The sequence below is a fragment of the Otolemur garnettii genome, unplaced genomic scaffold (assembly GCF_000181295.1).
Source record: "Otolemur garnettii isolate 467f Iridium unplaced genomic scaffold, OtoGar3 scaffold00010, whole genome shotgun sequence".
NCBI lineage: Eukaryota > Metazoa > Chordata > Mammalia > Primates > Galagidae > Otolemur > Otolemur garnettii.
In genome coordinates this window covers 9901788-10012179 of record NW_003852405.1, presented here as the reverse complement: position 1 = coordinate 10012179, position 110392 = coordinate 9901788, and the positions used below count along the sequence as shown (strand labels likewise).

Here is a 110392-nt window from a genome sequence, read left to right as displayed (position 1 = left end):
AAAAAAAAAAAAAACAGAATAAGCACCCAACTATCTTCAGGCCAAGGGCAAAGTTATATGGTAGTAGTAGCCTGGTTTTTGTGGCAACTGTTAATGGCATATTTTAACATCTCATCATCATTTTTTTTTTTTTGCTTTCTCTCCATTTTTCCCTTCTTCATATGCCCTTTTATTTCTTTATCCCCAATTCCCAGCCTACATTCTTGCTTATACCTATCAAACAGTATATGTTCATTGAAATAAGGATTAAATGGTCACTGATCCAAAATAATTTCCCTCTATCAGGATACTCTAAAACAGCAGTTCTCGACCTGTGGGTCGCAACCCCTTTTCAACAATTAAAGTACATTGCAGCATTAGGAAGGTTGAGAACCACTGTTCTAAAACATAGTATAGAATACTCTGAGGGTCCTGCCCACACCCTGCCTCAGTTTACTAACAGCTACCCTGTATGGAGCACATCTCACAGCTTAAGCACTATTCTGAGAAGCCAGGTGTCTGAGGGAAGCCTACCTAGCCTTGTTTTACACAGAAGGACTCTGATTCACCTAAAGCTGTAAATCTAGTAACAGTCACACCATGAGTCACACACAGGTCTTTCTGACTCCAGACCCTTTCCACCAGGCCTCACTCTGTTTACTCTTGATTTATTTCAATGAGCATTACTGAGAGCCTGCCGTACATGTCTTTGGTCTCATAGAGGAGATTCCAGAATCACAAACTTCCCGAAATAAATGTGTAATAGCATTTCCCTCTCCTTAGATCCTTTAACTTTTCAAAATGCTTTTATGCTAATTACCCCTAAATGATAGTTGGTACTTTGAAACACAAATTTAAAACCATCAGCAGGGTTGTCATGAATCTGGCTGTGCTGACATGAGTAAAGATAGAACAAAAGAGTCACCAAACAACTCAGAAAGCTGGAAGTGAATTAGTTTTAGTGACCCATCCTCCAAGTCTTGGTCGGAAAGAACATTCAAGGGCAGAGACTCTTTCTATCAGAAAGGATCTGTGCTGCCAGAGGGCCCAGGCGTCCCCAACCCCTACGAGAGTCCCTGTGACTAATTATACCAGCTCAGAAAACTTCCACACCCACTGCTTGCAATGCATCTTTTGTCTGCTATAAGGCAAATATCACTCAGCCCATTTAGACCACCCAAGGTTAGCTGATCCTTGTTGATTATTCTGTGTTATATTAGGGCTGGAATTTATATCTGGTAGTCTTCAAGTAAGAGTCCTATTCTTAGCATCAAATGTGAACAGTTAACATTAAGAAGCAAAGCAAAGATGATGTGAATAGAAAATAGAAAAAATGGTGGCTGCTGTGTAATATTGTTAGGAATAATTATGAAGGGTCACAAGACACAAAGCCAGGAGTTATTTCTGAATGGAGAGTCAATGGCTGTCTACATCACTGAACATGTTTTGCCACTTCATGACATAGTTGCAAGTGGTTTAGTCACTAGAAATATATTTCTCTGCAACTTTTCAAAAAAAAAAAGTTTGTCAAAAAAGAAATAATAATAATAATAATCATGGATAAGCACATCTTCCATTAACTTGTCATGTCCTGGCTACAATGGTAGTTGAAGGTCCCTTGGGAAAGTCCTAGCATCTCGATAGAGGTCAAATTGAATTATTATTATAATTAATTTGCTCCTATTAAATAAATTAAACATTAAATGTAAAGGATTACAAAGTCCTCTGCAATCTCTAGTTAAAAAACACACTCCCAGCTTCTGTCCCACCAGAGCATTTGAGAAGGCCATACCTAACGGATTCCCCCACCACACCACCTCCAAGGTGTGTGCTTATTTATTTGAAAATCACATTTGTAACTCAGATGTGACAGCGGTTGATTCTCTGAATATCAGTTTGGGTTCATGTGTTTCATGGCAAATGAATCCCTTAATTTCCAAAATATTGTACTGACAGAGAAGGTTTACTTTTCTACTAAATCACTCTCTAACAACCTGGAAGTTTCAAATCATGATAGCATCATCTGCCCATAAGATAGCTATTAATATTTACAGAGTTACATAAGGAGATGCAAAAGCTATTCGCCAGGAACAAATTATTCAGCTTTCTACACAATTGTTCCTTCCCACTCTTCCCTGCAAACTAACACTTATTTCCCGGTCATGGCCGTGTTGACTCTCTGCTTCCCATTATCCTCAAGCGGCTGCGTTATCTTGCTTGCCCTGTTCTTCAATGCTCGGGATTAGAGGCAGCAGATCTGGCTCGGGGCAAACTTAGTGCTGGCTGTATCCCAAATGCCCTTTAAGACCCTGGCACGCTTACAGTAGCGTGTGAGCCTTTGCGCTGGTCGGTTAGATGTCCCTTTTTAGACACGTGCCCTTTGGCGATGGCTGGTTCTAAGGCAACTCTTGTTCTTACCTTCATGTCCGTGCATAAAAAGTACTCCTCATCATGTAGATATGCTTTTATTTGGTGAAGAAAGCGTGCCTGACATCTAATAGGTTCTTAATAAAGGTGTGTTAGATAGTAGAGAAAATTTATCAAACCTCAACTTTAAAAAGTAAAACAAATAAAAACCCCACCTTCTAATAGATTGTATACCCTCAATTTTATTGAGAAAATATACTTTGGAATTACCACTGACCCAATTATCTATAAAGTATCTTTAACCTCTGACCCATTATCAATGCCTATCTGCCCATTACACGTAACTAACACTCGGCAGTCAAGGTCACACCACTAAAGGCAACTGTGCATACTCAGTAGTGTCCACTGAGTTTCCATAGTTCATTTAGATGAACCATGATTAAAAAATTAAAAAGACCTTTCTCTTGTCCTTACAAACCTTGGCCATTCAACATTAGCTAGCTGTCAACACAAACTGTGTCAGATTTGATAAATCATTTAAAATCATATCAATTCTTTAACCACTAGCGCAAAGGCTGTTTAATTTTTCTGTTTTTACTAGTTAACTACCTGAAATGCAAGATAGTAATAAGTAATTCTGAAAATCTGAAAAAATTATGAACAATGCCATAAAATCTGACATAACTACAATTCATCCCCCCATAAGTTTATGCAATAGCAGAATACTGATTTTGTTGTTTTAAAAGAGACCTTAGGGTGGCACCTGTGGCTCAGTGAGTAGGGCACTGGCCCCATATACTGAGGGTGTCAGGTTCAATCCCAGCCCCAGCCAAACTGCAACAAAAAATAGCCAGGCATTGTGGGAGGTGCCTGTAGTCCCAGCTACTCAGGAGGTTGAGGCAAGAGAATCACCTAAGCCCAGGAGTTGGAGGTGGTTGTGAGCAGTAAAGCCACAGCACTCTACCGAGGGTGACAAAGTAAGATTCTGTCTCTAAAAAAAGAGAGAGAGAGAGAGACTTTAAGATCGGTGGTTTAAATGAGATAGAAAGGTTCCTTTCACACACATAAAAAACAAATGGCGGGAAGCAACAGTGTTCTAGGAGGTATTATTGAGAGGCCCTTTTTCTTTCTCCTTATTGTTCTGCTACACCCTAAAGGATGCCCCTGGCTGTGTGGTCAAAGCCAGCTCACCACCACATCTGCATTCAGGTTTAGGAAGAGGAAGATTAATGGAGGACAAGCAACTCCAGGCAGTTCTGTTACCTATAATCTTAGCACTGTGGGAGGCCAAGGTGGGTGGATTGCTTGAGCAATCATGAGTTCGAGACCAGCCTGAGCAGGAAAGAGACTGCATCTCTACTAAAAATAGAAAAATCAACCAAGCATTGTGGTGGGTGCCTGAAGTCCCAGCTACTCAGGAGGCTAAGGCAAGGGGATTGCTTGAGCCCAGGAGTTTGAGGTTGCTATGAGCTATGACGCCGCAGTACTCTACCCAGGGTGAAAGACTGAGACACTGTCTTAAAACAGAAAAAAGAAAAAGACAAGGAAAGATGGGAATGGATTTGGGAAGAGGGAGGAAGCTACAGGTTGTCAAAATAGACTAGCATATTCTTTTTACCAACATTTATTAAGTAGACACCATCACCACACATATTATGACAATTCTCCTGAGCACTGCTGAGGTTTCCTGTCTAGAACAATATTTTCAAAGACACGTGTGTGCCTGAAGCTCTATTAATACTATACTTACTCTAAAATCATTGATATTAAAGTTGAAGATTAAATCTCCAAATGGACCTGGTAGATTTTCTTCTCCACTGGGGTTGTCACAGATGGCCCACCTCTCCCAAGCTGACTGAGGAGAAAAAAGGAAAATAAAAATTATTAAGGAACTCCACGACATCAAGCCCTGGGCTAGGGGCTTGCAAACATTATCTCAAGTATCTCCGTAAGACAACCCTTAGTGAATATTATTATTCCCTAAACGAGAAAACTGAAGCTTGGAGAGGTTAAATGACTAAGTCAAGTGTTTTATCTTTGATATGGGCTCAGTTTATGTTTCCTTGAGTAAAGCTAGAGAAAGTATTTTTCTTTTCTTAGAAAAAGTGGGCCTTCACACAAAAACACACAAAATATAGGAAACCACCAGCTATCTCTTGTTTTCCCAAGATTCAATGGGAAAGAAAGGGGACAGAATCTCTAGCCCAAGGGAAGAGTCAAGGGCTAGAATCACTCACCACTCTAGACAGAATTCAACATGGCCAAGCATGGTGGCTCATGCCTATAATCCTAGCACTATGGGAGGCCAAGGCAGGTGGATTGCCTGAGCTCACAGGTTCAAGACCAGCCTGAGCAAGACTGAGACCCCACCTCTAAAAATAGCTGGGCATTGTGGCAGGTGCTTATAGTCCCAGCTACTAGGGAGACTTTGGCAAGAGAATCACTTAACCCAAGAGTTTGAGGTTGCTGTGAGCTAGGAAGCCACAGTACTCTACCAAGAGTGGCAAAGTAAGACTCTGTCTGAAAAGAAAAAGAATTTGACATATGTTGTAGGCAAATACATTCTAAGAGCCTGTGAGTCCCAAAAGGAATTGTATCCTTCCTTGTCTAGCTTGGAATGGGGCAGAGGTTAATGGTCCATCAACTGGTCTCAGAGGTACATCAGAAGCAGCATAACACCTGCCGACTCAGGCTCTCCCAGGGAAAAAGCCATTGGGCCTTCACTCTGGGTGTAGTCCTGACCTTTAATAAGAGAGCCTGAGCTAGTGAGCTGTAAGTAATTCATCAGTCCTTTCAAAGCATGTAGCTAAAAGCCAGTCATAAACCTCATTCCAGACACAACACTGGTGATTGCATTAAAACTGTAGTCTTATAGTCAAATTCCATTAGCCAGCTTTATATTTAAGACTTGCAGCTTCAATTACTTTGAACAAAAGTCTTGTGTCCAAGTAAAGAAAGTCTTGCTATAAAGTGGCATTAACTTAGGAAATCCCAGATTCTTTGAAGGAGACTCTTCTAAGAACTCCTACCAAGAGCTAAAGTCAAGCAGCCAAAAAAAGAAGAAAAAAAAGATAAAGCCTGATCTTTAATCCTGAATAGCCTACTGAGCAGAAAAACCTCCAGTACAGCAAAATAACTCTAATGAAGATTGAGACAGACATAGCACCTTTATATGTAACTGGGCAACACTTTTACATAGTGGTGGACCGCAGCTACCATTCTGATCTTCAGTTTCTTTTTTAGCACAAAAAGTAAGAAACCCTCGTATACTGTTGAGAAAAATGAATGCTGGATCTAAGTTTATAAGAATCAATTTTTTTAAGTCTTCTTTCCACAGTGGCTATTGGAGAAGCATTAAGAGCTCAAGGCTCTGTAAGCAAAGATCTGATTTCAAATTCCACCCTGCCACAGGCTACCTGTGAGCCCGTGGGCCAGCTGCCTGTCTGCGTGCCCAGCTTGCTATCCGTCAAGTCGAACTAATAGCAGTACACATGGAAGTTGTCGTAAGGACTAATTAGGCCAGTGCCTGGTACAGGGTAAACATGCGATCCTTGTGAAATGTTGTTAGAACTGGGAAATACTGAAAGGCAGGATGTACACTTTTGCATTGGGGCTTGGGGGATTTTTCTTTCCCTCATGACTTCCAGTCTGTTTGGCCCCTAATGGTAAATTCCATCAGGTTGTTAGTCCTTGTTAACTCCACCAAAAACCGAGAGAGATAAATGGACCTTTAGCTGCAGAAGAAATTGCCTTCTGAAATAACTTCTTGACACATCCAGCATTTCTGTGCTGGCCTTTTTTCCAGGACAAAAAATTGCATGTTGGAATTGGGCTGGGGACATTATCTCGTGATGATTAAGGGAGGTTATTACGACAACAGTGCCCAAAATGAAAGCTACCTGCTTTCACCCAGGGAGCTCTGGAAAATAACCCTCTTTTTCCCCCAGAAAACAGGTAAGGAGAAGAAAGATTCCATAACGGATAGCATTACAAATCCTTTCTCGTGTACTCTGCTTATCTAAATCAGCCCATGATGCCTGCCCACCACCTCTCTCAGAAATTGTGAGAGGTACTGACTCATCCATCAGGCCCCGCCTAACAGCCTGGGAGGCACCGAGAGGGATATTTCTCTTTCTCTGCTCCAGGTTTCTGGCCAAACTGCATCAGCATTTCAAGGAGCTCAATTCCCGTTCTGAAAGGCAATACCTCCCAAAGATGTGGACGGCAGCACTTATGGAATTTTTAAGCCATCAACTGCTCATCAAGATGAGCCCATGAAGTTTAGAAAGTCATCCTACAGCGTCCTCCCCAAAAGATTTTTGTATAAAAAATTTAATTTTACATATATGTGCACATTACACACATACATATGTGTATATATTTGGATATACATACATATATGCATCTGTATTTACATATATAGTATTTCCCCTCATGCTTCATTTATACTTACTAAATTTGGGGGGAAGGGATTGGGCATGAGTCTCTAATGTCAGCCTTGCATTGCTGGAGCCTTAAGTTGGGGCTGAGTAGTCTCTTAACTATGAATGACCACTGAACAAGGCACAAAAGATAGATGTGCGTGCATATGGGGGTAATGATGGAAACAAACAAGAAGAAAGAAGTAAAACTGTCAGAGAGATGGGTGTGAAGAAATCCACTGTAAAGCTAGAGGGTTTAGATGCCCAGGGTTTCTGAACCAAAGCACACTGTGGATGAGATAATTCTTTGTTGGGAAGGGATCGTTCTGTGCGTGGCAGCACGTTGAGCAGATGGCCTGTATCCACTAGATGCTGGCAGTACCCTCCAAGTTCTGACAACCAAAAAGGTCTCCAAACTGTGCCACATGTCCCCAAGGAGAAAAGTCACCCCGGGTTGAGAACCACTGTGCTAGAAATACAAAGATTACCCAGCCTTGGGTAATTGCAATTTGTGTTTTATGCTCCTTAAGAAACAATCAGTCCTTGAAAACTGAGTGCATTATCTGGTGTGAGGTCTTCAGACCTCCTCCTCTTCCATTTTTGGGCACCTCTGAGTTCTGACCGAGTGATTGGGGTTGGGGGACTTGAGAGCCTCCAGTCCCTTACTCTCAGTTATTATTTTCTAGGTCTCTCACTACTTCCACTGGCATTCTGACCTTTTAGAAACCTTTCCTGGAAGAACAAGTCTCCAACATTTATCTCTCAATAATATTTATATTGTCTGTAAATAATAGACAGAAGCATCAGATCAATGACAAAAACAAGAAATGCAGTTTTGCATTGAAGTGGAACTTTTAAGAAATGTTCTGTATCGGGAAGCATCTCTGGGCAGAGGTCTGTGATCTATGTAATTAGTAGCAAGATGTTTCCTTGTTATTATTTTTACCTGGGAGTTCGCTGTAACTAAGTGATAAAATATGGAAGGGAGGTGTTTGATTATGTTTTATTTGCACAAACATGTCGTGATGTGTCATAAGTATACAGCCTCATATTAATGTCAGTGACTTGAAAACCTTCAAAAACATTCATTAGCAGATGGTAAACCTTTGATGGGTTTACAGGCTTTCAACTTCAGAATCTTGCCATCTGAATCTAAAGACAGTCATGAGAATCATATGGCATTACATTACCCATGGCCTGTTCTGCAGAGGGACGCAACTCCAGATACCAGTGCATTTTGATATTCTCGTGACAGAAAGGACAGAGGCAGGAAGAAACCAGCATCTACTGAGCTCTCACTGTGAGCTTAACTTCACCCTGTGAATCTCTGGGCATTGACCAGACCCCTAAATTTCCAATTGCCCAAAGTTCAGTCCTTGGAATTTTTTTCTCCCTTACTTTCTAAGAAATCTTATCTACTCCTATAGCTATAAATGCCAAATGTAGATCTTCAAGCCCAGACTTCTTTAAGCTTCAGACTTTTATCTCTGTCTTCTCTGTATCACACTTGATTGTCTCAAATTTAACTCATCCCATGCAAATCTCCTTTCTTCTCTCTCCCAAATTTCTGTGCAGCTGATTGCACTCACATGTTTCCAATTATTTAGGTCAAAAACACTGGAATCACCCTGGACATCTCTCGCTCTCTCTCACACCCCACAAGCAATCCACAAAAGAAATCCTGGCAACTCTTCCTCTTACATGTTTCCAGAATGCAAGCACTCCTCACCCTTCCACCAGCAACCAACTGGCACTAAGCCATCAGCATTATTAGGACAACCGACCTCCATGTTTGCCCCATCTAGCTCATTCTCAACACAGAAGCCAATGTAATTGTTTGAATTCCGAGTCAAAACTGGTTGCTTCTCTGCTCCAAACTGCAATAGCTTCCCAAAGGCCTTGCCATGCATGAGGCCCTATGTACTCTGGCCGCCTGACTCCTCTCTGGCTTCATTTCTTACCGCTCACCCCCTCACCCTCTCTGCTCTTACTGCCAGCTGTGTCATTACTCTCCCCACTCTCTGGATCATTCGCCTTGAAACTTCCACATATCCTGCCTTCATGGCCTTCATGCCCTGTTCAAATGACACTTTATCAGACAGACCCTCCCTAACCACACCGTGTAAAACTTGCGCCTCCCTGGGTAATCTCTGTCTTCCTGATCCTGCTATTTATAGCCCTTATCCAGCTTTTCTCATGGAAAATATTTTTCTTCATGTGTACATGCATGTATATATATACAAGTTTGTTTATTGTGCAGATATATAACTATGTATATGTGTATGTATAAGTATATATATATTAATATGTGCATATCAGGAAAAAAAACCCTGTGGGACAGGGAGTAATAGGAGAAGGCACAGTATGTTGCAGAAAACCTTTAAGAATTTTATCATAATAAACTTACATCTGATATCAACCATATTCAATGAGCATTCATATACATCATCTCTTCTTAGCTTACAAAATATCTATATAAGGTAAGGCAGGTTGTTTTTTACTTTTTTTTTTGAGACAGAGTCTCACTCTGTCACCCTGGATAGAGTGCTATGGCATCATAGCTCACAGAAATCTCAAACTCTTTGAGCTTGAGCAATCCTCTTGCCTCGGCCTCTAGAGCTGTGGTTCTCAACCTGTGGGTCATGACCCACAGGACCTGTATTAAAGAGCCACGGCATTAGGAAGGTTGAGAACCACTGCTCTAGAGTAACTAGGACTACAGGTGTCCACCACAACACCTGGCTAGTTTTTCTGTATTTAGTAGAGACAGGATCTCACTCTTGCTCAGGCTGGTCTTGAACTTCTGAGCTCAGGTGATCCAACCTTCTTGGCCTCCCAGAGTGCTGGGATTACAGGCATGAGCGATTGCACCTGGCCTAACACGGGTGCTATTATTCTCCTTATACACATTACGAAACAGAGTTTTGGGGAGGTTAAGGGGATCAAAAGTCCTAAGTAGCAGAAACAGGATAGAATCCAGACCTCTAACTTTGAGGCAGCGCTTTCCATTCTAACAAACTGCACAAACAAATATCCCCACAGCTCTGCTGATGGGCAAAAGTGCTACGCAGAGGTGGAGAGATTTTCATAGATGGCAGTCACACCTCAGAAGCCAGAGGGCACCGCATTCCACTTGGAGTTCTGGGATCTGCGGGAACTGCAGCCTGAGGCAGCAGCAGAGTCAGGACTTGGAGCAGTGAGCAGGAGATGGTGGAATAGAACATCTTTGGGGCTTTCATTGGTATGACAATAGCACAGGATTTTCATGCTGCAGGGCCTGTGACCATCTTTAAGAAGGAAGCCAAGAAAACTGACAGTTATCTTAGCTGACAGAAATATCCGCAGCTGTCATCTCTGGGACCAGCTGCTGTACCTAATCAGCCGTCCTCTGAGGCAGCTGACTAGAGCTTAGCATACTGGGCTGAGAAACTGTGTGCCTCCTGGCTGCCAAGGGCCAGTCTCACTAACTGCGCGGTTGCCAGTGGCTGTTTGTTTCTATACAGAGTAGAAGTCCCCGGGACGCTACCCCCTGGAGTTCACTTAAATCTGACATGCAGCTGTATGCTGGTCACAACACAGCCCAGAATGTTTGCAACAATCCAATTTCAAATGTCTGTCTCTGTCCCTGTCCATTCGCTTATGCTTTGTCAGGCCACGTGGGCACTGTTTCCCCCTCCCCCCCAGAAAATGTCGTCTCTATAAAGAGCAACAGCTGAAGCCACGGTGCCAGGGTTTGTCCATTTCCCCAGCTCCTCACCCTACTCACTGCAACACAGCTCAACCCTTTGGAAACTGAAATTAAAACAAAGTGTCATTCTCAGGGTTGGGATATGCGAGAGTTTAAAGTATTAATTAGCTGCCATTAGTAAATCAACTTTAATAATTGTAATATTTTCTCCAATTTATAAGGAGATTTGGGTAAGAACCAATCAGTAAACTACAAAATAACTGCAAAGGTACCGTTCCCTTTGGTTCAACAAGTCTCATTATTTAAAAAATCTTTTTATTTTGTTTGTAAATAACAAGTCAATGCAATGAAGAAAATGGAGCGTAGGTCAAATACTTTACCTAAGAAATCTCTTTGTCCAAAAAAAAAAGATTGTTTGAAGTCAGGGTTTAGGTAACTTCTATATAATACTAAGCCTGATGCTAAGTGTGACCTTGCATACTTAAAAGGCAGCATGCAGTGTTCTAAGGCTGAGAACCCTGCACTTGTACCATGCTAAGCTATAAAAAAGTGTGTCGTTTTGTTGCCAGGCTTGAAAAAGAGATCCAAGATCTTGAAAAGGCTGAGCTTCAAATCTCAAGGAATGAGGAGGCAATCTTAAAGAAACTCAAATCAATTGAGAGGACAACCGAAGACATAATACGGGTGAGCACTGACCAATTTGAAAACCATAATTCCCTCTCAAAATGAGTCACAAACACTAAATAAGTCCTCCGAGTATATCTGCATTTAGATTTTATTTGTTTAAACTCTATTAATCATGGGGAATCCTTTTTTCTTATAGTCTGTGAAGGAGGAGAAGGAAGAAACGCCAGAAGGTATGTTTGTCAGCAGCCTGCTTTGTGCCTAAGATAAAGTTTTGGATCATTTAAAGTTTTTCTCAGTATTGGGGAAATATTCTAAATGTATTTCGAACTGACATTAATTTTACAGAGTCCATTGAGGACATCTATGCCAATATCCCCGACCTTCCAAAATCCTACATACCTTCCAGGTTAAGGAAAGAAAGAAATGAAGACATTGAAGATGATGAACAAAACAGAAAAGGTATATGGCATGCTCTGGATTCGATAGTTTACGAGGTCAAATTCACACAATTTGCTGCAACACCTTCTGCTTCCAGGTTAACTGATGGTCCATTTCACAAAGTTCCATGAGGTGGGCGAGTCCCCGGCATGCGTCGGGATACTGAGGTTACAGGATATTTTACATACGCTGTATCCCCTGGCAAACCAGGCAGCAACAGGGAAGATAAAGACCCACAGGAGACAAGAGGCTCTTCAAACAAGACTCCCCTGTTCAAAAATATCTCTCCCATCATATTCCATCCCATGGACGTTCTTTTAGGTTACTAAGATTCTTTTTGAAAAGGAAAATGTTGTTTATGGGAAAGGGAGGTGTTATTTACCTCTATAGGAGGCTAATTTTCAGAAAACTCAAGGAAAAAATGAAAGTTTGTACAAGGTCAGAGAGGAAACTTCTGAATTTGGGGGTGGAGGGAGAAGCCACTCTTTATGGGCAGGCAGCAGTCATTCATTCTTTCCACAAATATTAATATTTAGCAAATACCTACTGTGTGCCAACCTCAGACAGGCACCTGGTAGGTAGTTACTAAATATATCATGCTAGGGAGTGAAATGGGGAGAATAAAGCAAAGAAGCTGGACAGGGGAGCTCCAGTGAGGGATGCTGAAGTTTTAGTTGGGTAGCAAGGGAAAGCTGAGAACCATCAGGCCATAGAGCAGTGGTGCTCAGCCTCCCTAATGCTGCAGCCCTTTAATACAGTTCCTGTGGGTCATGACCCACAGGTTTGAGAACCGCTGCTATAGAGGATGTATGAAATACAAGATATATTCAAAAAGGAAGGCAGGTGGATGCAACAAAAGCAAGCATCGCCATGTTGTAAATTAGCTCAGAATCCTAATTAGCTTTCCCTGCCAATTAGAGCTGCGGCCATGAGGCCCTTGCCCGGGTCAGGAAGCAGATCTCAGCTTGCCCAGGTTTCTCCAGAGCAGCTGCGTCAGCACAGCTGCTGCTGCCCGGCCTTTAACTCTTCCTCCACCTGAAACTGAGACTGAAAATGAAAAGAAACATCAGGCAAAAAGAGAAGCCTGTCCCTCTTCAGTATCAGTTGTACATTTAAACAACCTCCCTGTCTGTGAAAAAGTTAGAACACTTCTCTGTAATTTCAACAGGTGTCACCTGTGCAACAAGAATGTAACTTTAGAAATTACATTGGACGAGGCACGTTGCCTACTGCCGTGCACAGAGCGACACGTTCTCCCCAACTGAGAAGGACCCGTTCCTCCCACTGAGTGATGCAAAAGAGAGTAAATCTGTCTTGTTGGATTCATGGATGGGAAAGAAAATATCTTTTTGTTTTCCAATGGAAATGTTTACTATTTGGAACCATCGGCTGTTTTTCTCCAATCAGCTTCTCGTCTTTGATTCTTCCCATTTGTTCAGTAATTTTATATACTTTTACATAAAAACCCATGTTATTACATTTGTCATTATACAATTAACGAGTAAAATCAGAAACTTTAAAAATAGACAATATCTCATACAAAAGAATATCTAGGCTCAGCGCCTGTGGCTCAAGCGGCTAAGGCGCCAGCCACATATGCCTGAGCTAGCAGGTTCGAATCCAGCCCAGGCCCACCCCAAACAACAATGACGGCTGCAACCAAAAAATAGCCAGGTATTGTGGCAGACGCCTGTAATCCCAGCTACTTGGGAGGCGGAGGCAGGAGACTCGCTTGAGCCCAGGAGTTGGAGGTTGCTATGAGCTGTGATGCCATGGTACCCTACTCAGCGTGACAGCTTGAGGCTCTGTCTCAAAAAAAAAAGAATATCAAAGGGTATACTTAGTAAAAAAAAAAAATAGGTTGGACATAGGGGCTCATGCCTGTAATCCAAGCACCTTGAGAGGTAGAGGTGGGAGGCTCCCTTCAACCAAGGAGTTTGAGACCAGCCTGGGCAACTTAGGCGCTGTCTCTACAAAAAAAAAAAAAATTGTTTTTAATTAGCCAGGCATGGTGACATGTACCTGTTGTCCCAGCTTCTCTGGAGACTGAGGCAAGAGGATCACTTGAGCCCAAGAGTTCAGGGCTGCTGTGAGCTATGACAGTGCCACTGCACTCCAGCTTGAGCAACACAACAAGACCCTGTCTCTTAAAAAAAAAAGAAAAAAAATGTATATGTGTATATAAACACTGAAAGCAAACTCATTTATAAAAGAAAAAGTTAACTAAATCAAGACAAATTTGTTTCTTAACAGCTTTGTATGCCATGGAAATAAAAGTTGAAAAAGACTTGAAGACTGGAGAAAGTACGGTTCTGTCTTCCATACCTCTCCCATCAGACGACTTTAAAGGCACAGGAGTAAAAGTTTACGATGACGGGCAAAAGTCAGTGTACGCAGTAAGCGCTAATCACAGCGCAGCGTACAATGGCACCGACGGCCTGGCCCCAGTTGAGGTCGAGGAACTTTTAAGACAAGCCTCAGAGAGAAACTCTAAATCCCCCACGGAGTATCATGAGCCTGTGTATGCCAATCCATTTTGCAGGCCCACAACCCCACAGAGAGAAAAGCTAACCCCCGGACCAAACTTTCAAGAAAGGATGAAGATGAAAGCTAACGGACTGGGCAATGATGTCAATGCATCCGCACACAGTATGGACAACGGACTTTCAGAGGAAAGGGGCAATGACTTCAATCACGTCAGTCCCATTCGGCCCATCCCTCATCCCCGATCAGTGATTCAACAGACAGATGAGATGCCCCACGACCCACAGAAGAGGCTGACTCCTCGGGAAGAATCCCGTGCCACGCGGGACGAAGACACACCCTCTCCAAAGGCAAGACCCAGGGAAACAATAGCTGGAGAGTCTCAGGGCCAGGGACCTTCCCCCACTTGTCAGGAGGAAGAGGAAGACATTAGATATAATATTGTCCACTCCCTGCCTCCTGACCTAAATGACAGAGAACCCGTGACCATGATTTTCATGGGCTATCAGCACGCCGACGACAATGAAGAGGAAAAGAAGCTCCTGACGGGGTACGACGGGATCATCCACGCTGAGCTGGTTGTGATTGATGACGAAGAGGAGGAAGGCCAAGGGGCCGCTGAGAAGCCGTCCTACCACCCTGTGGCTCCCTGCAGTCAGGTTTACCAGCCGGCCAAACCAACACCACTTCCTAGGAAGAGGTCGGAGGTCAGTCCCCATGAAAACGCAAATCATAAATCTCCCCACAAAAATTCCATATCGCTGAAAGAGCAAGAAGCCAGTTTAGGGAGGCCTGTCTGCCACTCTCCACTGGATGTTCAGACAGCGGGCGATGGCACTGAGGATCCATCCTTAACAGGTAATAAAAAGGGCCAGGCATGCCGCTGTTGCTTAGTCATGTGACAGTCTTCTCTCTGTGCTAACAAATCCTCTTGCTGTCTGCTTCTTTGACCATCCCATAAACCCATACGCACTGAGGTTTTCTAATTAAAGCTGCTCTGAAGTTATTATTGCCACTTAGTAAAGTGATTAAGTCACTTCAAGAGATAAGCTGGAAATAAGTTTTTGCGTCCCTTGGATATTGCATTGATTGACCTTTATACCTTGACTTTCACCCTCCGTCCTAGTATGGTACTGCCTGTGAAGGTATTTGGGTCAAGATGTTGGGTTACAAAGAACGTGTCTCTTCCCACCAGAATCTGAAGACAACTACTTGTCTGTGCCTTGCTGTGATTTAAACTTCCTGCATAGTTAATAAATCGCCTTAATTTTGCAAGAAAATACAAAAACAATTTTTATGTTCAGGGCATTTTGTTACTTTGCTATATCTTCTAAACTAGACCTTGAGAGTTGTATTAACTTTATTTTCCTAACTTTTCTACATGCTAAAACACACATCAGTATATCTTCCATCTTCCGTAATGTTTAACTTTGCCTGGTCTTTGCCAACTTAGCACGTCTATTTTTTCTATTTTCTATGTATTTGCATTTTTCATTCTTTGTAAAGTTTTTTATAGCTTTATAGCAAGCAAGCTATTTTAGCATTCAATGGAAAACAACTTCAAAACTTTTTTCTACAAAAGGGACAGTTCTCAATTTTAGATTTCTTGCTATCTCTTAAACATTGCATTCTGGTCATTATTTATAAAGGATAAATAAGAACACAAAAAAAAATCTGTTATAACAGCTGTACATACCTTGGCTAAAGATGTAAGTCAGATTTCCCTGACTTACAGTTTCTGTGTGTTTGATAGGGATATTTTAAATGTCTCTAATGGAAGCTTATTATTAAAAAGCAATAAATATACCTATTAAATACCAACTAATCCAGCAAGTGTACCTTGATAATTCTGCGGAGTGTGGTGGTACCGGCACAATTCAAGAAAGTTTCTTCCCCTGTAACCCATAAGCCCAGTCCTCGGTTGCCGATAATACAGCAAAAAGAAGCCTCTTTCATTCTTTTAAGTAGTTAAATTAGGCATACCAGTAATAAATTTAACTACCTAAAAGAATTCCTAACCTCTTGGAAGCTTATATATCTTCCTCAGTCCGAGCTGAATGACGATGTCCCCACAATGGAAACCTGCAGTTAGTAAGTTTCTTTCTGTTTTGAGCTTTGTTTGCCTGTCAAACTTGGCATCTTAGATTCATTTTAAAACAACACAGGAGACTTAGAAAAGAAGAACGCACTGTTTGTGGTCAGGAGCAGTGACATTACCCTCTAGAATGCCTCCCTTTTTTGAACTTGGATATTAGCCAGCTCCTCTCCAACTGCTTCTCCCCTAACTGTGTCCACACATTTGCCCCCAAGGAAAATGGCAGGAAGTGACTAATGTTTCCAGACAACACTAACCATGCCACCAAACTAAAATAATGAAAACAGGAAAACCTATTCCAGACAAAGTAACAATACAAAGTCCTGTACTATCAATCAAAATATCGTACACACAGAATGCTCCAAATTCCTTGCCTTCCATGATGATATTGTTTTATAATCCTATTTTCCAAGTCAGAACATGGATTACAGAATCTTTCTTTATTTGTAAGTGGGTTTTAAAAATAAGTAGGTCATAAGATCATGAGCCCTCAGGGACCATCGTATACATAGAAAACAGAGTCCCCCATGGACTTCAATTTCATAAGTACCAAGTAGATTGAGCATGACCCCCCAAACTGTTAATAATACATGAAAATGTACCATCTCAGTCCATGTCTTTATTTATGGTATAGGCCTCCGTGAAATATAAGTAGTCCTGGTAGGCATAAGAGACAAAAATTATTAGTCTCTAGTTCCCTGGTGTAAATTATCTAAAAGAAATTTTTAATGTGGAAAAAGCACTGAAGGATAAAGCAAGGTGAAGAAAGGTGGAGCCTAGAGATTCTGAAGACCAGCTTGTTTAATCAAGATTTTTAATAGGGTAAAACATGACAGAAAAAGTTAGACAACATTATACATCTGCTAATGTCACTCTAACAAGGTTTAGCTCAATGCCAGATCCTTCCCCGTTGCATGGCCCCACCAGGCTTTGCCGGAGTCCACTCCTACCCCCACCACCTGGGCTTTCTTCGGCAGTCCTCACTGAGCTATTCTGGCACCTATGGCTCCGTTCTGCCCTCTTGGAGATGCCAGTGGCATTCCAGGATGAAGGAATGGGGAACCTGAGCTCTGGAAAATTCACATGCTAGGGCGGAGCCTGTGGCTCCAGGGAGTAGGGTACCGGCCCCCTATACCAGAGGTGGCAGGTTCAAAACCCACCCTGGTCAAAAAAAAAGAGAGAGAGAGAGAGAGAGAGAAAGAAAGAAAATTCACGTGCTGTCAGGCTGAAATTCCCAACCTGTGGCAGCCATTAGGGCCCTTCCTCCTCCTGACAGTGAGACGACCTCTCGTCCCCCAAGTGCAGCCAGCCAAAGCCATGTATCCAAATTGCTGTGGGGAGAGGAAGACGGGATCAGAAAAAAGCAGAAAAGAAAGTCACAAAGAAAGCTGATGGGCCGGGTTTTTAGCTGCTAAACGAGGGGCCTTCCTTCAGTATGCTCTGGCCCCACACATTCCCCTGGAACTGAATCCACACCATCCTCTTCCCATGGGCTTGATAAAAGGAAAGCAGACTCCAGAAAACTCCACTGAACGTCCGCAGCACACAAGGCGCACCTGATTTGTGCAATCGCAGGGGCGCAGTAAATGCAGAGGATTTTGCCCTTGCCTTAAAGGGGACTGTACGTCCTTCACCCCTACTCTCCTTTTTTGGTGGAGAAAAGAGGTCCACACATTCCAACAGCAGAAACTTTATAAAGCTTTAGTTCTACCTTCTGTGGTTATGTAAACCCCGGCCTTTCTTTCCTTGGGTTTCACCCCTACTCCCACCCCCAGCAGCTCCTAGCAATAGAGGCCATCCTGTTTGCTACAGAGCAAAGGAAATTCTCTTAGCCCATCCTAGATCAAGGAAATAGTCTCGGCCCTACCACTAGAAATGATCATTCCTCTTAAAGTTTCAGGGAAATAATCCTCTTTAACGTCACTGAAATGAAAATATTTCTTGTAAACGGAGTGACAATAAAAATGATCACGGCATGGTACAGTATTGGTACCCATCCCCTTTCATATATGCACAAATGGCCTTCTTAGAGATCGTATAATTTCCTTTGTTAATAGATAAAAAATATGTGGTGTAGAAATGAGGGAATATGTCTTCCATTTTATTTTTTCACTAAACAAAATTGTGCAAACAGTTAAGCAGCTGATTCTCCGGTCATATTACACATGAATGTATGATTAGATCACCAATGTAATCCTTAGATCTGTGCCTTGACAGCATCTCTGAACTTTTGGAACATGACTGATGCAGCTATGTTCTGACGTCCTAAACATTAAAGACATGATACCAGAATACCAGAGGAGTGTTATAAATTCTAAATCTACATTTTTTAAAACGCTTTCTTGAAGCAATCGTTAGAAGTAGAATTGACTCCAAAAAGATATATTTGTTATGTGAAAGCATACTTATATTTTGACAAAGATATTTTATAATCACTCACCTCCTAATTGCTGGTTCATGGAGTTTCATTCATAAAGAAATTTACTTTTGTCATTGTCTATTGAAAGGCCAGAGCTTCTTTGGACGACTAAGCTTAATGCGCTAAAAGAAAACACGTTCATGAACTTGAGTTTATGTCAACCGCCCACCCCCCGCCTTTTCTTTTTTCAGTGCTACATAGCCCAGAAATAGACACAAAACACAGTCGTTAACCTATAGGCATATGAATAAATGGCTTATGGCGAAATTGTGCACTAATCCTATCTTTATTCAACTTGTACTATGTTTACTTATTTTTCTAATCTTTATAGACATAGGTTCCTTCTAGTTCTGAACCTGCTTCTGCCCTAAGTTAACCATAGCTTATTATTTCTACTATCTTTTTGTGCTACTAAATCAATGCTCACATTGTTGGATAAACCCATCTGAGGTATGTTCTAAACTTTCCTGCCTTCTATGAAATGGTCATTTCGAGTAAAAATCGAGCCTTTCGTTTTATAACTCTCTGTTTTTTTTTTCCCCTTAATTTTCAGCTTTAAGGATGAGAATGGCAAAGCTGGGGAAGAAGGTGATCTGAGAGACGTACCACCTGTGGAAACGTCCTCTGGAGGAGAAACTAACAAACGTCTGCCAATTTCTCTTCAGGATATTTTTGTTTATATTTTTGAAATCCAAAAATTTATAATTACAGTATACCCATAATAAGCCATATGAACGAGTAGCAGTCATTATTTGTGAATAATTAAAAAAAAACAAACCTAGGGAGAATAAATGCTTAACTTTTCCAGTTACTTGACAAGATTAAGTGGGGGGAAAAACCAGCATTTTTTATTGTATTGATACCAAAGCATTTCTAATAAGAGCTTGTTAAATTTAAGAATAAAGTTATTTAAAATATCCTGATGATATTATATTGACTGAATTGTAATTTTACTAATACAACAATTGAAAATCAAAGGAAGCCTTTGGACCTCATCACAGAAATATTCGTCTCCAACTTTGATGACAGAGCAGGTCATCTCAAACTAGTAATGCCTCGAGGCAATGACATTCTTCTAAGGACCACTTTAAAAGAGACTTCAGGCTCAGTGCCCGTAGCACAGTGGTTACAGTGCTGGCCACATGAACCAAGGCTGGTGGGTTCAAACCCAGCCAGGGCCAGCTAAACAACAAGGACAACGGCAATAATAAATCGCTAGGCATTGTGGCAGGTGCCTATAGTCCCAGCTACTTGGGAAGCTGAGACAAGAGAATCACTTAAGCCCAAGAGTTCGAGGTTGCTGTGAGCCGTGACACCACGGCACTCTACCAAGGGCAGCATAGTGAGACTCTATCTCAAAAAAAAAAAAACAAAAAGAGACTCCAATCCCTTGCACATATCCAAACCGTACATGCAATAATAATCCTCATATTAGGGGCCTGGGTTTGGACTGTCTTAACAAAGCACTTGACTTTGCAGATTATAACTGGCGCATACATTCTTCCTAAACTGTCATCTTTACTTTGACTCAGTTCCTTGTGAACCCCATGCCACAAAGACAGATTACTACTCATGGGGTGTTGGATAGAGGACTTTCTATATCCTTGAAAAGCACAGATCTGGTCTAATGTTTGAGCCATTCTTGTGAACAACGTAGGATTTTAATATTAAGACAAATAAGAACGGTACAGCATGTTACTCCTCAATATTCTTGCCAGGAAATTAAATCCTGATTCTAAGGAGGATACACCACACTGATGAATTCCCTCCTCATTATATGTCCCCCTCTCCAACACCCGCAAGCCCCACTCCACAGGTTCCCCTGGATCATGCCAGTACACATGACCCAGGGCCCCCAAGTCTTTCAGTGAATAGTCTGTTTCCTCCCAAGACAGAAGTTGAATTTCTGTGCTGCAACTATGTATGTTTGCTAAGAGCTTATCTGAGTTATTTGGAGGCAGTGAGAGGTATGGGGATCCTGAGAAGGAAGCACTAACTACAAAGCATCAGTGGTTTTGCAAACGGCAGCTGTTTTCAAAGCCTCTTCGGGGGAGAGAGCCTCTTCTGTTGGCCTGGAATGTTCTGGGAAATCCAGAGGTTCAAATCGCTAGGTTCTTTCAGCAATACCCCGATTCCAGGTCCAAGGGACACCTTCCCTTTCATGGCTCTGCCTTGAGCACAAGTGACCTGTCAAAACTGTAATTCCTTTGTAGCCCTGTCACCTTTAGGATTAAAGCATCAGTTTTATTTTCATTCAGTTTGCCCTCTAGTTCAGGAGTCAGGGTCTCTTTAAACATTGCCATGGAGCTGTCTTACTTTCTGGCATGCCCCGAGTTAATAGTTGGTTAATCTGAGCCTACATCTTCATTTGTTTTTCTTCAGGCTTCTAAGGCAATTATCAAAAAAGCAGCCAATTTTTCAGTATATGACAATACCTTTGCCCTTATCAGTTAAATGCAGAGCTGCTACATAACCCAACTCTTCTCTATTCACCTGTACCTCCCAATCCAGTACACGTGAGAGTCTTAGTAATTACAACAGTACAGTCTGCCAAAGGCTGTCACCATCCACTTATTATACAGCCTTCATTGCCCTCTGAGCAGCGAGTGAACAATCCAACTCCAGAGTCCCATCTGAGTTTCTACTGTCTGGAGCCACTCCTGGTTCCAATGAGCAGCAGAGGCTGAAATAGGACCTGGGTACTAGCTCATTGAGGAGTGATCCTAGAAGCAGGAAAAACCCCACAGGAAAGAAGGGTTAATAGCATGGTGCAGAATTAAGGCCAGTGTTCCAGGCAACAGGGACTCGATTCCACATTCTCAAAAGAATATACACAGAAAGCACTGAAAATTGCCTGAAGGAGAGGATCCTGGGACATTAGTCCACCAGCTCCTTTCCCTCATTGATTGAGGGTCAGCCCTGAGAACATAAAATCCTCCACATTTCTGGGTTACACTTGTGTGAGAGTCACATGGGCTCCTCTAGCGTTGGAGAAGGCCCAGGTGGAATGAAGAAAGCACACAGAGAGCCCAGACTTACTCAGAACTGTCCAGTGCAGCGATAGCTCTGCAGAAATGGACCACGGGAATATGACCCGCCTTGCTGTATAACCTGTCTGCCACGCTTGCTGAATAACCTTGGGCAAAAGCAACATCCCTGAACCTGTTTTCTTATCTATAAAATGAGGTAAATGGCACATGTCTCACACAGTTTGAGGATTCAATTTGTCTGCAAATGAAAACTACCAAGCATCCTGCTCACTACCCACTTTGTTGGCAACACGGTCGATGCCACTACACCCTGCGTCATTTCACACCTTGGTGTTTTGTACATTCACTGCTTATGTTAAGGTCAGTGGGCCATTTCAAGTTAAGTGCAGTAGGAGGAATAAGTGAAGTGAAGTGAAAGTTTAGAGAGAAGTGACTGGCACAGAGGCTCCCTGTAATCCTAGCCCTCTGGGAGGCTGAGGCCGGTGGATTGCTTGAGCTCAGGAGTTCAAGACCAGCCTGAGCAAGAGTGAAACCTGGTTTCTAAAAAATAGCCAGCAGGCTATCGTGGCAGGCACCTGCAGTCCTAAATAATTAGGAGGCTGAGGCAAGAGAATCACTTGAGCCCAAGAGTTTGGGGTTGCTGTGAGCTATGATGCCACTGCACTCTACCCAAGGGGACAAAATGAGACTCTGTCTCAAAAAAAAAAAAAAAGTTTAGAGAAAAGTAAGTAATGTGAGAGTAATGTGAGAGTTAAGCATTATGTTGTAATTCACTCAGCAGAGAGAGAAAGTCGGACCCCACTTCTGATGCAATTAATCAATATGAATTTATTGATCATTTGATACACCTGCAGGGAGCTGTTGTTGTGGCCAACAAGCAGCCGCGAATGGCAAATCAAGGGACTTACATACTGTTAATTTGCTGAAGCAAACAAGCTTGTACAAAAGCCAAATCACTGTGGCTCAACACAGCTCGGGGTCACAAGGTAAGGGTACATGCATTAGCTCATAACAACTCAGCATAACTCAAGGGTCATAAGGCAGGGGTATATACATTAACTCATAAGGGGGTATACAACTCAGGGTGGGGGGTACATGCTGACTTAGCCCCTACAAGGAAATCACAAAGTTCACAGCGAGGGCACATGAGTTGAGAAAGTTTCCAAAGAACTGGGGACCTTCCACCAAGGGACCCCTCCTTGGGTACTTCCTTTTCCCTAGGCCTCCTCTTAGAATTTTATCTTTCCACCCTTAATAGGGGCTGGGACCAGAGGGCTCAGAAGAGGTTTCCTTTTCAAGGGTAGGGAATTTATTCCCCACTGGTCTTAGTGGGGAATCAGGGGGTCTGGTCATCACAGATAACAGCTCTACTTGTTCAAAGACTGTATTTTCTGAATTGAACTATCTTATCACCTTTGTTAGAAAATTAACCGGCCTGAGAAGTGAGGGTCTACCTAGGATTCTCGGTCCTGTTCCATTTATCTGTATATCTCCCACACCAATACCACACTTTTCATAGTTTTTTGTAGCACGTTTTTGTAATAAGTATTGGAATCAAGTAGGGGTAGATCCTCCAATCTTATCTTGTCTTTATATTAGACTTAAGGACAATTTTAGATGAACAGAAAAACTGAGAAGACAGCACAAAGTTACCACACACACTGCACCCTTTCCCCTGTCACCAACATCCTCTATGTATGACCATGGTACGTTTGTAATAATTAATTACTATGGTGCTGACCCACCATTATTAACTAAAATGTCATATTCATTCAGATTTCTTTAGTTGTTACCTAATGTCCTTTTTCTGTTCCAGGTTCCCAAATAGAAAACCACATTACTTTCAGTTGACTTGTCTCCTTAGGTCCTCTGGGCTGTGGCTCTTTTTCAGGTGTTCCTTGTTATTTGATGGTCTTGATAGTTTTGAAAGTTATTGGGCCGATTTTGTAGGCTGTCCCTCTCTTGCAAATCCTCTGCTGTTTTTTCCCTGATTAGACTGGGAGCCTGGACATGGGGGAGGAAAACTGCAGAGAGATGGGACTCTTTCGTCACATCACGTCAAAGGCACGTACCTCAACACGATATGTCACCATTGATGCTGACCACCTGGCTGAAGGCATGTCTGCCGTGACGCTCTGAAGTTGCTCTTTAACCCTCTGTGTTCTGCACTCTTGGGAAAGGACACTCAACGTGCAGCCTGTACTCAGGGAACTGAGAGGCTCCCTCTCCCTGAGGACAGAGAACCTACATGGTCACCTAGAGTTCTCCAGCACAGATTTGTCTGTTCTCCCTCATTTATTTACTTGCTCAATGACGTATCTGAATCAGTTTGGACTCGTGAGTATCTACTTTATACTTGAGTTAGAATCCAACACAATTTGCTGCTCAAATTATTCCAGCTTTGGCTATAGAAAGCGCCAGATACCGTGAGGCATCCAACTGTATTCTTTCTTTTTCAAGAGTGTTTTCGCTATTCACAGTCTCTTGAGATTCAATTCAGACTTCTGCAAAGATAATTTCTTAATTAAGGACTATTTTGTTTTTCTCTATTTTTCTTAGATCCGTTTTGGTAATTTGTGACTTTCAAGAAATCTTTTCATTTTTGGTTGCCAAATTCATTGACGAAGTTATTCGTAACATTTCCTCTTATTTTAATGTCTGCAGGATCCGTGGCATCATCCCTTTTTATTCCTAATACACCTAATTTGCATCTTCTGTCTTTTCTTCATGACCATCTAGCTAAGCGATTACCAATGAACTATATTTTGATTTTTATTAGGAATTGAATTTTGTTTCCGTCATTGTTTCCCTCGAATGTCTCCATTTTATATTTATTGATGTCCGCTCTTATCTTTATAGTTTCCTTCTCCTTACTTTGGGTTTAATTTGTTGTTTCTTTCTTTCTTAAGGTAGAAACTTAGATTAGGATTTTAGATCTTTCTTTTCCCCTAAAGTTAATCAGTTAAGGTAAGCATTGTTTGAGAGAACTTTCAAGGAACACAGTTAAATACAGTCACCCTTAGCCACATGTGGTTATTGAGCACTTAAATCTAAGAACTAAATTTTAATTTAGGTGATGACATGTGGCCAGTGGCGACTGTATGTGACAATACCACACTACGCACTGCTTTCACTGCATATAACACATTTTGATGTGTTTCATTTTCATTTTAATTCTACTCAAACTGTTTCCCAAATTCTCTTATACGTTGTTTAATTTATAAACATTTAAGAATCTCCAAGGCATCTTCTGGGTATTGATTTTTAATTTAACAGTTATCCAAACACATTCCATGATACTGTGTCATCTTCCACGACACCATATGTGCCCTCAGTGGTGAATACACCGTGAACACACCATTGAAAAGACTATAGATTCCACAGTCACCCATCCATAGCGTAAATATCAGTTGAGCCAGAATGGCTGATACTGCTATTCCTACTTCTATGCCAACATTGATGTTTCTTCCAATTGTTCTTTTAATTGTATAGAGAGGAAATAATGAAATTTCTGATTATGATTGTGAAAATACCTACTCCTGCCTATAATTCTCTTTTTTAAAAAAACTGTACTGACTATACATACTGAGGACAACACCTTTTACAGTAGTTCCCCCCTTACCTGTGGTTTTGTTTTCTGTAGTTTCAGTTGCCCACAGTCAACTGTGACCCCAAAATACTAAATGCAAAATTCCAGAAATAAAATTTCATAGTTCATTCCAATTTCTAATGAATAGTTCATTCTGGTTCACTCATTCAATTCATAGTTCTAAATTGCACACCATTCTGAGTAGCACGATAAAATCTTATGACATCCCACTCTGTCCCACCTGGGATGTGAATCACCCCTTTGTCCAGTGTGTCCACACTGTACACACCACCTGCCTGTTAGTCACTCAGCCACCTCTGCAGCCAGGTGGACTCTGGCTGCATCTCAGGGTTTGTTTTCAAACCTTATTTTACTTAGTAACAGCCCCAAAGTGCAAGAGTAGTGAGGCTATCATATTGTTATAATTGTAACATTTTTATTATTAGTTATTTTTGTTAATCTCTTACCATGCCTAATTTATAGATTAAATTTTATCGTAGGTATGTATTTATAGGAAGACGCATAATATAACTTGTGTTCAGTACTTTTCACAGTTTCAGACACCTACTGGGGGGGTCTTGGGACATGGATAAAAGGGACTGTATTTACAGAGTTGAGAAGCCATCATACAACTGTGGTCTTTTGTGGCTGTCTTCTTTCAGTGAGCATAAACTTTTCAGGACTCGCCCATGTTGCAGCCCATGTCCGCACGTTACTCCTTTTCACTGCCAAATAGTATTTCAGTGTATGAATGTAGATTTTATTTACCCATTTAGTTTGCTTCCACTTTTTTATTATGATGATTAATGCTACTATAAACAATTATATACTCATTATGTTTATGGACTTTTTTTTTTTAATTTCTCTTGGATATACCTAGGAGTAGACTTGCTGGGTCATGATGTAAGTCTCTGCTTGACAAGCTGAGTAATTCCTATAATAGTTTCCAAAATAGCTGCACCTTTTTCTAGTCTCAGCCGCAACATATGAGTGTTCCGAGCCCTCCACATCCTCCCCAACATTTATTACCTTTTTTTAATCATAGCCATGCACATGGGTAAATAACGGTATCTCGTGTTGGTTTTGATTTGCTTATCGCTAATGATTAATAATATCGAGCACTCTTTCATAAGCTTATTGCCCACTTGTAAATCTTCTTTAGAAAAAAATGTCTACTCAAGGCTGGGCGCCTGTGGCTCAAGCGGCTAAGGCACCAGCCACATACACCTAAGGTGGCGGGTTCAAATCCCCAGCCCAGACCCACCAAACAACGATGGCTGCAACCAAAAAATGGCCAGGGGTTGTGGCGGGCGCCTGTGGTCCCAGCTACTTGGGAGGCGGAGGCAGGAGACTCGCTTGAGCCCAGGAATTAGAGGTTGCTGTGAGCGTGATGCCATGGCACTCTACCCAGGGGGATAGCTTGAGGCTCCGTCTCAAAAAAAAAACAAAAAAAATGTCTACTCAAACCCTGTGCTGATTTTTAGGTAGATTCTTCTTACTGACTTGTGAGAATTCTTTATATATTCTAGACACTAGTCTCTTCCATGGTTTTCAAGTATATTCTCCAGCCTGTGTGCTATCTTCACATTCTTGACTGTGTCATTTGAAGTACAAAAGTCTTTAATTACGACAAAGTACAATATATCATGGGTTGTTTTTATTTCATCACTGTGTTTTAGTGTTATATCTAAGAAATCAATGCTTAACCAAAAGTTACAAAGATTTAGTCCTGCGCTTTCTTGTTGGAGGAGGAACTATTAAAAATTGCTTTAAGTATTTCTTTGGGGAAGGAATACTTCCTACTTAATGATGAAAAGTATTTTTGCCATATCCTTTTATTTTTTATACCTATTATGCCAAGAATTCACAGGGAACAGATTCCAGCACTTGCACCCACTTTCAGCTGGTTCTCTTGCCTCCACTGTGCTACACTGTACGCCTGTTATGCCATGAACTCATAGGGAATAGGTTCCAGCAGCTCAGGCTCCTTTCCACTGATCCCCACAAAGCGGGCTTCTCTAGGGGAGTAGGCTGGTGCTTCTACTGAACCCAGGTACCTTTCTCTTTGCCTTCCTTCTTTTTCTGATCATTTTCTTTCACACGTTTTAGGAAGCTATCTTGGCTCTTAGAGTGCTTAATATGCTCAATACGAACATTAATCCACTCAGCAGGAATCTTGCCCTTAGCTTGTTCCCAACAATGCCAACAGCATGCTGGGTAACACTGTAGACTTCAGTTCTGCCCTGGTAACATTTGTGTGGTAGGCTGTTTGGTACAGTACCCATTCCCTTCATGTCAACAATATCACCTTTTTTTTTTAGAGACAGAGTCTCACTTTGTCACCCTCAGTAGAGTGCCATGGTGGCATCACAGCTCACAACAACTTCCAGCTCCTGGGCTTTGGTGATTCTCTTGCCTCAGCCTCCCGAGTAGCTGGGACTACAGGGACCAGCCACAATGTCCAGCTATTTTTTGTTGCAGTTAGACCAGGGCTGGGTTCGAACCCGCCACCCTTGGTATATGGGGCTGGCACCCTACTCACTGAGTCATAGGCACCGCCCAGTCATTCACCATTTCTTAAATGTCTTTTATCAGACTGTACATGTATAGGGCCAAGCAGGGGGCTTCAGGATCCCCTCTCCAGTTTTCCCTCCCAGGATCACCCTCCCCTCCTGACAGCTGCAGTTTCCCCGCCATCTGTCTTCTGGTTTCCTATACCTGAAAAATTGCCATTTTTCCACTGGTTCCCCTGCCTCCCAGCACCATACTGACCATACCTGCTCTGAAGCTGAAAAGGGAAAAAGGGGGCTCACTCCAGAGTTTTTCTCCTCTGAGTGTGGACCCCTCACCAGAATCTTCCCACTTCCAGTCACCTCTGGGGCCTTCAGGTGGCCACTGTTGAAGCCTCCACTAGCTTTCTGGAGGAGGGTCAGCTGGGTAAGAGCTTACCCAGACATTACTGGCAGTGTAAGGCAGATATTTAGAATGTATGGTTCCAGGAAATTCATTGTAGCTATATTTTTTTATTTTTTCGGGGGGGGGACAAAGTCTCACTCTATACCCTGGGTAGAGTGCTGTGGCATCCTCACTCACAGCAACCTCAAACACTTGGGCTCAAACGATCCCCTTGCTGAGTAGCTGGGACTACAGGTGTGTGCTACCATGCCCGGCTAGTTTTTCTATTTTTAGTAGAGATGGGATCTCACTCTTGCTCAGGCTGGTCTCAAACTCCAGAGCTCAGGCAGTCCACCTGCCTCAGCCTCCCTGAGTGCTAGAGTGACAGGCATGAGTCACTGCACCCAACCCATGGGTTCAGAAAATTCTTATCCCAAGAATTTGATTACCACATTATCGGTATCTGATTGAAAATTTTTTAAAAATTTGTTTAGGGCCTCACAGGAATCCTAGATCATAGTACAGTTTCTTTCACATAAGAATAAGATATCACTCCAAAATACACACATATATACTACTTACTTAGTAAGTGCTCTAAAACCTTCTTCTCCCCTACACCAGAGATAGATCCCTGGGTGTAGGGATAATCCTACAATCCTAATTGTAATATGCAGTTGCATTAACTTCTTTGACAGCAACGTAAGAAATTAAACTCATACCACATTTATGGCTAGCAAAACTCCCAAATTGTTTTCCCCCCAAGTTATCACCCAAGAACAGCAACAACACAAACTTTCTTTTAACCTAGGTGAAAAAGTCGCATACCATAAAATAAACTATTCTAAAGTGGACAATTCAGTGGAATTTCTTATATTCACAATGTTGTGCTACTATCACCTCTATCTAGTTCCAAAACACTTTAATCACCCCAAAATAAAACCTTACACCCATTATCAGTTACTCCCCATTTCCCCGGTCTTCCTTCTCCCCATTCGCCACTCACTACCATCAATCTGCCATCTGTCTCTACAGACTTACCTATTCTGGGTATTTTATATAAACAAAATAGCACACCAGCTGACCTTTGGAGGTCTGACCTCTTTTGCTCAGCACAATGTTTTGAGGCTCATCCATGTGACAACACATCTCAGGACTTCTTTCCTTTTTATAGCTGAACACCATTCTTTTATGCTGTATGTATGTACCATCATCTGTTTATACATTCATCCCTGGTCGTCGTAAGAGTTGTTGCTATCATTTTGCTATTCTGAATAGTGCTGCTATGAATATTACCTTTTTTCACACTTTTGTATTGTGCTAAAAAATACGTAATAATGGTAAGTTGTATTCAGTGCAGGGAGAACATTCTCAGTGTTCTACAACCAGCACCATCCATCTGCAGAACCTTTTGATTTTCCTCACGAAGCTCTGATCCCACGAAACACTAATTTCTTACTGCCTTCTCCCCCTCGCTGCTGGTAACCACCATTCTATTTTCTGTATCTATGAATTTGGGTACTCTGGGTACCACAGGTAAGTGGGATTATACAATAGTTGTCCTTTAGTCTAGTTTATTTAGCATAATGTTTTCCATATGAACATCAAATTTTTTTATAAAATGAAAAGTACACATTTTGCAAGCAACTGTTCGAGTTAATCACTGTAACCAGAGAGGAAAGGCGTCGACAACGTACAGAGTGAGCCCTTTTCGCGGGCATCACTTGGTTCAACCTTCCCAGCTGATCTGCGAGATGAGCTTTAGACATAAAGGAACGGGACCCACAGAAGGTAAGTGACTTGTCCAATCAACAAGCAAACGTGCACATTCGAGTCTTCTGACCCCCACTCCTTCTTTATCTACAGGATCAGCTGCCTCCCATCCGATTTATAAGGACCGCCAGGACAAGTAGAGACGCATGTTGGACAGAGCAGGGAAAGCTCCAAGGAGGGAAAAAAAGAACTTGGGCCAGGACTTGATAAACTCGCTTTTGTTAGGAAGGGAATAACACAAAGGGCATTTTAGGCTGGTCAGCGCCATAGGTGACCTGGGTGCAGAAATGGGGTTGGTGGAGGTTGGGCGAGGAGTAAAAAGCAGGATGTGCCCGGGCACAGTGACTATTCCAACCAACATGAAAAGAGCTGAGAAGAACCTTTTCTTTCATTTCCACCTATACTAGGACCTTTGTTCTTTTTTTGAATATGCATCACCAGAGTATACAGATAAACAGCATTGCAGCCAAAAGCCACGTGTGCCCAGAGCTTCCACCTGGCATCTGCTTCATTTGTCTGCCCTGCATCCTGGACGCAGGGCAGGATGTGGAAGAAATAGGTATCACTTAACCCACGTTAGCAAAACTCCTGACAAAAACCAAAGAAGCCCCAAAGTGAATTTGGCCATTTATCTGATAACTCACGCTATAGAAGACCTTGGCCCTTAAGATTGATTTCCACAGACCAGAAAATAACAAAAATAAAACGGCCTCAGCTATGCATGCCACCCCCACCACCATTTTCTAGAAATTGTTTCACTTTTTCAAAAAGGAAATGTATCTTTATTTTGTAGAGCATCCCTTCTTTAAGAAGGAAATGTATGATTTCGCTCACTGTTTTGGGCAACTTTGCTAAAGATGTAAGGCATTTATTTTAAAAATCACTCCTATCAAAAGAAATAAGATGTTTAAAGCTACCCAGATGGTTCATTACAGAAAGAAGGAAAACTGAGAGAAGTGAAGAATAGGCAGCATAATTATAATTTGGTGAATTTAATGAAAAGCTGTGGTCTATTAGGATTAAATGACAAATGTCTGGGCTCAGGTGGCTCGTGCCTGTAATTCCAGGACTCTAAGAGGCCAAGGCAGAAAGATTGCTTGAGCTCAAGAGTTTGAGACCAGCATCAGAAAGAGCAAAACCCTGTTTCTACCAAATATAGAAAATTAGGTAGGCACCTGTAGCTTAAGCAGCTGAGGCACTAGTCACATACACCAGAGCTGGTGGGTTTGAATCCAGCTGCCAAACAACGATGACAACTACAACCAAAAAAATAGCTGGGCGTTGTGGTGAGCACCTGTAGTCCCAGCTACTTGGGAGGCCAAGGCAAGAGAATCTCTTACGCCCAGGAGTTTGAGGTTGCTATGAGCTGTGATGCCACAGCACTTTACCCAGGGCAACAGCTTGAGGCTCTGTCTCAAAAAAAAAAAAAAAAGAAAAGAAAAGAAAAGAAAAAATAAAAAAAAACAAAAATAGAAAATTAGCTGAGAATCGTGGTACCCAGCTACCCAAGAGGCTGAGGCAGGAGAGTCGCTTGAGCCCAGGAGTTTGAGGTCGTAGTGAGCTAGAGTGTAGCACCACTACACTCTACCTGGGACACAGAGCAAAACTCTGCCTCAAAAATAAAAAAATTAACAGGGGATGCCTATGGCTCAAAGGAGTAGGCCCCATATACTGGAGGAGGTGGGTTCAAACCCAGCCCCAGCAAAAAAAAAAAAAAAAAAAGTTAAAAGTTAAATGACAAAGGTTTCTATGGACGACTCTGTTCGTCAGTTGATTAAGTATCAAAATAGTGCCAACACGTGAATCAGTAAAAAAGTTAAAATATCTTAGCCCCAACACTGGAAATCCAGCAAGTTCACATACAGCAGAAGCTCTATAAGATGATCACCCAAGGGATTATAATGAATTGGTCAACATACAGAGGTGGTTAACTAAGGAACTAGGCATGTCCAGTCTATGAAAAATGAGGTCAACTTAAGGAGGTGGTCAACTATGAAGGTTCCACTGTGTTTGAAAACCAAACACATCAAGGCTCATCTTTCCCTTGAAAGAAGTTTTCCTCGTCAGATACAGAATATAGCTTATTCAGAGAAATTTATCAACCTTTAAGTCCCTTATAACAGAAAACTGGAGAAAATATTTGAGTATATATTTAATTTGCTATATTAGATGGGTTTGTTTTGTTTTGTTTTGAGAGAGTCTCACTTTGTTGCCCCTGGTAGAGTGCCTTAGCATCACAGCTCACAGCAACCTCAAACTCTTGGGCTCAAGTGATTCTCTTGCCTCAGCCTCCTGAGTAGCTGGGATTACAGGCACCTGCCATAATACCCAGCTAATAGATGAGGGGTTTTTTTTTTTTAGTAGAGACATTCAAAATGAAAGTTTAGACTGTAAATACTATGGCACATACAGAATATGAACATAGAAAGTTCATATCTAAGCCACTTAGTGATAAATACCGATATAATAAACAAAAACAAAACTTCCATATCATTTTGCCCAGTAAAATATGTAGGATACACAGCTGAGTCTATTATTTACATCATATAGAAATTAGGTTCTTGGACCAACCAGAAACTATAACATAATCAGAAAGAATACCTAAAGAAATCAAGTATGACTCCCTAAAGACAATTTTTTAAATGTCCAGTTTTGTTTGTTTCCTTACCCTGAGAGTATTGTGTTCTTTTGTTATAGGTCAGGGCAATGCAAAAGGAAATACCAAACAATTATGAATAATCATGGTAAGAAAACAAATGCATAAAACTAAAAAAGCACAACATCAATCCCTAATTTGAGTTTCTAAACCATAACCTGACCCCAAAACAAATGCAAAAATTTTTCGAATAAAGATTAAGAGGATTTGGTGGAATTTAAGAGAGCAGCCACCCCATGATGTTATTATCCAAGTACTAAAAATGAATCAGCACAAGGAAATAGGAACAAAGCCGTACATATCTCAGTATTACAGCACCACCCACTGGCTAGAAGTACTCATAGCAACTATGAGACCCAACCACAAAACAGAAGACAAGTAATGGTCTAAGAAGAAAAATACACTAACTATTCTGATTCATTAGAGCATCAGGAATGTCTAACAAAACAGAAGTGCCCAGATCATTTTATTTTACAAATAAAGAGAATATTTGTTAGCTACATTCACAAGGGTGAGTTTTATCAATTTTGAAATGTAAGTCTACAGATGCTATAAGGACTTAAATGTTATAGACAAAACAATTAACATATAACACCATTTTAGCTCTGCAGCAGAATATATAAAGAAGGCCTGAAGGCAGAAGATGAATACTTGCATTTCATTTCTGAGGAAGAAACTGTGATATTAACAAAATGTTTAAATGTCAATACAACAATCGGGTCACGCCCACTTCCACCTTTACCAGAGAAGTAACAAAATACACAGAGCAAAGAATGTGTCCAAAACTGGGCTGAAGAACAGTTTCTGTTTTAATAGTCCTACGACCATTCAGATAAACAAGTACAAATAAATATTTCTTGAAGTAACACAGCTTTGTTGTCCAATATGTATATACTTTAACACAATCTCCTTTTTATCCTCATAACATCTGTTCTGTTTTTCTAAATCATTCTTATTTATTTTCTAAAAGGCTAACATTCTTCAAATCTTGGCATTGACTACTGAAGATTCATTTCTCCTCAAGTACACCCTTGAGGGCCAGAATTCCATATAACAGTCTGACATCAGCTGATAATCTATATGACTCTCGAATGTTGACCTCTAAAGACTTGACTTCAGAATTCCTCTGGAGACATGGCCCTGGTCTTCCAAATTAGAATTCATAAATGTGCCCCAGGTGGTCAGTACAGGCTTTAAGTTTCTTTGTTTTGATGATGATTATCACATGGCCCACAAGAGCCAAGTTCTCCCCTTCCTCATAGATGGTTGATTGCAGATAAGAATATGATGAGAAAAGTCACATTCCCACAGACATAAATTGTCAATACCGCCTTTTTGAAAGTATGACCCTGAAAAAAGAAATTTGAGATATGAGAAAAAAGGACAACCATGAAGTTTACGTCCACAAAAAAGAAAAGAAAGGACTAACCTCTGCTTCGGCTACAGTACAGGACTGAAGGATCTGAATCCTAACATCATCCCATACTTCAACTGTCAAGAATAACAACGTAAGTTTGTAAGAATGGTATTATGCAAGTAAACAGAATTTTAAAAACTCATCTGATTTGTAGTATTCATCAATTTTCAGGTTGCAAAGTCTGCCACTTCATTGAAAACTTCCTAAATACTTAGCACGCTCACAAACTGAGACAAACCAGCTGTAACACATTATTTGTCAAATGACTTAAATAAGCCCTTTTCTGGTCGATAAACACCACCTCAAAGTCCACACCTTGTTTTTTGGGTTTTTTAACTGACAAATAAAAATTGTAGCTATGCATAGTATATAACATGATGTTTCAATATGTGTATACATTGTGGAATGGCTAAATTAAGTTCATTAACATATGACAACTATACAGGTTTTAAAAATATAAGTATTTCTTTTCTTTCAGAGTCTTGCTATGTTCTCCCCGGTAGAGTGCATGGTGTCACAGCTCACAGCAACCTCAAAATCCTGGGGTCAAGTGATCCTCTTACCTCAGCCTCCCCAGTAGCAGGGACCACAGGCACCCACCACAACACCCGACTATTTTTAGAGACAGGATCTCATTCTTGCTCAGGCTGGATTCAAAACTCCTGAGCTCAAGCAATATGCCTGTCTTGGCCTCCCAGAGTGCTAGGATTACAAGTGTGAGCCACCATACCTGGCCCAAGAACATAAATATTTTAAACAGCAAGCCATAATTCAGTGGTCTTCAACAGCTCCATGAATATAACCCTCAAGAACCAAAAATGGCAGTGCAGATACTTATTACTCAGCCCCTAGAAGTCCCCCGGGCTCCTGTGTTCACAACATATACACAGACAATAAACAGTTTTTGTTTTTAGAAGGCTAGCTTCACTCATTTTGAGAACTGAATACCAGATAGGACACAGACAACACTTAACGAAGTTTAAATCTCACCCATTCTCTACTAATGTCTGCACTCCTAATGAAGGCTGTAGGTATCTTGACCCTGTTTGGCCCTAGGACCAAAACAGACCTCACCCCTAGAGAGCACAGGCGAGTCCTTCCTTCCTGGCTTGCTCGCCAGTTAGCTGCATATCTATGCACATGGCAACCAAAGGGATAGCAAAGGTAAATGTGAAAAATAGATAAAATTTTCTGCAGCTCTGCCCTGTGTTAACTGTGAGTCTCTTCTTCCTCATCTCAGGGTTCTCTTGGCTCCAGGCATTCAGAATTCCCCGTCCCTACTGGATCCAACTGAGCCCAGCACACCAAGCGAAAATAGTTACCATGAAGACGTCTTCTTTAAAACCTAAAATACTTCCTTTATATTTTACTCACAAATTCTAATACTAAGCAATGTTTAAAAGAAAAAACCTGAAAATTTCTACAATTTCTACCACCAGCTGAATAATCAATTATAACAAAAAGTTTTAATGAGCTGCCAGGTAATAGTCAACCATGAGTATCAAGAAACTAATTACTTTCCAACAGTTTGTATAAAAGTGATTCTACATAACACGGCCTTTTGAGTGGGTTACCTTTTCGAGAGAGTTGATAAGCATGTATCTCCAGAATGATCTCAGTCCCGACGTGCCAGGCCACGAATCCAATCATTGCATAGGTTTTCCGTGGGTGAGGAAGATTCAGTCCTGGTAAGTCCATTCCCAGGAACATTACCGTCACTAATGTAAGAGAAAAAAATACACATTCAAATGCAGTCCCCACCAAAAGACACAATTATATATGTGTGTGCACGTGTGTATTAGATCAAAGAAAACAGAACTGATGAGATAAATAAGATTAATATTTAAGGCCAGGTGCGGTGGCTCACACCTATAATCCTAACACTCTGGGAGCCCAAGGTGGGCGGATTGCTTGAGCTCACCAGACCAGCCTGAGCAACAGTAAGACTCCATCTCTAATAAAAATAGAAAAATTTGACTTGGTGCCCATAGCTCAGTTGTTAAGGTGCCAGCCACATACACCAGGGCTGGAGGGTTCGAACCCAGCCCCGGCCTACTAAAACAACAATGACAACTACAACAACCAAAAAATAGCTGGGTATTGTGGTAGGCACCTGTAGTCCCAGCTACTCGGGAGACTGAGGCAAAAGAATCACCTGAGCCCAAGAGTTAGAGGTGGCTATGAGCTGTGACACCACGGCACTCTATCAAGGGTGACATAGCGAGACTGTGTGTCAAAAAAAAAAAGAAAAGAAAAGAAAAGAAAAACTGAGGCAAGAGGATCACTTGAGCCCAAGAGTTGGAGGTTACTGTGAGCTATGATGACGCCATGGCATGCTACCCAGGGCAACAGATTAATATTTAAGATCAAATAGTTAATTTAGTCTTTTTTTATTGTGAGGCTAGATAGGGCAAGATGGGAAATTATAATTATGATCTACCAATTGTTTAAGGAAGAGGCATCTAAACTTGCCAGAAAGTTTTAAAACTGCAATATAGAAAGAGAAAAGAAGTATGGAAACCATTGCTGCCTGTACATCCTCTATCACAAAGAACCCCATCGACTACAGCAGTGTTAGGGTGGGAGGTGCCTGCTGAGGGATTTATTACATAAGACATCAAAATGTATTGGACAATCACACACAATTTTTGAAAACCACCCCACTCTGGAAGATACAAACCCATGGAAAGGACCTACACACAGAAGGTTTGGGCCAAACAACCCACTTCAACCCAACCAAATAACCTTCGACTTGACTTGCTCAAATATTTGGCCGTTAGTATAGTTTATTCTGCTGGCAAAGCCAAATGCTTAAAAATAAAAAAAAGTGTCTAAGCACAGAGTCTGAAAGTCGTTTTAAAAACCTTAAACTCGAAACTGAAATAATGACTTAAATAGTTACCTCTAGAAATTACTTTTCGGATTTCAGTGTTAAAGGCTGATTTCTCCTTAACAACCAATTACTCCAATTACTAATGCATCTAAAAATCATTTAAGGCAAATTATAACTTGCCATATAAACAACCAGCAATTATATATGAATAAGTGGCATCACAGTGACTTACCTGCTATTATTCTAGCAGCTGTACCCATACTCCAATGAGTCCAGTTAAACACTTGCCTTCTACCAAAATAAAGAACCAGTCAGCGCTCTTAAAAGCAACGGAACTACAATTAATTCCCAAGAGAATAAAAACCATGCAATTTCCCTATTGCCTGGAAATTAGATATCTGAAATACATTCTAATGGCCTTCAAAGGAACTTCAATTTATCACAGAATTTTACAAAAGGCAAAGTATTTCCACTTGAAAAGAGATGCGTTTTCTATCTCATGATATCCACATTAAGAGAGCATTCGTGTGTATGTAAGCCAGAAGTACCTGGGGTCGTGTAGAGGTGGCCTGAAGGCTGCCAGAAGAGGCTGAAGAATCGCTAAGGTCATCACGGTGCAGCCGAGGTACGGGTGGAAACCTGCGTGCTGAACAAAGTCAGGTCATTTTAATGGTCTGAATCTCTCTCATCAGTGTAAATCCTCAAGTTAAAAATAGTGCACACAGATGTATACGCTCTGTGTTTCCACGGCTTTGAACATTCCATAACGATGGCAATACAACAGGCAACCTTCACTGATATCCACTTTATGCCAGGACGTCCTTTACACACACTGCTGATTCTTGACAACTGGTTCCTGGTATCCCACTTTTACAAAAGGGGGAGCTGTGGCTCAGAGACACCAAGCACCAGGCCCAGGCCACACAGTACGTAAATGGTGGAGTTCGTGCACAGGATGCTTCGCTCCCCCTCAGGATGTTGGCTGAGCACCAGCAACACCCCAGCAGCCATCCGCAGGCCAGCTGGTTAGTGTCCCCGTGTCAAAAGCAATCATTCCCGTGTATTGTAACGATCTGTTTAGACCTCTGCGTTTCCCTAAGCTGCGGGATCTATGTGATTCCCTGGAACCCTGGAGCTTAACAGAGTCGTAGTCACTCAATAAATGTTGGTTCCGTGAATAACCTGTATCACCACTGGATTAAAAAGATCATCTCCTCTGTTCAGAATGAAGACCTAACACAGGAAAAAACATCGACACAGTGTCTCAACAGTTTCTGCTACAACCCTCCCTTTACTGACGACGTGTACTGCTCAAAAGAGCAGAGACCTGGACGCGTTAGAAGTGCAAAGATGCTCTACCAAGGGTGTCCAACCTTTTTCTCTCCTCCCACACATTGGAAGAGTAAGAGTTGTGTGGAGCCACAAAAACACTAAAGCTGATGAGCAAAACCAAGAAAAAGTCATGCATGATTTCTGCAATATCTAACACCACAGACAAGCAAAACAGACCTCCAGTAATTCACATCTGGATGGAAGGGTGCTACAGCCTGTTACACTGACCTGCGTGCCCAGGTGGGCTATAAATCTGTGGCTGGAACCAGGGACATAAAGACATGATGGGACGTCTCTGTAAATAGGAACTAGAGGCTGACAAAGAGCAATATGAAAACATTTTCAAAGCATGGACTTAGTTACTCATGGATTGTGGAGATGGAGAGGGCTTCTAGCTAATAAAAAACAAAACAGCAGCAACAACAAAATTCTCATATGTGCTTAGAATACACTGGGAACTATTCCAAATCCCTCCAGTTAACTAACTCCAGTGCTCACAGAAAGCCCTGGAGGTAGATGCTACGCTGTTGCCGCTGTACCGGAGAGCAATCTGAGGGCAAGTGGAGTAACTGGCCCAGGGTGTCCCAGGATTTGAACCTAACTAGTCCAGCTGTAGAACACTGTCTTATTCATAACCTGCAGAGACTATAAACTACAAAATTAAAAAATAAGTGTCACCCTTGTCCCAAATGCCTGGATAAAATAAGGTTCCAATGTAATAAAATCGTCATAATTTCCTTTAAAAAATAGGTTAGCTAATCCATAAACTAGCTAAAAAGCAGGAAGTTGATTGCCCTTAAGATTATTTTTTAAAAAATAAAAAGCAGGAAGGAAGTTTCCTGGAAATATCTGTGACCCAAGATTCACTGATCTTATTCCTTGTGGCACCAGCCCAAACTCTGAAATATCTAATCTTGATATCAAATTCTAACTGGCTTTAAAACTGGAAGAGTGTCTGGGAAGTACAGGCTCTAAACTTAGGGGTGTCGCTTACTCTCAACAAGTGTGTCCATTTATTCACTAAATATTTACTGAGTCCCTACTCTGTAGTCCCCTAGAATCTGTTTCAGGTACTGAGGATACACCGGGGAACACACCAACGGACATCTCAGTTCTCACAGAGCTGATTACACTAGTGTGGAAAGATAGATTAAGAAAAATCATAACAAGTAAATTATCTGAAATGGCATAAGGTAAAAAAAGCTATAAAAAAGAAAAAACAGGGTGGGGTCCCCCGAAACGGTATGATTTGAGCAAAGACTTGAAGAACGTGAGGGTGAAGGAAGCATGTGCCGGGCAGAAGAAAGAGGCCACCCTGACAACAGAGCAGGAGCTGGTGGGAGGAGATGGACTACAGGGAGGGGTGACAACAGAGCAGGACCTGGCCCGGCGCATCCGCAGCAGCACGGGACCAGCATGGGAGGAGATGGACTATAGGGAAGGGTAGCTCAGAGAATGACTGGGAGCCAAACTATGGAAGTCACTGGGAGAACCTTGGCTTTACTCTGAGTAAAATTGAGATATATTAAAGAAATCCATTTGGAGCACAGGAATGACATGATCTGATTCACATTTTGATCACTCTGCCTTCTTTGTTGAAAATGGAGGATCCATGAGCAAAGGTTGAAGGGGAAAGACCAGTTAGGCAGCCACTGCAACATCCAGGCCAAAGAGGATGCTCTTTGCAAAGCTGCCGCTGGCAAAGAGAAGTGGCGGACTGTGGATGCAGCTTGAAGGTAGAGCCGATCGGATTTCCCAGGGGATCTGGTGTGGGCTATGCAAGACAGCACAGTTAAGGGTAATTCCACATTTTCATCTAAGGATGGATTCCAGTAGCTATCAGCAGAGTCCCAGAAGGTGGAGCAGGACTGGGGAGAAAGAATAGGAATTCCATTTTGGATGCATCAAGTTTGATGTCTCAGACACGCAAGTTAGGGTCCTGAGTGCAACTTGAGCTAGATGTGTGAGTTACAAGCCAGGGGAGAGGTCTGGGCTAGAGATAAACATTTGGGGGCCAGGTGCAGTGGTTCACGCCTGTAATCCTAACACTGGGAGGCCAAGACAGGTGAATTGCTTGAGCTCAGAAGTTCAAGACCAACCTGAGCAAGAGTGAGACCCCATCGCTACAAAAAAAAAAGAAAAAAAATATATATATATATATACATGTATGTATATACATAAGAGTTTTAAATATATGTGCATATATATATATTATAGAGAAATAAACATTTGGGAATAAGCTTCAGGGTCTTCACTTACGACATGGAATTATTACCAATACCTACTTACTAGAGATTTAAATTTGACAACATAGGTAAAGCACTTAGCACAGCTGGTCACATAGCAGAAATGCAACTTATGTTCACTAAGTGGCAATCATAGTACTAATTAGAGAAAACTGTTTACATTGCTCCTGGTCCTTAGACATCACACTGAATCTTCCCACTCTATAGTGAGAAAAATTCACTGAAGCTGTAGTGTGCACACAACATTTGATGTTTTATATATATATATAGATAGATAGATAGATAGTTTTTTGTTTGTTTGTTTTTGTTTTTTGAGACAGAGTCTCATTCTGTCACCCTGGATTGAGTGCCATGGTGTCATAGCTCACACCAACCTCAAAGTCTTGGGCTGAAGCCTCCTGAGTAGTTGAGACTACAGGGGCCCAGCACAATTCCCAGCCAGTTTTTCTATTTTTAGTAGAGATGGGGTCTCTCTCCTACTCAGACTGCTCATGAACTCATGAGCTCAGGCAAGCCACCTGTCTCAGCCTCCCAGAGTGCTGGGATTACAGGCGTGCAGTCACCACTGCACCTGACCTAAAAATAGATTTCAGTAGTAAGGAATCTGCACTAACATCCTCACCCTGGCCCTGACCTCTGATCCTGTGAAAGAGTCATCGGACGATCCAAAAATGGAAGAAAGAGAGACACACACAGAAAAACGTCACCCGTCATTTGAGAATAAAACAATGATCTACTTGGCCATCAAAACGGATTCCCATAAAAACGCCCTGTTGAGGATAGCTACTCACCCTACTCCAGCCTCCTCTGTAGATAAAAGGCAACACAAAAGCGACACAGGTGAGAGCAGACGTAGTGAGCATGAGGATCCGATGCACCTGCACGGGGAACGATGACGTGTGGAGTCAGTCCACTGAGTAGGAGGAGTCGGTGTACCGTGGGGAGGACTGGGGCAGGATTCGCTGAAGCATGCATTCATTGCCTGTTTGTTTGGGCGATGGTTTGACTATGTCGCCCCGGCCAGCCTCCCTCAAACTCCTGGGCCTCCTGAGTAGCTGGGACTACACGTACAAGCCACCCCATCTATGTCAATTGGCATCTACTCATAGCTTATGGTCAGTGATAAGGAAAAACAAACCTTAGTGTAACACTAAAGTTTAAAGAAAATCCTAAGCGCCATCCTCACCATTCAAAAGTTTCTGCCCAGACTTGGCCTGCACAGAGCAGCAAGAAGGGGTGTTTCACACACAGAGCCCCTTGTGATTTATTACACTCCACCACCAAGTACAGTGCGATAAGACAGCGAGAAACAAAGGACTGTCTCCCAAGGAGCTTCAGATATAGTCGAGTAGATAAGAGAAAAATCTACGAAATGTGTAATTCATGGTACAAGTTAAGGAGATGTTAAGTATGAAGATAGGCACTGTTCATGGATGGTGCCGGGACAACTGGTATAACTGAAACAGTCCTGAGCACAGGAGGACGTAAGGTCCCCACATATGATCCTACACATACATGTGTGCGCACATATAAAAACATAAAGCTCCCAAGAGCTTGAGGTTGCTGTGAGCTATGACGCCATGGCCCTCTACCAAGGGTGACAAAGTGAGACTCTGGGAAGGAAGAGCAGAGAGACGGAAGGAGGGAGGGCTGTGGGGTCTTGGTGTGTGCCACACCTTTGGGGGGCAAGACATGACTGTAAGAGGGACTTTACCTAAAAAATGCGATCAGTGTGACCTGGTTTCTTGTACCCTCAATGAACCCCCAACAATAAAAAAAAATCTAAAAAATATATATATAACACTAGGATGTATGTGTGTGGCCACCCCCCTCACACACACACACATATTGTTGTTTTAAAGGCAGTTGAGGATTTGAATTGATAAAGGGAAGACAACAAAGCATCTTCCCAGTAGGATCCACGTGAGCAGATGTGTACGTGTGTGAGTCCAGGAAGGAACGCTCTCACGTGCAAAATCAGAGGCAAGACAGACAGAGCAAGGCGTGCAGACCACAGAGAACAGATAAAACAGTTGGCCCCGCCAGCCAATAGTGAGCAATCAGGTGAGGTGAGGTAAACCTCAAAAGCTGCAAATTGATATGAAGCATGGAGGATATTCACTTATAAAGTCTAAACTGTTGCAATGGCCTTTCTTCAGGCAGGCAGCTACATTCTAACTCGATGAGAACTGGCTGATCTGCCGCTATGTGTGCAAATGTCAATACTCCATGACCCAGCGAGAGCAGCTTTGTTTTGCTGTGTTGTGAAGAGTACTGATTCTCACCTATGTTCCTACTGGGTAAGTCCCTCCCCGTCCCATGGGAGGGGCAGTGTGAAAAAGAACGCTTTCTCCTGAGGTAGGAAGGAGTTTAAACTTAAAAAACTAAAAATCTTTTTAAATTTTTTTTAAAAGGAAAAAGAACATTTTCAGTTTCTCTTTCCACCCACATAGAAGACAGACGAGCTGACTATCCAACATTCGCTGGCCCATCCACCAGGTGTATCTCTTTCTTCTGCACCGTGCCTTTCTTAATCCATCCTTCCTCAGTGCAGGGGGGAGATAGTCCTCCGACAACACCCCTCACACGCAGAGTTGTGAACAAGAATCACTTGAGTCCCAGAGTCTTCGTGACAAAGGGACACACACGGCCCTGACACATTCTCCAGTTCAGCCTGACCCCTCCTAAAGCCGTTTGTGTTCTGATCTCTGTGAGCATCTTACGCCTGCTCTCAACTGGTTAGGAAATTCAATGGAAAAAAGAGGATTCCAAACCTACGACTGTACTCACAAAACGCACACATACACGACACACTCTTTCATGTCGCAATGTCCAAATAATATAACCTCTTGAGTTTATATTATTAAGAAAAAAAATTGCATTAAACCTTTTTCCCCCCACCTACCTGAAACCAAACCGCTTCACCCAGGAAGAACGTTTTTGACCAAACAGGTTTGAAGAACCGGGCAAGCAGTACGCCTACATTCACAGTGGTAATCCACGCCACGAACATTAAGGCACCTGCAGGTGAGAAAAACACAGTGGTTGATTCCACAAACTAATCAAGCTGTTTCTTAAACGACCAAGACTAATGCTCAGGAAATACAAACAGCCAGTAAAATACATTCAGCTGACATGCGCACGACGTCAAAAGGCCCTGTCCATCGTAGCTTTGACACCACTACCACTCCCACAATTTGACGCTTCCCTAACTCCCATTCCGAGCCGCCCTAAGGGCTTCACATGTATGTATCTAATTCATCTCTGCAGCATCCTATGATGTAGTTGGGATTGTTATTCCAGTGGTGCTGCTGAGGAAACTGAAGCATGGAGAAGTGAAGTACTTTGTCCAAGTGTATAAAGTCAGGGTGCAAACACCGTCAGACTTGAGCCACTGTACTCTTAACTGTGATATTAATACAGCTTGTCCATAATCATTTCAGAATCATCTCACTCCAGAAAACAATGAAAAGCAAACAGGCGCATTATTTCTGAATCAAAACACTGCCCATCTGGAGCTACAACGTGATTGGAAGCAAATTAACAAGAAGAAAGTTATTTTTAAGCTTAACTGTGGTGAGATTTACAAAAAATACAGTATAATGGATAACTCTGGACAATATAAAGGGAATATACCAAATAAGGAAAGTTCCCCAAAACCCTAATAATTTGTAATAGTATGGTATACACTACACTATTCTCCTACTTTTAAATCCTATCTTTTTAACTATAAGCCAGGCTACTTTTCAAATGGAATCAACTCTCCTATGTAGAACCAAAGCATAGGAGAGTTTTGATTTTAGGCTATTGCCAATCTAATTTGGTCCCATCCCTCATTTAGCTATATCAGACCTAAGTCTAGTACTGGGTACTTTATATGCCTTCACATACTTGTTCAGTTCAACAACAAAACTATATCCTGAAACCAAATTACCGTTATAGTCTCAACTTTCAGAATGAGAGAAAATATTTCCATTGCTGACAAAGAGCTGATAACCTGAATCTAAAGAAAACTCAAACTAATCAACAAAAGAGCAAACAACCCCATTTATACGTGGGCCAGAGACATGAACAGAACTTTCTCAGAAGACGATAAATGAATGTCCAGAAAACATGAATAAATGTTTATCGTCCTTAATCATGAGAGAAATGCAAATCAAAACCACTCTGAGACATCACCTAACCCCAGTGAGAATGGCCCACATCACAAACTCCCAACATTGCAGATGATGGCGTAGATGTGGAGAGAAGGTACACATTTCTGCTTCTGGTGGGATTGCAAGCTAACACAGCCTCCATGCAAAGAAGTATATGGAGAATTCTCAAAGAGCTAAAAGTAAACCTTTCACTTGATCCCACAATCCTAGGTATCTACGCAGATAGAAGAAAAAAAATCATTTTACCACTAGGACATTTACATTAAAAGGTTCACCACAGCCCAATTCATAATCACCAAGACTTGGAAGCAACCCAAGTGCCCATCAACTCATGAATGGATTAATCTACTGTGGTATATGTGTATACTATTCAGCCATAAAAAAGATGGAGACTTTACATCTTTTATATTTATCTGGATGGAATTAAAGAACATTTTTCTAGTAAAGTACAGTAAAAATAGAAAAGCAAGTATCCAATGTATGCTATACTAATATGAAACCAACAGATGAATAACTACACGCCCACATGGGAGAAAAACACATTTAAATTCAAGTGGAACGGAGGGGAGAGGAAAGAGGGAAGGAGGGAGGATTGGTGAGCTCTCATCTAATGTGCACAGTGGAAGGGTACACAGCACACCCCCTGGGTGAAGAGCCCAGCTACAACTTGAACTTTACCTAATAAATGCAAACAATGTGATCTAATCATTCGTACCCTCATATTAATCTGAAATTTTAAAAAATAAAATAAAACAATCAGAACTGCAGATCACTCCTATTAGCATTTATTTTAGTAAACACCAAAATTAAATCTCATGAAAGTCAAATTAATTAGTGATACTAATTAATTAGTAATTAATTAGTGATACCAGTGATCCTCAACTGACACTGGCTGCAGTTAGAAACAACTAGGATAATTTTTTAAAATCATAGATGTCTTAAAATTTCTATGAGTGATTTTAATGTGCAGTCAGGGTTAAAACCACTGAATTAGCTCTACTCTCCAGTTTAAATAAAAATTAAGAAACATTAAGATAGATGATGCTATCTGCAAATGTTAATTTTTTTTTCTTTTTTGGAGACAGAGTCTCACTCTGTTGCCCTGGGTAGAGTTCCGTGGCATCATAGCTCACAGCAACCTCAAACTCTTGGCTCAAGGAATCCTCTTGACTCAGGTTTTCTGTTTTTGGTAGAGATGGGGTCTCACTCTTGCTCAGGCTGGTCTCGAACTCCTGAGTTCGAGTGATCCACCTGCCTCAGCCTCCCAGAGTGCTAGTGATCAGAGGCATGAGCCACCTCACCCGGACAAATGTTAATGTTTAAACATAAAAGTCATATGAAAATCTGCTAAAATTATGCGTACCTCCATTCCTAAAGCAGCCAACACCGAGTCCTCAGGTAAGTTTATCACAAGGTAGTAATAATACCACACGGACGACTCACCATGAGCCTTCAAAAGAAGCAGAGAATGGGATCCTCCAATGCTCTGTGCGTGGTCCGTCACATCATGTTTTTCATAGGTAATCAAAGGCTGCTCAAAGTGCTTGTAAATTCGACCTGAAATTTAAAAAAAAAAAAATTAAAGAACCACGTCCTCAAAGTACATGCAACTTTAAATCAGAAAAAAAAATTCCAAAGTCTAAATAAAATGGATGAATTTCTGAGAAAATATAGAATTACAAGAATTGACCAAAGATGAAGTAGTAACCATGGCGAGTAGTAACAATACAAGAATTTTTTTAACTAGTCAAATATTTCCATCCCACATTCAGACTGATAATGTAGGTGAGTCCTATCATATCATTCAAAACATTTTTTAACTAAAAAAATTTCTTTTTTTTAAATATAAACTCTCTAGAGGTCATTCTATAAGATTAGGGTAACTCTGAAACTGGAGCTAGTCACAGGTGCGTTCAGGCAAGTCCCCACCCAAGTGCACAATCCCACAGCCAGAGGCCAAAATCATTTACGAGTATAGATGGGAAAATCTTAAAGAAAGTATTAGCAAACCAAATCAGTTGTATATTAAAGAATAATAAAATAAAACATCCCCACAGACTGCATATAATCTTGTCTACTAACAAAAAAAAGAAAAAGAATAAAACATGACCAAGTAAGGTTTATCCCAGAAAAGTAAGGATCACTCACCATCCAGAAATCTATAAAAATAATCATAAAATATCACCTTGATAGCTGTCCAAAAACATTAGGTGAAATTCAGCATACTTTCATGATATGACTTAGTAAAGGAAGAGAAAAACACTTCTTCAGCACGATAAAGGACATCCCCCAGAAAAACACAAGAAAACACTGAATATCAGGAAGGCGCAAGAACTAAGCATGAACTTAACCTTCACAAAAGCAGAAGTCCATTATAATTTTAGAGTTCCATTGCATGATTCTGGTATAATTTTGCAGTTCTCCTCTAAAGGAGTTCGTGGATAGTACAAGACTCCGCAGTATTCTGAGACCTAGTGTATTCCTAAATTGTCTAAATGACAGGTTATGGGATAACAGGGTCTCTCACCACCCCACTGCTGTCATTCTACCTTGTTCTGTGAGAACTGGGCCATGCAGTGAGTCAGGAAAGAAAATGAGGATTATTAATCTGTTGGATCTGGACAGGATATGACATCAATCTAGAAAAACCCAAAATAATCAACTGGAAAACTAAGTGGCTAAATTCAAGGTAAATATTCAAAAATCAATAACTTTCCTACACATTTAGAAAATGTATGAAAAATAATCTCATCCACAATTGCTTGTTTTAGGAAAACTATTAAATATCTAGGAACAATGTAAAAGCCCTATATGAAGACATAAAGAAAACCATAAAATTTCCTGAAAAGACTCATCTATGCAAAATCTGCACAAATGGAATATCTCAGTATGTCCCTGCCTAGAAAGACTCACTATTGAAAAGAGTTATTGTTCCCCAAATTAATCTAAAATTTCATTGCAATTTCAATCCCAGTCCCAACAGGTATAAAAGAATTCGACAAATCACAGCTAAAATTCATCTAAAAGATCAGATACACACAAAGGCAGGAAAAAAAAAAAAAAAAAAACCTTGAAAAAGAAAGTCAGAAGGGGAATGTTGTTTTATCAAAATTTCCAATCTATTAAGAAGCCACAGTAATCCCAGCTAGTGCAAAATAGTCAAATAGATTAATAGAAAAACAGACAAACTAGAAACAGTTCAATTTATTGATATGTTCTAGTGTATGATAAAGAAGCTTTTGAAGCAATGGAGGGGGAAAAATGGACTATTCAAAAAATGATGTCAGGACTCCTCGGAAATACTATCATACCAGGTCTTGTTATAAGGCAGAAAACAAGAAGAGTTTTATGTAATAAATGCCAAGAGAGAAGAATGTCAAGAAGAGACAATAACTGCCAGGAGCTACAAAAGTGTCAAAAAGAAAACAATGAAGAAAAATATCAAAATGACAAGAAAGACATTGAAGAAGCTAAAAATCCTGTGTTAGTAGAGGGGTAGTGATGAAAAAGAGATCACGACCCCAGGGAGCCCGAGAGAGAACCTGGAAGAGAAGTGTGTTTAAACTCTGAATCACCACAGAGCCGTGCACTGAGCATGAACTTAACCTCCATGAAAGCAGAAGACCGTTAGAATTCTCAGAGCTCCACGGCATGGTTCTGCTATCATTTTGCAGGGCTCCTTAAGGGAGTTCATGCTTAGTACAGGACTCTGCTATTATGTGACCTGTAATACTCCTAAATTGTTTAAATAACAGGTCATCTGGTAACAGTGTCTGCTTAGGTCATTTGATAACAGTCTCTGCTTCATTAATTACTGAAATTGCTAGATTTCCTCATTATGAATTACCTCCTGGCCCAAGTGATTTCCATCCTTCACTTTAAAACTCAGCATTTCACATTCGCTTATCCCAAAATAGGACACTGTCAGCATTCTGGGGGAAACAGTGGTGAGAAAAAGGTTTTAAATGAATAGATCTTTGTGCGATTTTACTGAAATTGGGCCTGTTTTACATTTATATGGGTCGTGGAGATATGATTACTCTGAAAATTGGCTTAAACCTGACAAAGACTGTTTTTAAGCAGAGTTCACATACATATGACCAAGTATAGATGAGACAATGATTTATGTGGTTTGTCCTTTGTTTCCCAGTACAAATGAGCTGGAAAATGAATTTCCTGGCATAGCGATCTCCAGGTTTGTCTTTGGGGGTATTTCTTTTCTGTCTGTTTTGCATTCCATCAGTTTAAAAAAATGAACAGGCACACTTAGTGTATGTGTATTTGTATTATTGTTTTAATAGATCATATATACCATAAAATATAGTAAAACAAAAATTTTAATGAGATAAAAATAAATCTAAAGAAAATTCTAATACTGTAGTTTGCCGTATTCCCTGGACCGCCTTGCAATGTGCTCACCTTCGTTGGGAAAATCCCTCCCTCAAGCAGTAAGTTATCAGAACTTACTGATAACTTATCAGCAGTAAGTTACCAAGTACAGAAATCAGATTTCAGGCACCAGGGAAGGATCCCCTGGGTCTGAGGTGGAGCTCAGAAATCTGCATTGTTAGTGCATTAATGTATACAGTTGTTATTAAACAAAAGAAATTGTTAAGAGAAAAAAAAAATCTGCCTTGCTACCCATCATTCCAGGTGGTTCTGAAGCTGATTGTCTGAGCCCTACACTTCCAGAAACACCACAAATGATGAGGTAGATATTCTCCCTCCCGTGCAACAACACCAACAGGCAAAGGAAATAGATGCGTGCTCTTCACACCTATCACCCATTCACTAGGGTCTACTAGGGAGTGTTAGAACTACCGCATAAAACATTGTTTGTGGGAATTCTGGGAAGATGGCCGACTGGTAGCAACCCTCAGCAGAGGCTCCTGAGCAGAGGAAGACTTACTGGACGGAAGTGGACTCTATGAAACCACAGATGAGGAGCTGAGACAAGAAAGTAGTTCTGCAACCTGTAACTCCAAGGAAGGGCATCCAAGAAAACAAATTACAGGTACAAAGCTTATCAACTAGAGGACAGGAGACCCTTCTCCCAAACAGGAGGGCTGCTGCAGCCTGTCTATGAATGAGCAGGGAACAAAAGACCTCTCATTTTACCTCGCTGGAGAGAGCCCCTAAACTCCAGGTCTCTTTCTCCAGGGAGATCCCACTTACGAACCTAGACACCACCTCGCCAGGCATAAAATTGAACAGGTATTTTTCCCCACAAGTCCAAACTTCCACACCACCCTTTCCCCCTCACATGGCGGTCTAAAGTTCGGCCCCCTGCAGAGCACAGAGTATTTGGTCTTTTCCTAAGAGAACTGGGTATTGTGTGGACCGCCAACCATCAGGACCGAATCTGTGACTAACAGGGAAGAAAGAGGGTGTGGGAAGAAAGGGACACTTGGCAGGAGGAGGAGCAGCCCCCTGGTTGACTTTGCCTGGCCAGTGGTAGTGTTGACCATCAGTTCCGGCTGTGTCTGGTGGGACAGGGTGCAGAACCCCTGGCTCTGATGGCACCCACAGCGGAAGAATGATTGCCCTGTGTTGACTGAGTTTGGCAGACAGGGCTGGTCCCCAGCCCCTGCTGGGCCTGTAAGCAGAGGCTTAATAGGCGTGGACTGTGACCTGAGAGCAAGAGTGTGGTCTCCTGATTCCAGAACCCTCAAGCAGTGGCTTACTGGGTGTGAACCAAGACCTGAGGGCTAGGGCGTGGTGAGCAGAGGCTTACCAGGGGAGGACTGAGACCTGCTGGTGGAGTGCAGGTGGAGTGCAGTGCTCTGACTCTAACAGAGCCTGTGAACAGAAGTTTGCCAGGCAGTGGACTAAGACTGGCAGGCTGGGGCATGGTCCCCTGACTCCAACGGGTGTGGCAAGCAGAGGCTAGCTAGATGTGGAATGAGACCGGTGGGTAGGGGGATGGCCCCTGGCTCCAGCTGGTCCTGTGACAGAGAAGCAGACAGCAGTGTAAACTGAGTCTGGTGGGCGTGGATCCCTGACTCCAATTGTGCTGCTAGAGACCCTTGAATCCCTCTCGGTTGGGCAAGGTTTACACTGCCTGAGATAATTTGGTTGGAGCCCATGTCTGGGGCTGTCTACTTGGGGACATCCTGAGGTTGACCTTCGAAGTTCTGTGGTAGAAAAGATCTGAAGGGTGGGGGCTGGGTGCTGCAGCTGTTTGTACCTCTTCACGTTGAGATTTAAACCTAATACTGTGGTTTTTAGGATAGGGTAGAGGTTGGTTGATATCAAGGCTGAGCTACCTTGAGCTATCTTGCCAAGTAGGTGATCAGAGTCTCTGGCTGAAACTCTGAAAGGGGCCTTTGTAAGGTTATAGGAAATAAGCCACAATTACAAAGCCTAGCGCTCTGGTAAGGGGCTGTCTCTACTACCTGGGAACCTCAACTCGGTCTCCCTACCAGTTCTAATAACCAAATGGTGGAAAATAAACATGGTGAAGAACTCTGGCAACAGGAATAACCAGAGTAGATCAACACCTCCCCCCCAAGAAATGACAAAGGAGATGCAACTGAAGACGCCATGCATAGACAAATGGCAGCAATGTCAGAAATCGAATTCAGAATATGGACAAGATAAATAGAATGGAAGAAAAGATAGAAATTGACTTCCAAAGAGTAGTTCTAAAGTTGTCTCAAGAAATTAATGAATTCAAAGCCCAAGTCACCAAAGATATGGACATAATGAGAAAAGAGATTGCAGAGCTCAAGGAAACAAAAAAGTTAATTGAGGAGCTCCAAAATACAGTAGAATCCCTCAGTAATAAAGTTGACCAGGCAGAAGAAAGGATCTCTGAAACTGAAGACAAGAGGATCGCTTGAGCCCAAGAGTTGGAAGTTGCTGTGAGCTATGACATCATAGCACTCTACCCAGAGCGACAGCTTGAGACTCTTGTCTCAAAAAAAAAAAAAATGTGTTGCAGCATCCACAGTGTAATCTTCTTAAGGATAAATTAAACATTCAGATATAGAGCTACCTTGGACTGCACCTGGCATCACATTCACTTAGAAAGATGTAGGACAGGAAACACACCACACCAGCAGGGTAGGGGGAGGCATTCTCCCTGCAGTGGGAGGTCACATAGCAGTTCACTCAGCTATCCAAGAGATAGTCACCCTATCCCCTGTCACCTCCCTAGAGGAAGCGCAAGGAAATGAGATTCATATTGGGCAGCTTTTCCTACAAGAGCCACCGTCTCTTGCAATAACCCCAAAGGCACAGTGTCTAGGGTCCCTGCAATGCTAACGTCACTACATTCAGGGAAACCCAAAGATACAGCTTCTTGCAGGGTATTTATAGATCTTCTGGTCTCAATACAACCAACCAGAAGCCATTCTGACCATCTGCAATGCCGCCTTGTGACATGGGTGACACTCTACTTTTACCTACTTTCCAGAGAAGCAAAGCTAAAAAGTCAACCAAAAATTCAATTTTTAGGCAAAAATAGAAAAAGGGTTCCATGTATAACTCCTTACCCGTAAGTGTGTACCTTATTACAATAGTCTTTCCAAAAGAGGGGGGAGGGGAGGAGGAAGGAAGAGACAGGAACAAAAAGCCTGAAAAGTTCACTTTTATCAATATACTTACCACCATGAGCCACGCCACCTGCTAGAAATATGTAGTAGCTTGTGTTTAGATCAAATCTATTCTCAACCCCAGGAAGGGTAATGTTTCTTCTGAAAGAACACTGCATGACACCATCCGCCAACCTCCACGCCATATCCTCAAGAGTGTCCTACAAACGCACACAATGAGTCTTCTTAGCACTTCCCAAATATTTACTAAAAATAAGATATGATCAAAATCCTGCCCTGTTCAATTTCCTTTTTCTAAGATATTACGTGGATGCTTTGCCTCCAGTGTCATTGTTTTTCCACTTCCTCTTTCAAGAGTACAAGAAACATTTTTTCCCCGTTTATTTGTCTTTATCCCACTTGGCAAAAATAGCATTTTTACTTGGAGCCAGAACCCCACAATTCTTCAACCCCGGTTGGAAATTTCAGCAGATGTACTAACTCCATTTGGCCACTAGGGCACTAGCGAAAACACTGAAGAGACCCTCAGTAATACCCCACAGCCAAAACATGTGTAACGGGGAAAGTTCCAAGCCGGCTGTGAGAGTCAAAGCTCTGCACAATTATGTCATCAGGCGCTAGCTACTGTTCGGTCAGAGCTCATTTGCTATGTCATGAAGTGACAGCTACCTCTCCTTCATTGCTGTAGAAAAGACGTTCCTCTACCTGAAATAGCCCGCCTTTGACACAGACACCAACAAAGGGCACTTAAGACAACTGCCCAAGGCACCAGCCTTTGCCAAATGTTCCTCCTTCTCACTAATCAAGAAATTCTGTCACTAACATAAGTCGTCTCCTGAAAACTTGTCTGGGGCTGAGCATGATGGCTTCTGCCTGAAGACCCGGCGCATTAGGAGGCAGAGATCAGCCCATGAGGCCAGGAGTTCACACAGCTCAGCAACACAGCAAAACCCTTTTACAAAAAAATTGCAAAACTTAGCCAAGTGTGGTGGTGTGTGCCTATCCTCCTAGCGCAGGAGGCTGAGGCAGGAGGATTATTCAAGCCTGGGAGTTTGAAGTTGCAGTAAGCTATAATGATGCCACTGCCCTCCAGCCTGCCAACAAAGCAAGACCCTGTCTCAAAAGAAACATACAAAAAAACAAACACAAACCTGTCTATAAGCTTTTAAAATTGGCCTACTGCTCTATCTTAACAAATCATAAAATACTTTTCCATAAGATGGAACAAAAAGAGCTTAAATGACACAAGGAAGAATTCATCTTTTCCTACAAGAAAAATTCGAGAAATTTGTCATGTGCTATCTAAAATAGAAAGAATATAGGCATGGTGGCTCATGCCTATAATCCTAGTACTCTGGGAGCTACGATGAGTGCATCTCTTCTGAGACCAGCCTGAGCAGGAGTGAGACCCCGTCGCTACTAAAAATGAAAAACTAGAGGGGTGTTGTGACAGGTGCCTGTAGTTCCAGCTCTTTGGGGACTTGCTGAGGCAAGAGGATCGCTTGAACCCAGGAGTTTGAGGTCGCTGTGAGTTATGATGCCATGGCACTCTACTCAGGTTGACAGAATGAGAATCTGTCTCAAATAAATAAATTAATTAAATTAAATAAAGTAAAATAAGAGTGTAGAAAAGTTTCTCAGAGATCCTAGTGCGAGGACCCCTGCTGCCAGGCACCGGTTCAAGCTAGGCTGTAACTGCAGGGGCTGGAGACTGTCTTGCAGCAAACCATGCTGGAGAAGCCACAGAGCTGGCAAGTGGACCAGCCATGTGGAGGGTCCCAGGATTTTCACACCCACCTTAGAGTCCATCACTGGGTGACTTCGCCCTGTCAGATGGGAGGGCTGTATGTTCACTGTCTGATCTTCACGGACACACAGATAAGCATCATCATCACCCTGAAAAACAATTCCAATGAAAAATGTTAAGGAATTTCAGCATTTTTTTTAAAAAAGAAAAATACCTAAGGAAATTAAATATGATGTCATTCATTATTTTCATTTCATTCATAATTTCCTGACTCAATCTTGAATGATATTATGAATTCCAGAGAATTGACTGTCCAATTTAATTAAAAATAATTTTGTTATAATACAATAACACAGCTATGGTACCACTTTAATCTGATAATTTTTAAGATAATTTTTGTTATAATACAACTTCAGTTTTATAAAATCACTAAAACTTCAGAATAAAATAAGACCAACATATAACGTGTTCCTACGCTCATGAATCAATCACGAATTGAATGCCACTTTTATGCCTTTCTGTATACTCATCTAAATCTATTTGTATTCATACCTATTTTCTCCTTCCCAGATAGGAAAATACACCGTTCTGTTACCTTATTTTCCACTTACCTTACCATGAACATTGTCCCAGATACTTATTTGAAAATAAATAGCTATGTCCTACATATAGTGACTGTGAATACACTGCCTTATACTGGGTATTTCTGGTAACATTTAAGATGGAAGACACTATAATCAAATATTGCTACAGACTGTACACACGTAATAGATCTAACATTACATAGTTAAAACAAAAATATCTGAGCTCAAGGGGAATTGTTTGTCAGAGGGTATACTTCTTATCTACCCTTTAGTCACTAATATTCCTTAACTCTGAAAGTCAGATCTTAGTCTTTAAAGTTAACTATGAGAGGGCAGACTGTCACTTCAAAACATGTTTAAACAATAGAATAATGAATAATCTTGATTTTAAGTAATTGTCTATAATTTGGTCTTTCTTTTTTTTTTTGAGACAGAGTTTTACTATGTCGCCCTCAGTAGAGTGCTGTTGCATCACAGCTCACAGCAACCTCAAACTCTCTTGGGCTTAAGGGATTCACTTGCCTCAGTCTCCCAAGTAGCTTGGACATAGGCACCCACCCCACGCCCAGCTTTTTTTTGTTGCATCTGTCATTGTTGTATAGCTGATCCGGGCTGGATTTGAACCCACTAGACTTGATGTATGTTGCTGGCACCATAACCACTGCACTACAGGTGCGAGCCAATATAATTTGGTCTTTCACTCAAACTATTTATTTATTTATTTATTTATTTTTTAGAGACAGAGTCTCACTTTATCACCCTTGGTAGAGTGCCGTGTTGTCACACTGCTCACAGCAATCTCAACTCCTGGGCTTGGGTGATTCTCTTGCCTCAGCCTCCCAAGTAGCTGGGACTACTGGAGAAATCTGCCAGACACCAGTGATCAAACATAATATCATCAATAATAGAACAATTTGACATTATGCAACTTTTGATATGACACACTGTGAAAATGACATCTCTTATGTAGTATCTGTGCCAAATATCTTAACATAAATCTGTTTTGTAAATTATAGTGGCCTGAAAAAACAAGCAAGGAAAAAGGTAGGTAATTATACTAAAGTAAAGGAAATCAAAGAGATATACCAACTAAACTCAATGATAATTTATTGGATCTAGGATAGAATTTTTTTTAAGAAGGCTACAAAGGACTTTATTGGGGAAATTGGAAATAGACTACACATTCCATAAAATTATCAGATCATTGTTTAATTTTCTTAATGTGATAAAGATGTTGTGGTAATTGTTAAAGCATGTCCTTGTTCTTAGGATACACGTTAAAAACCTTAGGGGTAAAACATCATGATATATACAATTCATTTTCAAATAGTTTAGGGAAAAGGGAGTATTTATATACACCACATAAATCAATTGCAATGGACGCTATAGGTGGATATACGGACCGAAGGAGAGAGAAAGCTAAAGTGTTTACAAACTAGGCGAGGAGCTTATGGGTGTTTATTCTTTCAACTTTCATGTAGGTTTAAACTTTTCAAAACAAATAGTTAGAGATGGAAAAAGGACCTGAGAAATGAATGGAAGGGAAGAATCTGAGTCACAATCAAAATTTCTCTATCAAGTAGCATGGCAGCAGCAATGAAAGTTCTACGAATTGCCCAGGACGATGCCTGACCAGAAGCAGGCAATAACAGCCGCTGCTTTTCTAACATTGCTGCCAATCACCAAGAAAGGGAACACAGGAGACATCAGAAAGGAAGATAGTAATTTCAGTTTTATAGATGTTGATTTGTATCGTCCAGGAGCACTCAATTGGGCGAGACCAGCGGCAGCCAGGAATCATCATCTAGCGTCCAGGAGAGCTCAGGCCTGGGAAGATGCTAGAATTTGGGCACTGACGGATCCCGGGTGGAACAAGATGATACGGGGCAGGGGAAGGAGAAAGATGGATGCTACTATTTAGCGATTTTAAAGATGAAAGACCTTATATTATGTAACAAAATATCTCAGATACGGAAGACGTATGTGCAATAAGTCCTCACTCAAACTAGTCGATGGGTTCTTTCTTGGAAGCCTTGACTTTAAGCAAAATGACATGTAACAGAACAAGTTTTTCCCTCAATAATGTTATAGCAAAATGATGTTGAGAGTTTCAAGTCTGGGCATTGAGGGACAAAAAAGAAAAAATGATGTTGAGGGAAATTATGTTATTGAAAACCTGCTCTCCATTATTCTGCTTGAAGTCACAGTTTCCAAGACCCCATCAAGGACATTAAGTGAAGACTTAGGATACTTAGAAATTCAGAAAAAAAAAAAAATAGTAACAGTGGACACTTTTAGAATCTATTTTTTAAAAAAGAAATTCAGTTAAAATTCAGACAGTAGCAAGTCATTTTTAGCCAAAATATCAGAAATTATACAATCCATCAGTTTTAGTAATGAAGTCTAGTGCCAAAACAATTGGTATAATCAATTAACAAGGCAAATTGGGAAAAAACTATAATTTAGGGCTATCTAATCAGCATTTGTACCGTCAGATGCCTTCAGTATTTCAATTTACATTATATACTCAAAAGAAATAGCAGGCCATAAAAATACCTCAAATTTTAAAAATAACAACCAAAAATAGAAATCACCACTTTAAAAATACGTTTTGTGGATGATTCATTTCCCCCAATTTAGGCAAACAGGTGTGTGGATGATTTTAATCATTAAAAAGAATTGCTCTGTAAATTAACTACACCTGCATAATTAAGTCTTTTTTATAAACATTTTTGATGAGTACTACACTAGGAACAGATAAGATTTCTAAGTAAGAAAAATACATCCCGAATTAGAGATAAATGCTTTTGTGCCATCAATGCCTACAATTTAGAACAGAAATAACTGGCCTAGCTGTAGGCTACTCATCACCACGTTCAAGGTCATCATAGTGTCTTTCCCTCCTGCTTATCGATTCTATGTGACCAGTGGAAGTAAATGTTTTAGCAAAAATCTGGGCTGGAAAGTGATTAGAGTAAGTCAGAATTTTTTTTCTTTTTTGAGATAAAGTCTCACTCTGTCACCTGGGTAGAGTGCCTTGGCATCATAGCTCACAGCAACCTCAAACTCTTGGGCTCAAGTGATCCTCTTGCCTCAGCCTCCTGAGTAGATGGGACTACAGGTGCTCACCATGATGCCTGAGTGGTTTTTCTATTTTTTTTAGTAGAGACAGGGGTCTTGCTCTTTCTCAGGCTGGTCTCAAACTCCTGAGCTCAAGCAATCCACCTGCCTTGGCCTCCCGGAGTGCTAGGATTACAGGTGTGAGCCACCAGACAGCCAAGTCAGGACTTTTTGAAATGACTTGAGCGTATACCCAAATAAGTGCTATACCTCAGAGATGTGCCCTAATGAATCTCTACATGTATTTAACAAGTGAATCCTTTCCACACTTATTTTCAGAATTTCCTTCATAGCCAGTTCTCACATTCCCACAGCTACCTGCCCTTCCACCACCTTTCATTATTGCTTCATGGTCACATTTTATTTTTAACCCAGCCTCATTATTTACTTTCTACATCAAACTTGATTCATTTTTCCCAGCACTGAGACCATTTAAAAGAACACACTACAGGTCTGACGGCAGTTACAAGAGGGAAATGGGGGGGGAGGGGGCGTTCTGAGCAATTGCAGCAGCATCTGAGAAAGTATAAAATTTCCCATAAAAACAACCCTGAAGGAGTAAGATTTATTATCTGTCTGATATGTTATTTTTTAAAGCATATGATGTATTTTATATCTCATACACTTGATGTATATCCTTTGTTTAATGACAGGATAGCAATTGCATAGTAGAGGTATGTAGTAAAATCTGTAGGTCATATATACATACTGAAATGGCATTTCACTAAAATAAAAAAATGTACGCCCGCTTGCTAGGATCCTTGCAAGCTAAGAGTGCACTTAAAGGGAAGGTGTTATTTCCTGTATCACAGCCGTGTCAGATTTCCCTTCCTACTTTGGAAATGTGATTTTCTAAAGAAGTGGTCGGAAGTTGAAATCCAAATAGGAAGAAAGCTCTCAGCAAAAGACTCTTTGCCTTTGCTAATGTGGAAACAAGGAGCTTTCTCCATTGGTGGTCATCCCAGGCTCCCCAGTGGCAACTCGGTTTGAACAAGACTTAACACTTGTCCTGGGCACAGTGCTCTTCCTGCTCCCTGGGAAACCAGGATGCTTGCCAGCCCTCGGCTCTCCCACACCACAGCACAAGGCTGCCACCTACAGGGTCATTTAATCCATCCAACTCTACCCGGGGAGTGAGAATCTGCTTAAAACAAGTGTTTTTCTGCAGATGTGACAAAGGACCTCATTGTACAACATTTCGCCTAGATATATAGCTTCGATTCTCTATTTGGAAAATGCACTGATGACTACTGAAACAAGACGCCAAGATCAGGAAAGCATGCTTTAGCTCTGGCCGCTTGAGTAAACAACTGTGGTTTGAAAAGCATTACACAAAATGGGACATTGTACGCAGAGCAACTTTTTTTTTAACTTGAGTTTCTTGCTTTATCACATGGATAGACCTAAAACAGCAAATCTACTAGAAATAAAATGATTTTGCTAACTTTTCTTAGAGCAGCTTGTTCTTGGAGGTCTGTAATTGCCTAACTGTTAAAATCATACAAAACCATTTCACTTGGAATCTGTTCTAAGTTAGTGACTCCTTTTCTCGTTCTACTCTTAATTGTGATCATTTGACTCTGAAACAAAAAGCTAATCTACCGTTGATTAGAGCTCAGTTCACTGATTGTCCTTTGATTACCACGTAGGCAAGTGAGAGGTACAAACCATCCATCGGTCGTGAGACAGCGCAAAGGATAAATAGCCTTTACTGGGACCGCTCATTTCAACCATCACTGATTGGTCGTCTCTTGTGAAGGACAAGAAGACACAGCCAGCCTCCTTCTCTGGGTCACAGTTCAAAGGACTCCGAATACAGAACTTCTTGTTCCCACAGTCGGAGGCACTGAACTAGAAAAATGACAGGGGGAAAAAAAATCTTAATTATCAAAGAGGCGGTTCATTGTCAATGACAGAAGAGCCACTATCTTCAAGTACGGGTTTTAATGAGAATACTTTTTCATAATAAGGATGCAAATAAGAAAACAACAGACACATCCTAACCTAGAAATGATCAAAGCAATAGTTAGGTCGTGAACTTTTACGTTTAATTAATTTTAATGAAAATTTGGAAAACTAACAGGAATTGGACTGTAATTGTGCAAGAGTATTAAAGTTTCTTGAATACACACAACATTTCACATTCAGTATGTCCTGGAGCAAAGTTTCTGGTAACTATTGAGAGACTTTTTAGGGAATATTTAAGTCCCTAACACTTAATTGACATTGACATTCTTGCACAAAGCATTTCCTTCAGTTCTCTAAGGTGAAATGTTAAAAACGCAAACAAACCTTTCAGGTCATTATATTTAGATTTTTGGATTCTGCTTCTAGAATTCGGATTCAAATATGATACTGAAATAACATAAGAAAAAACGGCTACAGGGATATATAACCACCATTCCAAATAATAGTAATGATTTAGCGGAAGGGGAAATAACAATCTACAGTGATTTAATCCAGAGCTTCTTGATAAGGAACATAAGAGGAAGAGTCTTAAAAAGCATCGGGTCTACAATTTGGTGAAAGAACGGGTGGCCCCTGTTAGAATGGACAGTGACAGGGTATCTTAGAAGAGAGCTAAACATTATATAACTGGATTTAATGGAAATTATGGACAATTCATAGAATGAAGAAAACAAACCACTAGGAACTAGGGAATTTTTGTCCCTGGGGTATTCTTTATTCCACCACAGTTGCCAAAGAATTTATTCTCCTGGGATCCCTTTACTTTCAATTATCTAACAGAAAAACTAAAAGAAAAAGACCCTTGGTAAAAGACCCTGAGGTGTCTTTTTTTTAGCTCTAAAAATGCTATAATCGTATGACTCTGAATGAACCTATAATTACAGATTATAACTTGGCACAGAGACACAAGAAAAGCTCTGTAAGAGCTAATGCCTTTTATGTGAATATATGGAGAGACAATGATATGGTCAGTCAATTTCTACTGGGAAACTCAGGTCCAAACTATTTATTCCCCTAAAGCAGATTTGAATTAAATAAGCATTAAGACTAAACTGAGAGCTAGTACAAATAGTAGATCTAATTGTATCATCAGACAAAAGTACAGCATTCATAACAATGTGATCAAATACATTAAAAATTGTGAAGAGAAAGAAAATAAAACAAGACATTTTACAGAAGCAAAGCGCTTTACTTAGCCTCCCCTATGTGGACAAAGAAGTACCAAAAGATAATAGAAAGAAGAAAAAAGAAAAGGAACTAATGTTTACTGAATATTAAGTGCAAGGCACAGTTAGAAAATTTCCCTTCATTATTTTAATTCTGACAGTTACACTAAGAGTAATATTATTATTCCTGATTCTATTGGTGAATAAATTGAAGCTGAAAATTAAGTAATCTGTCCAAAGACACACAGAAATTAGACAAGTCGGTCTTCAGGCCCACATTTGTTCTTTGAACTGTAACAACCTGTCCCAAGACACTTTTCATTATATCCATTTGTGAATTACGATCTCTAATTTATCAGAATTTCCTGCAGTAAAACTCTTCTTCCTAATGCTTCTAACATGCCAGACCCTTTCCAAGATATGTTTTGTCAATCTTAATTCTTTCTTTTTTTTTTTTTTGAGACAGTTTCACTTATTAACCCTCAGTAGAGTGCCATGGTGTCACAGCTCACAGCAACCTCCAACTCCTGGGCTTAGGTGATTCCCTTGCCTCAGCCTCCCGAGGAGCTGGGACTACGGGTGTCTGCTACAATGCCCGGCTATTTTTTTGTTGCAGTTTGGCCGGGGCTGGGTTTGAACCCACCACCCTGGGTATATGGGGCCAGAGCCCTATTCACAGAGCCACAGGTGCCGTCTGTCAATCTTCACTCTTTTAATTCACAGGGTCTAAATGGAATTCTACCTTATGACTTTGCAAGAGATTTTCTTTGGTTCAGCATACAGAGTTTCCTAGTACTCTTTGACCTGAATGAAATAACACCTAAAAGTAATATCACTACTTCAAGAATCTCCTCCAAATCTTATCTATATTTACCATAATATCTCTCTCTCTCTCTCTATCTCTCTGACATTTGGCTGTTATGAAAGAGAGAAATTTGTTATTTCATCAGATTTACTTTCAAATAAAAATATATCCACTACCAGTACAGACTACATATGAATGTCATAACCACACACACCTTGAACATGTAGGGTCTTGAATTCCCTTTCCTGTAACCTTGAACTCATAAATGTTGTGATGAGAACTTCCTTCAGATTCCTATAGAGAACCCAAAAACTTGCTATCATGACCCAGTATAGCTAGTTATCTTTGCACTTTGCCAAGCTCAGAATCACAATTTCCAAACACAGATACGGGTGCACCTCTTGTGGCTCAAAGGAGGAAGGTGCCGGCCCCATATGCCAGAGGTGGCGGGTTCAAACCCAGCCCAGACCCAAAAAAAAAAAAAAAAAAAAAGTAAGTAAAGCAAATTTACTTTTATGGAACGTCTTATTTCTTTTTCTTCTCTGCTACATTTTACAATATATGAGCATTGTATTTGATTACGTGTTATTTTAGATTGCATTTAGTAAATGCTAGTTAAAATGTTACTTACGGATTTAGTTAAACGGGAAACTGGAGGCGACACTGGCAAAGATGGTGCTGTGGTCGCTGGAGGTGTTGTAAAAGGAAGTGCATTTGGCTGTGAAATTACGGGACTAGGAATCTTCACCCAGTAGATTTTATACTTCTCAACAACTGTGGCTCTGAGATGCAATACCAGCAAGATTAGAACCCTGATTATGGCCCAGCACAATCAAATCAAAACTTTAAAGGAGAAAAAAAGGAAATCAACTAGAATCACGTGACTGAGTAGTTAACAGTATACTGATTTTGTCTCAAGCACATTTCTAAGGACTCTCTTCTGCCCCATCTCTGGATGATCTTTTCTCTTCCTCTAGCCCTCTCTTTCCTTGCTTGTCTGGTCTTTGGGCATATTCACAACAGCCCTGAATGCCAGACCCAGAGACTAAACTGCACAGATTTCTACTCCATGGCATACGCTGATAAAGAACATGCTACCACTCGTTTCACAGTGAACTATCCGAATTCTTCCAAAGGGCATGTGCGGCAGACACTTGTAATGGGAAGCTACATAGAGGCTGCATAAATAGGCATCGGCTCAGCACCACTGCTGCACGTCTACCTAATACACAGGTGCCAAGCTGCGTTACTGTGTGCTGGGGACCTGCATGCAAAGTGAATCAGAAATCAGAGACAGACAGAAATCCTAGCCTTAAAATATATTTCTGTAACACCCCCCAGGAATCATTATATGGCTTTATGATATTCCCTTGCACGTACGAGTAATGAAGGGTGCTATTTTAATTCTACTGACTTTCACGACTCTTACGAACATGCAGGGCCCTACTTTTCTGACAATCTAATCTGCAAGTCGTAACAGCAAGAAGTCAGCCAAATTTGTATTCTCACTCAAAAAGACTGATGGCTTTTTAAGTATTAGCTGATGGCTCTCATTAGTGTTAAGGCAGCACAATACTTCATTCACTCTACAAATATCTATTAAACGCCTGTTAGGTGTCAGGTCCTGGGCTGGGCGCTGGGTATATACCGATGGGGAAAAAACACAAACAAAAGAGCATCAGCGAGGGGGTATCTTGCTACATTCACACAGGTGAACATCCAGTAAATGAGGGTATGACAAGCTACTATGAGCTCAATGGCACTAGTTAGAGTTGTAAACTCTTTTACTCACAGAAACTGTATGTGATTAGGAGCACCGCTCGGAGCCTTCCAGTAGACTTTAATTTCTGTTTTTTTGGATGGACTTGTATGACTCACTGCTGATCCCTGAAATAAAAAGAAAATAAAACCACATTCAGTCACTCGACAGCTCACCATGGCTGCAACTGCTATCATTTTGTAAAGTAATTTATCAATGCACGACCCTGGCATTCTGGTGGCGACCACTTTATTTACAACACGGACTCAAATACTCAATTATAACGTGTTGATGGGCTAACCACAGATTAGCAGCTGGCTCTGTGAATAAATTAGAGTCAGCAGAAATTTAAGAACTGAAGAGAGTCAGGAGTATTGGATATGTTAATACTAGATAGAGCCTGCCCATTATTTTATTTACACTATAAGTTTATAGATACAAATATAAAGCAGAAGATTCATCAAATGAAAAAGGTTCGTCATGCCTCCAAACATGGAGCATATTTTAGTAATTCTTTGCTCTTGAACAATCCTGTGGCCTGTTTTCACGCACCTGGCAAACTCCTGCTCATTCTTTGAGGCCTCTTTTGAAGATCATCTCTTCCAAGAAATTCTCCCCCAATTCCCTCCATCCTGTGTATGCTTCTAACCAAAGTTATCACACTGTTCTGTGCATGTGGCCGTCCTATGTCCAGATGTTCTATTTAACTATAACGTTAGGAGTTCTTCAAAGAATAAGAGTAAATCTTGCTATATCCACGGCCCTCACATCCAGGGCAGTTTGCAGATAGATAGATTAAATGGATGAATAAATAAATGAATGACAAAAATTAGACCTGTCACATTCTAGAACTAGAGGTTTAATATTAAAACCCTTTAAAAATTAGTGTAAGAGCCAATATGCTATAAAACATCACAAGTTGTAAACTCTTCAAACTACTGCCCTACCTTTTCTAGAATGCTGTGTAAAAACATACACAAGTAATAAAATTAAGAGAAAAGTCTGAGCATTGTGAATTTATCTAAATGTCTACAACACGAGTTTAATGTCACTATTCATCTTGCAACTACCATTCTGCAGTGAAAAGACCAAAAGAAAGCTGAAAAGCAGCCATTACAAACACCGCTGGCCCCGCACGACGTGGGTTTGAACTGCACGGGTCTACTCAGATGTGGATTTATTTTCTTCTCTTTTTGGAGGGGGTGGGAGACAGAGTCTTGCTTTGTCGCCCTTGGTAGATTGCTGTGTATCATCACAACTCACAGCAAACTCAAACTCAAGCCCTCTTCTTGCCTCAGCCTCCCAAGTAGCTGGGAGATGCACAGCTAGTTTTAGAGACGAGGTCTTGCTCTTGCTCAGGCTGGTCTCAAACTTGTGAGCTCAAGGAATCCACCCATCTCAACCTCCCAGAGTGCTAGGATTATAGGTGTGAGCCACCGCACCCGGCCTGTTGATTTATTTTCAATGAATATATTGAAAAAAAAATTAGAGATTTGTGAACTGCATAGTATACAAATATTGGAAACATTAAGAAAAAGTGAGGTATGTGATGAACGCATAAGAGATACGTAGATACTGGTCTCTTTTATCATTTACTACCACAAAATATACACAAGTCTAGTATAAAAGGCACAGTGGCTCACACCTGTAATCCTAGCACTCTGGATTAGGCAGGTGGATGGCTTGAGCTCAGGAGTCTGAGACCAGTCTGAGCAAGGCTGAGACTCCCTCTTTACTAAAAATAAAAAATAAAATAGCCAGGCCTTGTAGCAGGCACCTGTAGTCACAGCTAGCCAGGCCCAAGAGGTTGCTGTAAGCTATGATGCTATATTACTATACCCATTACAACAGAGTGAGACTCTGTCTCAAAAAGAATAAAAATTAAAATTAAAGTTCTTTTGATATTAGCCAATGCCCCCGGTCACCCAGAACCCCATGATTCCAACACCAAAGGTATAGAGTTGTTGACTTGTCCTGGACACAGTGTCTCTAATTCAGCCTACAGATCCCTGGTCATAAGGACCTTCAGGCTCACTACACATGGAACTCTGTGGACAGGACTGTCAGCGCTATGGAAGAGAATTTTGATAGACAGAACATCACACAAGTCTGCAAGGAGCCATGTACACCAGAGCTAAAGGGTTCAAATCCAACCTGGGCCTGCCAAACAACAGTGACAACTACCAACAAAAAATAGCCAGGCATTGTGGCGGGCGCCTGCAGTTCCAGCTACTTAGTAGGCTGAAGCAAAAGAATCACTTAAGCCCGAGTTTGAGGTAAGCTATGACGCCACAGCACTCTACTGAGGGTGACATCATGAGACAGACAAAAAGAAAGAAAGAAAGGAAGGAAGAGAAGAGAAGGGAGGGGAGGGGAGAGGAGAGGAGAGGAGAGGAGAGGAGAGGAGAGGAGAGAAGAGAAGAAGATACAGTTGTTACAGAAAAAGTTGTGAACACCATCAAGCCCAAAACAATAAATTCCAGCTGGACCAAAAAAAAAAAAAAAAAAAATGTGTCCAGATGTTGCTCATGACTTCACAGCTCTTACAACAAAGCCAATCAAGGAAGTCATCAAAGAGATAGTGGATACCAAAAAAAAAAGGGTGGGGGATGAGGGTAAAAGAATTTTAGGACATGGATCTGGAGGTATTCAAGAGCTAATAGACATCACACTGCAGGATTTAGCAGAAGACATCTTGACGGAGATGAGAGCTTATTGGTGAAAAAGGCTATATGCTTGTGCCTTTTTGCCTCTGAGAGTGAGCAGGAATAAAAGTCATGTTTTTCTACAATCTAGGAGACTCTGAGGTACAATCCCACTACGGCCTTTGCCTGAGCTGGAGGGACATTCTTCTGTGCTGAGCAGGGACCAGGGAGACAGGTGCCCGTAGGCGCATAATCGGTACACTTTTGGAACCTCGGGGTTGTGGTTTTGCAAGACTTTCAGTTACTGCCTCCAGATGGCTCAGGGCTTGTAGAGTGGGTGATTAATCAGTCCTTTCCCCCAAAGGAGTTTCCCTACCTATCAAGAATCAGAATTTTAAGACCTGGATCTGGAGATATTCAAGAGCTAATAGATACCACACTGCAGATTTAGCAGAAGACATCTTGATGGAGATGAGAGCTTATAGGCGAAAAAGAAAAGTCAACATGTTTTTCCTGGATTGGTATTTCTAGTACAATGGATGATGTGAAAGAATGAGTATTGTTGTGATCAGGAGACTAGCAGGCACTAAGTTAAGGTTAATTTGTTTTTTACTGTATGTCACTAAAGTAATGGAAGGATTGTTGATTGACAGTGTGTACGTGCAGAGCTGGTTAGTTAAACCAGCAAGGAATAAAGAAGTTTGCTACTCGCCATCTTAAAGTGGTAGCCGTTCTTTGTCTCTATACTATTCAATTGCAAGCCTGTTCTCTGTGTCTCCAACCACCCCCGAACCTGAGCACAACAAGAGCTCCCTAGGCAGGGCCAGACAGTGAGGAAGAAGACGATGGAGAAGCAGAGCCAGAAAACAGACTGACACTGGACAAGCCAGCACAGGGTGCTGCTGATGCAAGACGACTTTGACTTCTTCTGCAACGGACCCTTCTGTGATACTGGCACTGACACTAAAGTGAGAAGGATGGGTACCGTATAGCAACATTTTTTGAGAAACAAAAACGTCAGGCAGAAACGAGGATATACTTCTGCAAAGTTACACTGTGTGCCTGCCTCCGTGCCTCCTCCATCTCTTCTACCCTGAGACAACAAGACCAGCTCCCTCCTCTTCCTCTGCAGCCCATTCAAAGTGAAGACAAGAATGAAGACCTCTCCGGTGATCCACTTCCACTTAATATTTTCTCTTTCTTATGATTTTTGTAATAACATTTCATTTTCTCTAGCTTATAAGAGCATTCATATAGTATGTAATACATACAACATACAAAATATGCTTTAATAGACTGTTTATGTTACGGGTAGGGTTTCCCATCAGGAGTAGACTATGAATAGTTAAGTTTTAGGAGGAGTCAAAAGTTACAGTTACATGCAGATTTTCAACCAGGGATGGGGGCAGGGCACGGGGGGTCAGCGCCCCAACCCCTGCATTGTTCAAGGGTCAACTGTAAACACAAACCTGTATGTCTTCACAGGTCAAAAGTTGTGACACTTGACTGTCTATCAGTGTGAAGGAGCCAACAGGATGACCATTCAAATCTTCAGCATTACGAGCTTCTAGGAGAAAGCCTTTAAATGGTGGCCCTGACAAAGTAACTGAGAAACACATTGGTTAACAGATTTAGCAACAACCCAAAAAGGAACGCATAGAGAAATGTTTAGAGGAGGTACATCACAGCTAGAATCAAGTGTACGTATGCAAAACCACTCCTGGAGAGAAGAGTAGAAATCATCCTATAGACAAAGAAATTCTAAAACACTATGGACCGGAAGCAGTGGCTCACACCTATAACCCTAGCACTCTAGGAGGCCGAGGTGGATGGCTTGCCTGAGCTCAGAAGTGCAAGACCAGCATAAGCTAGAGGGAGACCCTATCTCTAAAACTAGCCAGGTATTGTGGCAAGCACCTGTAGTCCGAGCTACTACAGAGGCTGAGGCAAGAGAATCGCTTGAGCCCAAGAGTTTGAAGTTTCTGTGAGCTGTGTCACTATGGTACTCTACTGAGGTGACAAAATGAGACTCTGTCTCACAAGAAAGAGAGAGGGAGGAGCGGCGCCATGGCTCAAAGGAGTAGGGCGCCGGCCCCATATGCCGGAGGTGGCGGGTTCAAACCCAGCTCTAGCCAAAAACAAAAAAATTTTTAAAAGTTATAAAAAAAAGAAAAGAAAAGAAAGAGAGAGGGAAAGAAAAAGAAAGAAAGGAAAGGGAAGGGAAGGAAGAAAGAGGTGCCTGTGGCTCAAAGGAGTAGGGCGCCAGCCCCATATGCTGGAGGTGGCGGGTTCAAACCCAGCTGAGAGGAGGGGAGGGGAGGGGAGGGGAGGAGAGGGGAAGGAAAGGGGCAGCACCTGTGGCTTAGTAGGTAGGGCACCAGCCTCATATACCAAGGGTGGTGGGTTCAAACCCAGCCCTGGCCACAAAATAAATAAATATCTATTAAATAATGATAAAACTTATTTTAAAACTTGTTCTGAATGGATTTCTGAACAAATTTACATACAACTTAAGTAATACAGTCATCTGTAATAGTTAAGGAAAAAAATAATAAGATTTTTCATCAAGATAGTAACCCCCTGGCCAGGCCATGGCTCATGCCTACAATCCTAGCACTCTGGGAGGCTCAGGTGAATGGATTGATTGAGGTCAGGAGTTCAAGACAGGCCTGAGCAAGAGCAAGACCTTGTCTGTACTAAAAACAGAAAAGCTAGCTGGGTGTTGTGGTGGGCACCAATAGTCCCAGATATTTGGGAGGCTGAGGCAAGAGAATTGCTCAAGACTTTGAGGCTGCTGTGAGCTATGACACTATGGCACTCTCTCCAGGGCAAAACAGAGTGAGACTCTTTCTCAAACAACAAAAACAAACAAAAAATAGTAACTCCTGAATTGTCAGATAGAAAGATATTCATAGATCACTTAATTTAACTTCAGGACATGGAAAAAAGCTATTCTGGTCCTTCATAAGAACATATTCACTTATAATAAACAAATTGGTAAAGTTTCTTCCCCCAAAAAAGAAAAGAAAACATAGGATGTATAAGATGACATACAAAAACAAGTGAACAGATTTAAATGAAACAGTCCAAATCTAATAATAATAGAGCTCTAATGAACAGTTAAAAAGTGAAACTCAAAATGCAAATAAATTCATTCCAGCACAGTACCTTGGATCTGATCTCCTGGTCTGAATGTCATCTGACTCACTGAAATGCTGTGAACGGGACCAGACTGTGGATCATAGCCATGTAGAGGCATCATTCCGTGACATGACTCTGTCACTTTTCCATTGGGATAATTAGCCACAGAACTAATGAGTAACAGAAGTGTGAAGGCACCAAGGGTAAATTCAGGATCTGCCATCTCAAACAGAAGATAAAAAGCACCTTATTATAAGATGTAATTTAAGTGAAATATAAAAGTCTTAACACCACAAGGCTATAGTTCTGGATAATGACTCCTTTTCTAACCATATTCTCAAACTACATAATAAAAAAGAATGTGATGTGTGAAGTTTGACCTAGGTTTGAATCTCAGCTTTACCAATTACCAACTATGAGACTTTGGGCCAATTGCTTAAGCTTCCATTTCCTTACCCCCAAAAAATGAGGAAATGGGCTTGGTGCCCGTAGTTTAGTGGTTAGGGCGCCGGCCACATACATGGAGGCAGGCAAGTTCGAACTCAGCCCAGGCCTGCTAAACGACAATGACAACTGCAACAAAAAAAATAGCCAGGCCTTGTGGGGGGCGCCTGTAGTCCCAGCTACTTGGGAGGCTGAAGCAGGAGAATCGCTTAAGCCCAAGAGTTTGAGAATGCTGTAAGCTGTGACACAGCACTCTACCAAGGGTGACATAATAAGACTCTATCTTAAAAAAAAAAAAAAAGAGGAAACTAAGATACTCCCTTTGAAGTTTTTTTAATTATTTCATAATATTAAGAGGTTACAAAATTTTTTATTATGTGGCTAGCTTTTATAATGCTTAATTCAGGGCTGTTTGTCTGCTGATTATCTGAAGAGCGTTCCTTGTACCTATGAGGTAGGTCTATGCCGCTCCCCTCAGCAGCTGAATAATATCAACCAAATCACTAAAGCTCTCTAAGTCTCAGTTTCATCATTTACAAAATACAGCAAGTGAACCAGAGGAATTCAAGACCACCTTCGGCTACAAGTTAATTTTACGATTTTAGAAAAGCGAAGTAGAAAAACATATTGGAAATTGTTTGAGCAAGCAGTACAAGACAGGAAAGGGAAGTGACTAAGACACCACCACGGGTCTGTCATTCCTTAGGAAAACCTAACAAACGGGGTCGGAGAGGGACACGAACAATAGCCTGTCCTTTGTCCTTTGTCAAACGGTGACTGTTCAAGGTAAAGTTCCGTTGTCACGATAATAGCTAATGATAAGTTTTCCAGTTAATGTATTAAGATACAACATTTTTTTCAGACTATTAAACATTAATTCGTTAGCCAGCCTCTCCCAACAGATCACATGATTGTGACAGGAGAAAGAATGAGAGTTATTCATAGAAACACGTAAGTAAAAATAATGGAGTGTCAATAATAACTTATTCTATTATGAGGTCAACGTCCCAGCATAGGAAAAACTATCAATTTTGTGTGATTTTTTTAAAAAAACGTTAATAGTCACATTTTACTGTGTATACAATATGGAGGATAAACCAAAGATATCATAACTTGAATTTTGTCAGCCCAAGGCAAACACAGACCTTTTTTTTTTGAGACAGAGTCTCACTCTGTAGCCCTGGGTGGACTGCTATAGTATCATCATAGCTCACAGCAACCTCAAACTCTTGGACTCTAGTGATCCTCATGCCTCAGCTTCCCAAGTTACTTGGTCAACAGGCACCCACCACAATTCCCCGATAGTTTTTCTATTTTTACTAGAGACAGGGATTACAGGCATGAGCCACCACACCCAGTTTGTTTGTGTGTGTGTGTGTGTGTGTGTGTGTGTGTGAAGACAGACAAAGTCTCACTACACTGCTCAGTCTGGCCTTGAACTCCTATCCTCATTCAATCCTCCCACCTTAGCCTCCTATGTAGCTAGAACTATAGGCACATGCCACTATACCCAGCTTTGACTTATTATTTTTAAAGAGCAAAAGATAGGTTATCCTGATTCTCTAGTTGAAATATTTCCAAACCTGATAAGATTTACATGGTTTTCTTTCTTGCCTAAAAGAGAGGTATTTAGTAGAAGAATATAATGACCGCTTACCCCACATTCTATAAACTTCTCACATAAAGTTTAATAAAACTTCAAAATAAGCCTATTCTTTATTATAACAATACAAAATTGTTACACTTAGATAAAAATGTAATTGTGATTGTGATTGTGACCCACAAAAGCAAGTGATATTAAGCAATATAATAACCCCGTATGTTTATTACAACAAAGTAAATAAAATTCAGGTAAAACTAGAAGAATCCAATGGAAAAATATTTAGATGTAAGAAAATTATTAGAAAAAGGAGTATGTGTTAACTAATACATTTAATTAGTCATAAATGTACTTTTATTATGTGACTCTAAAAAACAAGTGAGAATGAGGGAAAAAATGAGGAAAATACATTTTTTAAAACCAAGTTTGATGATTGAGTTAGCAAATAATATATTATGTCTAGTTATACTACATTCAAGTTCTAGCTCTTATTAGTCATTAACTTAAGGCATCAGAGGAGTTTAAAAGTTAACAGGCACACAAAAAAAAACTGTGGGAACTCAGCCCAGCAACACCCACTCTGTATTACCCAACAGATGAGTGTAAGGCTGCATTCAAAGTCTTAATTAATGTGTAGGTATGAGGTAACAAGGCATTCTTAATTAGGAAGAATGAGATTTATGAAAGCAAAAACTTAATCAAAATAGCTTGCTATAAAATATCTAAATAATTTGGAAAAGGGAATTTTGTTGTGCAACATGTTTCATTTTTTTGCCATATCCAACGTAGGGAATAGTTTTATGTTTGACTCAACAAAAATTTCAAGAGACATTATTTACCTTTACCATATGTTATAAATTTATAGATTTTATATTTTGTTTTATGTTGGTTATACTCTATACTGAATTGTCATTTCTCAATATACCAATGGATCTTAAACTGAAGTTTGAAAAACATTACTTGGGCGGCGCCTGTGGCTCAGTGACTCGGGCTCCAGCCCCATATACCGAGGGTGGCGGGTTCAAACCCGGCCCTAGCCAAACTGCAACAAAAAATAGCCAGGTGTTGTGGCAGGTACCTGTTGCCCGGCTGCTCAGGAGGCTGAGGCAAGAGAATGGCTTGAGCCCAGAAGTTGGAGGTTACTGTGAGCTATGACACCACAGCACTCTACTGAGGGTGACAAAGTGAGACTCTGTCTCTAAAAAAGAAAAACAGTACAGTATACATACACCATTAAATTTCAGCCCTGAATTAAGTTCTAAATTAGGAGTATCAAGGATTTCAGTAAAAAAGGAAAGTTCACATAAGTAAAGAAAGAACATAAAGGCTGACCAACGGGGAGGATTTTTGGAGAAAGGAGATGGATTTATCCAACAGAAAATGCCTTATTCTCTCTTCATTCCATTTCTGAGTCTAAACAAAAACTATAAATATGGCTAATAAATTAGCACTCTCACAGTGCTCTTCTGCATTAGAAAAGGTTTTCTTAATTAAACATAATATTAAAGTGCTGCAATGCTTTAAAGCCCTCACAAGCTCTTTGAAGAATTTCCATCAATTACATTCTACAATGTTCAAGGTACATGGATATTTCCTACTGAATTTTTTTTCATTTTATTACTAGAATTACAATGACATTATTTTCTTTCACTTTGGTACAAGCATAATGTATTTCAATTAATTTATGACTTAAACACGCTTTTGTTTCTAGGCTTTTCAGCCTGGAAGCAGGACCACCATTATAATATTGCTTCTATTAGTAAATGGAATTGTGGCCAGATGCAGTGGCTTCCATCTGTAATCCTAGCACTCTGGGAGGCTGAGACAGGTGGATTGCTTGAGCTCAGGAGTCTAAAATCAGCCTGAGCAAGAGTGAGATGCTGAAAATAGTGAGAAAAAAAAAAATAGTCCCAATGACTTTGGAGGCTCAGGCAAGAGGATCACTTGTGCCCAAGAGTTTGAGGTTGCTGTAACTATGATGCCATGGGACTCTAGCCAGAGTGACAGCGGGAGACTCTGTCTCAAAAAAGAATAGAAAGTGAAATTGAATTTCCAAGGTAACCAGAAACCTAGGAGGACTGGGACAGAGGTGGAAATACAGACAGGTGTTCACTTGCTGAGCAGCAGTTAGGTGGAAAGAGTTTTATAAAAATAGCTAAAACAACAGAAGGATAAGGATGAAGTCAGAAAAGCTAAGTACGGAAAGCAAGGAAATCTCTATGACAAAGAGAGAGAAACAAACTACAGTTTCACTGTAGAGGAGAAGAAAGGGGGATGTAAGGGAGAGAAAGAGGAAAAGAAACTAACATTTGGTGAGAACCTGGCAGTTACATCTGATGTAATCTTTACCACAAGCAGACACTACCTTCACCTTAGAGGTGAGGACAAACTGAGGCTGAGGATTGCACCCTGAGTCGTGTAAACCTTTGGGATTTATAGTCAAAATCTAAGAGCAATATCCATGTTCTTTTCACTCCATCCTTGTTCTCTATTTGGAAACAGAAGGTGGAAAGTAAGCAGGTGCAGCAGGGATGCACATTCCCCAGTGAACCACGTGAGTGGGTGCTTATAGTGACAAAGGCTGACATCTAAGTTAGCCTACATAATCCATAAAAATGAATCCACTGTATAAGAATCTGAGTGGAGGCCAGGTGCGGTGGCTGTCACTTGTCATCCTAGCACTGTGGGAGGCTGAGGTGGGAGCAATGCTTGAACTCAGGAGTAGGAGACCAGCCTGAGTAAGAGCAAGACCCCATCTTTACTGAAAATAGAAGAAACTAGCCAGGTGTTGTGGTACACACCTGTAGTCCCAGCTACTCAGGAGGCTGAGGCAAGAAGATTGCTCAAGCCCTACAGTCTGAGGTTGCTGCGAGCTGTGATGACGCCATGGCACTCTACCCAGGAGACAGAGTGAGACACTGTCTCAAAAAAAAAAAAAAAAAGAAAGAAAGAAAGAAAAGAAAAAAGAATCTGAGTGGCAAAATAGAGATTTCCTTCATGGTAGAACTAAAACTCCAGAACAAATGGATGTAAAATCTATAGATGTATAAAAACAATAAAATGGCCAGGTGCAGTGGCTCACACCTACTATCTTAGAGGCTGAGGTGGGTGGATAGCCTAAGCTCAGGAGTTCAAGACAAGCATGAGCAAGAACGAGACCCCCGACTCTACTAAAAACAGAAAAAGTAGCTGGACATTGTGGTGGGGGCCTGTAGTCCCAGCTACTCGGGAGGCTGAGGCAAAAGGATCCCTTGAACCCAAGACTTGAGGTTCCTGTGAGCTACAATGGCACCACAGCACTCTACCCAGGATGACAGAGTGAGACTCTGTCTCAATAAATAAACAAATATACAAACGAACGAACAAAAACAAGCTGTCAATAAATGGTCACTGATCATTATTTATCATCACTATTAACTTTTCATATCACCAATGTGTGCCTATCTTTTTTTTTTTTTGAACACTACTGTGGTTCACATATTTCTGGCATCTGTATTTTGTTTTTTCAAACCTTCTAAAATATCTCAGAGAATTTAGTCCCTTTCCTCCCAGTAACTTAACCTTACCTTCATAGAAAACTTCCACATCAAAAACTAAATTGACTTTGAGAGCTGAATCTCAAATTATAGAGAAATTGAAAAATAGGTCAAGTATTTCCACTTTCCCAGATAAAAATGTCTGAGATTCCATTTTCACAGTAGGAAGTACAGGGAGAAATGATTTTTTTAAATTAACAATTGGAGTTATGACATTTTCAAAGAAGGTTCTAAAAGGCGGAGAGCATAAAAAATGGTCCATTGAACACCAATTTGAGATCTGTCAGATATGATAACTTAAGATAGTAAAAAAGATTTCCAAGAAAGATTTTATAGTTCGAGTGAAAGCAAGGCAAAGGAAAGGTAAAGACCAAAAAAAAGAAAAAAATCTAATCCTGGTTTCCTGAACCACATCATCAGCAAATAATTTTTCCATTTTCTTCATTCATTCTCTAGAAAACTAATTGAAAGCAAATATATTTTACATGTTGCAGAGGCTTCATCTGGGTCATTCCCCATGGCCCTCACAATAATCCTGCCCTCAAAACAAAATCAGCTCTTTCTCTCCACGAGTGTCATCACTTCCGCGGCCTCAATCGCCACCTCTAGGCTATAAATTTCCTAAATGTTTCAAATGTCCCCACCCACAATGCTTTGACTCCAGCTTCCAGTCGTTAGTGGACTTCTGTTTAGATGACAATAAGCTCAGTTTGCCTGCAATGAAATCCATCTCTTCCTCCACACTAGTTCTTACCCGACTTTCCTAATCTGGTGGTGGCCTTTCCTTCCATTTCTCATCAGCAGGATTTGAAATCCCAAACTCCCAAGATGTGATTCAAAACCCTTTTTTGGACCTCGGCTTCCACACAAGCTCTGCACTTTCCACCTCCACCCTTCCATGCTCCTGCCTATTCCCTTCCCATCTCCTACTTTTCACCTCCCTGTGACATCTGTCTACTGTCCTTCATAAACCCTACATTACCTGCCCCCCCCCCGGCTTAATGAAACACACTCCACTGTTCTCTCTGCGCTATTTCCATTGTGATCTGTTTTACAACACACAAGACAATATCCCCAAAGTCCAATTCTTAGCATGTCGCTCCTCCCCCAAAAACATTCCACAAATTTCAAGAAATTACTAAATTGAGGGAAAAAGCACTAGACATTGAATGTTTTGTACTTTTCAGCCCCACTCAAATGTCAAGGATTTTTTTGTTCCCCTATACCAGGATGCCAATGTATCATTTGCTATGCCAGGAATAAGCTCCTCTCTTTTTTATGGTTACGTTCTACCTTCAAATTGGGGACGCCTATGTTTCCATCAACCAAATTCATCCCACGCAAAAATGGGCATAGGTTAAACAGAAAAAAATAAGACACAAAAATCTCTGTGCCCTGTGCTTCAACTATGTAAGAGGTGTGCACTGGCTGTCACTACTTGTAATACGTATGCACAAGGCTGATGGCATCCAGCATGAGCGAGGAGGTGGAGGATTGAGAACTCGCACACACAGTAATGGGGGTGGACTTTCACATGTTTTGAGGAAACATGACAGTATTTCACTACACTGAAAATATGTTAATCCTCTGACCTAGGAATTTCACTTCTAGAAATGTGTTCTACAGAAAAAGCCCCACAATTATGCAAGAATTGTTTCTTTCTTTTTTTCTTTCTTTTTATTGTTGGGGATTCATTGAGGGTACAAAGAACCAAGTTGCCGTGATTGCGTTTGTTAGCTAAAGTCCCTCTTAGAAAGAATTATTTCTAATAGCAAAAATTGAAGACCATTGAAGTGGTGACAAAAATAAACTATGCCAAATGGTGGGGCCACACCTACGGTGCATCTTATAAGGGTACATGTGAAATTTACTAAGTGTAGAACATAAATGTCTTAACACAATAAGTAGGAAAATGCTGTGAAGGCTGTGTTAACCAGTTTGATGAAAATATTTCAAGTTGTATATGAAACCAGCACATTGTACCCCATGATTGCATTAATGTACACAGCAAAGATTTAATAAAAATAATAATAATAATAAAACTACTCCAACGCCCAAACTATAGAATACTATGTATCCATTAAAAAGAATGAAATAGAGTAGAGGATGACAAATACAAGAGCTGATAATTTTTGAGGGCCTTCTAGGAGCTAGGAACTGTTCTAAGGGCTTTTCAAATATTAAGTCATTTCACAAGCTTCCTAAGACATGATTCTGCATATACTTAAAAGGATACATGTTCACACCACACTGAAACAAGCAAACTACGAAATGATATGGAGTGTATCAAAATATGTATCACTTGAAAGGAAAAAATCTCTACACACTTCTGTTCACAACAGCACTTATCCCTTAGGAGACAATCTGTGTTTTCAGGATGGAAGTTGAGTGGACTTCCTCTCTTGAATGTGTTTCAGATTGCGCCTATTTTTTAAAACCTGTTCTGTTTTATAATCTACAAAATGTGCATTTGTAAAGATTGCATAGAGGTGGCGCTAGTGACTCACACCTATCTATAATCCTAGCATTCTAGGAGGCCAAGGCAGGAGGATCGCTTGAGGTCGAGAGTTGGAAACCAGCATGAGCAAGAAAAAGACCTGGTCTCTACTAAAAAATAGAAAACTAGCCCAGCATTGTAGTGGGTACCTGTAGTCCCAGCTACTCAGGAGGCTGAGGCAGGAGAATCCCTTGAGCCCAGGAGTTTGAAGTTACAGAGCAACAGAGTAAGACTCATCTCAAAAAAAATAAATAAATAAAATTAAAGACTGTATAGAAATACTTAAATTGATTTTAAGTTGGTTAGAGGTTTCTTTCCTGTTTTCAGACATTCCATGTTACTTTCACTACTTTAGTTTCTTTTTATTTTAATAAACATCAACTACCATGTCCTAGTATACAGTGAGGTGCATGGCCTTGAAACCTCATTGGGGAGGCGTTTGAATCAGTTCCTTTACAAAATGGCATCAAGCTGGCACTACCCTAATGACCCTGCACAAAGTGCTGGACCTCAGTGAGGTGGCTCAGGCCAGTAAGCCTAGAACTCTGGGAGGCCAAGACAGGCAGATTGCTTGAACTCAGGAGTTTGAGAGCAGCCTGATAAAAAGCAAGACTCTGTCTCTCCCAAAAAAAAAAGAAAAAGAAAAGAAAAGAAAAATTAGCTAGGCCTTACAGAGACACCTGTAGTCCCAGCTATTTGGGAGGCTGAAGCATGAGGATTGCTTGAGCCCAAGAGTTTGAGGTTGCTGTGAGCTATGATGGCACCACAGTACTCAACCCCAAGGCGACAGAGTAAGAGTATATATACACACATATATATATGGTTTGTAGTCCCACCAACAATGCAACAGTGTAGAAGTATTCCCTTCTCGCCACATCCTTACCAGTGTGGAATACTATTCAGCCATTAAAAAAAAAAAAGATGAAGACTTTACATCTTTTGTATTAACCTGGATGGAGTTGAAACACATTCTTCTTAGTAAAGTATCACCAAAATGGAAAAGCAAATATCCAATGTACTCAATACTAATATGAAGCCAGTAGACAATGTAACAAATGCCCACATAGGAGAAAAGTTCAATGCAAGATTGGGGGAGAGAGAAGGAAGAAGGGGAAAGGGAGAGGAGAAGAGAGGGGTGCACTCCCACTTAACAGGCACAACGTAAGCGCATATGGCACACCTTCTGGGTGCAGGACAACTGCAGGAGGGACTCTACCTAACAAATGCAAACACTGTACCCTCGCGTTAATCTGAAATTATTTTTTAAAAGTAAAATAAATTTTAAAAATGTAAAAAATAAAATAAATAGATGGTGCCTGTGGCTCAGAGGAGTAGGGCGCCAGCCCCATATACCGGAGGTGGTGGGTTTGAACCCGGCCACGGCCAAAAAACTGCAAAGAAAAATAAATAAAATAAAATAAAATAAAGAATAAAGAAATCTCAGTGAGCCTTAGTCTCCTCACTTGTTAGAGACAATGCCACCCATATTAAGAGCTCATATGAGGATTAAATGACATCTACAGAACATCCAGTACAATAACCACCAGAAATGAGGTGCTCCATATAGAATCGCCATCTGTCCTTGGAATCTTGCCTCCTTCCATCAACCTGATATAACTGCTCTCTTCTCGGAAACTCCATAAGCTTTGTTTTTGCCAACAAAAAAATTGTATCACATTTTTCTGCCGCAGGTAGTGACTTGCAGAACTTCAGGATAGCACCAAAGGCGTCCTACTCACTGATCTCCATTCTGACTAGCAGACAATCTTGAAAACAGTACCCATACAATGTGATTTGTAATTAAATTTGGAGGAAATCTGACATTATGTAAACGGGTAGGCATGAAACAGAGGTTACAGCCCACCCAAAGAATCAACACGTTCGCTTACTAAATGACTAAGACTCACCCCAGCGTTTAAAAAGTCTAACTTTGTTTTTAATAAGCTGATAGACCTCTAGCCCAAGAATATGGGGAGGGGAGAAGGGTGGCCGGGTGGTGGGAGGATTACTGGAAAGATCACGTATATGTCTGTCAAACAAGGATACAAGTGAACCTTTCTAGAACTAGAATATAAATGTTTTGACACAATGACTAAGCAAATGACATGAAATCTATGTTAACCAGCTTGATGAAAGTATTTCAAATTGTATATGAAAACACTACACTGTACCCCATGTTTGCATTAATGTATACAGCTATCACTTAATAAAAAAAAAAAGAAAAAAGAAGCTGATAGACCAAATTTAAACCTCCTACGGCCATACTATCCTAGTACAATACTCCAATGTCTACTTTTCTTTTAAATTCAGAGGCAAAAGAAAATATCCAAACTGAAAGTTTAGCTTTGTTAAAGAATATTCCTGATACATTTATGATTTGAAAAATCCTCTTTGCCCTTAAAATAGCATCGTGAATAAAAAAACCACAAAGTACAGATGCGAAAGTACGATTGTGAAATTCTAATGGCACAACAGGGTTTGGTGGAAAGGACTAAGACTTCTAAATAAAAAGACACTTAAAAACCGAGGTAAGGCTCCAAGGAACCTTCCTATAGGGAAGGTAATTATGCCATTAGGTTTAAATGTAAAGGCGCATTCTACCGGTTTTAAATGAAGAAAAAAAAATTATGCAAGAATAAAGTTGCTGCTTTTCAAGATCCCAAACATGTCTCTACTTACAAGCACCCTTTTCTGGGGATTAAACTCATTAGTCAAAGTCACGGGAGATAACTCCTTAGGGAACATTCATTAGCTCAATTGGAGCTCCAGAACAGAGTTTGTAAATAAAGCAACCATCCTGCCTCGGCGACTGTCCCCCCCGTCAGCGCAAACGCTTAGCTGGATTCAGTTTTTTAAGGCTTTGCAAACAGCTTTGACATTAAGGAAACAGAAGGGGACACTTACCTCCAGCCGCCAAGGCAGCCTAGCCAACTTCCGGCTTTGTTACAACTTGTATCACTTTTTAAGAGCTGGGTGGAGCCAGTTTACTCCATAGCTCAAAAGGAAGGTGTCCGAGCTAAGAGGCAAAACTTGATTTGCAAGATCAGTACTGGTTTGGGGCCTCGATTTCTGAGAATTAAAAACTCTGTTTTACACAAAGGGGCACTATTCCCCAAACAATCACTACGTGAAACTAGTAACTGTTTCACCAAGAAAGTTATCATTTTGTGCGTTTTTCTCACCTCTGCTCCTTCAAGAGAGGGACCCACTTCCAACTCTCTTTAGAAGTGCTCTAAACTTTCTCTTTGTTCTTCCTAAATAAAATTTCTCTTTGTTACACTTAAAAACAAAAAAGGAAAGAAAGTTATATTTTGTATATATTTGTTAATCTGTCATTTATATAGTAATATGTTTATTAATATATAAAGTTAATGTGTTATTTATTTTAGTATATAAATAAAGTTTTATATATATATATATATATATTTGCAAAACCATTTGAAAATACGTACTTATTCTACGAAATGCTAAGTATAGAGAAACAAAAGAAACTACTTGTGCCTGGCCTGAACTGCCAAATTCAGTGTATTGTCCTGAGCAATATTTGGGACCTGCTCATATTAGAAAATAATTTGTTGTTTATCTGAAATTTAGATTTACCCTGAGAATTTACAGGCATAGTCCAGTATTTTACCTGGCAACCCCATCTGGAAAACAGTAATTAGCAAACTATTTCAATTAAATTACAAATGGTAGAAAAGGATCGGATTACATAGAACCATTGGCAGTGAATGATAAAATGCAAAAGAATTCTTTCAAATTTTACCCCGGAATGTAAGACTTTTGTTTCTGGTTTTTTGTAATTTTGTTTGTGTAAAGCCTTTAATCTTTGTATTTCACAAGATTCTTTTGGCAAAGGAAAAATTTCTGGGCTGGAAAAGAACAATGAATCTGGAAATATTAAACATTCCACTAAACAGACCATGACTAACAGCACAAACCGAAAATAGTTTATAGCACAGTCCGTGACCTTCCACCACTGGTTATCGATCAACTTTAGTAAATTCTCTAAATCATTTCAAAAGAAGGGAAAGGAGGGGAAAGATCTTCATCACTTTAATTTTACTCCTAAAGAACTAGTGACAATTAACAAGAGCCCCTCTCTAGAGGATTTGAAATAGGGGCTTTAAGTAAAGACGACCCAGAGCTGGTTTTGTATCCTAAACCTGCTTGGATGTGAACAGTTTTAAATTAAGTCAGCTGATCTTCAATTCTCCAGTTCAAAGTCTCAGGCAGTGAAACAGATTTCTGTACTTATAATTAGACCCTTTCCAGGAATAGTCCCCACTGGATGAACATATGATAAAAAATCTATAAAAGAAATAACTTTGAACATATTGTCATAATCTTACATCCTAAAGCACTCTTAAGAAGCAGTACAATATATTGGAAAGAAATTCAAGAAGCTAATTCTATTTAAAACCACCCTTTCCAGCCTATCATTGTCCTCAGAGACCCTAGCCTTAATTGTCTCCTATAACTCCCTCCCAGTTCACCTCTATCAGACTCTTTCTTCATCAGCTACTTGTCAGTTATTACCAAAGAAACCAGATTTATTAAAATAGTCAGTGGTGGCACCTGCGGCTCAAAGGAGTAGAGCACTAGCCCCATATACCAGAGGTGGCAGGTTCAAACCTGGCCCCGGCCAAAAAGTGTATATATATATATATATATATTCAGTGGCATTTGGACCCTAAAAGTTAAAACTACCCTACTAGGCCCTATTCTCATGCCTCTAAAACAGAGTTCTTAAATCTTTTGGTTTCAGGATTCCTTTACAACTCTTAAAAGTTATTTCAGAACCCCAAAAGACATTTGTTTATGTAGATGGCATCTATTAATGTCAATATTTTTGTATTAAAACTAAAACAGGCTGGGTGGTGGCTCACCCCTGAAATCCCTGCACCCTGGGAAGCCAAAGAGGGTAGATTGCTTGAGCTCAGCAGTATGACACCAACCTGGGCAAGAGAGGGACGCAGTCTCCACTAAAAATAGAAAAACTAAACCAGGCACAGTGGCTCATGTCTGTAATCCCTACTCTGGAAGACCAAGGTAGGTGGATTGCTTGAGGTCAGGAGTTCAAGACCAGCCTGAGCCAGAAGGAGACCCCATCTCTAAGAATAGCCAGGCATTGTGACAGGCACCTATAGTCCCAGCCACTTGGGGCGGGGGGAGAGGGGGCTGAAGCAAGAGGATCCCTTGTGCCCAAGAGTTGAGGATACTGTGAGCTATGATGATGCCATGGCAGTCTACCCCGAGCGATCCTGCCTCACCTCAATAACTCCAAAATCCACTATCTAAAATGAACTCACTCTCGCTTGGCCTTTAATTATATCCATCTCATCCCCTCAAACAGCCAAGTTCATACCCGCTTCTCTATCTCCACTGCCATTGTTCTGGTTTGCGTCCTCATTGCGTCTCAACTGCACTGCAATCATTATCTCCTAAGTGCCTCCAGTTTCTCAGCAAGCTAATTAGCCATCCCACATACAGTCATTCTCGTCTTTCTAACCATAACTCACAGATCATATCATTCTTCTGCTCATGTGAATCTTTACTTACTACTTACTTCTTTTTTTTTTTTTTTTTTTGGTACAGACAAAATCTCACTTTGTAGCTCTCAGTAGAGTACTGTGGCATCACAGCTCACAGCAACCTTCAACTCCTGGGCTTACCTCAGCCTCCCGAGTAGCTGGGACTACAGGCACCCGCCACTACGCCTGGCTATTTTTTTGTTGCAGTTTGGCGGGGCCAGGTCTACTGCACCCTCCACCCTCTGTATATGGGGCCGGCACCCTACCCACTGATACTACTTACTTCTTATTATTGAAGAAATGAACATCCAGATTCCACAGACAGATGATCAAATGAAATAATTTCTATAAAACACAGTGCTTGGCACAAAAAAGAATAAATGATAGTTAAAAGGAAAAAAAAAGTTTTGATAGTGACTTTATAAATCAAATGTCTCCCAGTGCCATAAATAATAAATTGTTTCAAAAATCATCCATGACTGGGTGGCACAGGTGGCTCAAAGGAGTAAGGCACTGGTCCCATATGCCGGAGGTGGTGGGTTCAAACCCAGCCCCGGGCCAAAAATTGCAAAAAAAAAAAAAAAAAAAAATCATCCATGACCAAACTCTAATGGCTAAATCTATATTGTACATGTTCTCTGACAACCTGAAGCCATTTTCAGCATTAGATCTGTGTTTGTGACATTCTTCTTCATATTATTTTTACCCAGAAGTTCAAGATCATCTCACATTATGCTCCTCTAAACATAGCCTAATCCTGAAATTACTCCGCATCAGTGTGACTTCCCTGTAATAACAGATCCTGAAGAGAATCTGCCGCTTCCTCCCAGCCCTGGCTACAGCTGTCTGTGTCTTCAGAAAGGAACTAACGTCATGACTAAAATCCAGTTTTGAATGATTTAGATAAAATAAATTTCTTCAAAATGTTTTATGTTGTCAACCTAAACAAAACAGATACTAGAGAAAACTCGCCCTAAATATGTTGGGTTTGCTCAAAAATGGAAAGAAGGAAAAAAATCGGTGAACATTTTGGGGAAAAAAAATAGAAATAAGGAATTGTAAGCCAGAATGCAAAAAATAGAAAGCAACCCCATGCATTCAGGAAGAAAGGGTAAGAGGAGAGTTTATTAGCCACTTAGAAATGGAGTTCACTGGTTCTAGAGATCCAAAACGAGAGCAAGTCATAGGTGGAGATGCCTTACTGGCAAGTGTTTTCCCAAGATCATCTTATCTGAATTACTGCAGCGCTAAAGGACACCGAATGATAAATTTTATCAAAGCAAGAAATGCCTAAAGGATGGAAAGGGTTTTCGGAAAGTCCCTGGACACAGGTCTTATCGCAGACATGTAAGTCTAAGCCTCCCCCCTTTAAGCTTTCCCAGCCCTATTTTGTCTAGATCTGACAAAAATAATTTCATCCTGGTATCTGCAATTTGCACCATCATTTTTTTTGTTAATTATAAAACCACTTGGAGAAGATCTGAAGTCATAAAAGTCTACTGCAATGTAAAGGCATAGAAGACAGCTTTGTGGGGGGCCGAGGACACTGACATCTACTAATTGTTTTCAAGTGAGACATTTCTTTGTTGTAATAGACTGTCTTATGCATTGCAGGTGTAAGCATTTCTGACCCCAAATATGAAATCCCAAATGCCCTCTTCTCCCCCATGGTGATAAACAACAATGACAACAATAACAAATGCCACCACACATTTCCAAAATGGTGGCAAAAACCAGGAATAATGCCTCAGTCCACTGTGTAAAGCCAAGAAAAGACAGATGACTCTGGGTCCCAATGGAATGAAACATTTTGCTTTTGAAGAAAATAAATATCAGGAGAAGAAAGTACTACCTCTTCCTAGTAAAAATAGTACTGCTTGGCTCAGCGCCTGTGACTCAGCAGCTCAGGCACCAGCCACATATACCAGAGCTGGCGGGTTCGAACTGAGCCCGGACCTGCCAAACAACACTGACAACTGCAACCAAAAAATAGCCAGGCGTTGTGGCAGATGCCTGTAGTCCCAACCACTCACGAGGCTGAGGCAAGAGAAGCGCTTAAGCCCAAGAGTTTGAAGTTGCTGTGAGCCGTGCCGCCTCGGCACTCTACTGAGGGCGATATGGTGAGACTCTGTCTCAAAAAAAAAAAAAAAAAGTACTGCTTTTTCAAGGTGACAGATAAATTCAAGAAAATCTTGACTTAAAATAAATGTAAAAAAACAGAGGTAAATAGTGAGAAGAGAAGTAGATTACTCTAGACAAATCGTTTATTCTGTTTTTGTTCCCTCAGTGGTAAAGGTGAGGGATTACAACCCATTCTCTAAGCTCTGATGACAAATTCTGAATGCAGGTTTGTGATGGGAAAAAAGAGACAGAAAATAAGCCAGAAAAAAAGACTTTCAGAGTAAGAGATAACTTTAACAAAAAGAATTATAGCAATCACTCAATAAATATTTTGTCAAGTACCTATTATATTACAGATTCTGTGCCAGGCACTAGCCCCGACTTCTAGGAAGTGCCTCTGTATTTGCCTCATATGATTTCCTAGGTGGGTAATAGATGAATAGATAGACGATTGATTGATAGATAGATGCATAATTATCTAATAAGTTCATACATTTGCAGACACAATTATCATTGCTTTCCTTTTTTTTTTTGAGACTAAGTTTCACTTTGTCATGCTCAATTGAGTGCTGTGGTGTCATAGCTCACAGCAACCTCAAACTCTTGGGCTCAAGCAATCCTCTTGCCTCAGCCTTCCAAGTGGCTGGGAGTACAGGGGCCTACCAAAACACCCAGCTATTTTTAGAGATGGAGTCTCACCCTTGTTTAGGCTGGTCTCAAACTCTTCAACTCAAGCAATCCACCTACTTTGGCCTCCCTGAGTGCTGGGATTCCAGGCATGAGTTGCTGCACGTGGCTCTCATTGCCTTCTAGACATCTGACCTGAGCTTACTCTTTGTCCAATCCCCAACATTGTATTTTTATGAAGATGAGTCCAGTTTGTGTTTGCATAAACACAAAAACTCTCATAGCTTCAATTATCACGTTGTTGTTAACAGACACCCAACATATAATTATTGCCTTCACCATTTATATATTAGCAAATTCAGTTTTCCTGATTGTTTGCAAGATAATTGAATAACTCTCCACTCAAAAACTGCTTTTTTTCTATCCACCCTTGCGGTAGGTCCAATAGTGGCCCCCCAAATGTATCTGCATCCTAATCCCTGGAACCTATGAATGTTACCTAACAGCAAAAAAGGCCTTTTCAAATATCCCTAAATTAAGGATTTTGAGATGGAAAAATCACCCTGGATTATGCAGTTGGGCTCTAACTGCAATGACAAATGTTCTTTAAAAAGAAAGGCAGAGGGAGATTATACAGAAAAGAAAAAGAGAGGGCAATGTGGCCATGAAGGCAGAAATTGGTCCTGCACCAAGTACTGCTGGCAGCACCAGACCCTGCTCAGTGACACATTCCTATGATCCCAGCACTTTGGGAGGCCCGGGCAAAGAATTCCTTGAGGCTACGAGTTGGAGACCAGCCTGGGAAACATAGGAAGACCCTGTCTCTACAAAAAAATAGAACAAGTAGCCAACTGTGGTGGTGTAGCCCTATAAACCCGGCTACTCAGGAGGCTGAGATGGGAGGATTGCTTGAGCCCAGAAGTTTTATGTTATAGTGAGCTCTGCTGACACCACTGTACTACACTATAGCTGGGGTGGCAGAGCAAGACTGTCAGTGAATGGAAGGGGAAGGGAGGGGAGGGAAGAGGAGGGGAGGGAAGGGAAAATGAAGAAGCAAGAAAGAGATTGTCCCCTAGAGCCTCTGGAAGGAGTGTGGCTCTGCTGAGCCCGTGAGTTAGATCCAGTAGCACGACATATCAACTCTGAACTTCTGAACTCTAGAACTGTGAGAATTTAATTTCTGTTGTATTAGCCATCAAGATTGTAATAACACGGCAATCTCAGGAAACTAATAACTCCGTAATTTCTCCTTGCTTATCAATCAGTGGTACCCATTCTCTTTAATACTCAAGCTAAAACTGGAGATGATTTTCAGCTTTTTGTTTCCATCCTATCTTACAGCTCAGAGTTTTTCAACTAAGAGTCACGGCCCATGTATTAGTAGATCATAAAATCTTTAGTGGATACATATACAAAATAAATGAAAGCAGGCCTCAAAGAGAGGTTTGAACACCCATGTTCATAGCAGCACTATTCACAATAGGTAAAGCATGAAGCCATCCAAGTGCCTAACAACAGCTAAGTAGAGAAGCAACGGGTGGTGGACACATTCAAGGACATATTATTTAGCCATAAAAAAAGGAAACTCTGGATAGTGTCTGTGGCTCAGTGAGTAGGGCACCAGCCCCATATACCAAAGGTGGTGGGTTCAAACCTGGCCCCAGCCAAACTGCAACAAAAAATAGCCAGGCGTTGTGGCGGGTGCCTGTAGTCCCAGCTACTCACGAGGCTGAGGTAAGAGAATCTCCTAAGCCCAAGAGGTGGAGGTTGCTGTGAGCTGTGACACCACAGCACTCTACCAAAGGCAACAAAATGAGACTCTGTCTCTAAAAAAAAATTAAAAAAAGAAAAGGAAACTCTAACATATGTTACAACGTGGATGAACCTTAAAGACACCATGCTGAGTGAAGTAAGCCAGCCACAGAAAGACAAATACTGCATGATTTCAGTTATATAAGGTTGTTAGAGTAGTCAAAATCATAGAGATGGAAAGGAAAAGAATGGTTGCCATGGGGTTGGGAAAGATGGAGAAACAGAGAATTATTGTCTAATCAGATAATTTCCATTTTACAAGATGAAAAGAATTCTGGAGATGGACAGTGGTGATGGTCACACACTAGGAATGTATTTAACACCACTAAATTGTATACTTTATTTTTTTTTTTTTCTGAGACAGAGTCTTACTTTGTCACCCCAGAAGAGTGCTGTGATGTCATAGCTCACAGCAACCTCAAACTCTTGGGCTCAAGTGATCCTCTTGCCTCAGCCTCCCAAGTAGCTGGGACTACAGGCCCCTGCCACTGTGCCAGCTGTTTTTAGAAGCAAGGTCTCACTCTTCTCAGGCTGGTCTCAAATTCCTGAGCACAAACAATCCACCTGCCTTGGCCTCCCAGAGTGCTAGGAGTACAGGAGTAAACCACTGTGCCTGCCCAGTGGGCCAGGAGTGAACCACTGTGCCTGCCCAGTGGGCCAGGAGTGAACCACTGTGCCTCCCCAGTTTGGGCCAGCCCAAACTGTACACTTTAAGTGGTTATAGTGTAGGCCGGGCTTGGTGGCTCACACAGGTAATCCTAGCACTCTGGGAAGCTGAGGAGGGTTGATTGCTTGAGCTCATGAGTTGAAAACCAGCCTGAGCATGGGTGAGACCCTATCTCTGAAAATAGCCTGGCATTGTGGTGGGTGCCTGGAGTCCCAACTACTTGGGAGGCTGACGCAAAAGGATCACTTGAGCCCAAGAGTTTGAGGTTGCTGTGAGCTATGACACTACAGCACTCTACTGAGCCAACAAAGTGAGACTCAATCTCAAAAAAAATTAAAATAATAAATATATGGCACACCTCTTGGGGGTGGGACACACTTATAACAGGGACTTTACCTAACAAATGCAGTCAGTGCAACCAAATTCTTTGTACTTTCAATGAATCCCAAACAATAAAAATAAACAAATAAATAAATAGTTATGATGGTCCATTCCACATGATGTGTATTTTGCCACAATTTTTAAAAAGTCTTTAGTGAGTCATCATCATTACGTTTATTCTGATTGTATCATGAATAAATATGTCCTGGTTTATGAACTAAACTCTGGGCGTCGGTCTGAAATCTTGAAACAAACTACTTTCAGTATCCCCAAGCCAATTATCAGTTTCCCCTTTTTCAATATGCACTTGCAGGACTTTTCTCTCGTTAGCCCTTCTAAGAAGCAAAGGAACGCGCTGAATCGGATCACCACGGATTTGAAGATCAGTTCCATCACTAACTTTGTGATCTGGATGTCTGTGAACATGTTTCCTCAAAACGAAGGCAATAATACTCTCTTCATAATGTTGCTGTGAAGGTTAACTAAGATAATATATGTGAAGTGTTTGGTTCAATGCCTGAACATAAAAATTGTTCAAGAAAAAGTATGCCCAGTGATTATGTCTATGCCCTAAATCCGGGGCATAGCAGTAGCCTTCTAACTAATCTAACTTCCTGTCTCATCTCTCCCATCAATCCCGCCCACAACAGTTTAATCTTCCTTTTATCAATACCCTACTGTGATTGACCGTTGCTCATAGAGGGACATCATACTTTGAAGCACTCCATCACGCGGTCACACGTAGAGCACGGTCATTGCTCTATCTGCTGGTGCTGCTGAGTAACTCAGCCTGCCACACAGACTCAGCCCCATCTTGCCATGTTTTCTCATGATATTTCCTTATCCCCTTTCCTTTCACCTATTAAATAACAGGCATTCTTCAAAGTTTAGCAAAAGTCTCCATTCATCTAGGAAACTTTTCTAGCCATTGGAAATAATATTAGTGCCCCCATTAAAAAATAATTTCATGACCAAGGGAAAAGATCATGCTTTCTGAAGTCAGACTCTCCTAGGCTGGAATCCCAGCTCTGCTCCTTAACAGCTGGTCGGGCTCCCTAACCTCACTGTCTTCATTTGTATAAAGAAGATAATGACACATAAGTGGAATGACACAGAAGGTGGGATTATTTTATGATCTATTTCATCACACTAGCACCAGAGTGACCTTGAAAACTTGCTTATGACACTATCTTTTTCTTTTTTTATTAAATCATAGCAGTGTACATTAATACTATCATGGGGTACAGTGTACTGTTTCTGTATACAATTTGAAATACTTTCATCCAACTGGTTAACATAGCCTTCATGTCTTTTTCTTAGTTATTGTGTTAAGACATTTATATTCTACATTTAGAGAGATTCACATGTACCCTTATAGGATGAACCATAGGCGTGATCCCACCAATCACCCTCCCTCCACCAACCCTCCCCGTCCCACACTATCTTCAATGTCTTACATTACAGTGAGGAAATGTACCTCACACAAGCTGCCACTCTCACATCTGAGCAGCCGCCACTAATTACTCCCAATACTCCAGCCCCAGACACAGCCTCAGAACCCCTCTCAATATATTATATCAAATGCTCAGTACAAATAGCTGAAAATTAGCACTTGGTATAAGCAAGCCCTAGGGTAGGGACTCTGTCACTACTTTCAAGTCCCCTTTTAAGAAACTCAAAAAATAGGGCCAGATGCAATGGCTCACACCTGTAATCACAGCATTCTGGGAGGCTGAGGCAGGTGGATCTCTTGAGCTCATGACACCAGTCTCAGCAAGAGCGAGACCTAGTCTCTAAAAACTAGCTGGGCATTGTGGAGGACACCTATAGTCCCAGCTACTTGGGAAGCTGAGGCAAAAGGATCTCTTGAGCCCAAGAATTTGAGGTCACTATGAGCTATGATACCACAGCACTCTCCCAGGGGCAAGAAAGTGAGACTCTGCCTCAAAAAAAAGAAAGAAATTCAAAAAGTAGAGGTTAAATATAAGACCTTACCTTTATTTAAGGGGTAGGAAGATAGTCTCTTTTTTTTTATTCTGCTCTTTCTTAAATTCTACTCAAATTTCAGTTCATTTTGAGCCCAGATTTATTGACTATAATGAAAGCATAGCAGACATTTTTTATCTTCTTTAATTACACAATTTTCTCTTGTGGCATTTAAATGTAACACAGGACAATATTCTTTGTAATTATGTGCCACAGAGATGGTACTGCTGAACCAAGTAAAATACTGAAAAGTTGACTCAGCTTTGGCAAATAAATATTAAAATCTCTGCCAGTTACTTGTAGACATGACATAAAATCAAAAGTTGTAATGATTATCATCAGGTGCTTTTACTATTTCCTATATACTACATTCAAATTTCTACCACTCCTGTTCTTAAACATATAAATTTATTAAATCAAATAAAAAGAAGAAACAGAAATTCAAGAATAAAATAGCATTCAGAGCTAGTCAGTAATAACCTAACGTTTTTGTTTGCCAAATTATAACAATGAAACAATATGGTGTATTGTAGAATTTTGCTTTCATAACTCTTGAGCTATGTGACTTTTAAAAATGTCATTTATGTACAAGATAGCCAGGTCCCATTATGTTAAATGACAGCCTTTAATGAATAAAAATGTAATCTCACTACTAAAAGAAACTATACTCTCCACAAACAGAATGAGAAGTAATAGATTTATTGATTTAGCAAAAAGTCATTAGTTTTTTAATGTACAAAACATTGTATAATTAGAGTGACACTTATAATGAAACCTGGCAGCTCACCTAACCATTTCTGCAAAATGAATTTTATTTATTTATTTTTTTTAGGAAGGAAGAGAGAGAAGTACAAAATGAATTTTAAATTCAACAATCGTAAAGCATAAAGATATGTAAGATAGATCCCAGCTGTCTGGAACTCCTAATTTAGCAGACGGACATGAATAATTAATAGCTAAAATAATTAATAGCTAATTAAATAGCTAGGAGGCAGGAGACTGACTCACTTGAGCCCAGGAGTTGGAGGTTGCTGTGAGCTGTGATGCCACAGCACTCTACCCAGGGGAACAGTTTGAGGCTCTATGTCAAAAATAAATAAATAAATAAATAAAAATAAAAAGATTCTGAGGTCAAAGGCAATGAATCTTACTGACTAAAGGTGGAAAAACATGACCCGGTGGAGGAAATTGTGGCGATTTCATAAATCCCTGGGGCTTACCCATCCACCCTAACCATCACCCCCCTCAGTGCACACACACTTTCACAGACTCCCCCACTTTTCTCAGAAAATTAGATAAAATCAAAGTCAACTACCTACCTCCACCATTTCAGAGTTATTTATCTCCACATCTGGTTTCAAAGAAATAGTTATCCCTACTTTCATTTGAGACTAATTTTTCATCTATTTTCTTGCTTGGATCTCACAGGTGTTCCTTCTACCCTCTCTCTCCCCTCTTGGGCACCAAGCAAACTAACCTGCTTGCAGTTCAGCAAATGTGCAAGCTCTATCCTCTGCAGCCCTCACACCGAATGCTGCAGAACCCAAGATCAACATCCAGGGACTACAGAGTAGTGTGCACCACAGTGCCTGGTTATTTTTTAGAGATGGAGTCCTGCTCTTGCTCAGGCTGGTCTCAAACTCCTGAGCTCAAGCAATCCACCCATCTCAGCCTTCCAACAGGCTAGGATTACAGGTGTGAGCCACCACTCCCAGACACATCTGACTCTCCTGCTCCGGTCTCTTACCTGCCAACAGCAGGCTCGTTACTGATCACACTCTCCCCCCCTCCCCCCCCCCCCCCCGGCCCCCTCCCCCCCACAAACGGGCCCCTTCTTAACCCCCCCCCCCCCCCCGTGTTTAGGAAAGCTTGGTAACCGGTCACTCTTCATCTGCTTTCTGGGGGTCCAAACAGCTAACAGACTGTCCTCTGCTGCCCCCAGAGGGCCAGGTTTGCTCTTCTCTGGCCAAAATGCAGTATTTTCTTTTAAGATGTTGGCAAGAATTCTCTAAAATCAGAGTACCAAATTCAGAGACCAAATTCTTGGTCTGATTTATTGATAATTTTACCCCTTGGAGGACAAAATTTTAATCACAAATAGACTAAAAAACAATTCACCTTCTGTTTCTACAACTTCACTGAGTTGGGGGCTTAGAGACACAAACTGCACCTAAAGCTTCTTTGTAGAGTTCAAACATCAGACCTGGATGAGGGGCCCCCCGTGGGGCTCGGAGATCTTGGAATTCACTCCCACATGGAACACAAGGTGAACTGAAGGATCAGTAATAAAAAATGTCTTTATTTGGACTTTACGTATTTTTTAAAAAATCAGCAGGTTAACACATAAAAGGGCAAATATTGCATGATTCCACATCGGCAAGATACCTAAATAAGCAAATTCATAGAGACACAAAGTAGAGCAGAGGTTACCAGGGAGTAGGTGAGGAGGGGAGAGACTGATTACTTAATAGGTACAGAGGTTCTGTTTGGAGTGATGAAAAAGCTCTGGAAATAATGGTGGCAGTTACACAACATGGTGAATGTACTTAATGCCTCTTAAAAATGATTAAAACATGAGGCAGCGCCTGTGGCTCAGTGGGTGGGTAGCTCAGTAGCTCAGTCCCAGCTACTAGGGAGGCTAAGGCAAGAGAATCGCCTAAGCCCAGGAGCTGAAGGTTGCTGTGAGCTGTGATGCCACAGCACTCTACCAAAGGCAACAAAGTGAGACTCTGTCTCTAAAAAAAAAAAAAAAAAATGATTAAAATATCATAATTAAAATGATTTAAAGAAAAAAACCTACAGTTTTTACCGTGATCTATGCTTGATCCAGCACTACCCTGTTCCCTAACCCGATGCTGTGGGGCTCCCTCCTCACTCTGTTTTCCAGGATTTCTGGCCTCCTTGCTCTTCCTCAACAAATAAACTGGGAACTAAAATAAAATCCTAAGTCTCCCCTAAGCAGCTGGCTGACTGGAAACCCCTCTTGGCCAAGAGGATCCCTAAACCTGAATTGTTATCCATGAGAAAGCGGATCAGACCAGCCTGACCATGCCCTCTCAACTTAGAGACGTCCTCTGTGACTCACTGACAGGCCTAAGGCTATGCAAGACTGCCCCGCAAATCCCAATATACATAACAAACCGCTTGAGTCTGTCAAGTACTTTGTCTCTAATTAACAGACCCTTTATCTTAAGCATTTCTTTTCACTGACTCCTGGTCTTTAGATAAAGCCTTACTCTTTCAACAAACTGTCAGCTAAAGAATCTTTAAACCCAACTATTACCCGTAAGCCACCTCAATTCCAGATGTCTCACCTTTTGGGGCCAAACCAACGTATATATTAATTTATGACCTCACCTGTAATTTCTGTCTCCCTAAATTGTATAAAATGAGACTGGAACCCCACCACCGTGAGTCCACTCGCTCAAGGCTTCTTCAAATTTGGTTCAAAATAAAACTTCTTAAATTATTTTACTGAGGGCTCCTCAAATTTGGTTCAAAATAAAACTTCTTAAATTATTTTACTGAGTAGGGCTTCCCTTCCATCAACAAAACCAACACACATGCATCGTGGGGAGTTTGTGCTAGACACTCCCTCTGCCTAGAAATCCAGCTTATCACCCCCACTCCACAGTAGCTAGTACCCTCCTTATTCTGGTTTCTACTTAAATATCTTCTCTAAGACCCTCCCTGACTATTTGGATAAGTCTGGGTTCAACCAGATAAACAGAAGCAAACTGGGCACCTGTGCTCAATGGTTAGAGCTCCAGCCCCATGCACCAGGGCTGGCAGGTTTGAACTCTGATTGGGCCTGCCAAAAAAAAAAAAAAAAAAAAAGACAAACAGAGGCAGTAAGAGATACATATTTAGAGATTTACTGCAAGGAATTGGCTTACATGATTGTGGGAGCTAGCTGGGCAAGTCTAGAATCCAGACAGCAGTCTGTCAGAAGGGCAGGCTGGAACTCCTGCACACAGGCTGAAGCTGCTGTCCATAGCTGAAATCTCTTCTTCAGGCAAGCCTCAGCTCTGCTCTTAAACTCTAATTAACAGATAAAGGGTCTGTTAATTAGAGATTGAATCAGGCCCACCTAAATTCCCCGTCCTTAGAACGCCCTCATCATGCAGTTAAGTCACATCTACAGAATACTCCACCACAACGCCCAGATTAGCGTCTGATTGAATAGCTGGGGGTGGCCGCTCAGAGAAGCTGACGATGAAACTGAACATCACACTGCTATACCTAAAACAGAGTTCCTTCTAACTCCCTGCCCCTTACCTGGATTGATTTTCTTCCTACTGCTGCAGAGGAAATGGCCTGGGGGAAATAATGGCAGAAATATTTTCTGTCTTCCCAACTTTAGGGGAACTAAAACCTGCATCCCTGCCTCAGCCCAGTGGTCAGGAGGGGCAGGGGATGATTTCTGTTCTTTGTGCCACAGGAGATAGCTCAAGGAAGCCGTCTGGGTGGTGGTCACAAGATCTTAGCTGAAGATGGGATGAGCGAGGTCATGAGATCCTCTTAGCCTAAAATGGGATTAATCTGGGTGAATGTCACAAGACTGTGGCAGAGGCCATGAGATTGTTTTGGCCTAAGATGGGATTATGGGATCAGAACCTTTAAAAGCTCTGTGCTTCCGCTCGGAAGCAGGAATTTGGTTTTTGAGACTGTTGGCCATTTTCCTCCTTTGCGAGCAAAGTGGTAAACTTCTCTTGATTCTCCTCAAACCACTTGTCCCTTTTTTTCTGACGCGGCTTCTGGGGAAGGGCTAAACTTTCGATAACACTTCCGTCATGTTTACATATTTATTTCTTTAATTATACATTAGCCTTCTCGCATACTAGAATGTAAGGCTCATTAGGGAAAGAATTAGGTCTCTTGGTTTTGTTTAACTATTATTTATTCAAGTAACCCCACTTTTGTACATGGTGTTCATTTCCCCTGTTTTGTTATTAAGATCAATGTTAATAGGAAGATGCTTATGTATACATCTTGAATCAGTTTTCCAATTTTTAATTTTTTTTTTTTGAGACAGTCTCACTTTGTTGCTCTCAGTAGAGTGCCTGGCATCATAGCTCACAGTAACCTCAAACTCTTGGGCTCAAGCGAGCCTCTCGCCTCACTTTTTCTTTTCTTCCTTTTTTTTTAGTAGAGACAGGGGTCTCGCTCTTGCTCAGGCTGGTCTCAAACTCAGTGAGCTCAAGGGATCCACCCACTTCACCCTCCCAGAGTGCTATGACTACAGGCATGAGCCACCTCGCCCAGCTTAATTTTTAATTTTTAAAAGCAATTTTGGCTTTATCATTCTAGTTTTTCTGTTAATTTTTTCTGTCAGACTTAAAAGAAATTTGCCCTTTTTTTGTTTGTTGGTTGGTTTTTGAGACAGAGTCTCACAATGTCATAGCTCACAGCAACCTCAAACTCTTTTAAGTGATTCTCTTGCCTCAGCCTCCCAAGTAGCTGGGACTACAGGCGCCCGCCACAAGGCCCGGCTATTTTTTTGCTGCAGTTGTCATTGTTGCTTTAGCTGGCCCAGGCCGGATTCAAACCCACCAGCCTCAGTCTATGTGGCCAGCACCCTACCCACTGAGCTACAGGAGCGCATCTCTGGAATCTGGAAGCCCTAAATCAAGATGGCACCAGGTTGGTTCCTTCTGAGGGCAATGAGGGAAGGATCTACTGCAGGCCTCCTTCCTCAGCTCCTATTCCTATGTCTCCTCTCTACACATATCTCCGTGTTCAGATTTTCCATTGTAAAAAAAGATAAATCAGGGTTGCACTTGTGGCTCAGTGAGTAGGGCACTGGCCCCATATACTGGTGAGAGTGGTGAGTTCAAACCTGGCCCCGGCCAAATTGCAACAATATAATAGCCAGGCATTGTGGTAGGTGCCTGTAGTCCCAGCTACTTGAGAGGCTGAGGCAAAAGAATTGCCTAAGTCCAAGAGGTGGAGGTTGCTGTGAGCTGTGACACCATGGCACTCTACCAAAGGTAACAAAGTAAAACGCTGTCTCAAAAAAAAAAAAAAAAGATAAATCCTATTGAAATAAAGCCCACCATAAATGACTTCATTCTAACTCGATTACCTCTGTCAGGCCTCATTCTGAGGTACTGGGAGTCAGGACTTCAATTTCTATAAGTTGTTTGTTAAAATGCATTTTTAAGCTGGGCATGGTGTCTCATACAGTAATCCCAGCACATTAGGAGGCCAAAGCAGGAGGACTACTTTAGGCCAGATGTTCGAGATTAGCCTGGGCAATATAGCAAGACTCTATCATTGCCAAAAATTAGAAAAAGTAACAAGGTGTGGTAGCATGCACTTGTAGTCCCAGCTACCCAGTGGGCTGAGACAGGAGGATCACTGGAACCCAGAAGTTGAGGTTACAATGAGCTATGATCACACCACTGGGCTCTAGCCTGAGCAATAGAGCAAAACCCCATCTCTCAAATTAAAGTTTTTTTAAAAAAATACACATTTAATCTTTAAAAATGTTAAAGATCAAAACAGAACATGCACGACATTTTTGTAAAAATCAAACAATACAGAAGGACATATAATAAAAAAGCAATTGTCCCTTGTAGCTCTGTGCCCTACAATCAGTCTCCAAACCAGACACAAATATATCTGTTCTGGTTTTTCTGGTGGTTACTTCCATTTCTGTTAATAATATGCTATTCCTACTGTTTTTTGATATAAACTTGGAGGTTTTTTTTTTTCTTTTGCAGTTTTTGGCCAGGGCTGGGCTTGAACCCACCACCTCCAGCACATGGGGTCAGCATCCTACTCCTTTGAGCCACAGGCGCCACCCCTAGAGGCATTTTTTTATTCATCTCCTTTTACTCTCCCCTGCTCACCTCCACCCTCGATATGTTCATATCACTGTTTTTAGTTCCTGTCCTGGCTACTTTTATGACTTAATATAATAAGCAAACTTCTTCCTAATTAAGCCAAATTGCATATTCTATTTCTACCTCAAATATAGGTATTATCCTCTGAATTTTTTTCTATATACTATTAGGATAATAGAACCTCTAACATTCCATTTACGTTCCCTTCCTAACCTCTATCAATAACTCCCACATGGTCAAGGTAGATGACATTGTTTATCCAGTAACCACAATTAGGTCTTCCCTGTTTTGCCTATACATTGATTTCAAAGTGAAAACTACAAACACCACTTATATTATGATTATTGACTATTTAAATATTGTTCACTGACAAGTCAAAACTGATGGGGGGTTTTCTGTTTTGTTTTGTTTTGTTTGGAGACAGACTTTTACTCTGTTGCCCTGGGTTGAGTGCCGTGGCATCATTATACTCACAGCAACCTCAAACTCTTAGGTTCAAGCGATCCTCCTGCCTTAGCCTTTCAAGTAGCAGGGACTACTGGCACGCACCACCATACCCAGCTAAATTTTCCTATCTTTTTTTAAGAGACAGCGTCTCACTCTTGCTCAGGCTGGTCTGATCCGCTCACCTCAGCCTCCCAGAGTGCTAGAATTACAGGCATGAGCCGCCTTGCCTGGCCTCAAAATTGATTTTGTAGTCGGTAACTCCAAAGAACTGATCGAAGTGGTAAATAGGTTCTCTTTTCTTACATTCCCACCAGTTGTTCAAAACCAGGCCATATTCTGAGTCGCTTCATATTTAAAACATGCCTCCCTGACTGTTTCCTGTTTGTTCTCCCTTGGAGTTTCTCATAATCTTTCCATTCTTGTGGGCTGGGGAAATGTGCATTCCACACAGTAGTCTTAATATTGTTCCGTTTCTCTCTCATTCCAGTTATTGCTTAGAATCTGTTGCATATTTTTTAAGTCTAGCGATTTCCCCTTTTCGATTGCTTTCATTTAGAATCTGAGTTCCTTGTAGCTTTTACCCTGAAGATCTTAGTCGTCTTCCCCTCTCTTTTATTGCATGGTGAACTCTGCCACGTCCTCAAGTTCTTATTGTTTTATGGTTTCAATAATATCTTGAATTTTTTCTTTGTTTTGTTTTTATATTTTTCTGTTCTGCGTATTATCTATTTCTTCAAGAGTCAGTTTTCTATTTTATTTTAGGGGGGGTTGTTCATATTTTAGGATTATTGCAAAAATGTCAGGAGATTCAGCTGACTGTTACAACTTAAGAATAAGGCAGTAGAAAGGGAAAGTCTCAGAGGGTCTGATGTGAGACTAGTTTTTTGTTTTGTTTTGTTTTTTTAAACAGAGTTTCACTTTGTCTCCCTCAGTAGAGTGCTATGGTGTCATAGCTCACAGCAACCTCAAACTCTTGGGCTCAAGCAATGCTCTTGCCTCAGCCTTCTGAGAAGCTGGGACTACAGGTGCCTGCCACAAAGCCAGGCTATTTTTAGATGAGTCTTGCTCTTGCTTAGGCTGGTCTCCAACTCCTGAGCTCAAGCAATCCACCCTCCTGGGCCTCCCAGGGTGCTAGGATTACAGGCCTGAGCCACTGCACACAGCTGGGCCAGCTTTTCTTTAGAGTGAGTGACCTGTTGGAGCATCAGCACACCCATCCCGCCAGCTTCCAAATACCAAAAAATTGATCAATAAACATGAACCTAAGACCAGGCGTGGTGGCTCACACCTGTAATCCTAGCACTCTGGGAGGCTGAAGCAAGAGGACTGCTTGAGCTCAGGAGATGGCGATAAGCCTGAACAACAGAAAGAGCTGATCTAATAAAAATAGAAAAATTAGCCAGATGTGGTGATACAGGCCTATAGTCCCAGCGACTCGAGAGTGTGAGGCAGGAGGATCACCTAAACCCAGGAGTTTGAGGTTGCTGTGAGCTAGACTTATGCCTCAGCACTCTAACCTGGGCAAGGGAGTGAGATTCCGAAATAAATAAATAAATAAATAAATAAGGAAAAATAAACGTGAACTTTCAAGTGAGCTTTGAGTATCGCTGAAGACACAGAGCACACATAGAAAAGTTTCACGCGCAGCCACTAGGTTGAAGGATGTAAGCGGGGAGCGAGTCAGCCCCGGCAGGAGCTCTGCATGAACCCGAGCTGCAGCCGAGTCCTGAGACAGCCAGATCTCCAACAGCCGCTACCGCTGCCTCCAGGAACCCAGAGTTGCTGCCCAGCCAGTGCCAGGAGCTGAGCGCCATCGGCAGGACTCTGAGCTAGACGGGGAGAAGGTGGGAAGGCCGGCGGGGCTCAGAGGCGCCCTCCAGGGACAGGGGTTGCAGCTTCTTCTCTCAGGGTTTTATTAACGTCTTCTCTGCGGTACCCTCAGCTCCGACAACAGTGCCTGACACGTCGTGTGTGTTAGGAGTGTAAGTTGGGAGACTTCTGAAGCCAAATTCTGAAGACATGATCATATATAACTCAATACAAGAGAGGAAAAAGCATCTGTGGCACAGATGGTTAAATTTGTCTGGGACTCCTCCCTTCCTCTTCCTTTCAATAAGAGAGCCTCTTCCCCTTTGAAATGCCAACTCAGCCTCCCTTGCATCCAGATGACATGAGTGAATTTTCTTCACTGGAATTGAGGGATAGGAAAGTTTGGCCCTTAGGTGATGTTGGGGAGCAAAACCCCCAACAGGCCTTGGATTGCCCGCCTACTATTGTGTAAGAGAGAAGTGAAGTCCCCTCCTGTATTTGGGGGGGGGGGGGTTTGTGTGCAGCAGGATTGCATAGCCCCAAACTAATACTGCGCCCAAATGACAGAATTTGGCTACTCGGGAAGCTCTCCAATGACACGAATCGGAAGTGCGTGACTATGAAAGAACAGCCCCGAAGCCCAGAATCCAGTCCAGAATTACTCAAGGTATTTTAATATGCTAAGGAGATTAGTAAGAGCTTGCCTGCTGAGGAATGCTTGAAGTACAGAAATACCATCTGAGTAAAAGAGGCAGATGGCAAACCAAAAGCTGGCAGTGGGAACCAGAACTTCCCAACACCTATGTTACACCTTCCCCAGTGAAGAGAATGATTCTGAAAACAGAGAGTCTAGAACAAACTATCAGCAGAGAGCAGAAAAAGAGAGAGGCAGCCTTTGCATCCCAGGCCCCAGGTACCTTCAGTCCCTCACCCAAAGCCGTGGCTTCCTCAGTCCATAAAGCTGTTCTTAGCAGAGCAGCTGTCAATGATAAATTCAAACAGAGTTGCCTTAAAAAGATTGCAGAACACATGCCCTTAGGGGGAGAGGGCAAGGTCTTCAAAAGGTAGATACAACAAATGGCCCAGTTCGGGAAAATTACTCGGCTTTGAACTTGTTTATTGACTCTCTGTTATACACGTACTCTGTTTTTATTAAAAGGCAAGCTTCAGGAGAGCAGAAATATGGCCAGTCTTGTGTTTAGTTAGCCAGAAGAGAGATCCACCAGGAGACGTGCTTGATTCCCCCTCTCTGGGCTGGGCCAACAAGCATGCAGCTGTGTCTCCCATCTTTCTCCATTCCATTTCCTCTGCCTGCAAGTTCCCCTGCCACTGATTATTTATTTTTTTCTTCCTTGTTCCGGCAAAATGTAAGAGTTGACCATACTCCCTGCTCTGACTATATTAAGCTCTGTCTGCTTAAATGACAGATACTGATTTCTCACAGATCACAAGGCTGAGAAGTCCACGATCAGGGTGTTGATTTGGTTCCTGGTGAGGACTCTCTTCTTGGCTTGCAGACGGCCACCTTCTCACTATGTCTCACGTGGCATTTTCTCCATATATGTGCAAGAAAGATCTTTCTTTCTTCATCTTCTTATAAATCCACTAATCCCCACATGAGGGTCAACATTCAGGACGTAATCTAACTCTAATTGCTTCCCAGAGACCCCATCTCTAAATACCATCACCTTGAAGGTTAGGGCTTCAACATATGCATTTTGGAGAACACAAATATTCAGCCCATAACATTCCACCTCTGGTTCCCCCAAAATGCATGTCCTTATATGTGAAATATATTTATTCCACTTTGCAGCAAGTCTTAACTCATTCGAGCATCAAGTCTAAAGTCCCAAAGTCTCATCAAGAAATCATCTCAATTAGATACAGCTGAGACTTGAGGCATGATTCATTCTGAAGCAAAATTCCTCTGTGAATCTGTGGATCTGTGAAAACAAACAAGTTATACACATCCAAAATACAATGGGAGGATAGGCAGAGGATAGACATTCTTATCCCAAAACGAAGAAACAGGCAAAAAAGAAAGGTAATTGTTCTGTAGCAAATCGCAAACCTAACAAGGTGACTTTCATTTGCTCTTGAGGCTCAGAAATAATCCTCTTTGGCTCAATGCCCTTTCTTCTAGCCATGGCACCATGAGGGTGAAAGAATAGTGCCCACATGGCTCTACCAGGTGGTCCTGGCCCCACCATTCTGTGAAGAGGTCTTGGCTTTGGTCAGAAGCTATCTGGCCTATTGAATCTGAGATGGTAGGCCTGGTGATCTCTGAATCACCATCAGGATCATTTTCCCTCTTCCAGAAAAAATGGCACACACCTGGCTGGGTCTATCATCCTGTCCTGTCAAACCCCCAAGGCCCAGTACCCTTCCTTATTTTGTCCCACCTGCACCCCCTCAGTTCAAACTGGCTCTGTTTCTGCTCTCATAATCTCATGAACTCCTTATGGGGTGGTAGTTCAGCCACACACTTGGAGTTCTCTTCAGATCAAGCTTTTCCATTTTTTTGCAATATAGATAGGCTGAATTTTCCAAATCAAGTTCTGATTCCTTTTCACTGAACAATTATTTCTTCAATTTATCTCTCTCCTCTCCTTATTTTACTATAAGCAGTCAGGAAAAATCAAGACACTTCTTCAACATCTTGCTTAGAAATATTCTCAGCTGGCTCAGCACCTGTGGCTCAAGCGGCTAAGGTGCCAGCCACATACACCTAAGGTGGTGGGTTCGAATCCAGCCCAGGCCCACCAAACAACGACGGCTGCAACCAAAAAATAGCCAGGCATTGTGGCGGGCGCCTGTGGTCCCAGCTACTTGGGAGGCTGAGACAGGAGACTTGCTTGAGCCCAGGAGTTGGAGGTTGCTGTGAGCTGTAATGCCACAGCACTCTACCCAGGAAGATAGCTTGAGGCTCTGTCTCAAAAAAAAAAAAAAGAAAAAGAAAGAAAGAAATATTCTCAGCTAAATAATCCTACTTCAGGCTTGGCGTCAGCCACATACACCAACGCTGGCAGGTTCAGGTCAGCTAAACAACAATGACAAATGCAACCAAAAAAATAGCTGGGCGTTGTGGTGGGCACCTGTAGTCCCATCTACTTGGGAGGCTAAAGCAAGAGAATCGCTTAAGCCCCAAGGATGACATAACGAGACTCCAAAAATAAATAAATAAATATCCTATTTCGTCACTTACAATTTCTACTATCCATAAAACACTGGAACACAAACACAATTCAATCAAGTTCTTTGCCACTTATAATAAGGATTGCCTCTCCTCCAGTTTCCTTTAACACATTCTTTATTACCACCACCGCCCCCAAGACCTCACTAGAATTGTCCTTAATACCTATATTTCTAGCATGCATATCAAAACTCTTCCATCCTCTACCATTACCCAGTTCCAAAGCCACTTCCACTTATTAGGTGTTTGTTACAGTGGTACCCTTCTTCTCAATACTAAAATCTATATTAGTCTGGGTCCTCCAGAGAAACAGAACCATTAACAGATATAGATAGAGAGATAGAGATAAATAAAGTGACTTATTGTAAGAAACTGGGTTGTATGATTATGGAGGCTGAGAAATCCCAAGGTCTGTTGTTATCAGATTGGACACCTAGGAAAGCCAATGGTATGAGCACTAGTCTGGATCCTAAGGCAGAAGACTGATCTCAACGCAAAGACAATCAGGCAGAGAGAATCTTGTGTCAATCCTCTATTCTATTCAAACCTTCAGTGGATTGGATGATACCCATCCACACTAGAGAGGACAGTCTGCTTTAGCAAGCCTACCCAGTCAAATGTTAATTTCACTCTAGAACACCCTCAGAGACACACACAGAATAATGTTTAACCAAATATCTGGGTATCCCATAGCCCAGTCAAGTTGACACATAAAATTAATTGACCATCACACTTGCTTATTCCAATTCTTCCCATTTTCAATTAAATCCACCCAAACAGGTGTCTGCCCTTACCATTTCATGAAAACTCCTTTGGTCTAGGCCACAACATCCTCTGCTTTGTGAAATCTGAATTCCTCATCACATCTGACATATTAGGAGGATCTGACACAGTTCATCACCTTCTCTTCCTTGATATATTTCATTTGACTCCCAGGATGCCACACACTATGGGGTTTTCTTGTTTGGTTGGTTGGTTTTGGTTTTTCTTTTTGTTTGCTTTTGTTTTTTGAGACAGAGTCTCACTCTACCACCCTGGGGTAAAGTGCACTGGCATCATCATAGCTCACAGCAACCTCAAACTCTTGGGCTCAAACGATCCTCTGCCTTAGCTTCCCAAGTAGCTGGGACTACAGGCACCCACCACAACACCCAGCTAATTTTTCTATTTTCAGTACAGACAGGGTTTCACTCTTGCTCAGGCTGGTCTCCAACTCCTGAGCTAAACACCTCAGCCCCCCAGAGTGCTAGGATTACAGGCGCGAGCCACACTTTGGTTTTCCTTGCCACTCGGTCCATCTTTCTTGGTCTCCTTTGCTGGATCCTCCACTCTTTCTGTGATATCTTTATATTAGCATAACAAATTATCACACCTTCACTGGCTGAATACAACACATGTTTACAGAACTTCCTCTACTTATGATGGGGCTATATCCAATAAACCCAGTGTAAGTTTAAAATATTATAAGTCAAAAATGTATTACATGCATCTAACCTACTAAACATCATAGCTCAGCCGAGACTACCTTAAATGCACTCAGAATGCTTACACTAGCCTACAGGCAGCAAAATCATCTGGCAATACAGTAACTGTACGGTACGTGTGGTTTACTCTCGTGATCATGTGGCTGATCAGGAGCTGTGTCTTACTGCCAGTGGCCAGCGTCTAGAAAGAGTATCATAACATATTGTTATCCCAGGAAAAGATCAAAATTCAAAGTATGATTTCTATTGAATACTTATTACTTTCATACCATCATTAGGGACTGTCTGTATGAACTCAGAGAATCTAAGCACAGCTTAACAAGGTCCTCTGCTGCAAGGTCTTTCAGGAGGCTACAATCCTGGTGGGCCAGGACTGGGAACTCATCTAAAAACTCAACTGGAAAGTGATTTGCTTCCAAGTTCGTGTGGTTATTGGCAACATATGATTTTTTTTTTTTTTAGGTCTTGAATAATGACTTGTACAATTCCCTATGTCCTGTTGGACTGAGAGCCTCGGTTCTTTACTGGTTGAGAGCCAGAAGCCACTTGTAGCTCTTTTTCACTGGGTCTGCCAAGCAGGGCTGCTTGCTTCATGAATGCAAGCCCAGAAGTCAAGAGAATATGCCAATGGCCAGTCACAGCAGCTCACGCTTCAAATCCTAGCACTCTGGGAGGCTGAGGTAGGAGGATCACTTGAGCTCAGAAGTTCCAGACCAGCAAGAATGAGACTCCTCCATCTCTCCTAAAAATAGAAAAATTAGCTAGGTATTGTGGAAGGCACCCGTAGTCCCAGCTCCTTAAGGGCTGAGACAGGAGGATTGCTTAAGCCCAGGAATTTGAGGTTGCTGTGAGCTATGATGACACCACAGCACTCTAGCCTGGGCAACAGAGTGAGGCTCTGACTCCAAAAAAAAGAAAAGAAGAAAGAATATACTAGCAATATAGAAGGTACCATTTTATATAATGTAATTATGATGGTGACATCCCATCAGCTCTGTGGTGTTAGAAGCTTGAGGTGAAAGGAATACACAGAGTGAAACATCAGGAGACAGGGACATACGGGGACCGTTTTAGAATCTCTGCCTCAAACTGGTTCCCCAAAACTCTGGAAGTCACTGGGGCACCGCAGCATGTTTTAGCAGAGTATAACACAAGAGAAGAGAAAGGTATTAAATAATAAAATTTTGTTGTGGGTCTGAGAGCACGGAGAACCTAGAGGGATTTAGGGGACAACGGGATCCCGAAGTAGGCTAAAACAAACAATATTCATTGTATTTTGGCTTAGTACCAGCCTTTGAAGGAAAACACGTTTGAGCGCAATAACTATAAATAACCACAGGGTGGCAGTAGATGCCAGGGAATTCGAAGGGCTACAAGTAACTGAGAGCTCAGAAGAGCCAGTTTCTCTCCCTATATGCCCTTCATGTTTTCCTTTCTGTCTTATTATTAGAAGGAAGGGGTGGTAACTAGTTCTTTTCTACCCACTGGTCCCCAAAGCACTACCCATAAAGCGCTAACACAGACAATTCACTGTTTTCCTCCCTCAATTCTCAGAACAGTAGTAAGGGCCTTAGCGGATGGGTGTAAGTCCTCTTGAAATAAGTACCTATGAGGACTGCTCCCACCAAGTACTACCAGCCAAATGTTTCTGAGTTACATTAACTTAAAAAATATCAGAGCTGACACCACTGGAGAAAGAGTGTCAAATAAAAGGGGGAATGTTATTTGTACAAATTAGAGACATTAAGAAGAGAGGTTTGGTGCCCTGTACACACGCCTCACGCATACACACAGGGCATACGTTCACACACGCATTGTACAGAAATTCGTAGTTAGCCCAGAGTGGTTAGAGCTCACATTAATAAGGCAGGAGGTAACTCTGTAGAAGTTTTATTAACAGAAAGGTTAGTCAGAGTTCATGTGTAAACCCAGACATCTCAGTGAGACTCTTTTTGATCGTCCCATATCTTCTTAATTAACTCATATCCAGAGAAGTTCATACCTGGCAGTGTTTTGTTTGAACTCAAGATCTCCTACAAAGGCAGTTTGGTTTTGCAAAAGTGAAAATATATGTTTAGATTCTTTTTCTAGGTAACGTGGTTTTTTGTTCATGAGTGTGCCGAAGAAATCTCAACAGTTGTGTTTGCTTTCACAGAGGATTTAGTTGAAGGTTCAAATATTTGATTAGTAGGAATTCAGTGAGGCAGAGACAGAGAAATTGGAGAAAATATAGATTGAAAATATTCTTAAACTAATAATCCAAGTAAACTTCTCAAAACCACAGTACATTAATCTCCAGACTGAAATTGGCCCACCACCTTCCCACCACAATGAAAGGTCTCCAGGTAGAAGGGAATAGCCTTCCCAGCAGTCTGTAAAGAAAACCAACTCAAATAAAGGCAGTCTTCCTTTAGCCTACTACACCTCCTCCCGGTGGGTATTCCATTACCCACCGGGAAATTCCTGAGCTCCTGCTCTGCAATCGTCTTCCATGCTCCTTCCTAAGGAGCCTCAAAAAACGAGTCCTCTCCAACTGAGTGTGAGAAGAGATTGCCCCTTCTTCCTTTAGATATAAAGTGGCACAGTTGCCTTGAGCCCCACTGGCCCAACCAGAGAGACTCCCTCAGAGATCCCTACACTAGAAATAGACACCAGTCTCTATATTCTTATTTGCTCCAACTCCAGGAAACACAAGCCAAGCTCTTTCCCCATATTCTATCACTTAACTTCCAGGACAGCTCCATGGTGAACCTACTGGCTCCACAGCTCGGCAAGAGGACATATGAGAAAGAAGATATCCCTCTCCCAGGCTTGCAGGCCTACCGGTCTTATCAAGTACACCTGTGTGTGTACGTGCACGGGCACACGCATACTTTAGAGCTGTGTTTTTCCACCTTTTTTATCTCATGGCACCCTTGAATCTATAGTTAAACTTCCATAGCACACTGGAATTATGTTGTCCAAAAAAAAGTAAAAAAGGAAAACAATGTATTTACTGTGCTTTGAACTTCTTTCAAAAATAATTTAATTAAGGATCTTTAAAAATGTTTGTGATACACGTAAGATCCTCTCCCTACACGCCGGTGTGCCATAACACAGCAGTTGAAAATGCTTTAAAGGAACTCTGTGCTCCCAAGATTGCTTGCAGTCCCTACTAATTTTGTCTCTGACAAAATCCCTCCCCTTCAGTCCTCCAGAAGGCCTGGAGGGCAAGGATGAGGTTTAGCAGGCGGCTGTCTTTAGAATAAGGAGAGCTAAGGGCCTCTGTGGTCTTCACATCTGTACTTCATCTGTAATTCAAGGGAGACAGTTGAAGAATTCTGGAAGGAAAAAAATCATCATCCAGCAACAACCTTTTACAACTAGGAACCTGTACACTGAATTTAACCCAGGAGACGAGGCCGGTGAAGTCTCTCATGACCCTTGTGGCACAACCTCGCGAGTGATTAGTCCTGAGTGGAGCACAGGAAAGAGGGTTCCAGGAGAGAGGTGTCTGGGAACAAAATGGTGACAGAGGAGGTGCCAGAATTATTTAAAAATAAGTTTGCTGAATACGATGGAGTGCATTTTTGTGGGGACTGGTGGGGGACTATAGTATTTATTTAAAAGTGACTCTATGGACTTTTCAAAGGAAATTTGCCATAAGTTGTATATGATGGGGGTGAGGTAAGTAAGCAAAGGGACAAGTCAAATAAGCAGCTGGAACTCGGACCTTTCACCCCCACTTCAGCGTGGTGCTGGCTCTATCTGGGTGACCGGGTGCCCTGCTATAGCTTAGTTTTGTTGTTATTAACATTATTTTGGCTGCACTGTGCTCCAAGAATAAGAGAAAATGGAAGATAACCTTGGAATTTTTTTGTTGTGGTAATGGTAGGGATATTTTTATTCACTTTGTTGTTGTTTGGCTTTTGTTCTGTGAAGTCGATCGAATAGCCTTTCCGAGTGATGCACCGACAAGGTCCGTACACCCTCGATATTGGAGAACAGGTGTCAAGAATCCATTCAAAGTCTATCTCTCCTCTTAGTCTATCTGCAGGGAGGGAAATTTGGTTTCAGGAAACTTGAGACCCTCTTCAAGGGAGGAAACCTTATCCAATTTTTCTCTGAGATTTGGAGTTAGGGAGTTTGGACTATGCAGATTTAGGCTAGTCAGAGTAAAAGCCAGTGAGTTTTCTGGAGTAAAGTTATCCTGAAAACGTAAGGAGGGGACAAATGTCCAGTACTGAGTCCGAGAACAGGGAAAGCCTTGATTTTTTTTTTTTTTTTTTGAGACAGAGCCTCAAGCTATCCCCCTGGGTAGAGTGCTGTGGCATCACAGCTCACAGCAACCTCCAACTCTTGGGCTCAAGCCAGTCTCCTGCCTCAGCCTCCCAAGTAGCTGGGACCACAGGCACCTGCCACAATGCCTGGCTATTTTTTGGTTGCAGCCATCATTGTTGTTTGGCAGGCCCAGGCTGGATTCGAACCCGCCACCTCAAGTGTATGTGGCTGGCACCTTAGCCACTTGAGCCACAGGCACCGAGCCCATTTTTTTTTTTTTTAATGAGGCAGTATATGATGGAATTTTCCCTAATCCAGCCTACCTGGGGACAAATACGTACCTAGGAAAAGTCACTGCATGTTATTTAAAAGATTTATTTACTGAAGTCTAACTTTTAGGGACTCAGGCTTACTGCAACAGAAAATCCATGAAGTGGTGGACTCTAGAATTTAAACTGAACCTGCTTTCTACTCTAATAGATTCAATCCTGGGAAAGTGGTTGGGGGTCAGAAATGAAAATAACCATGAATCTGGAGTCATGGTCAGTTTGAAAACACTTTTTTTCACTAAGCAACATCAGGAAAATAAGATTGCCTATCCTCAAAAATCAGCTACTGGCGGTGCTCCTGCACCTTGGGCAGCCCAGCCTGCAGCAGGGTTTAACCCCAGTGATGCAGTGAAGATACTCTGAACTGGGGACAAGGCACCTCTGGTGCAGACTTTTCAGTTAAGCTAGAATCAAGGTGGTCTGAATCAATCCCACCTGCACTCCTCACTTGCTCCTGAGTTCTGATACTGAAGGTTCCTGGACAAACAAACAGAGCAGAATTGCTGCCAGGATAGGCTTGTAGACCCCCATGCTCTCAGTTCTGCAGCACTTCCGGGAGCTCTTTCCACCCAAACTGTGGAACTGTTCACCTCAAGTATTTCTTTTTTTAAATAAGAAGTTTTGCAGGGAGGGCTTCACCACTAAAAATAACTCAGCCAACATAGTGTTCTTCCACACCTCAGGCAGGCTCCGTCCCTTTGCTGCAGCTGTCTGCTCACATCTGCCAACAGCACAGTTAAAAATAGATCGCCAGCCTCCTAGAAGGGCGTCTCATGATTGAGTTATATAGCTCCCCATATTTATTTGTCTAGATTAGTTTCTCCAAACCTTTTTGCCTGTGCTTCCTTAAAAGTAATTTGAAAACCTTTGTATCCTTCGTAAATTTTCAAAGTTGATCACCTAATATTTTTTAAGGTCATCAGATAGTTTAAAATTTTCTTTATGCCAGGTTAATATTACCTTATTCCTAGAATGAGTCAGGATTGAACTATTGCAGTTTTTCGTTTCTATTTATAGCGCTAAAAAACCTTGTTCTTATACATGAGTAAAGGATACTAGAAGTTTTATTAGCAAGATCAATCAATTCTTTAAGCCCTTTCTAAGTCAAATGCCACAAAACACATAGAATGGGCAATTGTAAAAATTGTTTTTAATGGCAGCACCTGTGGCTCAAGGAGTAGGGTGCTGGCCCGGTATGCCGAGGGTGGTGGGTTCAAATCCAGCCCTGGCTAAAAAACTGCAAAAAAAAATTGTTTTTAATTATCTATTTAGATGACTATTTGGGTCCAACTTAGACTTTGATACAAGCAATGAATTGGAAGCCCCCTGACTTACAAACGAGTTTACTTACTCTCTCATTTAAATTATTCATTTTCAGAGTTTCTGGGGAATAGACAAGAAAGGTTATATCAGCCAGGTGTGCTCCTTGGGAGGCTGAGGCAGGAGGATCTGGAGATGAAGAGATGGAGGCTGGGTGACCTTTGATCACACCGCTGCATTCCAGCCTGGGAAACAGCACAAAGAGAGACCCCATCTCTTAATAAAAAAAAAAAAAAAAAGACTTGCAAAAATTACAAAATGACTATTAATTTGACTATTTCTCCTTCACCTTCTTACAGGACTAAAAACAGGAATTAGAAGTTGTAGATTTTTCCTATTAACTGGGAGCAAAGCCTATATTTTGGGAACAAATTTCAATCTTAGGTCATCAACACACGTTTTGAAAGGGAATCATATAAGATGAGCAGAACAAATAACTGAGAATTATGTCACATGAATAAATCAAAATTTTCTATTCATGATTTTTTTTTTTGAAACAGAGCCTCAAGCCGTCCCCCTGGGTAGAGTGCTGTGGCATCACAGCTCACAGCAACCTCCAACTCCTGGGCTCTAGCGAGTCTTCTGCCTCAGCCTCCCAAGTGG

At 41.3% G+C, this 110392-nt stretch overlaps 2 protein-coding genes across 3 annotated transcripts in view; one reads left to right on the top strand and one right to left on the bottom strand.

The window, feature by feature from the left end:
• PALMD (palmdelphin) overlaps positions 1 to 19441 on the top strand; it is a 55253-nt gene extending 35812 nt beyond the window's left edge. The window contains exons 4-8 of the mRNA XM_003784123.3: positions 11025 to 11139; positions 11279 to 11312; positions 11428 to 11541; positions 13774 to 14862; positions 19072 to 19441. Coding sequence (XP_003784171.1) covers positions 11025 to 11139; positions 11279 to 11312; positions 11428 to 11541; positions 13774 to 14862; positions 19072 to 19115 — 1396 coding nt within the window. The 3' untranslated portion in view covers positions 19116 to 19441. The remainder of the gene's footprint in view (positions 1 to 11024; positions 11140 to 11278; positions 11313 to 11427; positions 11542 to 13773; positions 14863 to 19071) is intronic.
• A 12809-nt stretch (positions 19442 to 32250) lies between these two features.
• On the bottom strand, positions 32251 to 91639 carry FRRS1 (ferric chelate reductase 1). Of its 2 annotated transcripts, none has more exons than XM_023509914.1 (16): positions 91419 to 91639; positions 68922 to 69117; positions 67223 to 67359; positions 63142 to 63236; positions 61981 to 62131; positions 59079 to 59261; positions 53757 to 53855; positions 52012 to 52159; positions 45847 to 45960; positions 43152 to 43267; positions 41038 to 41124; positions 37217 to 37314; positions 36901 to 36959; positions 35410 to 35553; positions 33848 to 33909; positions 32251 to 33767 (listed from the first exon to the last, which is right to left on the bottom strand). In XM_023509914.1, exons 1-16 carry the CDS (start codon positions 91482 to 91484, stop codon positions 33675 to 33677), a joined length of 1848 nt encoding a protein of 615 aa, XP_023365682.1. In that variant the 5' UTR covers positions 91485 to 91639; the 3' UTR covers positions 32251 to 33674. The 2 variants fall into 2 exon arrangements, with proteins under 2 accessions (XP_023365682.1, XP_023365683.1); XM_023509915.1 differs by lacking the exon at positions 91419 to 91639 and adding an exon at positions 79876 to 79933.
• Positions 91640 to 110392: the final 18753 nt, after the last annotated feature.

Coding starts and splice junctions, on each gene's coding strand:
- FRRS1 (XM_023509914.1), bottom strand. CDS start 91,484: ATGAAAGTAGGGATAACTATTTCTTTGAAACCAGATGTGGAGATAAAT. Junction 52,160..53,756: donor ACCCAGTGATGGACTCTAAG/GTGGGTGTGAAA, acceptor GTGCGTTTGTAG/GACACTCTTGAGGATATGGC. Junction 33,768..33,847: donor GTACTGTAGCCGAAGCAGAG/GTTAGTCCTTTC, acceptor TTCTTTTTTCAG/GGTCATACTTTCAAAAAGGC.